General features: G+C 49.6%; 3 protein-coding genes and 1 long non-coding RNA gene across 17 annotated transcripts; 3 read left to right on the plus strand and 1 right to left on the minus strand.

Annotated features, from left to right (window-relative positions):
- Positions 1-14056: 14056 nt before the first annotated feature.
- On the plus strand, positions 14057-27151 carry LOC144582494 (uncharacterized). 2 transcript variants are annotated; one of them, XR_013535241.1, is made up of 4 exons: positions 14057-14275; positions 14987-15050; positions 15887-16013; positions 25488-27151. It is a non-coding gene; the product is annotated as an uncharacterized LOC144582494 (long non-coding RNA). The 2 variants fall into 2 exon arrangements; XR_013535240.1 differs by having other exon boundaries at positions 14057-15050.
- LOC144582493 (isoleucine--tRNA ligase, cytoplasmic-like) lies at positions 24098-79882 on the minus strand. 10 transcript variants are annotated; one of them, XM_078371948.1, is made up of 22 exons: positions 79677-79882; positions 66387-66785; positions 64048-64167; positions 63395-63479; positions 62358-62479; positions 59079-59169; positions 56130-56250; positions 55553-55676; positions 55222-55305; positions 52643-52825; positions 48970-50545; positions 44662-46636; positions 40960-41731; positions 35488-35721; positions 34181-34585; positions 32747-32851; positions 30457-30577; positions 29891-29993; positions 29560-29643; positions 27148-27318; positions 26955-27028; positions 24098-24363 (listed from the first exon to the last, which is right to left on the minus strand). In XM_078371948.1, the coding sequence occupies exons 16-18, from the start codon at positions 32799-32801 to the stop codon at positions 29924-29926; spliced, it is 246 nt and encodes an 81-aa protein (XP_078228074.1). In that variant the 5' UTR covers positions 32802-32851; positions 34181-34585; positions 35488-35721; positions 40960-41731; positions 44662-46636; positions 48970-50545; positions 52643-52825; positions 55222-55305; positions 55553-55676; positions 56130-56250; positions 59079-59169; positions 62358-62479; positions 63395-63479; positions 64048-64167; positions 66387-66785; positions 79677-79882; the 3' UTR covers positions 24098-24363; positions 26955-27028; positions 27148-27318; positions 29560-29643; positions 29891-29923. The 10 variants fall into 10 exon arrangements, with proteins under 10 accessions (XP_078228074.1, XP_078228073.1, XP_078228075.1 ...); XM_078371947.1 differs by lacking the exons at positions 26955-27028; positions 35488-35721 and having other exon boundaries at positions 40960-41062; positions 41222-41731; XM_078371949.1 differs by lacking the exon at positions 35488-35721 and having other exon boundaries at positions 32747-32923.
- On the plus strand, positions 32749-40909 carry LOC144582491 (NUT family member 2G-like). Of its 3 annotated transcripts, XM_078371936.1 has the most exons (7): positions 32815-32845; positions 34750-35446; positions 37051-37179; positions 38151-38290; positions 38772-39106; positions 39543-39659; positions 39990-40909. In XM_078371936.1, the coding sequence occupies exons 1-7, from the start codon at positions 32830-32832 to the stop codon at positions 40782-40784; spliced, it is 2229 nt and encodes a 742-aa protein (XP_078228062.1). In that variant the 5' UTR covers positions 32815-32829; the 3' UTR covers positions 40785-40909. The 3 variants fall into 3 exon arrangements, with proteins under 3 accessions (XP_078228061.1, XP_078228062.1, XP_078228060.1); XM_078371935.1 differs by having other exon boundaries at positions 32749-32845; positions 39543-40909; XM_078371934.1 differs by lacking the exon at positions 32815-32845 and having other exon boundaries at positions 34582-35446; positions 39543-40909.
- Positions 65044-72894, plus strand: LOC100386769 (NUT family member 2G). 2 transcript variants are annotated; one of them, XM_035298876.3, is made up of 6 exons: positions 65044-65147; positions 66950-67646; positions 69250-69378; positions 70153-70289; positions 70767-71101; positions 71533-72894. In XM_035298876.3, exons 1-6 carry the CDS (start codon positions 65132-65134, stop codon positions 72772-72774), a joined length of 2556 nt encoding a protein of 851 aa, XP_035154767.3. In that variant the 5' UTR covers positions 65044-65131; the 3' UTR covers positions 72775-72894. The 2 variants fall into 2 exon arrangements, with proteins under 2 accessions (XP_035154767.3, XP_035154766.3); XM_035298875.3 differs by lacking the exon at positions 65044-65147 and having other exon boundaries at positions 66757-67646.
- Positions 79883-112300: the final 32418 nt, after the last annotated feature.

Genomic DNA, 112300 nt, shown 5'->3' on the forward strand with positions numbered 1-112300 from the left:
ATTTAATAAGTACTTAGAATGGTGACCAGCACATGATAAAAGCTTTGTAAATGTTAACCTTCAATAATATCAAGTGTCAGTCAGGTGCGGTGGCTCACACCTGCAATTCTAGCACTTTGGGAGGCAGAGGCGGGCAGATTGCTTGAGCCCAGGAGTTTGAGACCAGCCTGGGCAACATGACAAAACCCAGTCCCTACAAAAAAAAAAAAAAAAAAAAAAAAATTAGCCAGGCATGATGGCGTGTGACTGTAGTCTCAGCTACTTGGGAGGCTGAGGCACAGGAATATCTTGAACCCAGGAGGTCGAGGCTGCAGTAAGCTGAGTTCACACCACCGCACTCCAGCCTGGGAAACAGAGAGAGACTCTGTCTCTAAAAAGAATTATAATAATAAGATTTGGCTGTGACTGAAATTCCCACAGGAACAAATCCCTTCTCTGTCCTGTTTGCTCGCGCCTGTCTTCACAGCACCCACCGTGGAGACTTGCACATAGTAGGTGCTCAGTAAACATTAAATGCACACAGGTCACTGTGTGGCTTCAGACAAGTTGTTTCTCCTCTCTGGTCCTCAGTTTCCTTCTCCCTTCACGAAGAGCTTCTGATAGGGAAAGTCCATTCCTCTTCCTGGAAGGGTGTATCCCCATCAGGGGTAGAGGGTTCAGGGATCAGAAGCCGGCCAAAGCTGCTCTCTGTCTGAGTCACCAAATTTCTCAACTTCAGGCCAAGTGTCTAAATATTCTGACTGAGCTAGTGAGAGATAAGACTTGATTTGGCCCAAGCAGCTGCAGTCACAGCACTGGGGCTGAAGCTCCCTGGATCTTCTCAGCAGCATGAGTGAGCGTCTGGCACCTGCCAGGAACACAGGCTGCTGACCTGCACACAGATGGGGAGGCCCAGAGGCCTGGCTTTGGCAGCAAGAGCCTGCGTTTGCTGTGTCTGTTCACGCAGTCAACATCCGATCAAATCTCTGTGGCTCCAGTGGAGAAACTAAGGCACAAAGAGAGTGACAGATGTTTCCAGGGTTATGCTGGGAGACTGCTGTCCCATGAAGCTAAAACCCAGAAGTCCTAACTCCCAGCCCAGCACCTGTGGGAACCTACCAGGCCCAGGAAGAAGGAGGACTGGCAGGGTGTCACAGGCAGGGAGAGAGTCCGGGTAAATGCCCAGGGGTGAAAGACCAGATACAAGCTCAAAAACTAGAGTGAATGGGAGAAAGGGCTACGGACCCAGGACTTCGAACTCAATTCAAAGAAGAAAAGGGAACCACTGATGGTTTTGGGAAGAAGAGCAGCAGGATCTGAAAGGCTTTTTCCAAGTGTGTTCCATAGACCTCCAGCATCAGAATCGCCTAGAGCTGGAGCTGGGGGAGGTTGTCAAAATGTAGGTTCAAAATGTCAGAAAATGTCAAATGTGGGGTCCACCCTAGATGTGGCTCCCCATCGTAACAGGCCCCCTCCGAGAGGATTCTGAGGCACACCCACTGTTTTAGTGAGTAGGAGATGCAGCTAACATCCTAGTTATAAGGTCTAATCGCAGACAAACCTGGTTTCAAATCCCAGCTCTGCTACTTACTTGCTGTGTGATTTTAGGTCAGTTAAGGCACTGTTTTCTGAGCCTGTTTTCTCTCCTCTGTAATGAAACAATCTTAGCATTTGCCTCAAAGATCCTTTGCTCTGAGGATTCAATAACATAATATAGGTAAAGTGCTCTACATAGATCCTGAGTCCTCCTAGTGCTCAAAAACACTAGTTTTTAGAGACCCCCTTGGGCAGAGGTGGGGAGAAAGCAATGGAAGAGGGCATGCATGGAGGCAGGGAGGCCAGTGAGGCGGCAGCTGGGGGACTCCGGGGAGAGGTCTGTGGCTGGGGTGTGGATGTGGTGACAGGCAGGGTGGCTCCTTTACACCATGCCAGGTGGTGGCATTCTTGTGTACTCGATGGTGAAAGAGGCTCCCTGGAGTTGGTCTAGGGCAGGAGAGAAGAGGATGAGTCAAAAGAGGTTGATCATAAGATCTGCATTCGCAGTCACGGTCTGGGTGCTTAGCGTGTGCCAGGCCCCGTGTCAGCTGCTTCCTGATCTTCATCTTCACAACTACCTGACAATGTGGGTAGCGCTTCATTAGGGGTTCTCAACCCTGACACTGGAGACACTTGTACTGGATAATTCCTTCATTAAGGGGCTGTGCTGTGCACCGTAAGGTATTCAGCAACAACCCTGCACTCCACCCACTAGATGCCATCAACGCTCCCGCCTTCCGGTTGTGACAACCCAAACAAACGGTCTCCAGACATGACCAGATGTTTCCCAGGGGGGCAAAATCACCCCTAGTTAAGAACCACTGCTTCATTCTCCTTTTATAGGGAGGGAATTGCAGGCTCAGAGAGCCAAAGCTGCTTGCCCACAGTCTCCCAGCTAAGAAGTGGCCGGATTTGGATTCAGAGCCCAGGATGTTAAGCTCTGCTGTGAAGGAAGCCACATCTGTGCAGTGACAGGCCCAGATGCTCTATATGGGGCCTTGGAGACAGTGTTCTTTTCCGAAGAGGCAGCTGGAGGCACCTGCTAAGCAGATGGGCTGCATGAACATGGATTGCATGTTTATTGAGTATGGTTGTAGAAGCAATGATGGGGATTATGAGGGAGCCAAATCCCCCTTCAGGGGCTACCACCACGTGCCCTGGACAGAGGGATCAAGGGAGATGGGACATGGAGGGCAGGCCAGAAGGACCAAGGTGGCACTGTTAGGAGAAGCTGGGTGAGCTCAGCTGTGCCTGGAGCCCCCCTTGCCGGGAGCCTCCCCAAACACTCTCCAAGACCTTCGGGCTAAATATTCATCCTGCAAATGCTCTTTTCCTTCCTTCGTGGGGAGTGGGGGCTTAGAGGTGGGTCCAAGAAATTTGGGGAGATGAAATCCAGAGAAAGAGGAAGGGCCTAGGCCAGAGGTCAGAGATCAGGAGAAAGTAGTCAGAGGCAAGGAATAGACATTCGTCCCCTTGGGGTTGGCATCTAAAGCCTTCCAGAGTGAGCCCAACTGTCACCACAGCCATCTCCCTCAGGGAGGCATAGAATTCAAAATATGTTTTTGTTTTCTTAAGACATGGGGAATAAAATTATGGGTTTTTTGGTCCAGTCTCTTTTTTTTCTTTTTTGAGATGGAGTCTCACTGTGTCACCCAAACTGGAGTGCAGTGGAGAGATCTCAGCTCACTGCAACCTCTACCTCCTGGGTTCAAGCAATTCTTGTGCCTCAGCCTCCTGAGTAGCTGGAATTACAGGTGCCCACCACCACACCTAGCTAATTTTTGTATTTTTAGTAGAGATGGTGTTTCACCATGTTGGCCAGGCTGGTCTTGAACTCCTGACCTCAGGCAATCTGCCCGCCTGGGCTTCCTAAAGTCATGGGATTACAGGTGTGAGCCACCATGCCCCACCCAGTCTTGATCTTTTTAAGCAAGGGAATTGGAGGTGAAGGAAAAATTAAGTCAAAAAGTCTTACCCAGAGGCCCAGTGCAGTAGCTTATGCCTGTCCCAGCACTTTGGGAGGTCAAGGTGAGTGGATCACCAGAGGTCAGGAGTTCGAGACCAGCCTGGACAACATGGTGAAACCCTGTTTCTACTAAAAAAACAAAATTAGCTGGGCATGGTGGCACATGCCTGTAGTCCCAGCTATTTGGGAGGCTGAGACAAGAGAATTGCTTGAATCCAGGAGGCAGAGGCTGCAGTGAGCTGAAATCGCGCTGCTGCACTCTAGCCTGGAAAACAAAAGCAAAACACCATCTCAAAAAAAAAAAAAAAAAAAATCTTATCCGGAGAAGAAGTGATTTTTCTAGACCCTAGAATTGTTTATACAGATGGTTGCTATAAAAGGCCTGACTTTGCACCAATAAAGAAGACAGATTTATGGTGGAGACAGCCCTGAATGAGTTCAGTAATCAAAGGCAAGGTCCCGCCAGGTTAAGCTGCAGCAGGCTCCGCTCCCCATCAAAAATGACAGGCTCTGTCTGACGGGTTCTGCTGCAGATGATGGAACTGATAAGGGCATCATGCTGTCAAACGGTTTTACTGCCGAGACGGTCGTGTATGTGTCCAAAGCATCACGTCTAACCTCTGGGCTATGATGACTCCAGAGCCTGCAAATCTTGGTGGGAGAATTGCAGGGAGCATTAAGTACGTCTTTCGTCGGAAATGGTGCTCATTAAAGAAATATGTGCCTGTTAGCCATCACTTGAATTATATGACATCGCCGACACTGCATGTGTGTGTGGGTGCATGCACGCACGCACTTGTGTGTTTACATTTTCTTTTCCTTCTTTGTTCCTCCACGAAAGCAGAAAAAATGTTAGAAGATGTTCAAGGGAGATGTGAAGACAGAGAGAAATGCAATTCCATCCACTCTTCTCTCTTGTAAGTTAAAAATGTAGCCGGGCACATTGGCTCACACCTGTAATCCCAGACACATTGGCTCACGCCTGTAAGGCCAAGGTGGGTGGATCTCGAAGTCAGGAATTAGAGACCATCCTGGCCAGCAAGGTGAAACCCCGGCTCTACTAAAAATACAAAAAATTAGCTGGGCATAGTGGTGCACGCCTGTAATCTCAGCTACTCGGGAGGCTGAGGCAGGAGAATCACTTGAACCAGGGAGTCGAAAGTTGCAGTGAGCCAAGATTGCACAACTGCACTCCAGCCCAGCGACAGAATGAGACTCCATCAAAAAAAGAAAGATAAAAATGATGCATCTTTGGGTGTTTTTAGGCCAAGAGCCATTCTTCACGCGGAGGGCTTGTGGGAAGGCAGATTCTGACTCAGTAAGTCTGGGGTGAATCCTGGGATGCCGCTTCTCCAATGCGCTCCCAGGAAACGCTAAGACTACTGGTCTGAGACCCATGTTGGGCCTTAGCAAGCAGTGTGTGTCCCTGCCTATGGATGCCTCCGGATGCCTCCTGCCTGCTCTTTCATTCCCTGCCCTTTCTTCCTGCTGCTAAGTCTCCCCTGGTCTCCCTGCCGCTTCCTTTAGCAAGTGTTTGCTCCACTTAAGGATTCAGGGAACATCCAGCCTGGAGAGGTGCTGGAGGCCATCTTGTCCAACTCTCTTCAGAGTTCCCCGGTGCTTTTGCGGCAAGAGCTAAAAACCCAACTCAACCCACACACATTAATATAGACTTGTAGATGATACAAAGGGCTTTTTTTTTTTTTGGTGTGTTTTAAAACATAAATGATATCATATCATCTGTGTCATTCTGTGCCTGTTTTTCTCCCTTAGTAACCAATCTTGGAGGTTTTTTAAGGTCAGCAGAGGCAAACCCCCCCATCAACAGCAGCCCAGGATATATTCCAGGATATAAACTAACAACAGTCTTGACATTACTGACATTTGCGGCTGGACGATTCTTTCTTAAGGAGCTGTCCTGTGCATTATAGGATGTTTTGCAACATCTCTAGCCTCTACCTGTAGGAGTCCAGTAGCACCCCCCTGCACCCACCAGTTGTGACCACCAAAATGGCATCAGACATTGCTAAATGTGTCCGAGAGGCAAAACTGCCCTGGTTGAGAAGCATGGGAATAAGATCGGAAGAGCAAATTTCAAAGTAAGGTGAGTTACTTCCTGGGGCATAAGGAAGGACTGGAATTGGGATAGACAGTTCTCATTCGTTGTGACTTCATTCCTTCATCTGTTTCATACGTATTTATTAAGCACCTGTGCCAGGCACCATGCCAGGTGCTAGGATGCAGCAGAGACGAAAACAAACAAAAATCCGTCCTGTTGTGGCTCTACCATTCTCCCTGGGGAGACAGACAAGAAACTAGCAAATAAGACTTCGTTTTGTATAAAAATGCTCCTTTCGGTGTTGCAAAGAAGAATTAGTACTGGGACTCAGGATCTCTCAGCTAAGCAATTCTTTTTACTTCCTGCAGAAAGGGTACTCCCACTAGCAATCTTGCTACCAGAGGACAAGAAAAGGAAAGCAGGCATATTTATTTCTTACGCATTTGAGGTTGCCCTTACTGCTCTGTCTGATCTCTGTTGGCTGGAGCCAGACTTCACAATCTAAACTAAAACCTGACTGGCTAATAACTTGAAACTTTTCTAAACAGGTAAAAGCAATGGAGAGCAAAAAAAGGAATCCAAATAAGGAAGGGGCATAGGCTGCGAGCTGGGACATGCCTGTGAGCATGTCCAGCTCAAAATAAAATAAATAAAATATATTTTTTTAAAAAAAGATATCTTGGTTAAAGTACAAAGACATAGAATGTACTATGTGCCTGTAAGCACGTCTAACAGCTACATAGGATAGGGCTTCTAGTAAAAAGGCAAGAAGGTTTTTGAAGAAAGCGTTTAAAGCAAACTATTATTTCTAACATGTATGAATTTTTCTTAAACAAGAAAGAAAACTTTGAAAGGGAACTTTTTTTGTTTGTTTGCTTCCCACAGACATCAGTATGGGAGATGTGCTAAGAGCTGTGGGGAAGTCCAGCAGGGGAGGGGCTGGAGTGCCGGGGCCAGGTGGGGACCTCACGGCCTCTCCTATGATGTTTTCAAGTATTAAAATAATATCTCCATGAGTTATTTGGATGCTTTAAATTTTTCTTAGTACTTGAGCCTAGGAGTTTGAGACCAGCCTGGGCAACATAGAAAGACCCCTCTCTACAAAATTTTTTTTAAAAAAACAGCCAGATGTGGTGGTACACATCTGGAGTCCCAGGGACATGGCTGAGGTGGGAGGATCACTTGAGCCCAGGAGGTGGAGGCTGCAGTGAGCCATGATGGTGCCACTGCACTCCAGCCTGGGAGACAGAGACCTTGTCTAAAAGAAAAAAAAAATTTTAAGATGGGTGGGCTGGCCGGGTGCGGTGGCTCACGCCTGTAATCCCAGCACTTTGGGAGGCTGAAGGGCGGGTGGATCACGAGGTCAAGAGATCGAGACCATCCTGGTCAACATGGTGAAACCCTGTCTCTACTAAAAATACAAAAAATTAGCTGGGCGTGGTGGCGCACGCCTGTAATCTCAGCTACTCGGGAGGCTGAGGCAGGAGAATTGCTTGAACCCAGAAGGCGGAGGTTGCGGTGAGCCGAGATCGCGCCATTGCACTCCAGCCTGGGTAACAAGAGCGAAACTCCGTCTCAAAAAAAAAAAAAAAAGATGGGTGGGCTGAGCCGGTCCCAGCCTGGCTCCCTGCAACAAGGAGATATTTCAAGGGGCAAACCCTGGCTCCTGGACAGCAGCTGGCCTCACCCCCAGCTATTCCTTCTCCAAATGCCCTCGCTTAGGACGATAAACTCCTGAGCCGCACTTGCATGGAGCTGCACCCCCATCCCAAGAGCTCGTGGTGTGCTCCGGAGGCACCCTCTCTCCACCTGTGTGGGTTCCTCCGGCCATTGTTAAAAGGTAATAGTCACATCTAACATGTAAAAAAGTAATCCCCATGTTTCTCAAGGCCCTGGGTTTCCAGTCCCTGCTCCCTTTCTGACTTTTTCTCCTCCCACCCTCCCCCAACTCACTCGACTCCAGCCACACTGACTTTCTTTCTGCTCCTCCAGCGTTTAGGCTGGTCCTGCCACTGGGCCTTTGCACTTGCTGTTCCTAATGGCAGCAGGCTTTCCCCAGGGCCTCCCACAGCCAACTTTTTATCAGCCAGGTCCCAACTCAAATGTCGCCTCCACAGAGAGCACATCCTGATCACCCAGACAAAGGAGGCCTTTTCTCCAAATCTCCTTACGTACCTCTCTCATATGTGTGTTTCTGTGACAGTCTGGATCTGTGTCCCTTCCCAAATCTCCTGTTCAGTTGTAATCCCCAATGTTAGAGGGGGGCTTGGTGAGAGATGATTGGATTACGAGGGTGGTTTCTCACGATGTAACAACATCCCCCTTAGAGCTGTCATCGAGATAGCAAGTTCTCATGAGATCTGGCTGTTTAAAAGTGTGTGGCACCTCCCTGCTCTTCTGCCTCCCGCACCAGCCACGGGAAGATGCCTGCTTCCCCTTCCCCCTTCTGCCATGAGTAAAAGCTCCCCGAGGCCTCCCCAGAAGCAGGTGCCACCATGCTTCCTGTAGAGCCAGCAGAGCCATGAGCCAGTTACCCCTCTTCTCTTTATAAATCACCCAGACTCAGGTATTTCTTTATAGCAGTGCGAGAATGGACTAACAGTTTCCTTCACTGTACATGTGACTCGATGAAATGATTTCATTTGATTCTTTGCAGGGTTGTCGTCAGCTCCATAAGAAGAGAACCTTACTTTGTTCTCTGTGTACAAACACATAGTAGGTGCTCTATAAATTCTTGTTGAACAAACATGTAAATGAATGAATGAACGAGAGCCAGTGTGATTTGGGTGACTGCCTGCATGTGCTAAATAAACTCTCCATTATCTCTGGGGGTTCTGTGTGTTCAGTTTGGTTTTTGCCACATCTGTATACCCTCTGTTCTATTACAACTTAGCATTAAACTTATTCAAGGAATCTTGACAATACCACCAGAAACGGAAAGCCAGTATCAGCACATACTTGCTATAAATAGAAAAAAAAATCTATACAAATAAATTCCATGAAGACATAAAAAAGTTATCAAATTCTTACAGGACGCAATTGCTACTGTAGATTCTAAAAAAAATTTTTTTAAGCCTGGGGCTGTTGTGTCTTTCTTAGAAAGGAGATTTGCAGGTGTCAGAGAGGTGTTCAAGACAAGCTAACCCCAACCCGAGGCTTTCTCAATGCTCTTTCTACAATCCATCCCAACATCTACTTGCAGCAGACCCTGTGGATGGCCCCAGATCCAACCTCCCTTCCTGCCAACAGCAGCTGTCTGGAGAGATTTCCTTCCAGCTGAGCCACCCAAGGGCTCCTCTCCAGCCCTGATCTGTAGAATGGAAAAAATACTAGCCCACAGCTCACAGATTAAGAGATCAGATGGGAGCAGGAAGATGGCCGACCACTAACAGCTCAGGATTGTAGCTCCCAGTGAAAGCTCAGAGAACGAGACGACGCCACATCTTTAGACGAATTTTCGTCACTCACCGATTAGCCGATTCCCAGTGGAGGAGCCCCACGGGTCGCCAGCGCGACTCTTGTGGCCGCCGCAGCGGTTTTGCCAGCGTCTCGGCGCAGCAGCTCTTCACGCAGAGCCAACGGGACTGCTTCCCCTACTGACCAGAGTTTGGAGCTCCGGGAAGTCAGAGCCGCTTGTTGCGGACTCAAGAGGGAAGCCAGACCAGAGATTCCAGGGCAGAAGAGCACCATCAGTCTTATCGCTGCTATTTAGGCTGCCACAGTGGGTGGCTCGGATCCCAGCACTGGGAATCAGTAAGTCGGACGTCGACTCAGAAAACTAATTAGAAAGGCGGTTCATCTATAATGAAGGGAAAAAAACAGCCTAAGAAGGCCGAGTATACTCAAAATCAGAACCCATCAGCTACGGAACAAGCCCTGATGGAAAAGGACTCATCAGCAACCGAACAAGCCTTGATGGAAAAGGACTCATCAGTAACGGAACAAGCCCTGATGGAAAAGGACTGTGTTCCATTATCTGAAGTAGGCTTTAAAAGGTGGATGATAAGAAACTTCTGGGAGTTAAAGGAACTTGTTCTAACCCAATGTAAAGAAACTAAGAACTTGGAAAAAAGGTTCGATGAAATGTTGAAAAGAATAGACAATATAGAGAGGAATACAAATGAACTTATGGAGTTGAAAAATACAACACGAGAACTGAGTGAAATATGTACAAGCTTAAACAGCCGAATGGATCAAGCAGAAGAAAGGGTATTAGAGGTCGAAGACCAACTTAATGAAACAAAACGACAAGACAAGAATAGAGAAAAAAGGATAAAAAGGAATGAGCAAAGTCTCCAAGCAATATGGGACTATGTGAAAAGACCTAATATACGCTTGATTGGTGTACCTGAATGTGACGGAGAGAATGAAGTCAAGCTGGAAAATACTCTCCAGGACATTATCCAGGAAAATTTTCCTAATTTAGCAAAGCAGGACACTATTCAACCCCAGGCAATACAGAGAACACCACAAAGATATTCCTCAAGAAGACCAACCCCAAGGCACATAATCGTTAGATTCACCAAGATCGAAACGAAGGAGAAAATATTAAGGGCAGCCAGAGAGAAAGATCAAGTTACCCATAAAGGTAAGCCTATTAGGCTTACAGCAGATCTCTCAACGGAAACCCTACAAGCTAGAAGAGAGTGGGGGCCAATATTCAATATACTTAAAGAACAAAACTTTCAGCCCAGAATTTCATATCCTGCCAATTTAAGCTTTACATTTGAAGGAAAAATAAAATCTTTTAGGAACAAGCAAGTACTCAGAGATTTTATTACCACCAGGCCTGCTTTACAAGAACTTCTAAAAGAAGCATTATACACAGAAAGGAACAACCAGTATGATCCTTTCTAAAAATACACCAAAAAGTAAAGAGCATTAACATAAAGAAGAATTTTTATCAACAAAAGGACAAAATAGCCAGTTAATATCAAATGGCAGTAACCCTAAAGTTAAATCAACCAAATCTCCCAATCAAAAGATACAGACAAAATCCAACGGTATATCCAAAGATATACATAGACTCAAAATAAAGGGTTGGAAAAAAAAAAACGTACCAACCAAATGGAGAGCAAAAATAAATAAATAAAAAGCAGGAGTTGCAATTTTCACATTTGACAAAATAGATTTCAAAGCTATAAGGATACAAGGGTAAAAGGATTAATGTAACAATAAGAGATCTTAACACCCAGATACATAAGACACATAGTGAGATTTAGATTCAACGAGACAACAAATTGATAACGATATCCAGGATTTGAACTCAGAGCCAGAACAAATAAACACAATAGAGGTCTCCATTTTAAACACATAAAATATGCATTAACCACTTTAAACACTCAAAATATTGATCGGCCATTATTGAAACCCATTTTAGGAATGAAGTAATATTCCTTTTTCCCTCTTTTTCTTTTTTTCCCCTTCTTTTTCTCTTTTTCCCTAAAAAAAAAAAAAAGAGATCAGATGAGCTCATTTATAGAAACCCATGGAACAATGATAAGCATGAAATAATCGTCACTGTTTGAGACTAACAGCAGGTCATGCCGTGCAAAGTGCCTCACGTCATCCCAGAGAGTCTTCATAACAACCTTTATCTCATGGGTGTACTATTATCATCCTATTTGGCCAATGAAAAAGCAGAGGCCCAGAGAGGTGAAGTAAATTGCCCAAGCTCACACAGCAAGGAGGTAATGGAGCTGGGATTCGAACCCAGGTTGCCTGACTACAGGGCTGCACATGGCCAGATGTACAAACCCCATAGAGGATGGGGTTCCTGTTCATCCAGACCCATGGTCCCACAGGTCCTCTCATCCCTTACCTGCTCTCTTTGCACCTTGTATTTCACTCCTTCTGCTCTGAGGAGATTTCTCTCCCTAGAGATCCTTGGGCTTCAGGGAACCAGGAGGAGAGGAGGTGAAGTTTGCCTGGCTAAATCTGTGGTCAGAATCCTAATGACCCAGTAATTTTCCTCCAAGTCCAGTATTCTCAGGATTCAGTTCTAATCATCCATCTATCCACTCACCCGCCCACCCACCCATCCATCCATCAATCCACTCACCCATCCATTCATTTACTCATTCATCCTTTCTCTCATTCAACCATCCACCCACCTTCCCACCATCCATCCACCCACCCATCCACCCACCCACACTTCCACCTCATTTACCCACCCATTTCACTTTCTTCCATCCACCCATCTATCCACTCACCTAACCATCCATCCACTCATTCAGCCACCTATTCACCCATCCATCAATCCACTCACACATCCACTCACTCAATCATCTGTTCTCCCATCCACCCATTCATCCACTCACCCACCATCCATTCATCCAACCATCCACTCACCCATCTACTCATTTACCCAGTCATTTCGCCTATTCTTCCATCCATCCATCTATTCATCCACCCTCTCACCCATCTACTCATTCACTCACCCATTCATCTATTCTCCCACTACCCCCATTCATCCATCAGTCCATCCATCCATCCATGCAACATTTATCGAAGGCTCACTACATGCCTGCAAGGTTCAGGTGAGGGACAGAGGGGACCATATAGGCCTCTCTCAGCCTCCAGCCTGACTCATTCCTGCTTCCATCCACTTTTGATCTGGGAAAATTCCTCTCCTGGGAGAGCCAGGGATGGCAGGGAGCAAAAGGTGGTCGGGTGAGGGTCGGGGCTTCGGCGGCATCTCTCTGCTGAGGCCCCAGCCCCTTCTCCACGTGGACAAAATGGAAACCTGTGGTTTTTCTTCCTGCATTGAACCAGCAGGCTGAGCTGGACTCCTGGGACATTAAAAGGGGGTCAGAGGTGAAGATGTGTCTTCTAAGTGAGATCCTGTGGGTGGGGTGTGTGTGTGTGTGTGTGTGTGTGTGTGTGTGTGTGATGAGGTGGAAGGAGAGGGGTCTGTGCCTCTCTGTCTCTGTCAGACACACAGAGAATGGCAGCGGTGAGCCTGCAGTGTATTGGGAAGACATTGCTGTTTGCCTAGAAGTGGTCACGAACCCCAGCTCCTCCCTGCCGGGAGACTGGGTTCTGGGCTTCCAGGCACAACCGTCTTCCCTCCCTTCCTCCGTTCCACATTTCTTCCTCCTCCTCAAACCCTGGTCCGGGTGCTCCCAGGCTGGCTAGGTTCAGCCAAAGGATAGAAGAGCCAATCCCAGCCTCCACCCAGGTGAAGAACTCCTGCAGGGTAGAGTCAGCAGTTGGTTCAAAGCCCACCGTCATCCATGCGATCTGACCACACAGCACACGCCGCTTTTTTACCTACCTATCATGTGCCCTACATCTCCCGACGGGATGGATGCACTCTGCCCTTCGGAGCCTCTCCCCAGTCCTCAGGGATCACGGCTCACTGTAGATCACAGTCCACTGTAGAGAGACCTCCAGCTACGACCCAGGTGACACTCACTGACTAGAATTCACAATTCACATCATCCTGCCACCAATACCTCTGTGAGCTAGACACTGAAATCGACTCCATTTTACAGATTTGGAGACTGAGGCCCAGAGAGATTGAGTTCCCATCTGAGGTGGGATGGTGGGTGAGCAGCAGACACCCTGGCAGGCAGCCTGGCTCTTGAGCCACGTGTCACCACCGTCTTAGTGAAAATCAGCCACAAGGAGGGAGGGATTCCCCTCCCAATCTCCTGGTCCTTGCCAAGGGTCCACGCTGGGCACCAGAGGAGGAAGGGAGTCCACGCCGGCTCTGGCTTCAGACTCTCATTCCTCAGGAAACCGCTGTAGTGTTGTCTCCTCTTTCCCTGTGGCCACCCTAGGTTGTATCTGTACCTTCCCAGCTAGCCCCAGTGTCATTGCATATTTATCTGTTGATCACTCAGCTCCAGGGGCTGCAGTATCAGCCCAGGGAAGGCAGGCTCTTGTCTGTCTTGTTAGGGGCTGTGGTCTGCCGCTGGACACAGTCAGTATTCAATTAATTTTGGCCAAAGCGCTTTTGGATCAGTTGTCTATTGTCAGTGTGGCTCAGATGCAACCCCGCCGATAACCGTGTGACTCTGGCAGGTCACAGCCCCCGTCTGAGCCTCCCTCCCACCATCTGTAAAATAGACTTGTCTCTGAGTCCTACACGTATTAAACACTCAAAGGATTTCTATTGCATGAGTTAGTGAAATCCGAGCTGGAAGGGCCTTTAGAGGCCAGGGTTGCAAACTCAAAGACTCCAAGAGCCAGGCAGGAGTCACGAAACGGCCAAGGGAGCTGGGTGGGGACTGAGGCAGCTGCTACTCAGCTCCACCCACCAGCACTGCCAGGTCTTCTGATTTCTCAAGAAGAGCCAGAAGTCTAGAGATTTACAAGTTTCCTGATTTGTAAGTATTGGCAACTAATTTAAAACACTTAAGCACATCTGTGGACAGGATGTGGCTGCAGGCTCTTTCTTTGCAACTCATGACTCATCTAACTGCTCGTGGCACAGATGAGATCGAAGCCCAGAGAGGCCACCAGCCCCCCAGTCACAGAGCTCAGGAAGTAGAGAGGAAACAATAATCTTTGTACTTCAGCTGCCGCCCTGTTGCCCAAGCTCAGGGCAATAGCTGGGCCCTGATCCCGAGGGAGGCAATGCCGCCTTCTCCTCCAGGCCTGGCAGTTCCAGGGTGAGAGGAAGGTCACACTATCTCTGGGCGCACTACAGCCTTTGCCTCCTGCCTGGACCAGGCAGTATCAGGCACTGGGATCGAGAGAACATGCCAAACAATGGGCTGGACTAGGAGGTAAGAGCTGGAGTCAGGGAGGGGGTGGGCACACCCTTTCCTTGCTTCAGGGATGTGCAAACCCCTTCAGCAGCCCTGGGAACAGGCCAGTTCAAGCCCTGCTTCTGGAGAAACATGCTCTGCCATTGAGGCTGGAAGCTCTGGCCCTGCGTGGTTCTTGAAACCTTGGAATGCATCTATCCAACACCCTCTATATGCCATCTGACCCACACCCCCGAAACCTATGCCCATCACTCCTCCCTCCCTTCCCCTTACTCTGTCTGCCCAGCCACAATGGTGCCTGCTGTGCCCTGAACACAGCAGCTCGACTCCTACCTCAGGGCCTTTGCACATGCTGTTCCCTCTGCCTGGCTCACTTCACTCATTAGGCAGAGGGCTATTTAGGCCTCTACTTGAATGCCACCTTCTCGGTGAGGCCCTCCCTACCTGTTCACTCTGTTAAAATTGCAAACATCCCCACACTCCCTAACCTCCATCTGGCTTTCTTTTACCCTGCAGCATTTATAACCCTGGGGCATGGATGTTACACAGTTTGTGTTTCCCCTTCCTGTTGCTGCTGTAACAAATCGCTAGGAACTTGGGAACTGGAAATAACACCCATGCGTGACCTTGCAGTTCTGGAGGGCTGAAGCCTGCAGTGGGGCTCAGCAGGCTAAAATCAAGGTGGCCATGTTCCTTCTAGAGGCTCACAGGGAAAATCCATTTCTCCAGCTTCTCAAGGCCACCTGCAATCCAGGGCTCATGACTCCATCCTCCATCTTCAAAGTCAGCAACGGTAAGTCCCAGGCCATCTTTCCCATGCTGCATCCCTCTGCCTGCAACACCCCTGCTTCCCTCATGCACTGATAAGGCCCCTTGTGATGACATTGGGTCACAATGTCATCAGCTGGGTAATCCAGGGTTGTGCTCCCCCAGGTCAAGGTCAGCTGCTCAGCAGCCTTTATTCCCCTTGGCCATGTAACCTAGTACATTCACAGGCTCCAGGGATGAGGACATCTTGGAGAAAGGGGCTTGACTCTGCCCATGAAGCAGGCCAACACACCAGGCGTCGCCTCCGGGAAGGCACCTGTTCCCTGCTTTATGTCCTCCCAGTGCCTGGTGCACAGCAGGTGCTCAGTAGACCCTTGGTGACTACGCGGGTGCTAGAGTAGCACATGGCCGCCGAGGGAAAGGGTCACAGGAAAGGTGACTTAGCTACCCCAGGGTTCCTCCCTGTCTTACTGATGAGATTTAGGCAGACCTGACATGCTCAAGAGTGAGGAGCTGTGACTTAGCCCGTCCTTCCACACCCCCACAAAGAGAGGTGGGCCCAAAGAGAAGGCCTGAGGTCCGGCAGCTTTAAAGGGGACAGTCCTGACCCAGAGCCCTCTCTCTGAGCACCCCTCACAACCCCCACGAACTCCCCTCCCAAGGCTGGGCCAGCAGTGCCTTCAGGGGGCTGCCCAAGCATGTCCCTGCCATGTGGGACCTGCCTGCATGGCTCAGCAGGACCTGGATGAGTCACTGGAGAGCTGGGTGCCCTCCCTCCAGTCCCACATGTCTCCCTGGCTTCAAAGGAGACCAACTCAGGGCCCAACTTTCCTCATGACTGAAAAATGTTCCACCCTAAAGGACATGAGCAACAGCTTGCCGAGAAAGAAGGACGACGGCAACAAGTGGCTTTTGAGCACAGGGAGAGACGCTTGGCCACACACAGCTACAGGCAGAGATCTGGGAAACAGACTGCCAGGTAAAGCAGGTGAGAAACAGAACTTTTCTGCAAATCAGAACACTCATCATAAAATGTTTGTTTCACAAGGACACATATACATCCAGGGACCTATGTCATGGGCCCCGGTATCGAGGCTCAAGGAGAAAATAAAATAAAACAATGGATTGTCCTGACATGCGACAGTGACGCTATGGGGTTTTTGTTTTTTTAGATGGAGTCTCACTTTGTCACCCTATTGTCAGTGTGGCTCAGATGCAGCTCCTGCCACTGACCATGTGACTCTGGCAGGTCACACCCCCTCTCTGAGCCTCCCTTCTATCACCTATAAAATACTTGTCTCTGAGTCCTACACATATTAAACACTCCAAAGATCTCATGATCTCGGCTCACTGCTTCTGCCTCCCAGGTTCAAGCGATTCTCCTGCCTCAGACTCCCAAGTAGCTGGGAGTACAGGTGCTTACCACCATGCCTGGCTAATTTTTGGTATTTTTAGTAGACAGGGTTTTGCCATGTTAGCCAGGCTGGTCTCTTGACCTCAGGTGATCTGCCAGCTTGTATGAGATGGAGAAGGGCAGGGCACATCACTGAACAAAATGGAGGTCCCTTCACCCCAGAGTTGTGCACCCAGCCTCCCTCACTCCCACTACCTCTCTGGGCCTCACTGCATGGACAGACAATGGCACTAACCACCTCCTGGGCCTCCCTGACTCTGCCTTTGCCTCCCCCCTTTTCCCCCAACTGTCCCTTCTCTATCCAGCAGCTGGAGCGATCTTCCCAAAATTCTAATTTCGTCTTCCCTTGGCCTGCTCTCAGGTGGGGCCAGGGACGAGGTGAGGCCGGCAGGTGCCCGGGCCCGAAGTCAGGAGACCCCTCTCAGGCGAGCCCCTTCTCTGGCCTGAATCACAGCAAGACCTCCTTATGTTGTGCACTCAGGGTCCTCCTCACGCAGATGGGAACAGTCTGGAATCCCCCCAGAGCCATGTTTAAGGTTTCCTTCCAAGCAGACAGGGCCGCTCCAGGCAGATGGCTTCTTCCATCCAGATGAGGGTGGAGGCCTGGAGACCTGGCAGCTCTGGGCTGGTGGGATAATATCCAGGGGAGAGGTTTCTGTTTTCCTGCAGTGGTTCTCTGGCCTATGCTGGCTGGATGGGGGCGTTGTTAAATCCTCCAGCTTCCTGGGGCCTGGAGAGGAGCAACCCTGAGGTGGACTCTGCACCCCCACCCAGAGGCCCCAGCAGGATAGAGCCCAGTTACCCAAGTAATAACCTGTTCATCTACACACCCAGCAGTACCGGCTGCGCCCTCCCTTCTGCTCTCAGAGCTTCCCAGGATCAGCTCCCAGCTAAGCTCCCTGCCCTTGGACCCTCCAAGTGTCCAGTTCTGGAGGAGACCCAAGCCAAGACCCAGAGAGATGGGTCAGTGGCTCAGGGCTGTGCAGCTTATCATATCTGCAGAATTCTCTCTGTGGCCTGGGTCTTCCTGTCTTCTGGGTGATACTAGGTGATGAGCAGGTCAAGACGTCAGTGGGCGGCTATATGCAGTTGTTCATGTCTATAATCCCAGCACGTTGGGATTCCCATCACAAGGTCAGGAGTTCAAGACCAGCCTGGTCAACATGGAGAAACACTGTCTCTACTAAAAATACAAAAATTAGCTGGGCATGGTGGTGACAGACACCTGTAATTCCAGCTACTTGGGAGGCAAAGGCAGGAGAATCACTTGAACCCAGGAGGCAGGGTGGAGGCTGCAGTGAGCCAAGACTGTGCTACTGCACTCCAGCCTGGGCGACGAGAGCAAAACTCCATCTCAAAAAAAAGCAACAACAACCAAAATAAAAGCACATTGTATACATATGCAGAATATGCACCTTAAGAAAAATTGTAGGCTGAGCACAGTGGCTCATGCCTGTAATCCCAGCACTTTAGGAGGCCAAGGCAGGCGGATCATGAGGCCAAGAGATCGAGACTATCCTGGCCAACATGGTGAAATCCCATCTCTACTAAAAATACAAATATTAGCTGGGCATGGTGCTGCACACCTGTAGCCCCAGCTACCTAGGAGGCTGAGGCAGAACCCAGGAGGCAGAGGTCTCAGTGAGCCAAGATCACACCACTGCACACAGCCTCCATCTCAAAAAAAATGTAATCAAAATTAAAAAGTAAACGCACACTGTGCACACACATGAAACTCTTGCTGCACACCAAGGGTCGGGAATGAAGTCACTAGTCAGCTGGTTACAGGGATGTTCCAGGTGGGAGCTCTCATTATCCCATTTCTCCACAAGGCCCAGACACATTCCCAAGGCTGCAAAGCTGGGAAGGAGCAAAGCTGGGATTTTTCTTTTTGTTTTTTTGAGATTCAGTCTTGCTCTGTCACCTGGGCTGGAGTGCAATGGCGCGATCTTGGTTCACTGCAACCTCCATCACCCTGGTTCAAACAAGTCTCCTACCTCAGCCTCCCGAGTAGCTGGGATTACAGGTTCCCACCACCACGCCTGGCTAATTTTTGTATTTTTTTTTTAATTCGAATTGTTAAAAAAATTTTTTTTGTTGTCTTTTTTTTTAAATTGCATTTTAGGTTTTGGGATATATGTGCAGAACATGCAAGATAGTTGCATAGGTACACACGTGGCAGTGTGATTTGCTGCCTTCATCCCCTTCACCCACATCTGGCATTTCTCCCCATGCTATCCCTCTCCAGCTCCCCGCCCCTGCTGTCCCTCCCCTATTCCCTCCAATAGACCCCAGTGTGTAGTGCTCCCCTCCCTGTGTCCATGTGTTCTTGTATTCTTCTTAGTAGAGATCGGGTTTCACTATGTTAGCCAGGCTGGTCTCAAACTCCTAACCTCATGATCCCTGCCTTGGCCTCTCAAAGTGCTGAGATTACAGGTGTGAGCCACCATGCCCAGCTTGAAGCTGTGATTTGACCCCAAGTAATGGATTCTCCAGATGAAAAACAATGGCCCTGCTGATGGCCCCAAAAGCTGCTTCCAATCCTTCTCCAGCACAAAAACACTGCTGAGCAACCCCTCAGGTGCGTGTGTTTGTAAGCACACACTAGCAGGTTTAGGGGAATAGATTCTTAGAACTGCAACTGCCCTATCAAAAGACGGGTGTACCGTTCTATTACTGTTAGGGCTGTCGAAAGGAAAAGACGCTGCCCGTTTCTCCGCATCCATGCCAGAAGTGCATGTTCTTGTTTTTGCCACTCTGATGAGAGGCGCCCTTCCTCGTGGCCCTAGGAAGGTGGTGGAGTTATGTCCCAGGCCCAGGAAGGCAGACTCCTTCCTGCAAGGGGTCATCATCCAGGGAGCACCCTGTGCCAGCCCACCTCTTGGCATCCTGTTGTCATGGAAACATTTCAGGGCCTGCTTTCATCCTGAACATTAACTTCAGTGGAAAGAGGCCTCTATGATGGACTAAATTGTGTTCCCTCAAAATGTATATGTTGAAGTCCCAACCCCCAAGACCTCAAAAGGTGACTGCATTTAGAGGTGAGGTCTTTAAAGAGGGGGCTGAGTAAAAATGGGGGTGTTAGGGTGGGTCCTAATCCAATCTGCTTTTTGTCCTTATGAGAAGAACAGACCGGGCCAAGCACAGTGGCTCACACCTGTAATCCCAGAACTTTGGGAGGCCAAGGCGTGTGGATCACGAGGCCAGGAGATCAAGACCATCCTGGTTAACACAGTGAAACCCCATCTCTACTAAAAATACAAAAAAAAAAAAAAAATTAGCCAGGGTGGTAGCATGCACCTGTAGTCACAGCTACTTGGGAGGCTGAGACAGGAGAACTGCTTGAACACAGGAGGTGGAGGTTGCAGTGAGCCAAGAACACACCACTGCACTCCGGCCTGGGCAAGAGAGTGAGGTTCCGTCTCAAAAAAAAAAAAAAGAAAAAAAAAGAACCGACCCCAGGAGCGCTCATGCACAGAGGGATGATCACGTGCAGAGGCAGCAAGAGGGCCGCCATCCACAGACCAAGGAGACAAGCCCTGATGGAAACCAACCCTGTCAACCGGCATGGGGAGCTGGGACTTCCAGCCTCCAGCACTGTGAGAAAATAACTGTGCTGCCTAAGCCACAGTCTATGGTCTTTTGCTATGGCTGTTCCAGCAAACAAATACAGCCCCTTCCCTGCACACCTAGAGCTCCTGGGAAGAGGCCCATGTGCCTGGCTTGGGTCACGTCCCATCTGTTACCAATTCCCGTGGCCAGCAGACGCTGAGCTCTAATTGGCCAAGTGCTCATCTCTGGAGCTAGGGATGGGCTCAGCCCACCAACCTGGGTTCACTTTTCCTTGTTTGGTTAAAGACTTTAATTTAAAGCAAGTGAGGGCTGGATGCAGTAGTTCACTTCTATAATTCCAACCCTTTGGGAGGCTGAGATGGGAGGATCACTTTAGCCCAAGAGTTCGAGACCAGCCTGGGCAACATAGCAAAACCTCATCTCTACAAAAAGCATTTAAAAATTAGGCCAGGTGTGATGGCACACACCTGGGGTCCCAGCTACTTGAAAAGTGGAGGTGGGAAGATCACTTGAGCCTGGGAGATCAAACTGCAGTGAGCTGGGACTGTGACACTCCACTACTCACTTTTAGGCACAGTGAGACCCTGTCTTAAAAAAAAAAGAAAGTGAAGTCAGGCCTGTGGCTACGTGTTTTTTGTTGCTGCTGCTGTTTGTTTTTTGAGACAGAGTCTTGCTCTGTCACCCAGGCTGGAGTGCAGTGGTGTGATCTCGGCTCGCTGCAACCCCTGCCTCCCAGGTTCCAGCAATTCTCCTGCCTCAGCCTCCTGAGTAGCTGGGAGTACAGGCCCTGCCACCACACCTGGTTAACTTTTTGTACTTTTAGTAGAGACAAGGTTTCACCATATTGGCCAGGCTGGTCTCGAACTCCTGACCTCGTGATCTGCCCACCTCACCTTCCCAAAGTGCTGGGATTACAGGTTCGAGCCACTGCGCCCAGCCCTGTGGCTACATATTACAAGAAGATAATTTATATGTCTGAGCTCAAGTTCAGACGTAGAGGTTGGATTCTCTTTTCTTTTTTGGGGACAGGGACAGAGTCTCACTCTGTCGCTGAGGCAGTGGCGTGATCTCAGCTCACTGCTACCTCCACCTCCCAGGTTCAAGCGATTCTCCAGCCTCAGCCTCTCAAGTAGCTGGGATTACAGGCACCTGCCACCATGCCTGGCTAATTTTTGTATTTTTAGGAGAGGCAGGGTTTCACCATGTTGGCCAGGCTGGTCTTGAACTCCTGACCTCAAGTGCTTTGCCTGCCTCAGCCTCCCAAAGTGCTGGAATTACACACATCAGCCACCAGTCTTTAAAAAAGTTCCTGCCGGTCGCGGTGGCGGACGCCTGTAATCCCAGCACTTTGGGAGGCCGAGGCGGGTGGATCACGAGGTCAAGAGATTGGGACCATCCTGGTCAACATGGTGAAACCCCGACTCTACTAAAAACCCAAAACATTAGCTGGGCATGGTGGTGCATGCCTGTAACCCCAGCTACTCAGGAAGCTGAGGCAGAATTGCCTGAACCCAGGAGGCGGAGGTTGCGGTGAGCCGAGATCATGCCATTACACTTCAGCCTGGGTAACAAGAGCAAAACTCCGTCTCAAAGGAAAAAAAAAAACGTTCCTTTGATCCTACCCACGGTGGGCAAACTCTACCTCTGGCATTGGGTCACACTACAATTTCCAACTTGTGTCTGCTTTTAGCCCCTGGAGATTTCATTTAAATCCTGTGAGCTTGGCCATCTATCCCCAAGATGCAGCTCCGCCAAGGTACCTGTCCGGTGACCCAGGAGGAGGATGTCAAGGTTCTCTAACCTGGCCAGTGACTGAGCCTCTGGGCCGCTCGAGGACAGGATGTCTCTCTCACTCACCGTTAGTCCAAGTCCCTGGCACAGCCTTGGGGCTGGGCAAATATTTCTAGAATGAATAAACAGGCTGTGGCTTATAAGCTGGTTCAGATCCAGCTCCCCACTCACTCCTCATGGAAGAACCACTTCAATCCTCCAAGCCTCCCCTTCTTCTGCATGGGGGATATTGTGTTATTGTTTTTTAAACCTGAGGTTTTTTGAAAAACAGAACCGTTACAGATACAAAAAACACACACACAGCATAAGCACATCCCTTATTGATTTGTTATAAAGCAACTGAAGAATCTTGTGACCCCCACCAGGTCAGGGAACGTAACTTTGCCTGCTACCCCTAGAAGCCCCTGCAGAAACCCTGTCCTCACAAAGCTCTGTCCTCCTCCCAAAAGTTACCACGACCCTAAGTTTCATGGATATCGTGCTTCTTTCTCATTTTACCAACCCTGGGAGCCGCCATAGACACTATATTTAATCTACCCACTTGTTCAAACTTGATGTCTTCTAAGTCTCCTTGGCTTCTGTTCCTCCTTCATCCCTTTCTTTTCCTTAGTTTATCTACTGCAGTACCCGGGCCGTCTAACCTTCAGAGATCCCTGGGTCTGGGTTAGGCTGACAGTGCCGTGTCATGGTTCGGCATGTCCTGTCCTTGAGATTTTCTGCAAAATGGCTGCTGGATCCTGAGGCTACACCAGGGATATTTCCAAGCTTCTGCCCTCAGGGGTCATGGTGAGAATTAAGGGGGATGGGTGAGTGTTTGGTATCGGCAAGCAGCCCCCAGATGCAGTCGCCAAGGACATCGGGAAATGCCCACGAGGCCTGAACACACACAGCCCGAGGGACATCCGTCTCAACAGTTCATCCCAACTTCTCTCCCCAAGCCAGACCTACCCATCCCACTTCGGGAAAGTTCCAGGGCCGCCGCTGGCTTGTCCCAGGGGAGCTGGCAGCAGAATGGCCTGTAATCTTAGTTGTTCCTCTTCCCTAAAATTATTTCCCATCTGGAAATGGTTTCCCAACCCTGCCCAGGAAAGAGTTGGTAGTGCAGGGAACATTTTTCTGTTAAAAACAAAAGAAACAAAAAATAAAACCAGCCCCCAAACGCTGAATCTCTGCAGCACAGGCTCTGGAGCCCTGGCTGAGCACCAGCTGTGTACCCAGCCTGGAGGGGCCTCTGCCAGCGAAGAGCAGAAGGTGAGAAGGCATGGCTCTGCCGCCAGGATACCCCTGCCCATCTGGTGCACGGACAAGGACTCTGATGCAGGGCATGGGACAGCCCCAGGCCAGCTGAGAAGGATCAGGCCTGGGGCTCAGAGGCCTCCCCAGCTGCTGCCACACTTGAGGTCTGCAGGTTATTCTAGGTCCCACCAGGCATGGAGTCACAGAGCAGAAGTTCTTCCTACAGGGATTCTCTTGCAGCTGCTCTGAGCACTTCAAGAAAAAAATAATAATCCTGCTGCTAACATCTCCCCATCACCTTGCTAATTCTCTTCTAACAAAATTGTCACAGACCCTCGACTCCAGACTGCACAAGCAAGAGCATCTGGCAAGAGTATCATGATATTTTTAGCATTTCTTGTGCTTATTTTCATAATTTTGTTTTTGAGACAGTCTCACTCTGCCGCCCAGACTTGAGTGCAGTGGTGCTATCTCAGCTCAACCTGCAACCTCTGCCTCCTGGTGATTCTCCTGCCGAAGCCTCCCGAGTAGCTGGGACTACAGGTGTGTGTCACCATGCCTGGCTAATTTTTGCATTTTTAGTAGAGACAGGGTTTCACCATGTTGGCCAGGCAGTCTTGAACTCCTGACCTCAGGTGATCTGCCTGCCTCGACCTCCTAAAGTGCTGGGATTAGAGGAATAAGCCACCTTGCCCAGCCTTTCTTTTCTTTTCCCTTTTTTTTTTTTTTTTTGAGACAGAGTCTCACTTTGTTGCCCAGGCTGGAGTATAGTGGTGCGATCTCAGCTCACCACAACCTCTGCCTCCTGGGTTCAAGCGATTCTCCTGCCTCAGCCTCCTGAGTAGCTAACACTACATGCCTGTAGTACCACCATGCCCAGATAACTTTTGTATTTTTAGTAGAGACGGGGTTTCACTACGTTGGCCGGCTGGTCTCAAACTCCTGACCTTGTGATTCACCTGCCTTGGCCTCCCAAAGTGCTGGGATTACAGGGGGGAGCCACCGCACCTGGTGCCCAGCCTTATTTTCATAATTGTTTTCATGATAAATGATACAAGTTTTCCATGTCTGCTAATGATATAAAGTTTCCTCTGTGCAGAAACAGGTTTAGTTAAGAAAAACATGGTCAGAAAGTCCACCTAAAAGATATTTTAAGGAAGACAAAACACAGATGGCACAAAATCCAAAGCTGCCCGGAGTTCGGTAGACTCAGGAGCCACGGTGAAGAGGGCAGACTCCAGATCGGAGGGCCTGGGCTTCCATTCTGGCTGTGACTCTGTGATTTTAGGCAAGTCGCTTGCCTTCTCTGAGCTCTGTGCTTTATCTGTAAAAGAAAAGAAAATGATTACATCTCATTCTTATTGTGATTTCTGAGAATTCAATAAAACAATGCTGAGAAAACACTCGGTCCAGTGCCAGGCACATGAGTTGCATTTAAGGCTTTCAGGACAAGATGTGTGCTACTTTTATTCCTGTTAGGAAGCTGAGGCCCAGAGATATCACCTAGCCCATCCAAGGTTGCACAGCTTGTAGGTGGTGGAGGTGGAACCAGACCCACAAAGTTCTACTGTGAGGCTGGGATTTGTGCTCTTTATCCACTATATGCTGCTATTGGCAGATCCATCCATCCACCCATCCACCCACCCATCTATCCATCCATCCATCCACCCATCCACCCATCCATCCATCCACCCATTGACCCACCCGTCTGTCCGTCCGTCCATTCATTCACCCATCTGTCCATCCATCCATCCGTCCATCCATCCATCCATTCATCCACCCACATATACATTCATTCATTCAGTCAGAATTCATGGACTTGTTCTGAGTTCACGGTGTTTTCTCAAAAAGCAGCAAAGTGCAGAGGTTCCCAGAGTAGGTTTAAATCCCAACCTGCCATGTACAGGCCACCTGGGCAAGTTGTCCTACCTCTCTGAGCTTGCCCATCTGGAAGAGGGAAACATTCATAGCCCTTTGAAGTTCCCGCAGGAGTTAGAAGACCATTTTCCGGGACTTCACAGTGTCCTGAATGCCCTGCTCTGACCCCATGCTCTGCGTCTACCTCTGCCAAGTCTCAGTGAGTCAAGCCCCACCATATGTCTGCCTCATCCTGCCTCCCTCCTCCCTTTCACTCCACTTTAGTCAGACTCAGCTACTGGGGTTCCCTGAACAGCCCCAGGGCCTTTGGACGCTTTTTTTCTCCAGCCTGAAATGTCCTCCTGCTTCCACCTGGTAGCCATGATTCCTCCCCAAAACATCAGGTGGGCTTCTCCCTATGCCGCAGGTGCATACCCTGAGGCTGGACCAAGTTCTCCCCTTCTGGGCTCCCCCAGTACCCTGCTTCTCTGACATGGAGAGGCCATGGATGTAATAACTTAGACAAATTCTTATGCTTCGCCACAGGCCACCTTCTTGGTCATAAATGTCTGCTTCCCTTCTTTCATGCAGGTACATGCACCCCTCTGCAGACGAGACCACACACGTTTAACACAGTTGTGGCATGAGATCCGAAGGCGTGAGATCTACCTTCCTGCCCCCAGCATGAAATGGTGAAACAGCATTTTCTCTGGCTGGTGACCTCCCCGGACTCAGTTACCACCTCTGCAGAAAGGGGGCAGTAACAGGACCTGCAGCACATCTGTTGTCATAAAGACCACATGCGCTAATACACGTGGGAAGCCCTTAGCACAGCACCTGGGAGAGCATAAACGCTTGGTGCAAGGCAGAAGAAAGGCGTGTCCTGGTACGACAGGGCCCTTCCGACCAGGGCTGGTACTAAGGTGAGAGAAGCCAGGTGCCTACAGTGCAAAATGTAAGGCAGCATTCACTGTGAGAGCAGCGCACCTCCAGCTGTTGGCGCTCAGTAATTGAGTGTATCTAAGTTGCTTGCTGCTGAATCTGCAGAGCCACAGAGCAGTCCCGCTCGCCCCCTGTTGGTCGCTCTGCAGAGTGACACCCCTCCCTCTGCTCTCAGGGGTCCCTGAGCCTCGGTTTCACCTGTAATTATGGTGGGGTAGGAGAATCTGCCTCTCAGTTTGCTGGGCAAACAGAAGGCATTCCTCAAACATCAGTGTCTTCCCCTCAACGCCAGCATGTAATGAGCACCTGCTATGTGCAAAGGACTGAGGATGACTGAGACATGACCCCTACCCTTCACGGGTTTGGGGGTGGAGAGCAGAGGAGGAGAAAGGCTGGGAACAGGGACTAAAGTAAGACACTTGTCCCTATGCAGCACCTACTGCTTACCGCAGAGCAGTCAGAATCACTGCTCTGGCCCCTGTTCATCTGCATATTTGCGTGTGTATACTAAGCACCTACTGTGTGCCTGAGCCCAGGCTTAGCTGAGGGTTTACATGGATTAAGGGATTTAATGCTGTCAGAACACAATATGGGTGCTCTTTTTATTTCTGTTAGCAAGCTGAGGCCCAGAGAGGTCATCTAGCCCATCAGACAGCCACACTCAAACCATGTATGATTCTAATCACAACAGAGCTGCAAATTTTGGGGCACCCTGAAATGCTCTATAGAGGGGTGGCGAGATGGGGCTAATTTCACTTTCCTAATCCCATCATTTGGTTAGGTACCCCGATACATGTTTTGATATTACCCTGTATTTTCCTTTTTTTTTTTTTTTGAGATGGAGTTTCGCTCCTGTTACCCAGGCTGGAGTGCAATTTTTAAATAAAAAAAGTTTTATTTAAGAAAAGGATGGCCCAGTGTGGTGGTTCACACCTGTAATCCCAGCACTTTGGAAGGCTGAGGCAGATGGATCACCTAACATCAGGAGTTGGAGACTAGCCTGGTCAACATGGCAAAATCCCATCTTAACTAAAAATACAAAAATTAGCTAGGTGTGGTGGCACATGCCTGTAATTCCAGCTACTCGGGTGGCTGAGGCAGGAAAATCACTTGTACCTGGGAGGCAGAGGTTGCAGTGAGCTAAGACTGTGCCACTGTACTCCAGGCTGGGTGACAGAGTGAGATTCCGTCTCAAAAAAAAAAAAAAGAAAAGAAAAGGATGTAATTTTAAAGTCAAACAATAACGTAAATACAAAATATCCCTCAGCCTGAGGACACGAATGGTGCGCTTGTCTGTGTAGATACCTACCAGTCTTTTGGAACTGCTCCAGCTCCTCACTGCTCAGCTGCTTGATGGATGTCATCAGTGCCTTAAAGCCTCCCTTCAGACGCTTCCCCAGGACCATGTGATCTGGTTCCACCCTGAATGCCATACTTGTTTTTTATCTGCAGACAATGTAACTTTTTGAACATTCAATTCCTATAGTTAGTGCACAAGGGGAAACAAAAATGAGAAATGAAAACCTATGTTCACAAAAACATATGTCCATAGCAACATTATTCCCATCAGCCAGAAAGTAAGAACAGTTCAAGTGTCCATCAACCATGAATGGAAAAAATAATACTGTAGACACATGCAATGAAATATTCAGCAATATGAAGGACTGAAGCACTCATACATGCTACAACATAAATTAATGTAAAACATTACGCTAGCTGAAATATGCCAGACATAAAAGTTACAAAGTGTACAATTCTACTAATATGAAATGTCCAGAGAAGGCAAACCCAGAGACAGCAAATAGGTTCGTGGATGGCGGGGAAGTGGTCAGATATCGAAGGGAAAATGGTATGTGAATGCGAATGAATACAAGGGTTCTTTCTGGGACGATTAAAATGTTCTAAAACTGTGGTGATCGTTGTACAATTCTATAAATAACGCTTAAAAACCAGTGACTTGTATGGTAAGAAAAAAATGTTTCTTATGAAGATCTACCAAGACAGTTAAGCAAAGCAAAAACAGGACCCCAGAACCAGAAATATAAACTTCATCCGTCAGAGGTAACCTTTGTGCAAGCCATTTCAGAGTACCACAAGGTTAACTATCAACCAAGCAGATGAATCAGCTAAACAGAACTCTTCATGCTTCAGTCATGCTACTGAGGATTACTGATGCAGCAGGGATGGTAATGGCACAGCAGAGGGGAAAATGAGATCTCATGAGAACAATAGTTTGAAGCAAATACTATGGAATGTTTCGTTTTGCCATGATATTTAGCTACATTAATCTCATTTCAAGTGACTAAAGTAATTTATTTAAAATGTTTTCAGTGGCGCACACTTGTAATCCCAGCACTTCAGGAGGCCGAGGTGGGAAAAACTGCGTGAGCTCAGGAGTTAGACGCTGCCCCGGGTAACATGGTAAAACCCCATCTGTACAAAAGCCTGCACTCCTATGCCTAATCTCAGTAATTTGGGAGACTGAAATGGGACGTGTGCCCAAGCCCAGGAGACGGAGGTTGTAGTGAGCCAAGATCACATCACTGCACTCCAGCCTGGGTGACAAAATGAGACCCTGTCTTAAAAAAAAAAAAAAATCCTATTTTATGCATAACCACAGGCACTAATTTCAGAATTGACAATCTAACTTTTAGTTTGTAATATTTCTCTGGAATTCTCAAGAAACTGAAAACCAACTACAGAAATTAATGTTTTCTATAATAATGATTTTAAATATTACCTGTGAAAAGAAAAAACAATGAAATAAAAAAAATATTTACTTTCTATAATAATAAAGAAGATGAGGTTAAAGGTTATTCATTTTTTAAAAATAATGGAATAAAAATGTTTAGGGAGACAACTGACACCATAATTTAAAATTTGACCCCAAACTCCACTTCTGGTATCTACCCAATATCCATACAGTGATATATGCATATATGTACATACATAGCTTTTGTTTGTAATCAGAAACCTAAACTTCAAACAACAGGAGAGTAATTATATAAATTATGAAGCAGCCAGCAAGTGAGACTCCAGGAGAGATGGAGTAAAACAAGGCTCACTATGCTAGTGCCTTGACTATTTGTAACCAATTCGAGGGCACTCGTCACTTGTATAATTTGGAGGAACAAACGTGCTTTGCTAGTTATCAAAAAGTACTTTAGAAGGCCAGGAGAAGTGGGGCTCATGCCTGTAATCCCAACACTTTGGGAGGCACAGGTGGACAGATCACTTGAGGTCAGGAGTTTAAGATCAGCCTGGCCAACACGGTGAAACTCCACCTCTACCTAAAAATACAAAAGTTAGCTGGGCGTGGTGGCACATGCCTGTAATCCCAGCTACTCGGGAGGCTGAGGCAGGAGAATTGCTTAAACCGAGGAGGTGGGGGTTGTGGTAATGTACCACTGCACTCCAGCCTGGTTGACAGAGTGAGAGACTCTTCCTCCAAAAAGAAAAGTACTTCAGGGAAAAGATGTGAATGAAGATGATAGGTGATAAGAAAAAAATACACTAATCATGAAACATTTTTAAAAGAATTATATCAAATTTATGTTGATTCCAAGAACAGTGTAAAATATCACATACTGTAAAATTTGTTATGACTATACTAATAAAAATAAATTATACAGTCGGTGTGCACTTTATTGAAGATTATTCACCAAAAGAATGTTCTCAAGGGAAGTCTCTGTACCCAAAACAGACAAGTCATCCATCTTACCTCAATGACATACTTCTCCAAAGACTTGACATCTTTAAGAGCTTCTGGATCTTGATGGATAACCACAATTTCTTTCAAAGGATACTAGGAGGAAAAGGGAGGGGAAAGGTCACTCAGCAGCGAGTCCTCTAAACTGCAGAAAAATGAATATTAAATGTTTATTTGAACCTCAAGCACTAGACTAGTCAGGCTGGACTAGTACTAAGTCTTTCACACCCTCACTGCAGTAAAGAAAAAAGGCCATTGCTGGAAGCTCTCTATATTAAGAAAATACCCCAAAGACTTAAATGTTTAGGTCGGTGCCATGCAAAATAGAAGTAAAATTTCAAACCTTTATGGGAATAGTTTTGCGGTCTCTGATCACTCACTCCAGTTCAATCGCAGACTGCATCTGAGGTATTGCACTCTGTGTTTTCTTATCAATCAATTCTTCTCTGAATGGTAGAAATAGGAGTATAAAAGAGATTAGATTTAAAAGGAAAATTCAAGACATTAGGCCTGCTTACATGAGGAAGAGGGTCAGGCTACGGAAGTGTGGCCAGGCCCTCCTGATGAGGCACTGGAAGAAGGGCAGCGCAGTGCCCGCCTGGGAGACAGAGAAGGAGGCAGTAGCCTGAGCCTGCCTCAGCACCCGGCACCTCCCTAAGGGGCCCCACACGGCATGCCCACACCCCACGTACTGCGGCTCTACAACGGGGTTCCATATCAAGCATCCCTGCTACCATGTAGCGATGTGGGCCCCATCATGCAGCCTGAGGAGGGGTTCACGTCAGCTGGGGGCTAGGGTGGGAGGCAGGGCACAGAGGGAGCTGGAACCGGAAAATGCCTCCTCTCCCCCACATGCTTGAGCAACTCTCCCTCCTTGGCACAGGTGAGACATTTCTATTTGATTCCTACCGAGCACGGGGCAGCATGAGGTAGTGGATGCTGAGAGTGTCCTTGTCTTGAAAAGAAACAGGGTCAATCAGCACCTTTAGATTCTGGTACATAATTCGGTGAGAAGAGGCCTGTAGGGAGCCTATAATGAAGACACAGGACATCATGTCAGTCATATGCAGTCATCAACAACTGACCTCATTTACACGGAGAAACAACTCAACATGTTAGCAACACAGTAACATGCACTGAAATGGGCATGAGGTTACAAAACACGCCCCATGAAAGAGAAATGGCCTCACAGCCCTGAAGCACAGCTGTAGGACTATAGCCAGAAAAACCCAAAGCATCTCTAGAATTCTGAAGGATGTCTAAAAGAGAAACAGGAGAACCTAATGATAGATCAGCCAAGTCCATATGCACAGAGGACTGACTGTCCCAAACCTCAGAAACCTCATCTGTAACCTAAGGAAAACACCCTCTGCTTCACGGGATGAAGGAGATGAGATCAGGTATGGAGAGGATCAGGCACAGGACCTTGTACAAAGCAGACTTTCCTTCAGTTAAGGAATAAACGGGAGCCTTATAAAGAGATAGAGTAGCAGAAACAGGGTAAAAAGAAACTTGAAGGCTTTCCACTTCTATATGATTTAACTAATATTTGAACTGACAGGAACATATATCAAACAACTACTTGCATGTTTTCCTCTCAACGCTGTAAGTCAAAGTATTTTTTACGAAATACTTGCTAGGACAGGTGTTAGCCAAACAACTTCCCCCTCATTCGCAATTACACCAATCCACATTTAGATGAGGTCGGTCTTTCTTTGCACCGTAGATCCTCCTTCTTGAGCCAAGGGCCCTGACATACACTATACTACCAGAGATTAAAAGAAAACATCCAGTATGTCTTAGTCCTTACTTAACATGTATAAGCTAATAAGATTTCTGAAAAGAAACTACAGCTATAAGCTGCTATATAAAACATCTATTTCTGGTTTTGGTGGAATAACAGAGAATAGACATAAAAGGAGGACGCCGCAGCAAGTGGGCACCAAAGGCAGCACGCAGGCCAAAGGGTACTAGAAAGAAGCCACCCATCTTACCATAAGTCTGCAAAGGGAAAGCAGAACACTAAACAAGGTTTCTAGGGCCATGACACAATCTTCCATCCCATTTTCACCCTAAAGAATAAAACTGAGGGCCGGGCGCGGTGGCTCACGCCTGTAGTCCCAGCACCTTCGGAGGCCGAGGTGGGTGGATCACGAGGTCAAGAGATCGAGACCATCCTGATCGACACGGTGAAACCCGTCTCTACCAAAACTACAAAAAATTAGCTGGGCATGGTGGCGCGTGCCTGTAATCCCAGCTACTCGGGAGGCTGAGGCAGGAGAATTGCCTGAACCCAGGAGGCGGGGGTTGCGGTGAGCCGAGATCGCCCCATTGCACTCCAGCCTGGGTATCAACAGTGAAACTCCGTCTCAAGAAAATATATATATATATATATATATAATATATCTTTCACCCAAAAAAACCTGAAAGCATTTGCAGACAGCAAAAATAGCTTCCTTATCCTTTTGTTTGTATAATATATCTCTGGAAAGAGGAAAAAGAATCAGAACGCGTTTGTTACAGGAAAGAAAATGTTGTGAACAGGAAGAAAGTGGGAGGAAGACTGGTCACTGCCTATTCCACTGTGCACAATTTGAATCTGGAACCATGCAAAAGTATTGCTTGCTTAAATTAACATCATTTAAAAGATGAAAAAATAAACATTTAGTACCAGCACAATATGCTGAGAAACAGAATGAAAGGCTTTCTGGCCGCACAGCCACTCTTTCCCAGACTGAGGCTTTCTGGTAAAGGGTTTCTGCCTGAAGCAGGCAGAGGATCCAGACGTGGATCGTCTGACAAACACAAGGGTTCTTAGGAAGTGTGCTAAATTGTGTGTAAGACGTGTAGCCCCTGTTGAGATTCATCGAGAGTGGGAAAGAGCCCGAGTGGGAAGGAGCACGGGTTGAGGGACACCAAAGTAGGTCTGTTGACAAAGAATGAAAGTAAAGGGGACAGCAGGTTGAAGCTTTGTGCTGTGAGCCAGAGGGACAACTTAAAATTTGCCTCAAGAGGCGCACACAGTCTGCGCTGCTGCCCTCCGGCTGGAAGGAAACCTCAGTTCTTGCCTACCGGCTAGAGCCCTTCACAGAATGTCCCCCACCCCTACCGGTACCTGCTGCGCCACCCCTCCCCCTCTGCAGAATGTCTGGGATCCTATGTTCTAAACCTACTCACTTTCAAATTTTCACCGATCTACCTGAACTCAGGAGAATCTGTTGAGGCAGGTCACTCTCTGGGAGGACTCTTCTCATTGTGGAAACTGTCAGACAGCCTGAGGGGATGGCTTCAAATGGAGGTGAGTCTGTAGGGACAGGGGCATCATCCAAGTCTCTGCCATGTCTCAAATCCTTGGGAATTCAAATTTCACACAGCCCTAGGGGACAGTTGGTAGGGCTAGTGGCGAGGGAGCGAGGGAGGGAGGGAGAGAGGGAGGAAGGGAGAAAGGGAGGGAGGAAGCCAGGGAGGGAGGAAGCCAGGGAGGGAGGGAAGCAGGGAATGAGGAAGAGAGGGAGGGAGGGAGATCTGGATGTCCCCAAAGACACCACACCTGGGGAGGGCCATGGCACCCTGAGTCTGTGGTTAGGGAGGACTGCTCCTTGGAGGTAGAACAAAATGCCTGGGGGAATACACCATGTAGGGGAAAGGATGGAGTGGATGTCTTGATTCTCTCTAGAGGGGCACAGGTCATGTCACCGTGTGTTTGTAGGGAGTGGTGGGATCTGGGATCGTGTTGTGCTGGTGGCCCAGGGAGGATGACAGGCAAGCCTGTGAGCCCCGTGTTGTGTCTTCAGGCACCTGGAAGGTGCCCTTCCATAGTGTTCAGAGGGATTTGGACTGGAGTTTTCTGGATCTCAGGGAGGAGTGGGGAGAAGCGGTCTCGGCCAGAAAACCGTTGGGTGTGTTGGCTGTGACACAGCATGCAGTGACAGCCTCTGGGTGGGCGAGGCTGGGGCCACTGTAACTGCCGCAGCCTCTCAGCTCCCTCCCCAGAGGTGGCTTCTCTGTCAGTTCAGGTGGCTGTTGGCTTTACCACCTGAACTGGGGTGGCGGCAGTTGGGGAAGTTCAGGCAACACGGCCTGGGCTTCCCAGCTTGTTCTGAATTGTTCGTCCTTTTGGGGAAACTCAGGTCTTCCTTCAGACCCACTTCCTCTTGTCTGCTAGCTCATGGCCTGTCCTCTGCTAGTAACTTTGTGTTACTGTGGAGAGGACGAATTTGCTTCTATTCCATGTCTACTACCTCACCAACAGGGAGGGGACAGGTGTGGACTCTTGCTGGTTCTCAGTGGAAGGGTCTGGAAAGACTGGTTTCCTTTTCAGTCGAGAGAGTACCACACAAATAGGAAGAGGGTCCTGTTATCACTGTTATTATTCAACTAGGATGTGTGTCCTGACTGATGAGGTGCATGTGCTGTATCCCTATGCCCCTTGACTGGAGACTGCATGAGGCCCTAGTGAACAGGGATGAGCTCCAGACGCCTTTGCCACACCCGGCCTGTGGTTACTATATTCAGTTCCTGGGAGCTCAAAGGAAAAGGACCAGAGATGGGCTCGTCGTCCCACGACCTACTGTAACGTGACCCGCAGCTGTGAAAATCCCAGGACACCTCCCCTGACAGCCCCACTGCTCACCGCTTGCTGGCTGTGCTCCAATCCTGGGCCGCTGCCGCTCTTGCTGGCTACGCGATGACAGTTATCTCAGGGAACTCCACCACTGCTTCTCAGACCTGCTCCCTGGGAACAGAGCTTGCCGAGTGGCAGCCAGGACCACCGAGCACTGAGCAAAGTGTAGCCTGACTCTGACCCATGTATTAGCACTTGCTGGGCATGGTGCCAGAACAATCACTTGCACGCTGGATGTGATACGTCGTATGGCTTATCTTCAGGGTTCACAGGGTGCTGGCTTGGGAGAGATTTCCATCCAGTGGTTTTCTTTCACCGTTTCTTTTTCAAGACGGAGTCTTCATCTGTCACCGCGGCTAGAATGCAGTGGTGCAATCTTGGCTAACTGCCAGGCTCTGTAGTGAAGCGACCCTCCTGTGGAGAAGGAACAGAGCACGCGATGCACACTCAGGGACACTTGCAAGCTGCAGAGTTTCCCTGTCACACGCCCTCAGCTGTAGGACAACCCTCTGATTCCCCAGTGACTAGGGTGGACCTGGAGACCCCAGCTCATTCACCTCTTTCCTTTGTCTCCACAGCATGCCCAGTGCTGGAACCAGCTGTGACCGAGAAACCTGGCGCCTCCGTGCCAGTGTTCACGGCTCTGTCCTTCGCCACACCTGTTCCCGGCCCAGCACACGGGCCGCCCCTCGTGACTGTAGTGGTTCCTCCAGGCGGCCCTCCAGTGCTGTCCGCCCTCCCCAGGACCCCCCTGGTGGCAGGACAGGATGGCCGCGGCCAAAACTGGACTGGGGCTTCCAATGTCTTTGGCCAGATGATGACAGCAGTGGGGCCTGTGAACGCCCCTCGAGCACAGACCTCAGTCCTAACTCGGGCCCCCCTCGTCTGGCGGGCTCCAGGTGGCGTCCATGAGGGCGTCGCGTGTCCACCTCCCCGACCCCTGGCAGCTGCCCCTGTGGTGCCCGCTATGGCTGCCCACATCGTTGGGGGCACCCAGGCCTGCGAGGGAGGCTGGTCCCAGGGCCTTCCTCCTCCAGCACCACCACCGGCTCCCCAGCTGGCCCCCATCATGGCCCCAGGGAATGCTTGTCCATGGCCACAAGGGGCTCACAGAGAGGGCAGCCAGGCTCCCTCCCAGGCCAAAGCCCAACCGGATGACTCCCGCAACCCCAAGAGCGTGTATGAGAACTTCCGACTCTGGCAGCGCTACAAGCCCCTGGCCCGGAGGCACCTTCCCCAGAGTCCGGACACGGAAGCGCTTTCCTGTTTTTTCATGTGAGTGTCCTCGGGGCCCCGGAGCTCATCCTGCAGCTCACCCATAAAAGAGGCTGCCGGATGAACGGGAGGTCACGCTCTTCAGGGGATCTTGCGGGGCGGTCTGGAAGGCGACAGGTGGAGCTACGGAAGGGCACACTTTCAGCAACATTCATCTGGCTGCCGCTCAGGACACACTCTCAGGGAGCCTCACCTCACCTGCCCCTCACTGTCCCATAAGTCCAGCCAATCATTTCTTACTGGGCAGGTATCTGCAGCTTTGCCCTTGATCCCTTCTAGAAAAAGGGACAATGATGCTTCATTCAGAGGATGGTGAAGAGGTGACTTGAGCTCACATATGACGCATGTAGCATGGTGACCAGCACGTGCTGTGACCACATCACATGACAGCTCTTAAGATTACCGCCCACCCCCTACCCCCCATTACTATCATGATCAGGACTAGGCCATCTAGAACAGCGCTCCCCAAAGCCACCGGCTCCAATGATGGCTCTGAGTGCACCACCACGAGCCCAGCAGCGAGGGCCGTGGACTGTGGTGACTGAGGCAGCAATGCCAGCATCTCAGAGTTTGTTGATTCAGTCCCAGTCCTCCCTCTCTCCATCCTGCAGTGCCTCTGTGACCCCGTGTCCCCCGCGATGAGCAAACCCGTACTCCACGGGAGCTTGAGCACACCCACCAGGCAACACATTGGCCAGTCCCCTAGCCAAGTCCCCTGCTCAGGGTGCAGGTGTTAAGGAGGTCCCATCTCTGTCCCAAAAAATCTTGCCGCCCTTCATCCTGGAACTGCTTGCATTCTCCCTTGGAGCTGAGTCCAGGTGCACTGGGGGACCCTGATTCTCAGAATGGAGTCGCCCCGGGCTCACAGGCTTGGCGTGGACTGGGCTTCGATGCCGCTCTGCCTTGGTTCTGGTTTCTGCTCCTCTCCAGGACCCTGAGGCTGCATCCCCAGGGGATGCCTTGCTGCCTTGCTCCACAGTCCCCAGGAAGCTGGTTAAACCCTCAGTCCTGGGGCCCGGGAACCTGCACGTTAACCCTCGCTCCCCAGTCATTCTGTGTGTGTGCTGTCTCAGCCAGTTCGGGCTCTACCAAAACAAGTCCTATAGACTGGGTGCTTTACCAGGACACATTCGCGTCTCCCAGTTCCAGAGGCCGGAAGTCCCAGATCAAGGCAACAGCACATTGGTGCCCTGGATGCAGAGGGCTGCCTCTGGCTATGTCCTCATGCGGCTAAGAGAAACAGCCCTGGTGTCTCCTCCTGCCCTTATCGGGGCTCAGATGCCATGATGGGAACCCAGCCTCATGACCTGCTCTAACCCTGATGAACTCCAAGCACTGAAACACCGGGGCTTAGGGCTTCAGCACAGGAATGATGGGGACACTCACGTTCCACCCGTAGTACCGAGTTCCCTTGTCAACACGGTAACACTGAGGACTCGAGGGGCAGTTGGAGAGGCCAGCCGGTGGCTTGTGTTGATGACTCATCTTGGGAGCCATATCCCACCCACGTGGGGGAGAACAGGACAGGGACCGGGTGTTGGAACCAGGTAGGCTTGGGATGGAGGATGGGCTTATGGACTGGGACTGACCGCACCGCCTTACAGCCCGGTTCTCAGATCCCTGGCCCGGCGGAAGCCCAGCATGACCACGGAGGAGGGACTGCGGTGGGCCATGCGGGAATGGCAGCACACGAGCAACTCTGAACGCAAGATCTTCTACCAGATGGCGGCAAAGTGAGTCTGGGGTGCAGAGGCAGAGCCCACACGGCAGGGTGAGAGGGGGTGACAGAGGCCCGGTGGCCGTGGCGACTTTTCAGTGTGGAGCATGAGAAGCGTGTAGACAAACACAGGCCCTCCTGGGCCCCTGGCGCCCTCAGGAAGCTGCTCCTCCCTCCTACAGTGCTCTGGGGTCTCTATCCTGCCCTGGTGAAAAGCCACGCCCTGCCTGGCTGGCATGGCCTGGGGCCAACCCCTGCCTGACACTAAGGGTCAGGGAGGGAGCAGACCAAAAGAGATCACCGACAGCTGTGAGGATGGGGAGAAGGGGCTCTGGCAACTATAGGCAGAGCGGGGTGCACTCTCCTGACAGCAGTGGCCAGAAGTCGGTTTTCACCCATCCCAGCCTAGCCAGGAGTGGAGACACCTGCGCTGGGTCAGGGGAGACCTGCGTCCAGGACACCATGAGACCCATCTCTGGCCTGCCTGCTTTTGCTCCCCGTAGTCCCTTCCTTTAAGACATAAAGACAGCAGCCTCAGCCTCAGGAGAAAGGGGCCCTGTCTTTTGGGCCCAGCTTTTGCTTCCTCCCGACCAGGCCTCATCTTCCCGGGTTATCCTTCAGGGACCCACAGTCCCAACCTCAGGACTCCTGCATCTGGGCAACATCGTGGACACCTTCTGCCAGAAACCCCACCCCTGGCCAGCTGAAGGCTGGAGGAGGGGAACCCGTGGTGTTCTTCTGGGCCTTGTAGCCCTCACTTAACTCAGAAAGCCCTGGGGATGCCATGGGCTCTGTAGGGGCCGGGTGAGGGAGGGAGAGCCCAGAACTCTGGAAGCGGTTCCCTCTGGAACTGGGGAATGGGTCCCAGGGAGGGCCTGGACAGCATGCCCGAGGCACGCCTTCCCATCCCTGCCATCGGTTGCTGAATGGTCCTGGGGGAAGGGGGACTGGACCCTCTCAGCACGGCCTGCACCTTCTTCACCCCAGGTTCCTGGAATTTGAGGCTGAGGAGGAGATGCAGATTCAGAAGTCGCAGTGGATGAAGGGGCCCCAGGGCCAGCCTCCTCCAGCCCTGCCGAGGCTTGAACCCCAGGGACTGTCAGCCCCTGAGGTGGTCAAGGAGCCAGGTAACGGCTTCCCACATTCCCACGGCAGCCACGGCAAAGGCCAGAGGGGCCAAGGGCGGCCACTGTCCCCACACCCCATGCCTCCCTTCAAGAGAGGGATTTGTTCCTTCCAACAAGACAGCTCAGGGGAGCCGGGGGGCAGGGGGAGTGCTGGGCTGCCCGTGGTCATGAAGTGGGTATTCACCTGGTCACGTTTCCTAGCTACTCTCTCCCCTCGCCATTCCAAAACTCAACAATCTGCCCAGGAAGCAGGGATGAGGGGGTAGAGTACTCAGCGTCTATCAGTGACTACAAGCTTCCTCCAAAATGATGCTGTCTCACAAGTGCCCCGCCTACGGCGTCTCTTCCAGGGGCGCTGTGGTTCAGGTGGTCCTGACCCAGCTGGGACCCACTTCGGGTCCCTGAGCCCTGCCCTCCCCTGTGTGATGCAGGCAGGAGGAGCAGCCCTCACCATGCCCATCCTCCTCCCTCCCTGCCTCAGTGGACCTTCCCAGCAAGGCTGGCCCCAAGGCCCCGCCTGCCTGCCTGCCACCACACACGCCCCAGAGGCCAGCGGAGACCAAGGCCCACCTGCCACCACCCAGGCCCCAGCAGCCGGCGGAGACCAAGGCCCCCGAGGAGATACCCCCTCAAGTGGTGCAGGAGTATGTGGACATCATGGAGGAGCTGCTGGGGACTCCCGTTGGGGCCACGGGGGAGCTCGAGGGACAATGGGAAGAGGGCGAAGCGGAGCAGCAAGGGGACGGGATGCTTCTAGACCCAGGCGTCCTGAGCTACGTCGACAATCTGTGCTCCCAGAGAGACTTCGTCACTAAGGTGGGCTGGCCTGAAGTGCTGGGGTCTGCAGGATTCCAGGGAGTGGCACTCGCAGGTCTTTGGAATTAAGCTCTGTTCCCTAGCGACTCCGCAGTAGATGGCTGTGTGTGTTGCTGTCCATTTGAGGGTCTGTGCATGTGAGTGTGTCTGTGTGGGTGTGAGTGTGGAGTGTGTATGTTACTTGTGTCTATTTTCCTGTGTCATATGTGGGTCTGTTTGTGTGTCTGTGTGCGCTTTGTGTGTCTCTGTCTGCATGTGTGTAGGCTACCAGGTCTGTGGTCTGTGTGTGGAGCTGGTGGTCGCCCTGATATAACACAGCTCCAGAAGGATGGCGACGGGGCGCTCACTGCTTTCTGCATCTCCTCCAGGTGTCCTTGGCTCCACCTTACTCCCTGCCTGGGACCCTCACGCCCCGCCATCTTCCTTGTGTTTCCAGGTGGAGGCCGTCATTCACCCCCGATTCCTGGAGGAATTGCTTTCCCCAGATCCACAGATGGATTTCTTGGCCCTAAGCCAGGAGCTGGAGCAGGAGGAAGGACTCACCCTTGCCCAGGTAGAGCAGGGAGGGAGGGGAACCCAGGTGCCCCACCTGACTGCCTACACCAACCCTCTGGGGGATGCTCGGCTTCTTGGGGGGCTGCTCCGAGGTGGGGAGGTGCAGGTTCAGACGGAGCAGGATGGAGAGGAGCCAGGGAGGGGAGTCAGGATGCAAACTGCAGTGAGGCCCAGCAAGATGCCTGGCAGAGACACACCCTCTGTCTCTGACAGAAAGCCCAGCTGCCTCAGGCTTCCCTGCCTGCCGCCCAAGTGCCTTGGTCTCCACCACCCTGGGCCCTGTTCACACGTGGGGCAGCGCCAGAAAATGCCCCGTTTCCTCCCGCAGGTAGCAGAGAAGCGCCTCCAATCCTTGGAGGAGGAACGGCATAAGAGGGCAGCCCCTAGTCATGGCACCACCCAGCTGGACTCCCTCTCTCCTAAGTCTGCAGTGGGCCAAAGAGCAGAGAGAGATGTCCCTGGCCCCCAACAAGGGGTCAGCATGGAAACCTGCCCACCCCGGACGGCTGCCCGGGACCCTCAGGGACAAGGCAGAGTGTGCATTGGGGTGGCCAAAAAACCGGTGGTGCTTTTGGAGAGGCTGGATTCTGGCAGGCTCAGGGCTGCCCGGCCAGACTCTCCTCCCCAGGACCCGAGACCCACCTGCCCAGGCGTGGGGACCCAGGACACCTGGGGTCTCCCTGGAGCCTCTCCTGTCAAGGAGTCACGCAGGCTGTGTAAGCGGTCAAGTGGGGAGGAGAGGGAGATCCCTGGCATGGTTTCTGTCGTGGGGACCCACTACAGGCTGCGGCCCTGGAAGCTGTCCCAGAGCCCTGTCCCTGCCTCGGGCCTTCTCAGTCCAGAAGGGCGGGGACCCCAGGGAGCTCTTCAGTCCCGAAGGGCAAAGAGAAGAGGCCTCAGCCCAGCACCAGCACCGGCTCCCGCTCCCGCCACCACCTCCAAGAAGCGAGCTCTCTGCAGAGGCCTATCCCCTGCTGTTCAGATGCCCCACCTAAGGCCTGGGCTCAGAGTCTCTGGGGCACAATCCTCGGCTTGGGGGCCACCTAACACCTCACAGTCTCCAAAGAGAAAGGGTGACCCCTTGCTCTCTAAGAGCAAGAAAAAGCAGCATCGTAGCCAGTAGAAGGACAGGGCAGGCTCTCTGGTGCCAATCCCCAAGGGTGGGGCTCTCAACTCTCAGACCCTCAGGGCATCAGGTGCCTCAAAGCAAAGACTTCTCCACCAGTGCTGACCTTGCTGGGCCTTAGCTTGATGGGAAAGGGTGGGAAAGGGAAGGGTGGGAGGGAGGGGAGCAATACCTTGGGAGTCTCCTGTGTAAATCTCAATAAGTACAGTTCTGTTGGAAATGCTCTCCGGGCTGCTGCCTCTGTCCTCAGGGCTGTGCTACTCAGTGGAGGGGGTCTGTGAAGGAGTGCAGAGGGACCTGGAGATGCCAGGCACTGGGTACCCACGGCTGCCAGGCCAGCCCCACTCGTCCCTCCAGGTGTAGGTTGCCCCTTCATATGCTCCAGGAACTGACAGAGGCCGAGGAAACCCTGATCCCTCCCACCGCTCACTCACAAGGCCCCGACTGCTTTAGTTAGCAGCATCCCTGGAACATCCTGGGATGTTGAGAGCTGGCTGGCTCTTGTTCTGCCCCGTGGGAGCTGAGGAGAAGGCAGCTGCCTGCAACATGGACCCAGGGGGAGGCGGTCACTCCTGCTAAACCCTCATCAGGAAGAGCTCAGGCCCTGGGCTGAGGGGAGATGTCGAGGCATCCATCCACACGGGTGTGTTTGGGATACGACGGTGGGTGGGGAGCAGGGGAAGTCCTTCTGCCCATGTCTAGACAGGAAAGACTCTTGCCCAACTGGCGGAAGCAGATGCTCCTTGCTGTGGCCACAGGGACTGGCCTCAGGGGCACTTGGGGTCCTGCATGGAGCCCCCCACAGCTATAATTCACTTCCCGTATGATGACTGAACTCTTGTGTGGAATCGATGCAGACACAGATTTGAACCCAGGAGGCGGATGTTGCAGTGAGCCGGGATAGCACCATTGTACTCCAGCCTGGAGCAACGGCAAAACTCCACCTCAAAAATAAAAATAAAAATGAATTAGCTGGGCTAATCCCAGCTGCTCCAGAGGCTGAGGCAGGATAATCACTTGAACCCGGGAGGCAGAGGCTGTGGTGAGCCAAGATGGCGCCATTCCCCCCAGCCTCTGCGGTAAGAGCAAAACTCCTACCAAAAAAAAAAACAGAATTATCCAGGCATAGTGGCATGCTCCTGTAGTCCCAGCTACTTGGGAGGCCGAGGCAGGAGAATTGCTTGAACCCGGAGATGGCCACCAACACACCCAGCTAATTTTTCTGTATCATTTGTAAACATGGGGTTTCACTACGTTGGCCAGGCTGGTCTCACAGCCCCATCTCGGGCAATCCACCTGCCTCAGCCTCCCAAAGTGCTGGGATTACAGGCCTGAGCCACCGTGCTCAATACATCTCTTTCAATCAGCTTCTGCACAGCAAAGAAAACAAACGACAGAGCAAAGAGACAACATGTTGAATGGGAAACCACGTGTGCAAACTATTCATGATGAAGGACTAAAATCCAGAACCCATAACGAGCTCAAATGACCGACAATTAAAAACGACAAATAATCCCATGAAAAATTGGTCGAAGGACATCGAAAACATACAAATAGCCAACTGATACATTAAAAAATGCTGACATCGGTATTCACCAGGTAAGTGCAAATCAAAACTACAACCAGATACCTACCACCTTACCACAGTTAGGGTATCTATTCTCAAAAATACAAACAGCAGATGCTGACATGATGCGGAGAAAAGGGAACTCTTACACACCGAGGTGGGACTGGAAATCAGTAACGTCGTGATGAAAACCAGTATGGAGATTTCTCAAAACACTAAAAACAAAACTACTACATGATCCAGCAATCCCACCACTAGCTATTTAAACTACATAAAAGAAATCAGCATATCAAATCAGTGTGCACTCACGTGTTTATCACAGCACTATTGACAACAGCAAAGACATGGAATCAACCCAACTATCCACCAACGAGCAGGCAAGGAAAACGTGGCATATATACAAATGGAAAGCTCTTCAGCCAGAAAAAAACACCAAAGCGCGTTGTTTGCAGCAACATGGATGAAGGTGGAGGTCATTATGTTAAGTGAAATAAGTCAGGCCAGCCATAGAAAGAAAAACATCACACATTCTCACAGACATGTGGGAGTTAAAAACAACGAGGACAACCAAAAACAGTTGACCTCATGGAAACAGAGAATACAATGGCTGGTATCAGAGGCTGGGATGAGATGGGGGTGAGGAAGAGAGGTTGGTTAATGGGTACAAACGTACAGTTAGAAACAGTAAATTCTAACGTTTCTGTAGCAGAGTACGGTCACCACAGTTAGGCTGGAGTGCAAGGCCGCGACGTATTTGCAATATGTTAGCAAATACCTGTGGTATATTTCAAAGTAGCTAAAAGAGAAGGCTAGAAATGTTAACCAGCACACAGAGATGATCAATCTCGGCCAGGCATGGTAGCTCACGCCTGTAATCCCAGAACTTTGGGAGGCTGAGGCAGGCGGATCACCTGAGGTCAGGGTTCCAGACCAGCCTGGCCAACATGGTGAAACCTTGTCTCTATTCAAAATACAAAAATTAGCCCAGCGTAGTGGTGCATGCCTCGATCACAGCTTACTCCAAAGGCTGAGGCGGCAGAACTGCTTGAACTAGGGAGGCAGAGGTTACAGCAAGCCGAGATTGCACCACTGCACTCCGGCCTGGAAAACAGAGCAATACTCTGTCTTTAAAAAACAACAACAACAACAACAACAACAGATAAACACTCAAGGTGATGAATACTCCAGGTACCCTGACTTGATCATCACACATTCTACGCAGGTAACAAGTATTCATATGAGGCCGGGCATGGTGACTCACGCCTGTAATCCCAGCTCTTTGGGAGGCCGAGAGGGGTGGATCACCTGAGGTCAGGAGGTAAGGACCAGTCTGGTCATCACGGTGAAACAGAATCTCTACTAAAAATACAAAATATTAGCTGGGTGTGGTGGCACATGCCTGTAATCCCAGCTACTCCGGAGGCTGAAGCAGGAGAGGGCTTCAATCCGGGAGGTGGAGGTTGCAGTGAGCCGAGACCGTGCCATTGCACTCCAGTCTGGGTAACAACAGCAAATCTCCGTCTCAGAAAAATAAAACTAAACAATAAAAATTTCAACACATACATTCCTAGACGAATACATCCAAGGTCACTCAGTAAGGAGAAGAAAAGTGCGCGTGGCTCTCTCTAGAGCACGCAAGTTTCGTTGCGAGCATCACGAAGGGGGCTGCGCCGGCCCGAGGACCGGTCGGTGGGCGTTCCGGCAACCCACAGCTCGCAAGGACCACGGCCATCCCCCGGGCCTAGGTCACCCCGGGGTGACCCAACCCGTCCCTCCAGCCGCCCCGGGATTATGCAACTCTCCCCCTCCCCGCCCGCATTCCGGCGCAGCGCCCCCTCCCCGCGCCGTACCGCGCGGCGCCACGGCCCCGCCCGCGGTCCTCCCAACTCTGCTTCAAGGAAAGCGCGCGCTAAGGGGCCGGCGGCGGCCAGGAAGTGGGGACAGGAGGGTGGCGGCCAGGTTGGCGCGCGGCGGCGGAGATGGGGTGACGGAGAAGTGCGGGCCGGCAAACAAGGAGCGCGTGCCCGCCCCGAGGCCCAGGCCCGCCCCGCCCGGGTCCCCGCCGCGGCCCGGCCCGCACAGGGCGCGGTGTGGGCGCCGCTGGAAGGACAATGCTCCGCCGGGCCCCGCGCGGGCCGCGCTCACCTACGCCCCTGGCCAGGCCGCCGCACCCCTGGCCCGCCCGAAACCCGCACCCCCTCACGGGCCTGCACGACCCACGCTCGCCGCTCTCACCTGCGCCCCTGGCCAGGCCGCCGCACCCCCTCACGGGCCTGCACGACCCACGCTGGCTCGCGCGAACCTTACCTGCTAGCCGCTGATGCCGCCGTCCACAGGCCCGCGGTTTCCGCCGTCGCTCGTTCGCGCTCTCGCCATCCCCAGCCCGAGCCAGAAGGCGCCTCCCCGTCCCCGCTCCCTCGCCGCGTACGCCGCCAGCTCCCCAGCAGCCAGGGGAGCCGCGCACTACGCCAGACCAACTGCAACACCCGCCCCGGCGCCAGGCGCCGACGGCCCACCACGCAGGCGCGGTGGAGCGGTGTTGGGGGGCACTAAAGCGGGGCGGGGAGGGGCGATGGAGGGGGCGGCTAAGGCGGGGCCGCAGCTCGGGACTTCCCGGTGCGCGCCCGGAATGGGGGTCCGTAGGCGCCCGGAGTCCTGTAGCCTGACGGGGCGCGGCTTCTCCCGGAGGGCGGGCAGCCAGAGAAGGGCTTCGTTTTCGCCCAGTAGGACTTTCAAAAAAGGACGGGGCCGGGCGCGGTGACTCACACCTGTAATCCCAGCACTCTGGGAGGCCGAGGCGGGTGGATCACAAGATCAAGAGATCGAGACCATCCTGGTCAACATGGTGAAACCCCGTCTCTACTAAAAATACAAAAAATTAGCTGGGCACGGTGGCGCGTGCCTGTAATCCCAGCTACTCAAAAAACTAAGGCTGGAGAATTGCCTGAACCCAGGAGGCGGAGGTTGCGGTGAGCCGAGATCGCACCATTGCACTCCAGCCTGGGTAACAGGAGCGAAACTCCGTCTCAAAAAGAAAGAAAGAAAGACAGAAAGGACAAGCCCCTTTTCTCCTGGGACGTATGCCGCAAGTCGTCCTGAGTGGTGCACCGCGAATACTGACGAAGCTGGAACACAAGGCTGGGCTGCGAGCCTTGGGAGTCCTGAACCTCGGGAAAGGCCGCAGCTCTCCTCCAGAGCGCCGTTTCAGGGCCGCGGGACGGGAGCCCTTTAAAAGGATGGATTTGGGCCGGGCGCGGTGGCCCACGCCTGTAATCCCAGCACTTTGAGAGGCCGAGGCGGGTGGATCACGAGGTCAAGAGATCAAGACCATCCTGGTCAACATGGTGAAACCCCGTCTCTACTAAAAATACAAAAAATTAGCTGGGCATGGTGGCTTGTGCCTGTAATCCCAGCTACTCGGAGGCTGAGGCAGGAGAATAGCCTGAACCCAGGAGGTAGAGGTTGCGGTGAGCCGAGATCGCGCCATTGCACTCCAGCCTGGGTAACAAGAGCGAAACTCCGTCTCAAAAATAAAAAAAAGATGGATTTGCTTCCTGTGACTCCTTGGAAGAGACGTCTTCACCACCGCACTGCGCAGAGGCCGGCGTCGTCGCCGGCTCGCCCAGCTTGCTGCCTCCCAGCACAAAGCCCTGCCCAAGTATCTGAGGTTAGCTGGAGCCCCGGAGCCTCACCTACAAACACCTGGCCTGGCCTAGGCTGTGTGGCGACGGGATGTGGCTCTGGAAGCCCAGAAACCTGCTTCCAGTCCCCCACCGCAAATGGAACTCACCCAGCTCTCCCGCAAGGTTAAGGGACAAAAATTCCCATGATCGCAGGCGAATTCATTTGACTTCCGTTTCAGTTAAGATGCATTCTCAGCATTTTGTTGCTTGTTTCCAAGAGAAGGGAGAGAGATAGCATGAAGAACAGTTTTTATTCCTGCAGAATCGAGTGCGGGACTTGGAGGCTGAGTCCAGCCGGCCTCCACTCCCCGCCAACCCCGTGTCCTGGAGCAGGTCACTGACCCGGTTCCTCCAGTGTGACAGGCCAGCGGCTTCCTAATAAACCGCCTCCCAAAGCGTTGTCAGATCAAATTTCAGAAGATGTCATTGGAAAGCACCTTGAACACTCCAAACTGCAGCACAGTGGTTAGGTAGCAATCCTCTTTGGGCTTTTACTGGCACCTTTTCTTCCAAAGAAGATTGATATGTGCCTGCTCGAACAAATTGAAGTGCTCGTCTCAGATGACACGCTTGGCAGGTATGGGACGTTCACAGGCCAACTAGAGGGATAATTTCAATACCGGGATATAAAAGTGTATCGCCGTAGTTACAAGTTCACAAGTATTGAGAAATCATTCACTTTGATTTGTGTATTTAATGTCATGTGTGTGTGACAGGCTCACTGTGTTGTTGCCCAGGCTGGAGGGAGTGCAGTGGCGCAATCTCGGCTCACTGAAACCTGGCCTCACCGGTTTAAGTAATTCTCAGTGCCTCAGCCTCCAGAGTAGATGGGATTACAGGTGTGTGCACCACCACGTCCAGCTAATTTTTTTTTGTTTTTGGGACGGAGTTGCCCAGGCTGGAATGTAATGGTGGGATCTCAGCTCACCGCAACCTCCGCCTCCCGGGTTCAAGGGATTCTTCTGCCTCAGCCTCCCGAGTAGCTGAGATTACAGGCATGCGACACCACGCCCAGCTAATTTTGCATTTTTAGTAGAGTTGGGGTTTCGCCATGTTGGTCAGGCTGGTCTCGAACTCCGACCTCAGGTTATCCGCCCGCCTCTGCCTCCCAACGTGCTGGGATTACAGGGGTGAACCACCATGCCTGACTCAGCTAAGTTTTTAAAAACATGTTTAATAGAGATGGGGTTTTGCCATGTTGGGCAGGCTGGTCTCAAACTCCTGCCCTCAAGCAATCCGTCGGCCTCAACCTCCCAAAGTGCTAGGATGACACGTGTGAGCCACTGTGTCCAGCCTGTTTAAAATGTCTTTTAGTGGGGTGATCTCAGAAACAAGGAGGGATGGGAAGAAGGTAGGTGTAGAGAAGTCTGCTGGTTGGAACACTTCATCTCACTGGTAAGAGCCCAGGGTTTCTCCACCTAAGCACTGTTGACTTTTGGGATGGAATAATCCTTTTGTGTGGGGTCTGTTCCATGCTCTGTAGGATGTTTGACAGCATCCCTGGCCTCCACCCAGTAGATGCCAGTAGCACACCCACTCCTCCAAAATTTGCAGAAAATCTCTTCAAAGTCAAATATGTTGCCCCACCTCCCTCTCCATCCCCAACCCCTGATTTAAATTTTGCCTCTACTAATGGTCACACTGGGAGCTATGGAGAATACACAGGACGGTAGTGCGTGCCTGTAATCCCAAGAGTTTGGGAGGCCAAGAACAGGCAGATGGCTTGAGCCCAGGAGTTCCACAAGGGCAACATAGCAATACCCCAACTCTAAAATAAATAAATAAAATTTTTAAAAATTAAAGGCTGAGCACATTGGCTCACACCTGTAACCCCAGCACCTTGGTAGGCCGAGGTGAGTGGATCACTTGAGGTCAGGGGTTCGAGACCAGCCTGGCCAACATGGTGAAACCCCATCTCTACTAAAATGCAAAAATTAGCAGGGCACGGTGGCACGTGCCTGTAGGTAGTCCCAGGTACTCAGGAGTCTGAGGCATGAGAATTGCTTGAACCCAGGAGGCAGAGGTTGCAGTAAGCCAAGATCGTGTCATTGCACTCCAGCCTGGGTGACAAAGTGAAATTCCATCTTAAAAAAAAAAAATCTCTTTCTTTATAAATTACCCAGTTTCAAGCAAGAGGAAATAGACTGAGACACCTAACATGTGAATTCTGATAAGATGGTGGCCTCATTGAGACAGAGGTATCTCTTCTGTGTTGGATGTGATGAGGCACTGAGGCCATGTCTCTGACTCAGAGAGCCACAATTGATACAAGATCCACTTGAGGAAGTGTGGAGTCCTGGATGTGGGTCAGAACAAAAGTGAACAGCACCCGCCCGATGGTCAGCATTAAGACCAGAGAAGGGGAACAAATAGGAAAGCGCAGAGACAGGGTCAGAAACAAACCGAGCACACACAGCCCTGCTGGGAGCCTCTCCAGGTGTTGCCTGCTCGCCTGGGTTCCAGGAGGCTGGCAAGGGTGGGAGCGTGCTCTGTGCCTCGTCTAGCCCTCTGTCACATTATCATAGCACTGTAAACCCCCAGAGCACACATCCTTTCCTCTATTCTCTGCGCTATCTGCACTGCCTACACAAGTCTGTGAGAGCAGAGGTCGGCAAAGACACTACAAGGCTGGGCACCGTGGCTCACACCGGTAATCTCAGCACTTTCGGGGGCCCTCGGCAGGAGGACTGTGTGAACCCAGGAGCTCCAGACCAGCTTAGGCAAGTTCCACACTGCCTCAGGGCTTACTGATGGCTTAGAGCCTATGGATGGCGTCCCCATGTTTGCTCCACAACTGCAATACAGAAGTTATTCTTCCATGGGAAGTAATCGGTTTCAACAACAAAGAAAACCTAGAGAGTCTCTGCTGGAGCCACACCCAGTCCCAGTCCCAGCCCCCATCCTCTGACCCTGTATCCCACCATCCCATCACCTTGCTAGGGTGTGAGTCTTGAATGGTGGGGGCCTGTTTAGTTTGCTTCTCAGGAAGCCTCAGACGACTGGACTCCACACTAAAGCTTCTTCCTGATAAAAATATCAGACAAGTTTAACAGAGTTTATTTGAGCAAAGAACATTCACCAGCCATACAACCCTCAGAACAGGAAGAGGTTTCAAGAGCTCATCTCCGCAATGTGGGCAGTGAGGATTTTGGATGGGTATGTTGAGAGTAAATCTTTAAGAGATTTATTCTGAGCCAAATATGAGTGACCGTGGCCCGTGACACAGCCTTCGGGTGGTCCTGAGAACGTGGCCCCAAGGTAGGTACGGTACAGCTTGGTTTTATACATTTTAGGGAGGCATGCAACATCAATCAAATACATTTAAGAAATGTATTGGTTTGGTTCTGAAAGAAGGGACAGCTCAAAGAGGGGGCTTCCAGGCTACAGGTAAATTTAAACATCTTCTGGTTGACAATTGGTTGAGTTTATGTGAAGACCTCATTATGTGAGATCAACAGAAAGGAAATGTTCAGGGTAAGATAAAGGATTGTGGAAACCAAGTTTTATTGTGCAGAGGAAGCTCTCAGCAGACCTCAGAGTGAACGGGTTGTAAAATGTTTCTTACTGGACCTAGTGTGCCTAGCTCTTAATTGATTATCTCCTGGATCTGAAAAGTAAGGAAAATTATAAAGAAAAAAAAAAAAGAAAGTTGGCGGGGAAAGGGGATTCTCTGTAGAATGTGGATTTTTCCCGTAAGGGATGGCTTTGCACGGCCATTTCAAGATACAGCAGAGAAACGTGATTTGGGGTAAGAAGTCTTATTTTCTTCCTTGTTATGCCAGAGTCAGATTGGAAAGTAACTCAAGATATTCAGTTAACTAAAACCCATCTGATGAGAATTTATGGTTTCTAGGGCATGACTCCCCAGACCCCTTAGATAGGAATTTGGTCAAGATAAATATAGATTCCTAAGTATGTATCTTTGAAGCATGGGTGGCCCCGAGAAACAGACCTCTCAGACACCAAACTAGAAAAGGAAGGGGTTTTATTATTACAGCCGGGGAGCAAGTCTTTCTGTTTTCTCCAAAAAGCCAAGCTCCCCTACCAAAGAGAAGCTCTGCCTTTATATAGGCTTACACTCTAGATATTACACCTGAAAGGATCTTAGGTTTACAGCCTTAGAAATTACAAGTGAAAGGGTCTTGGGTTTACAGCTTTAGAAATCACATATGAAAGGGTCGGGTTTAGAGCTTTAGAAGAAATCACATGTGAAAGGTTTGTGGTCTCCAGATGGAGGAGTGGGGTGGGGGTTTGATCTTGTTCACACAGTGCCTTCTGGAGCAATTCCCCCATACCACGCCTGCTATCTTACAGGAAGATGATTCGGGAAGTGCCAGTTGGCCAGCCTGTTCTTCCAGTGCAGCAGGAGGTGAGCGGCAGGCGGGGCAGCGAATGAAGCTTCCTGGATATTTACAACCCCTGCCCATGGGTGGGATCGCATGCAGTGTGGAAGTCAAGTGAGCAGTGATCCTAGATGCCTGGGTCTCCTTCCACATCATAGCTGAGTCCTTAGGTAAAAGCAGAAACAAAGGACAAAAAGCAAATTGGTAGTTTGAAAGTTGCTTTCCTTGTAAAGGTTAAAGCAGAGGAGGCTCCCTTGTCATGCCAGCTAAAGCTGGCCTGTCTGGAAATTTGACTTTTCTCTCTCTCTCCTGATCGCTCAGGTCAGCTAACTTAGTTCCAGTTTGGTGACAACAAACTTTAGCAGGAGGGACTTGGTTTGGTCTGTTAGAGCTGGTGCAGGAGCTCGGTGGAAATCAATGGCCTCCTATAAATGTTATTTACATTCCTATTAAAGGGAGAGGAGGCCAGTGGTGAAGTTCAGCAAGAGAAACTTACTCTATAAAGAAAATCTGCATCCGTAATGGTGTCCTCCTCTCTGTACTGCGAAGGAAAGGATGAGTAAGTCACTGGAAATTCTTAACGCGGAAAGCGCAAGCTCGATCTGCATCACAGACTTTGGCTTTGGTTGACCCTGCACCTCCTGGCCAGGCAGTCCTAGGGGAGGATGAGGGTGTTCTGGCCTATGCCCTCTCTTTCTTTGTCAGGGAATGATGGTAAGTCTGAAGCTAATTCTTTGATATCTACTCTTGCGTTGTCTCCCACGCAGTTATAAGGTAGTCATGTTAATTGACTTCTTTGCTTTTCTCTTGTTAATCTATCTTTTGTTCTAGCAGTCCATCTCAACCAAGAACTCAGAGAGGAAAAATACCTTTTTTTCTCCCCCAAACTAGCCTGCCACTATCCGCTGGAAGCCAGGCAGCAGCAGTGAGACTACAAGGGGCAAAGAGAATCCAGGAACTGCGTCTCTCAGAAGGCACCCTCTCTCCACACTCATTTATACTATGGCTTAATGCCATGCTCCCGGAGCCTCCGCAAAATCAATCACAAATTACAGTGCATGCCCTTCCAGGCTTCTGTCAAATAACTGAAATTGTCCCTGTCTGTTTAAAGGCAAGGTGCACCTTGCCTGGTGGCTAGACAAGAGCGGATCTATCAGGACAGGGGAATTGCAACAGACAAAGAGCAATTTCACAGAGCCCGCTGAACAAAGATGAGAATCTTATTATTACTCAAATCATGCTCCCTGAGCATTCAGGAAACAGAATTGTGAAGGATAATTTGATGGGTGAGGGGTGGGGTCAGGGAGTGCTGATTGGGTCGGAGATGAAATCATAGGGAGTTGAAGCTGCCCTCTTGAGCTGAGTCAGTTCCTGAATGGAGGCCACAAAATCGGATGAGCCAGTTTATCAAAGAATCTTGGGTGGTGTCAGCTGATCCATCAAGTGCCAGGTCTCCAAAATATCTCAAGCATTGATCTTAGGTTTTACAATAGTGTTGCTATACCCAGAAGAAATTTGGGGAGGGTCAGAATCTTGTAGCGTCTAGCTGCATGACTCCTAAACCATGATTTAATCTTTTGACTAATTTGTTAGTCCTACAAAGACAGTCTAGTCCCTAGGCAAGAAGGGAGTTTGTTTTGAGAAAGGGCTGTTACCATCTTTCCATCAAACTATAAACTAAGTGTGAAAAGTAAAAAGGTCCTCTTAAAAGTTTCCTTTTTTGTTAAAGAATAACTAATGTGATAGAAATAATCATTTCTGGAACAAAAAACACTGACTGCCTTCAAGTTTCCTTGCTTTTTGCTAGTAACTCCTTGTTAAGCCCTATGTAGCTGCTAAATATAGTAACGGAATAGTACATTCTATGTCCTTCTACTTCTTTTTTTTTTTCAGACGGAGTTTCGCTGTTGTTACCCAGACTGGAGTGCAATGGCGCGATCTCGGCTCACCGCAACCTCCGCCTCCTGGATTCAAGCAATTCTCCTGCCTCAGCCTCCTGAGAAGCTGGGACTACAGGCGCGCACCACCACGCCCGACTAATTTTTGTATTTTTTGTAGGGACAGGGTTTCACCATGTTGGCTAGGCTGGTCTCAAACTCCTAACATCAGGAAATTCACCTGCCTTGGCCTCCCAGAGTGCTGGGATTACAGGCGTGAGCCACCATACCTGGCCACCATGTTATTTTTGTAAAGATAAAAAAGAAAAAAAGATTTTTTAAATCTCAGGGTTGGAGATGCAGGAGTGGTCAGCAGTTCACTCACCAGTGCTTGTGGACTTTGTTCTCTTCCTGGAAAGGGATGGAGAATTCCAGGTCCAAAGGGAGCCTCTGCCGTCCACAGTTCTGAGCTTCAAGTCACTAGGAGTTCTTTAAAACTTGTGTGGTGAGACTCCGATGTTGTCCTCAGTTCCCAGGCTGAACTCAGCAGATCAGCCCATGAAAACTTCTGTATTGAGACAAAGGGAGAGAAACTGTCAGAAAGCAACACCTATTGTCCTGGTGTCGACACCAAGGAAGAGGACAGGTAACAAAGAAGTTGAAGACAGCTGATGGAGCGAGATATAACATTCCAGCTCCTCGATCTAGAAACCCTGGCAGGACCAACAACAGCTTCATAGACCAGGCTGGGCGTGGTGGCTCACGCCTGTAATCCCAACACTTTGGGAGGCCGAGGCGGGTGGATCACCTGAGGTCAGGAGCTCGAGACCAGCCTGGCCAACATGATGAAACCTTGACTCTACTGAAAATATAAAAATTAGCAGAGGGTGCGGTGAGCCGAGATCACGCCACAGAGCTCCTGCCTGGGCAACAGAGCAAGACTCCATCTCAAAAAACGAAAAACAAAAACAAAAAACAGGCCCAAGGTCAGAATCCCCAGTCAAGATTCTTCGTGAGAAAAAAGACAGCATTATAACTCAGCAGCAGCTGTAGGGCAGGCCATGCAAGATGGGGAAAGAACAAAAATGTTCCAAATAATCAAAATTGGAACTCTAACTTTTCAGGTCCCAGCTTACTTTGTCAATCTCAAGCTAATCAGAACTTTGCCAGGGTCAAATGTAGTGACCATCCAACACCAAGGGTTCTTCCCAAACCACCAAGCTGTTTCTTTTAATTCTTCAGATAAGGAAATAATGACATTTTAACCTAAGTCCCTACTTGAAGTACAGGGACAAAAATAAAGTACTAATGGCTACGTTAAGCTATGTTTACAGATAATTGTCAATTGGTCTAAAACAAATTTACCAAGGGATTATTGTATATATGTAGAACTGTTAATGTAAAAAATATTACTGACTTCATCTCATTTGTTTTATACGTTAGGTGCCCTGTGATGTAATGACAGCATCAGTGCAACTTAAAGTAACTAAGTTAAAAATTGCACTTACTATTCAGTGTTCTCAAATAATTTTTTTGTTTGTTTTTTTTACACAGAGTCTTGGTCTGTTACCCAGGCTGAAAGTGCACTGGTGTGATCTCAGCTCACTGAAACCTCTGCCTCCCGGGTTCAAGTGATTCTCGTGCCTCAGCCTCCTGAGTAGTTAGGATTACAGGCGTGTGCCACCACGCCTGGCTAATTCTTTTATTTTCAGTAGAGATAGGGTTTCACCATGTTGGCCACGCTGGTCTCAAACTCCTGACCTCAAGTGATCCACCCTCCTTGGCCTCCCAAAGTGCCAGGATTACAGGCATGAGCCACGGTGCCCAGCCTCAACTGAGTAACTTTTAAGTGAAACCATTCAAGTTTAGATTTGGAGACTGGAAGGCAATCAACGTTTTCTCTTGAATGTTCGGGGAAAACGGTAATATAAGATTATTATTCATGGACAGCAGGTTGTGGAAAGTGAATCAGATTATAAACATCTAGCTAAGACACAGGACTGAGAAGTAGGTAAACTTCTGAAAGTTCGGTATACTAGAATCACTCAAACCAGTAAGATGCCAACAACCTGATGAAATCTGGTCTCTACTAAAAATACAAAAGATTTGCCAGGCGTGGTGTCACGCACCCGTAATCCCAGCTACTCGGGAGGCTGAGGCAGGAGAATCGCTTAAACCCAGGAGACAGAGGTTATAGTGAGCTGAGATCGTGCAATTGTGACGGAGCAAGACTCTGTCATAAATAAATAAATAAATAAATGACGTGAACTCCTGCGTAACACCTTGATAACATGTTTTTACAAACCCTAAAGGTGAATGCTTAATCTGTTAACCCAATAGCAAGTTAAATAAAATGTGAGTCCATTTAAAATTTTTGGCTGGTTCGGTTGCTCATGCCTGTAATCCCAACACTCTGGGAGGCCAAGGCGTTTGGATCAGCTAAGATCAGGAGTTCAAGACCAGCCTGGCCTTGTAGAGGCCTTTTAGTAGAGACATGGTGAAACCCTGTCTCTACTCAAAATAGAAAAAATAGCTGGGTGTGGTGGCGCACACCTGTAATCCCAGCTACTCGGGAGGCTGAGACAGGAGAATCGCTTGAACCTAGGAGGTGGGGGTTGTGGTAATGCACCACTGCACTCCAGCCTAGCTAACAGAGTGAGAGACTCTCCCTCAAAAAAGAAAAGAAAAGTACTTCAGGGAAAAGATGTGAATGAAGATGATAGGTGATAGGTTAAAAAAAAAAAAAAATTCACTGATCCTGAAACGTTTTTTTAAAGAATTACATCAAATTTATGTTGATTCCAAGAACAGTGTAAAATATCACATATTGTTACATTTGTTATGACTATACTAATAAAAATAAATTATACAGTCAATGTGTATTTTATTGAAGATTATTCATCAAAATAATGTTCTCAAGGGGAAGTCTCTTTGTACCCAAAACAGACAAGTCATCCATCTTACCTCAATGACATACTTCTCCAAAGACCTGACATCTTTAAGAGCTTCTGGATCTTGATGAATAACCACAATTTCTTTCAAAGGATACTAGGAGGAAAAGGGAGGGGAAAGGTCACTGAGCAGCCAGTCCTCTAAACTGTAGAAAAATGAAGATTAAATTTTTATTTGAACCTCAAGCGCTAGACTAGTCAGGCTGGACTAGTACTAACTCATTCACACCCTCACTGCAGTAAAGAAAAAAGGCCATTGCTGGAAGCTCTCTATATTAAGAGAATACCCCAAAGACTTAAATGTTTAGGTCGGTGCCATGTAAAACAGAAGTAAAATTTCAAACCTTTATGGGAATAGTTTTGCGGTCTCTGATCACTCACTCCAGTTCAATCGCAGACTGCATCTGAGGTATTGCACTCTGTGTTTTCTTATCAATCAATTCTTCTCTGAATGGTAGAGGTAGGAGTCTGAAAGAGATTAGATTGAAAAGGAAAATTCAAGACATTAGGCCTGCTTACGTGAGGAAGAGGGTCAGGCTACGGAAGTGTGGCCAGGCCCTCCTGATGAGGCACTGGGGGAAGGGCAGCAAGCACAGTGCCCGCCTGGGGGCCAAACAGAGACGGAGGCAGCAGCCTGAGCCTGCCTCCATACCCGGCACCTCCCTAAGGAACCCCACGGGGCATGCCCACACCCCACGTGCTGCAGCTCTACAATGGGGTTCTATACCAAGCATCCCTGCTACCATGTAGTGATGTAGGCCCCATCATGCAGCCTGAGGAGGGGTTCACGTCAGCTGGGGGCTAGGGTGGGAGGCAAGGCACACAGGGAGCTGGAACAGGGAAATGCCTCCTTTCCCCTACTTTGGCACAGGTGAGACATTTCTATTTGACACAGCTGAGACATTTCTATTTGATTCCTACCGAACATGGAGCACCATGAGGTAGTAGATGCTGAGAGTGTCCTTGTCTTGAAAAGAAACAGGGTCAATCAGCACCTTTAGATTCTGGTACATAATTCGGTGAGAAAAGGCGTGTAGGGAGCCTGTAATGAAGACACAGGACATCATGTCAGTCATATGCAGTCATCAACAACTGACCTCATTTACACTGAGAAACAACTCAACATGTTAGCAACACAGTAACATGCACCGAAATGGGCATGAGGTTACAAAACACGCCCCATGAAAGAGAAATGGCCTCAGAGCCCTGAAGCACAGCTGTAGGACTATAGCCAGAAAAACCCAAAGCATCTCTAGAATTCTGAAGGATGTCTAAAATAGAAACAGGAGAACCTAATGATAGATCAGCCAAGTCCATATGCACAGAGGACTGACTGTCCCAAACCTCAGAAGCCTCATCTGTAACCTAAGGAAAACACCCTCTGCTTCACGGGATGAAGGAGATGACATCAGGTATGGAGACGATCAGGCACAGGACCTTGTACAAAGCAGATTTTCCTTCAGTGAAGGAATAAATGGGAGCCTTATAAAGAGATAGAGGAGCAGTAACAGGATTTATAAAAAAGTTGAAGGCTTTCCACTTTTATATTATTTAACTAATATTTGAACTGACAGGAACATATACCAAACAACTACTTGCATGTTTTCCTCTCAACGCTAAGTCAAAGTATTTTTTACGAAATACTTGCTAGGACAGGTGTTAGCCAAAGAACTTCTCCCGATTCGCAATTACGCCAATCCACATTAAGTTGAGGTATGTCTTTCTTTGCACCGTGGATCCTCCTTCTCCAGCCAAGGGCCCTGACATACACTATACTACCAGAGATTGGAAGGAAAAATCCACTATTTCTTAGTCCTTACTTAACATGTATACACTAATGAGATTTCTGAAAAGAAACGACAGCTAGAAGCTGATATAAAACGTCTATTTCTCTTTTTGGTGGAATAACAGAGAACAGACATAAAGGAGGACGCCGCAGCAAGTGGGTACCGAAGGCAGCACACAGGCCAAAGGGTGCTAGAAAGAAGCCACCCATCTTACCGTAAGTCTGCAAAGGGAAAGCAGAAAACTAAACAAGGTTTCTAGGGCCATGACACAATCTTCCATCCCATTTTCACCCTAAAGAATAAAAATGAGGGCTGGGCGTGGTGGCTCACGCCTGTAATCCCAGCACCTTGGGAGGCCAAGGTGGGTGGATCACGAGGTCAAGAGATCGAGACCATCCTGATCAACACGGTGAAGCCCCATCTCTACCAAAAATACAAAAAATTAGCTGGGCATGGTGGCGCATGCCTGTAATCCCAGCTACTCCGGAGGCTGAGGCAAGAGAATTGCCTGAACCCAGGAGGCGGGGGTTGCGGTGAGCCGAGATCGAGCCATTGCACTCCAGCCTGGGTAACAAGAGTGAACTCCGTCTCAGTTACAAACAAAACAAAACAAAACAAGAAAAAAAATGAAACATAAACTTTAAACTGCTAAAATAAGTGTTTATCATTTAAAAAAAAAACAAAACACAGTTGATTAAAAAGAGGCAACCCTCAAAGAGCATGCAGTACACAGACAGGGCACAAGGCAGAGTAGGAAGAAAGGGCCACGACCACAGGCTGTCTAGGGTGGCCCCGCAAGGCAGTGCAGGAAGCCTGGCCAGGATGTGCAGCTGCTGTCCCTCTATCCCCACCTGAGGCGAGCTGATAGGAAAATAAAGCCTAACCGTAGGACCAAAAGACTGAGGGCAAAATGGATCTACCCACAACAGACAGAAAAAGCTGCTAACTGAAAACTTTAAAGTGCCTTTAAATAAGATATTTTATGTTAAAAAAATGTATCCACTGTGTATTAAAAAAAAAACCAATTCACTGTAGGAAAAATGAAGATAATGAAAAAATTTCAACCATGAATACCTTATCCAAAGATAACTACTGTACACATCTTAGCATATGTCCTGGACATGTGTGTATGAGATACACCTGCACAAAAGCCAAATGATAGTTGTGTTGCAGGGTTTTATTATTAATGCATTTTAAGCCATGACTGGCTGCGTGCGGCGGCTCACGCCTGTAATACCGATGCTTTGAGAGGCTGAGGTAGGTGGATCACATAAAGTGAGGGGTCCAAGGCCAGCCTAGCCAACATGGTGACACCTGTCTCTACTAAAAGTACAAAAATCAGCTGGGCGTGGTGGCACACACTTGGGGACTGAGTGGGTGGCACACACACAGGGGACTGAGGCAGGAGAATCACTTGAACCCGGGAGGCAGAGGTTGCAGTCAGTTGAGATCCTGCCATTGCACTCCAGCCTGGGTGACATGAGTGAAACTCTGTCTCAGAAAACAAAAAAAAAGAAATGACTAATGGGTGGTGGGAGCCATTACTGGGCCTATGGTAAAGAGACTTCACTCTCCCTGTTATATACATCATTATTATTTGCGTACCTTGCTGAAGTCCTGAGACCAGAACCTATGCTCTGTTCATCCCAAACCCACAACAGCTACATAGCTCTGTCCACAGCCAAATAACCAACTCCCTTGTGGTAAAAGGAAGGTGGTATCCCTCTCAATATTAAAGCCATACCTGCCAATATTTTTATAAAATATTTGCATGATTTTATTTCAAATGTTAAGAGGTCTGCTCAGTTTAGTCCTGTTCGTGCTCTGACATTCTCCCTCCAATATATGTACGTAATTGTGTTGTGGAAAAAAAAAAATGCAAAATGACTTTTAGAACTTATACATCCCTATACCTCAAATGACAAATACAGTTAAAATGCAATGTGAAAGGAGAAGAAAAACAGAGCTTCAAAAACTGAGAGCATCTGAAAATGTTCCTTTCCCTCTGGGCTATTCTCATACTTCTTCTACTCTCAAACTTCACGTGCTTTTTTTGCCTTTCTCAACGGCAGTCTGCACTTACCTTAATCTTCTGCGGTTCACTCTAACGTACCAATCGGTGAGAACAGGTACAAACTTGTCAAGGCGAGGCACCGCAGCATAAAGCCTATCAGCTAAAAAAAAAATAAGACAAGTCAATAAGGCAGCAAGTGAGTACCAGGCACCTGTGGGGAGAGGGCTGGATGTAGCAAAGAACGGGCCAGCGTCTTCTACCCAAGGGCCTCCACTTACTAAGAACCAAAATGAAGCAATCAGGGAACGACCATTTGTTGAGGATGTGCTACATGGCAGTCAAGGTATTTCAAGGTGCACACAAAAAACCATCCTATGAGCTACATAAGAATTCCCACTGGTCAGTGGAAAAAGCCAAAAACTCCAAGATGTGTGGATCCGAGTCCAAGGCTGCCCACTACGTAAGTGTAGGAAATACCGTTTACAGGGAGGTGTGCGATTTGACAGCATACACAATGCCCAACTCCTTTCTAGTGCGGTACATTGTACTGCAACGAAAAGACATATAAAAAGCTCAAATCAGATGCTAAAAGGCATAGCACAGGCCAGTGATTCTCAAACAAAAGCAACTTTGCCCTGCCAGGAACGTGTGTCAATGTTTTCAGAAACAGTTTGCTTGCCCCAACTCGGCGGGTACAACGGTGCTACTGGAATCTAATGGGTAGACACCAGAGATGGTGCTCCACATCTTATAATGCACAGCACAGCCCCACCACAGAGGATCATCTGGCCCAAACTGTCCAGAGTGCTGCCGTTGAGAAACTGGCATAGGATATGAGTAAAATATAACTTGCTTTCTAAGTATTAAAACGGGTCAAGTAAAAACAGCAAAAAGAGGTAGCGAAAGTCTTGAGGAATTAGGGGGATTTGAAGGGTTCCCTGAAAAACTCAGAGGTCAGACAGGGAAGAAAGGGTGTTTAGCCAGTCGTGTCTGAGGCGAGGCTTATTTTAAGAATTCTCATTCACCTCCCCTTTAAATTGATACTCTGTGGCATAAAAACAAACACCAAAAGACCAACACTTGGAAACAAACACAATTTAGGATCATGAAAAGAATCCAGGGAGTTTTCATGAGGCTTCTGGTCTAAGCTAAAGAGATGAGAAGTTGCAACGGGCAGAGCTGCTCTCTGCTGCTGTTCACAAAGACCAGAACTCGGGTGCCAGTGGGCTGAGCTCCAGGCCAGAGTCCTCAGCTGGTCACACTTTCCTCGAAGAGTGATTTCAGTGACTGAGGTCTGTCTAAATGATTTCTAGGGTTCACGCCACTTTTTACCTTCCAGGAAGCTCAGGTTTTCTATATTCTGGTTTCAACTCTGAGGGAATAATGATCCCCACATGCGATGAAGGAACTTACAACATACGAGGGCAACAGCAGCGGCCACTACCACCGCCACCCTGTGAGCCAGGTCCTCTCACACCCGCAGTGCTGCTGAGGGAGTGGAGGGCATGAAGCTGACAGGCTGGCAGAGCTGGGACTTAAGTATGACCCACACAACATGGCTGCTCGTCTCTAGTTTCCAGGCAGATGAGGCTCCAGTCAGGGTACACACTCTCCAGACCCAGCTTCACCAGGTTATGGCAGCTGCTCCAAGCAACAATCCCCACATTTCCCACCCACTCGTATCACTCAGGAGGGAAAAGCAGACACAGCAGCGAGCAGTCTGGGCAGAGTGTGCTGGACTCCCAGTGCTGCCCTCCTCAGGGCAGGAATCACCCTCACACTCACTTCCCTCTTCATCCATGAACATCTGAGCAACAGCCGGCCTGTCATGATCCTTCTACATGTTTAACGAGGTGGACAAATCCTTTAGGGTGACTGATTAACAGTCCTTTTGTGCTACGTGGGGCAGTACTGCCTTTTCCAGGGAGTGGCGTGTGCCAGTATACAGGCTAATGGTGAATCCCAGGTCTGTGGCGGCCACTGCTCTGCCCAACAGCAGCAGGATCTGCAGGGTCCTGTGAGGATGGATTTGCCTTGCCCTCTTTCATCCTCACTGTGACCCAGGGCCTCTGCCTGCCCACTCTAACTGATTGTCTGAGGTGTCCCAGATGTCTCACCTGGACCTATGATTGTAACTATCTGAAACCCTGAGGAACTCAACATAGTGTAGTTTTAAATCTCTATAAAACTACCTAACAAACTTATTGTTGCTATTTAATAGAAATATAGCAATATGTCCATTTCATGATTGCTCTTCTGACTTTTCTAATTTTTCTGGAAAAGATGGAAACTATTCAGTAATAGACCTAAAAATAAGTTATAAATGTCAGAATAACAAGTATTATTTATTGAGTACCCATTATCTGCCAGCTACCTTATGTAAATCATCTCTACTTAAGCCATACAAACAGTACTGGGCATTTTGCAGATAAAGACACTGAAGGTCAAGATAGAGTGGAGGATTAGCAGCTGATGGCACGACGGGGTGATTACAGTCAACAATAATTTCTTGCACATTTAAAAACAACTAAAAAAATATACTTGGGATTTTTAAAGATACAATAAATGCTTGATAATGGATACCACATTTACCCTAATGTGATTATTACACATTGTATACCTGTCTAAAAACATCTCATATACCCCATAAATATATATATATATATACCTATGTACCCATAACATTTAAAAAAAAAAAAGAAACTGATGATCCAACTTTAGGCAACTCTCTGGATTGAGAACAAGTGAACAAGTGCTACAGCTGGGCTCTGAATCCACACCTATCAAACTCTAAGGCTCTTCTGTGGAGGGTTGAGCTCCTCAGGATACCCCCTAAAGACAGAATTGCTCAAGGCTTTTTTTTTTTTCTTTAAAGATGGAGTTTGAATCTTGTCACCCAGGCAGTAGTGCAATCTCGAGTCACTGCAGCCTCCTCCTCCCAGATTCAAGCGATTCTCCTGCCTCAGCCTCCTGAGCAGCTGGGAGGCTACACATGCCCACCTACATGGCAAGCTAACTTTTTCTTTAATATAGTTTTAATAGAGATGGGATTTCACCAATGTTCGCCAGGCTAGTCTGGAACTTCTAACCTCAGGTGATCTGCCTCGGCCTCCCAAAATGCTGGGGATTACGGGTGTGAGCCACCAAGCCAGGTTTCCCCAGGGCCTTGAAACAAAGAGATCCCAACAACTAACAAGCCTTAACAAAACTACATTTGAGAGGTGAAAGGAAGTCGTCATTTCATTTTCTGTATCTCTCTATCTTTCCACTATGTTTATAGACAGATACATACCAAAAGGGCAGTTACAAAGAGAGTAGTTGTGAAAGGACACACCAAGAGACACTCACCTGCCATTTCAGTCTCAAAAGCCAATGAGAGACTGCAGGAAGGACAGGATCAACTGCTCTATAACGTTGGGGCTTTTTCTAACCGTGTTCTCACTGTAGAGAAATTCTATTTCTTCTTCTTCCTAGGAATGAACAATCAGTTAAACACTTGCACATTGGGGTAAGCTGCTATAGAAAAATAAACTTTTTAAATCACTTAAACAAAAACAAAAATCCCAAAGCCTGTCGGCAATGTCAATTTCTGATTTTCAGCATTATTTTCAAGATAAGCACCAATGTAGGACGTTAAGTCCTCAATTATGTTTTGAGTGAACCGAAGAGAGTTTAGGAAAACATTACTTCTCGGCACCAAACAGTAATGAAGAATTGAGAGATAGTTTAAAACCTTGTCACAAAGTGCAGGGTTTGGTTACTTTAAACCTCAGGAAGGAAGGACAGTCAAACTGTCTAGGACTAAATGACTGTCCGCAAACTGAAAATAAGTACTGAGAAGTAGCTGCCATGCTAAAGCTGTTTGTGTTACCCGGAATGTTCTATCCCGCCCTGTGCAAAATCCTCCTTGATCTTAAGACCCTGCTCCGCACACACAACTCATGTCCTGCTTTCTCTCTCTTGTGGCAGCACCACAAGCACAAGCAGGCTCTAGCACAGATCTCTTAGCTCCAGCACAGATATATCTGACATGGCTGTGTAGGTACAAAATTAAAATCGATGATGAAAGAGAATTCGAATACCAAGACAGGGAACCCAGAAAGGAAGTAAGGCAGAGGCAATCCGCATCTAGCCTGGGGAGGACTTGGACAGCCCGACCACACCCAACAGAGGTCCTCTTCCCCAAACAGACCTCAAGGTTTAAAAATGCCTTTATTATCTAGAAAACTATTTGGGGAGTTGAAGATCAACAAGCATACCAACATGACGCCCAAATGTGTTCCTAAAAACCTAACTATACCAAATCTAAGAATTCTGACTAATAGTATAGGAGACGCTTACATAAAAAACAATAAATACACACAAGGCAAAGCACCAGTTTGTACCTGAGCGCATCGGCACCATACTTCTGGATGATAAAAACTGGATCTGGATGATTCTTTGTCCATTTGCTCATTTTTTGGCCATCGCCTGTAAAACAAAAGGGAGATGCCAATTAAGTCAGTCAATATCACAGATGATCTTGATAGAAGGATACAAAGCGTTTGCAAACAGGAATACAAAAGAGGAAATGGAAAGGAGTAACTGAGAAGTTAGCGTTAATAGGCCAGTCACAGTGCCTCACGCCTTTAAGCCCAGCACTTTGGGAGGCCGAGGCAGGCAGATCACCTGAGGTCTCAGGAGTTCGAGACCAGCCTGGCCAACAGTGAAACCCCATCTTTTATGAAAAACACAAAAAAAATTAGCTGCGTGTGGCGGTGCACACCTCTAATCCCCACTACTGGGGATGTTGTTTTGGTAAGTTTACCATGATTTTGCTTGAATTGCTCTCCATCAATCTTCTCAGCTAAGATCGAGGTGAGCTGCACAGTGGAAGAGGGCTGCGTGTAAGAAATCAGCTCTGGGCCGGGCACAGTGGCTCACGCCTATAATCCCAGCACGTTGTGAGGCCAAGGCGGGTGGATCACGAGGTCAAGAGATCGAGACCATCCTGGTCAACAAGGTGAAACCCCGTCTCTACTAAAAATACAAAACTTACCTGGGCGTGGTGGCGCGCACCTGTAGTCCCAGCTACTCGGGAGGCTGAGGCAGGAGAAAACTGCTTGAACACAGGAGGCAGAGGTTGCGGTGAGCCGAGATCGCGCCGTTACACTCCAGCCTGGGTATCAACAGAGAAACTCCGTCTCAAGAAAAAATATATGCATCTATATATATATATATATATATATATATATATCTTTCACCCAAAAAGACCTGAAAGCACTTGCAGACAGCAAAAATACCTTCCTTATCCTTTTGTTTGTATAATATATCTCTGGAAACATGAAAAAGAATCAGAATACTCGTTTGTTACAGGAAAGAAAATGTTGTGGACAGGAAAAACGTGGGAGAAAGACTGGTCACTGCCTATTCCACTGTGCACAATTTGAATCTGGAACCATGCAAAAGTATTGCTTGGTTAAATTAAAATCATTTAAAAGATAAAAAAAATAAACATTTAGTACCAGCACAACATGCTGGGAAACAAAATGAAAGGCTTTCTGGCTGCACAGCCACTCTTTCCCAGACTGAGGCTTTCTAGCAAAGGGTTTCTGCCTGAAGCAGGCAGAGGATCCAGACGTGGATCGTCTGACAAACACAAGGGTTCTTAGGAAGTGTGCTAAATTGCGTTCAGGACCTGTAGCCCCTGTTGAGATTCATCGAGAGTGGGAAAGAGCCCAAGTGGGAAGAAGCATGGGTTGAGGGACACAAAAGTAGGTCTGCTGACAAAGAATGGAAGTAAAGGGGACAGCAGGTTGAAGCTTTGTGCTGTGACCCAGAGGGATAACTTAAAATTTGCCTAAAGAGGCGTACAGAGTCTGCGCTGCTGCCCTCCGGCTGGAAGGAGACCTCAGTTCTTGCCTACTGGCTGGAGCCCTTCACAGAATGTTCCCCACCCCTACCGGTATCTGCTGCGCCGCCCCTCCCCCTCTGCAGAATGTCTGGGGTCCTACATTCTAAACCTACTCACTTTCAAATTTTCACCGATCTACCTGAACTCAGGAGAATCTGTTGAAGGCAGGTCACTCTTTGGGTCCTGCCCTTGACTCTTCATTTCGGAAACTGTCAGACAGCCTGAGGGGATGGCTTCAAATGGAGGTGAGTCTGTAGGGACAGGGGCATCATCCAAGTCTCTGCCATGTTTCAAATCCTTGGGAATTCAAATTTCACACAGCCCCAGGGGACAGTTGGTAGGGCTAGTGTCGAGGGAGGGAGGGAGAAAGGGAGGGAGGGAGGGAGGGAGATCTGGATGTCCCTAAAGACACCACACCTGGGGAGGGCCATGGCACCCTGAGTCTGTGGTTAGGGAGGACGGCTCCTTGGAAGTGGACCAAGATGCCTGGGGGGAATACACCATGTAGGGGAAAAAATGGAGTGGATGTATTGATTCTCTCTAGAGGGGGACAGGTCACGTCACCATTTGTTTGTAGGGAGTGGTGGGATTTGGGATCGAGTTGTGCTGGTGGCCCAGGGAGGATGACAGGCAAGCCTGTGAGCCACGTGTTGTGTCTTCAGGCACCTGGAAGGTGCCCTTCCATAGTGTTCAGAGGGATTTGGACTGGAGTTTTCTGGATCTCAGGGAGGAGTGCGGAGAAGTGGTCTCGGCCAGAAAACCGTTGGGTATGTTGGCTGTGACAGAGCATGCAGTGACAGCCTCTGGGTGGGCGAGGCTGGGGCCACTGTAACTGCCGCAGCCTCTCAGCTCCCTCCCCACAGGTGGCTTCTCTGTCAGTTCAGGTGGCTGTTGGCTTTACCTGGGGTGGCGGCAGTTGGGGAAGTTCAGGCAACATGGCCTGGGCTTCCCAGCTTGTTCTGAATTATTCATCCTTTTGGGGAAACTCAGGTCTTCAGACCCACTTCCTCTTGTCTGCTAGCTCATGGCCTGTCCTCCGCACTTTGTGTTACCGTGGAGAGGAAGAATTGCTTCTATTCCATGTCTACTACTTCATCAAAAGGGGACAGGTGTGGACTCTTGCTGGTTCTCAGTGGAAGGGTCTGGAAAGACTGGTTTCCTTTTCAGTCGAGGAAGGAGAGTACCACACAAATAGGAAGAGGGTCATCTTATGACTGTTATTATTCAACTAGGATGTGTGTCCTGACTGATGAGGTGCATGTGCTGTATCCCTATGCCCCTTGACTGGAGATTGCATGAGGTCCTAGTGAACAGGGATGAGCTCCAGACGCCTTTGCGACACCCGGCCTGTGGTTACTATATTCAGTTTCTGGGAGCTCAAAGAAAAAGGACCAGAGATGGGCTCGTCGTCCCACGACCTACTGTAACGTGACCCGCAGCTGTGAAAATCCCAGGACACCTCCCCTGACAGCCCCACTGCTCACCACTTGCTGGCTGTGCTCCAATCCTGGGCCGCTGCCGCTCTTGCTGGCTACGCGATGACAGTTATCTCAGGGAACTCCACCACTGCTTCTCAGACCTGCTCCCTGGGAACAGTTTCCCGAGTGGCAGCCAGAACCACCGAGCACTGAGCAAAGTGTAGCCTGACTCTGACCCATGTTTCGCACTTGCTGGGCATGGTGCCGGAGCAATCACTTGCACGCTGGATGTGATACGTCTGGGTTATCTTCAGGGTTCACAGGGTGCTGGCTTGGGAGAGATTTCCATCCAGTGGTTTTCTTTCACCGTTTCTTTTTCAAGACGGAGTCTTCCTCTGTCACCGTGGCTAGAATGCAGTGGTGCAATCTTGGCTAAATGCCAGGCTCTGTAGTGAAGCGACCCTCCTGTGGAGAAGGAACAGAGCACGCGATGCACACTCGGGGACACTTGCAAGATGCAGAGTTTCCCTGTCACACGCCCTCAGCTGTAGGACACCCCTCTGATTCCCCAGTGACTACGGCAGACCTGGAGACCCCAGCTCATTCACCTCTTTCCTTTGTCTCCACAGCATGCCCAGTGCCGAAACTGGGTGTGACCGAGAATCCTGGCGCCTCCGTACCAGTGTTCACGGATCTGTCCTCCGCCACACCTGCTCCCGGCCCAGCACACGGGCTGCCCCTCGTGACTGTAGTGGTTCCTCCAGCCGGCCCTCTGGTGCTGTCCGCCCTCCCCGGGAACCCCCTGGTGGCAGGACAGGATGGCCGCGGCCAAAACTGGACTGCGGCTTCAAACGTCTTTGGCCAGATGATGACAGCAGTGGGGCCTGTGAACGCCCCTCGGGCACAGACCTTGGTCCTAACTCGGGCCCCCCTGGTCTGGTGGGATCCAGGTGCCGTCTGTCAGGGCGTCGCGTGTCCACCTCCCCAACCCCTGGCATCTGCCCCTGTGGTGCCCGCTATGGCTGCCCACATCCGTGGGGGCACCCAGGCCTGCGAGGGAGGCTGGTCCCAGGGCCTTCCTCCTCCAGCACCACCACCGGCTCCCCAGCTGGCCCCCATCATGGTCCCAGGGAATGCTTGTCCATGGCCACAAGGGGCTCACAGAGAGGGCAGCCAGGCTCCCTCCCAGGCCAAGGCCCAACCGGACGACTCCCGCAACCCCAAGAGCGTGTATGAGAACTTCCGACTCTGGCAGCGCTACAAGCCCCTGGCCCGGAGGCACCTTCCCCAGAGTCCGGACACGGAAGCGCTTTCCTGTTTCTTCATGTGAGTGTCCTCGGGGCTCCAGAGCTCATCCTGCAGCTCACCCATACAAAAGGCTGCCGAATGGACGGGAGGTCACGCTCTTCAGGGGATCTTGCGGGGAGGTCTGGAAGGCGACGGGTGGAGCTACGGAAGCGCACACTTTCAGCAACATTCATCTGGCTGCCGCTCAGGACACACTCTCAGGGGGCGTCACCCCACCTGCCCCTCACTGTCCCATGAGTCCAGCCAATCCTTTCTTACTGGGCAGGTATCTGCAGCTTTGCCCTTGATCCCTTCTAGAAAAAGGGACAATGATGCTTCATTCAGAGGATGGTGAAGACGTGACTTGAGCTCACACAGGACGCATGTAGCACGGTGCCCAGCACGTGCTGTGACCACATCACATGACAGCTGTTATGATTACCGCCCACCCCCCACCCCCATTACTATCATGATCAGGACTAGGCCATCTAGAACAGCGCTCCCCAAAGCCACCGGCTCCAGTGATAGCTCTGAGTGCACCACCACGAGCCCGGCAGCCCAGGGCCGTGGACTGTGGTGACTGAGGCAGCAATGCCAGCATCTCAGAGTTTGTTGATTCAGTCCCAGTCCTCCCTCTCTCCATCCTGCAGTGCCTCTGTGACCCCGTGTCCCCCGCGATGAGCAAACCCGTACTCCACGGGAGCTTGAACACACCCACCAGGCAACACATTGGCCAGTCCCCTAGCCAAGTCCCCTGCCCAGGGTGCAGGTGTTATGGAGGCCCCATCTGTGTCCCAAAAAATCTTGCCACCCTGAATCCTGGAACTGCTTGCATTCTCCCTTGGAGCTGAGTCCAGGTGAACAGGGGGACCCTGATTCTCAGAGTGGAGTCGCCCCGGGCTCACAGGCTTGGCGTGGACTGGGCTTCGATGCCGCTCTGCCTTGGTTCTGGTTTCTGCTCCTCTCCAGGACCCTGAGGCTGCGTCCCCAGGGGCTGCCTTGCTGCCTTGCTCCACAGTCCCCAGGAAGCTGGTTAAACCCTCAGTCCTGGGGCCCTGGAACCTGCACGTTAACCCTCGCTCCCCGGTCATTCTGTGTGTGCGCTGTCTCAGCCAGTTCAGACTCTACCATAACAAGTCCTATAGACTGGGTGCTTTACCGGGACACATTCACGTCTCCCAGTTCCAGAGGCCGGAAGTCCCAGATCAAGGCGACAGAACACTGGTGCCCTGGATGCAGAGGGCTCCCTCTGGCTATGATGTCCTCTTGCGGCTAAAAGGGAGAGCCCTGGTGTCTCCTCCTGCCCTTATCGGGGCTCGGATGCCATGATGGGAACCCACCCTCATGGCCTGCTCTAACCCTGATGAACTCCAAGCACTGAAACACCGGGGCTTAGGGCTTCAGCACAGGAATGATGGGGACACTCACGTTCCACCCGTAGTACTGAGTTCCCTTGTCAACACGGTAACACTGAGGACTCGAGGGGCAGTTGGAGAGGCCAGCCGGTGGCTTGTGTGACTCATCTTGGGAGGCATATCCCACCCACGTGGGGGAGAACAGGACAGGGACCCGGTGTTGGGACCAGGCGGGCTTGGGATGGAGGGTAGGCTCACGGACTGGGACTGACCGCACCGCCTTACAGCCCGGTTCTCAGATCCCTGGCCCGGCGGAAGCCCAGCATGACCATGGAGGAGGGACTGCGGTGGGCCATGCGGGAATGGCAGCACACAAGCAACTCTGAACGCAAGATCTTCTACCAGATGGCGGCAAAGTGAGTCTGGGGTGCAGGAGCAGAGCCCACACGGCAGGGTGAGAGAGGGTGACAGAGGCCCGGTGGCCGTGGTGACTTTTCAGCGTGGAGCATGAGAAGGGTGTGGACAAACACAGGCCTTCCTGGGCCCCTGGCGCCCTCACGAAGCTGCTCCTCCCTCCTACAGTGCTCTGGGGTCTCTATCCTGCCCTGGTGGGCCAACCCCTGCCTGACACTAAGGGTCAGGGAGGGAGCAGCCTAAAGGAGATCACCGACAGATGTGAGGATGGGGAGAAGGGGCTCTGGCAACTATAGGCAGAGCGGGGTGCACTCTCCTGACAGCAGTGGCCAGAAGACGGTTTTCACCTATCCCAGCCTGGCCAGGAGTGGAGACACCTGCACTGGGTCAGGGGAGACCTGCGTCCAGGACACCTTGAGACCCATCTCTGGCCTGCCTGCTTTTGCTCCTCGTAGTCCCCTCCTTTAAGACACAAAGACAGCAGCCTCAGCCTCAGGGGAAAGGGGCCCTGTCTTTTGGGCCCAGCTTTTGCTTCCTCCCGACCAGGGGTCTCCCAGGCCTCGTCTTCCCGGGTGATCCTTCAGGAACCCACAGTCCCAACCTCAGGACTCCTGCATCTGGGCAACATCGTGGACACCTTCTGCCAGAAACCCCACCCCTGGCCAGCTGAAGGCTGGAGTAGGGGAAACTGTGGTGCCCTCCTGGGCCTTGTAGCCCTCACTTAACTCAGAAAGCCCTGGACCCTCTCAGCAAGGCCTGCACCTTCTTCACCCCAGGTTCCTGGAGTTTGAGGCTGAGGAGATGCAGATTCAGAAGTTGCAGTGGATGATGGGGCCCCAGGGCCGGCCTCTTCCAGCCCTGCCGAGGCTTGAACCTCAGGGACCGTCAGCACCTGAGGTGGTCAAGGAGCCAGGTAACGGCTTCCCACATTCCTACAGGAGCCACAGCAAAGGCCAGAGGGGCCAAGGGAGGCCACTGTCCCCATACCCCATGCCTCCCTTCAAGAGAGGGATTTGTTCCTTCCAACAAGACAGCTCAGGGGAGCCGGGGCGGGGGGTGCTGGGCTGCCCGTGGTCGTGAAGTGGGTATTCACCTGGTCACGTTTCCTAGCTACTCTCTCCCCTCACCATTCAAAAACTCAACAATCTGCCCAGGAAGCAGAGATGAGCGGGTAGAGTACTTAGCATCTATCAGTGACTCCAAGCTTCCTCCAAAATGATGCTGTCTCACAGGTGCCCCGCCTATGGCATCTCTTCCAGGGGCGCTGTGGTTCAGGTGGTCCTGACCCAGCTGGGACCCACTTCGGGTCCCTGAGCCCTGCCCTCCCCTGTGTGATGCAGGCAGGAGGAGCAGCCCTCACCATGCCCATCCTCCTCCCTCCCTGCCTCAGTGGACCTTCCCAGCAAGGCCGACCCCAAGGCCCCGCCTGCCTGCCTGCCACCACATACGCCCCAGCGGCCAGCAGAGACCAAGGCCCACCTGCCACCACCCAGGCCCCAGCAGACGGCGGAGACCAAGGCCCCCGAGGAGATACCCCCTCAAGTGGTGCAGGAGTATGTGGACATCATGGAGGAGCTGCTGGGGACTCCCGTTGGGGCCACAGGGGAGCTTGAGGGACAATGGGAAGAGGGCGAAGAGAAGCAGCAAGGGGATGGGATGCTTCTAGACCCAGGCGTCCTGAGCTACGTCAACAATCTGTGCTCCCAGAAAGACTTCGTCACTAAGGTGGGCTGGCCTCAAGTGCTGGGGTCTGCGGGATTCCAGGGGGTGGCACTCGCAGGTCTTTGGAATTAAGCTCTGTTCCCTAGCCACTCCACAGTAGATGGCTGTGTTTGTTGCCGTCCATTTGAGGGTCTGTGCATGTGAGTGTGTGTGTGTGGGTGTGAGTGTGAAGTGTGTATGTTACTTGTGTCTATTTTCCTGTGTCATATGTGGGCCTGTTTGTGTGTCTGTGTGCGGTTTGTGTGTCTCTGCATCTGTGTAGGCTACCAGGTCTGTGGTCTGTGTGTGGAGCTGGTGGTCGCCCTGATATAACACAGCTCCGAAGGGTGGGGGCAAGGCGCTCACTGCTTTCTGCATCTCCTCCAGGTGTCCTTGGCTCCACCTTACTCCCTGCCCGGGAACCTCATGCTCCTCCATCTTCTTTCTGTTTCCAGGTGGAGGCCGTCATTCACCCCCGATTCCTGGAGGAATTGCTTTCTCCAGATCCAAAGATGGATTTCCTGGCCCTAAGCCAGGAGCTGGAGCAGGAGGAAGGACTCACCCTTGCCCAGGTAGAGCAGGGAGGGAGGGGAACCCAGGTGCCCCACCTGACTGCCTACCCCAACTCTCTGGGGGATGCTCGGCTTCTTGGGGGGCTGCTCCGAGGTGGGGAGGTGCAGGTTCAGACGGAGCAGGATGGAGAGGAGCCAGGGAGGGGAGTCAGGATGCAAACTGCAGTGAGGCCCAGCAAGATGCCTGGCAGAGACACACCCTCTGTCTCTGACAGAAAGCCCAGCTGCCTCAGGCTTCCCTGCCTGCCGCCCAAGTGCCTTGGTCTCCACCACCCTGGGCCCTGTTCACACGTGGGGCAGCGCCAGAAAATACCCCGTTTCCTCCCGCAGGTAGCAGAGAAGCGCCTCCAATCCTTGGAGGAGGAACGGCATAAGAGGGCAGCCCCTAGTCATGGCACCACCCAGCTGGACTCCCTCTCTCCTAAGTCTGCAGCCAGCCAAGGAGCAGAGAGAGAGGTCCCTGGCCCCCAACAAGGGGTCAGCATGGAAACCTGCCCACCCCGGACGGCTGCCCGGGACCCTCAGGGACAAGGCAGAGTGTGCATTGGGGTGGCCAAAAACCCGGTGGTGCTTTTGGAGAGGCTGGATTCTGGCAGGCTCAGGGCCGCCCGGCCAGACTCTCCTCCCCAGGACCCGAGACCCACCTGCCCAGGCGTGGGGACCCAGGACACCTGGGGTCTCCCTGGAGCCTCTCCTGTCAAGGAGTCACGCAGGCTGTGTAAGCGGTCAAGTGGGGAGGAGAGGGAGATCCCTGGCATGGTTTCTGTCGTGGGGACCCACTACAAGCTGCGGCCCTGGAAGCTGTCCCAGAGCCCTGTCCCTGCCTCGGGCCTTCTCAGTCCAGAAGGGCGGGGACCCCAGGGAGCTCTTCAGTCCCGAAGGGCAAAGAGAAGAGGCCTCAGCCCAGCACCAGCACCGGCTCCCGCTCCTGCCACCACCTCCAAGAAGCGAGCTCTCTGCAGAGGCCTATCCCCTGCTGTTCAGACGCCCCACCTAAGGCCTGGGCTCAGAGTCTCTGGGGCACAATCCTCGGCTTGGGGGCCACCTAACACCTCACAGTCTCCAAAGAGAAATGGTGACCCCTTGCTCTCTAAGAGCAAGAAAAAGCAGCATCGTAGCCAGTAGAAGGACAGGGCAGGCTCTCTGGTGCCAATCCCCAAGGGTGGGGCTCTCAACTCTCGGACCCTCAGGGCATCAGGTGCCTCAAAGACTTCTCTGCCAGTGCTGACCTTGCTGGGCCTTAGCTTGATGGGAAAGGGTGGGAAAGGGAAGGGCGGGAGGGAGGGGAGCAATACCTTGGGAGTCTCCTCTGTAAATCTGAATAAATACACTTGTGTTGGAAATTCTCTCCGGGCTGCTGCCTCTGTCCTCAGGGCTGTGCTGCTCAGTGGAGGGGGTCTGTGAAGGAGTGCAGAGGGACCTGGAGATGCCAGGCACTGGGTACCCACGGCTGCCATGCCAGCCCCACTCGTCCCTCCAGATGTAGGTTGCCCCTTCAGATGCTCCAGGAACTGACAGATGCCGAGGAAACCCTCATCCCTCCCACCGCTCACCCACAAGGCCCCGACTGCTTTAGTTAGCAGCATCCCTGGAACATCCTGGGATGTTGAGAGCTGTCTGGCTCTTGTTCTGCCCCACAGGAGCTGAGGAGAAGGCAGCTGCCCGCAACATGGACCCGGGGAGAGGCGGTCACTCCTGCTAAACCCTCATCAGGAAGAGCTCAGGCCCTGGGCTGAGGGGAGATGTCGAGGCATCCATCCACACGGGTGTGTTTGGGATACGACGGTGGGTGGGGAGCAGGGGAAGTCCTTCTGCCCATTTCTAGACAGGAAAGACTCTTGCCCAACTGGCGGAAGCAGATGCTCCTTGCTGTGGCCACAGGGACTGGCCTCAGGGGCACGTGGGGTCCTGCATGGAGCCCCCCCACAGCTATGATTCACTTCCCATATGATGACTGAACTCTTGTGTGGAATCGATACAGACACAGATTTGAACCCAGGAGGCGGATGTTGCCGTGAGCCGGGATAGCACCATTGTACTCCAGCCTGGGCAACGACGGCAAAACTCCACCTCAAAAATAAAAATAAATTAGCTGGGCTAATCCCAGCTGCTCCAGAGGCTGAGGCAGGATAATCACTTGAACCCGGGAGGCAGAGGTTGTGGTGAGCCAAGATGGTGCCATTGCACTACAGCCTCGGCGGCAAGAGCAAAACTCCTACCAAAAAAAAAAAAAAAAAAAGAATTAACCAGGCATAGCGGCAGGCTCCTGTAGTCCCAGCTACTTGGGAGGCTGAGGCAGGAGAATTGCTTGAACCCGGGAGATGGCCACCAACGCACCAAGCTAATTTTTCTGTATCATTTGTAAACATGGGGTTTCACCACGTTGGCCAGGCTGGTCTCACAGCCCCATCTCGGGCAATCCACTCACCTCAGCCTCCCAACCTGCTGGGATTACGTGCCAATACATCTCTTTCAATCAGCTTCTGCACAGCAAAGAAAACAAACGACAGAGCAAAGAGACAACATGTTGAACGGGAAACCACGTGTGCAAACTATTCATGATGAAGGACTAAAATTCAGAACTTGTAACGAGCTCAAATAACCGACAATTAAAAACGACAAATAATCCCACGAAAAAATGGGTGAAGGACATCGAAAACATACAAATAGCCAACTGATACATTAAAAAATGCTGACATCGGTATTCACCAGGTAAGTGCAAATCAAAACTACAACCAGATACCTACCACCTTACCACAGTTAGGGTATCTATTCTCAAAAATACAAACAGCAGATGCTGACATGATGCGGAGAAAAGGGAACTCTTACACACCGAGGTGGGACTGGAAATCAGCAACGTCGTGATGAAAACCAGTACGGAGATTTCTCAAAACACTAAAAACAAAACCACTACACGATCCAGCAATCCCACCACTGGCTATTTAACCAACATAAAAGAAATCAGCATATCAAATCAGTGTGCACTCACGTGTTTATCATAGCACTATTGACAACAGCAAAGATATGGAATCAACCCAAGTATCCACCAACGAGCAGGCAAGGAAAACGTGGCATATATACAAATGGAACGCTCTTCAGCCAGAAAAAAACACCAAAGCGAAAGCGCATTGCTTGCAGCAACATGGATGAAGGTGGAGGTCATTATGTTAAGTGAAATAAGTCAGGCCAGCCATAGAAAGAAAAACATCACACATTCTCACAGACATGTGGGAATTAAAAACAACGACCACGACAACCAAAAAAAGTTGACCTCATGGAAACAGAGAATACAATGGCAGTTATCAGAGGCTGGGATGGGATGGGGGTGAGGAAGAGAGGTTGGTTAATGGGTACAAATGTACAGTTAGAAACAGTAAATGCTAATGTTTCTATGGCAGAGTACGGTCACCATAGTTAGGCTGGAGTGCAAGGGCGCGACATACTTGCAATATGTTAGCAAACACCTATTGTATATTTCAAAGTAGGTGAAATAGAAGGCTAGAAATGTTACCAGCACACAGAGATAAATCTCGGCCAGGCACGGTAGCTCACACCTGTAATCCCAGAACTTTGGGAGGCTGAGGCAGACGGATCACCTGAGGTCAGGGTTCCAGACCAGCCTGGACCACATGGTGAAACCCTGTCTCTATTAAAAATACAAAAATTAGCCCAGCGTAGTGGTGCATGGCTCAATCCCAGCTTACTCCAAAGGCTGAGGCGGGAGAACTGCTTGAACTAGGGAGGCAGAGGTTACAGCAAGCCGAGATTGCACCACTGCACTCCGGCCTGGAAAACAGCAACACTCCGTCTTAAACAAAAAAAAAAAAAAAAAAAGATAAATACTCAAGGTGATGAATACTCCACGTACCCTGACTTGATCATCACACATTCTACGCAGGTAACAAGTATTCATATGAGGCCGGGCAGGGTGACTCACGCCTATAATCCCAGCTCTCTGGGAGGCCAAGAGGGGTTTATCATTTGAGGTCAGGAGGTCAAGACTAGTCTGGCCATCACGGTGAAACAAAATCTCTACTAAAAATTCAAAATATTAGCTGGGTGTGGTGGCACATGCCTGTAATCCCAGCTACTCGGGAGGCTGAAGTAGGAGAGGGCTTCAATCCGGGAGGTGGAGGTTGCAGTGAGCTGAGATCGTGTCATTACACTCCAGCCTGGGAAACAAGAATAAAGTCCGTCTCAAAAAACAAAACAAACAAACAAAAACAAGTATTCATCATATGTATCCCACAAAGATGTAAAGTAGTATACATTAGTAAAAGGAAAAGACTGCTAGAAATTTAGCAATGTATTTCTATGCAAATGTTTAAAGCAGATATATAACATCTCAACATAAGTGAGAACATACAGATACACAACTTGCTTCTCTTATGAAATGTTACATTTTCCCTGTAATACACTAAGCCCTGGGCCCTCTTATCCCTTGACTCCACTTCTGAGGATTCAACTAACCTCACATTTTTAAAATGTCATTGACACACCACAGAAGTTTAACCCAACCTTGACCTCAGAGTATTCATAAATGCTCACTGAAGAAAATTTCCAGGACGACTCCGGGGCCTCTCTTCTGCTCAGAGATGTCAATAGAGAACCTTAGGAACACGACTTTCAACCCGTGTACCAAATTCCCACCTTGCCTTCTACCAGAAGATTCATTCCAACCACTGGATAGAAGAGAAGCTTCCAGGACATCAGAGATGGCTTGCCTTAGGAGTAGGCCAAGTAAGAACACTGCTATCTATGCACAAAGAAAATAGGGTAAAATTGAGATTTGTTACTCAACAGATTTCCTTGGCTTGAAAAAGAACTAGTAGACACTGGCCTAATGGGAGCTCAAAGAAGAGAACCATTCTTCATCAAGAAGAGAACCATTCAAATGTGGCTGCAGTTTCTGTGTGGATCATAGCCTGAGACCACTGTGACAGGGAATCATGACACCAAGCCAATTCAACCACTATTATTCTTGTACTTTTCTTGCTGGTAATTTTATGCACCAGGCTGAGAAAGCTACGCTATGCTAGGACAGCCTGTATACCAATAATCTTAATAAAGAGTTCTGTGATGTCTTTTGTTACCTTTTCCTTTCTACCGTGATACCAGTAATTTGTAAGAGACCTATGTAGCTTAAATGTGTTTGAGTAACTTCAACATACTTTAGCTCTCCTCTCTGCCGTGACCCAAAGAGCCAGTAGGTCCTAAGATTCCCATGTGTGTCAGAAGCCTGAAGTCCGTGAGATGAAGCCCAACATCAAGAATCAGAGGAAACCAACTTGTGGGGCAAGAATGTAAAGGAAACACTGGGTAGTTTGGCTACAGTATAATTTAAGTTTCTTGTTTTCAAAAGTATGAACTCCAATAAAAGGACTTTCAATGTGCTATTTTTGCAATTTTCAGTAACAAATGTGTGTATACCAAAACAATAAAACTGACATATTCAAGTAACATTAAAAAAAAAACCTTCATGATGAATCAGTTACGTGGCTTTGGCACAGTAGGGAGTGGAGCTCAATTTCAACCCAGATGCTTCTGACTTGGAAGGCCATTCTTCCAAGCATCCTTTTTCTAGTATGGTAAATATACATTCTGACTCCAGGTCTAACTCCAGAGACTACACTGGTTTCACAATACTATGTCTTCTAACCTGAACAAAATACTTGCACAAAATAGTTGATTCTCTTCTTCCAATTTCTTTTCATTCAGTAAAAGGGAAAGAAAACACATTTAATTAGGCATCCAATAAATATAAACACAGTGTTAACATTTAAATGCTTTCTCAGCAAATATTATTTTAAATGATAAACCAAAAGAATGTGTATCTAACACACCAGAAAAAAGAAGCGAGCAATTAAGGAGTGCAGCCATTCACGCTGTAACTACGTGCAATGAGGTAAGTCACTGGGAAGGGAAAACTACCTACATTTCTTCCAGTTAAAACCAAATTAGTAACTCTCATCTTATAAATATGATAGCCAAATCTGAGACACTACCCACAAAATGCAGAGGGGCACACACAAGCCTCAGCAATACCATGACCCTTCAGTTCACAAGTAAGGGAGACACACCATTATCTGAGATATACTGTAAGGACACCAATGAGCAACAAACATATGGCATTGCAATGGCTGTTTCAGGAAACATCCATTTACACTGTTTCCTGGATTTCAGGCATAAAAACATGACTGAAGGCATATACCGGCCCTATTGCCTTGACAATTCATAACCATTGTAACAGATACCATTTCGCTACTCAGAAGATTATAAAGGAATTGTATTTTTCATAAGACTCTACGACCTACTACCTGTAACTCTGACATGCACATATCGTACAACCGGAATATATAATTATCAAATCTGATAACCAACGTTCTGTAAATTACCAGCTATTACAATATTTTGGTGTTCGCCAGTTAACCAAGCAGAGGTGGGGGAAGGGGGTTTGGAAGAAGCCTCATTTCACCTGCTCTTTCCAAAATTTCACTTCAAGGGTGTTCAAAAACTCAGTATGCCCAGGTAGAAATCTCCAAGTGCGCCTAGTTTTCACTGCTTAACAAAAGCGATGTAAAAAGCAATTACTGTAGCCTCCATCAATCTTTTCAGATTGCACAGAATTCCTTCCAGAAAATTCCAATTAAAAAAAGGTATTCCCGTTTTAGTATGAACGTCGTCTTTCGCACAAGTCACTGGAGAGTGAAAGCCTTTAAAACATTTAAATGTTCCTGGTATTGCTTTCTGATGAATGTGATAATCCCTATTTACTAAGATTAAAAACACTTCCACCACGTACGGAAAATCTCTCCAAAAACACAAAATCTAATTCAAAAATTACAAATAAAAAAAGAAATGTAAAAACAACTGCATAAACAAACTTTGAAATGTGAATGGGTTGACATTACTGAAGTCATTACTGAAAAGAAACCTTTGTAAAATCGAGAACGCACAATCAATGCTACAGTAAGATGCTGGAGAAAGCCAAACCGGAGGGGATGCGCAGTCAGTCCCACATTGCAAATTTCAACACATTCGGCCCGGCGCGGTGGCTCACGCCTGCAATCCCAGCACTTTGGGAGGCCGAGGCGGGTGGATCACGAAGTCAAGAGATCGAGACCATCCTGGACAACATGGTGAAACCCCCGTCTCCACTAAAAATACAAAAAATTAGCTGGGCATGGTGGCGCACACCTGTAATCCCAGCTACTCGGGAGGCTGAGGCAGGAGAACTGCCTGAACCCAGGAGGCGGAGGTTGCGGTGAGCCGAGATCGCGCCATTGCACTCCAGCCTGGGTAACAAGAGCGAAACTCCGTCTCGAAAAATAAATGAATCAATAAAAAATTTCAACACATACATTCCTAGACGAATACATCCAAGGGCACTCAGGAGAAGAAAAGCGCTTGGCTCTCTGCAGAGCACGCAAGTTTCACCACGCGCATCAGGAAGGGGGCTGCGCCGGCGCGAGGACCGGCCGGTGGGCGTTCCGGCAACCCACAGCTTACAAGGACCACGGCCATCCCCCGGGCCTAGGAAGGTGGCCCGAGGGCAGGCCCGCGTCCCTGGGGTGACCCAACCCGCCCGTCCCCCCGCCCCGGGATTAGGCAACTCTCCCCCTCCCCGCGTTCAACTTCGCGGCCCCACCGCCCCGCCCGCGGGCCTCCCAGCTCTGCTTCAAACAAAGCGCGCGCTAAGGGGTCTGCGGCGGCCAGGAAGTGGGGACAGGAGGGTGGCGGCCATGTTGGCGCGTGCCGGCGGAGATGGGGTGACGGAGGAGTACGGGCCGGCGAACAAGGAGCGCGTGCCCGCCCGGAGGCCCAGGCCCGCCCCGCCCGGGTCCCCGCCGCGGCCCGGCCGGCACGGGGCCCGGTGTGGGCGCCGCCCGAAGGACAGTGCTCTGCCGGGCCCCGCGCGGGTCGCGCTCACCAGCGCCCCTGGCCCGGCCGCCGCACCCCTGGCCCGCCCGCAACCCGCACCCTCTCACGGGCCTGCACGACCCACGCTCGCCACGCGCGGACCTTACCTGCTAGCAGCTGATGCCGCCGTCCACAGGCCCGTGCCGCCGTCGCTCGTTCGCGCTCTCGCCGACCCCAGCCCCAGCCAGAAGGCGCCTCCCCGTCCCCGCTCCCTCGCCGCGTACGCCACCGGCTCCCCAGCAGCCAGGGGAGCCGCGCACTGCGCCAGCCGAACTGCAACAGCCGCCCCGGCCGACTGCCCGAGGCCAACTGCAACAGCCGCTCTGGGGCCGGGCGCCGACGTGCCAGTACGCAGGCACGACAGAGCGGAGAGGCGGGGCGGAGGAGCAAGGCAGGGCGGGGCGATGGAGGGGGCGAGTAAGGCGGGGCCAGAGCACGGGACTTCCGGGTGCGCGCCGAAAATGGGCGTCCACAGGCGCCCGGAGCCCTGTAGCCTGAGGGAGCGCGGCTTCTCCCGGAGGGCAGGCAGCCAGAGAAGGGCTTCCTTTTCCCCCAGTAGGACTTTCCAGAAAGGACAGGGCCGGGCGCGGTGGCTCACGTCTGTAATCCCAGCACTTTGGGAGGCTGAGGCGAACGGATCACGAGGTCAAGAGATCGAAATCATCCTGGCCAACATGGTGAACCCCGCCTCTATAAAAAAAGAAAAAAAGAAACCTCACCATGGGTGGATGCAATCAATGGATGGTTGAGATAAATGGATGGATGAGGCAGATGGATGAATGGATGGATGGGTAATGGGTGAGTGGATGGGATGGATGGATAGATGGACAGTTGACAGATGAATGGATGGGATAGATGGATGGATTAATACGATGGATGGGTGGGGATGGATGGATGGGGTGAATGGATGCATGCGATGGATGGATGGATCAGATGGATAGATGGATGGATGAATGAGATGAATGGATGGAGGGACCAATAGTTAGATAGGTGGATGACTGGATGGATGGATGAATGGATAGATGGATGTGTGTTACTGGGAAGGGCAGGGGTGCAGTTCAGCCAGAACAGCCTCTCGCTTGGCACATAGTGGTTGCCGGCCTCAAGTCCTTCCTGCCCTGCCTGGTCCTGTGTTTGAGAAAGAACTATGGAGTATATTACTTTGTGCCCATGCAGTGCTTGCAAATGCGAGAAACACATGTCATTTTTCAATGAAAACCTAACTTGGTCTTGAGTCCCAAACTTGGGATTAACAAAGCCAGCGAACCAGCAAATCTGTTTACTCTTGAGAAAGAGTAAACAGACGTCCTGCCCAGAGTGAGGTGGCCGAGGTCTAATCAGGAAGATGGGGACAGATGGTTGGAGGGCAGGGCGGTGAGAAGCACCAACTCCAGGAAATAGAGGAAGTGGTGTCAGAGTTCAGAGGATTTTTAATGGCAAAAGAGTAAGAGGGCCTAGAAGTCATGGCTCTCACAGAGCGTAAACGCTGGAGGAGACAGGTGCACGTGTGTCCTCAGAGGACCAGTGTAGGGGGCAGTTCTTAGGAGGATCCTGTAAATACTGCTCCTTCCACAAACCAGGGCAGTTAGGCCCCAGTGAGACCACCTCTGTCTCCGGTCCCACCCTCTCCGAGGCTGGACTTCATAGAGGATGAATGCAGACCTGGATCACTTGGCATCAGGGCAGAGTTCGAGTGAAATTCTGATGAAGGTAAAAGCCTCAGGCCACCCTGGGTGGGCAGACTTCAGCTGCCAGCTGGGAGCCATGCGCTACTCTTGGCCCTGCTGATCCCAAAGTCTGCTCCGCTCACCTTCTCCGGCCACCCTCCCTGACGCTGTGCTTCCCACCAGCCCCTCCATCAGTGTGGGTCCCCATCCCTTCCTCTGCACCCTCCAGAGCACACCCATCATCCCACCATGCTTCCAGACCCGATGCCAAAGGCCTCCTGACCTCCTTCAGCGCCCTCTGTGGCCCGTAAGCCCCATGAAAGGCTTCTGTGGCCCCTCACGGTTTTATCCGTGTTGGAGCTGTGGACACATTTCCCAGGAGGCCTCTCAGTGTGGTGGGGGAGCGCAGGGAGGACAGGAGTAAACCTTCCTCTGCCAGGGCCCTTCTGTGGCTTGGGTCAGATCACTGCCACTCCCTGAGCCTCAGCTTCTCATCTCAGAGGTGGGCCTGTGATACCCATTTACAGGACTTTCCAGGGGTTTTAGTGTGATCGAGGCTGTGAAGGCTTCTGTGTGGCCTGGTGGCCAAGAGCAGGCCCTCAGAAGGGCCCCAGCATACCTCTCCCTGAGGCTTTGAGGCTGGATTGTTTCGGAGCTGAGGGAAGGGGAGGGGTTGTTTCCTGAGGAAGTGATTTTTTCCTGATTTGTTCTGAAGGTGGAGGTGACAGAACTTCCCGGGTAGCCCTTCGTGTGGGCACTGCCCACTCATGACAGAGCCTGGCCGTCAGCCTCGAGCGGCACCAGCAGCACCTTGGGCCGGTAACACAAAGATCGCTGGGCTCCTATGTTTGAGGAAAGCTTATGTATATAGAAATGTGCATTCTGACCAGTCCCGGGTAAATCCATGCTGATGCCCCGGGTCCTGGGACCCCACTTGGACCCATTGCCCTAAAGAATACAAAAGAAACATTGAGAAATTTGGGGCAGCATTGCCCACCACTCTTCCCTTTGAGAGTATCCCCAGGACGTGTTACAGGTGGGTAAATGTCAGCCTCGGATCCATTCCCCACATTTTCAGTGCCCTTCCCTTGCGGAGGGTGGGAGCACCACTGTGCAGCCTAGTCCAAGCCTGCTCGTGGCTTCCCATCATGTGGTCAGAGGCAAGCAGCCTCCAGGATTCTCTCCTGGAATTTCATTATGCGCCTTAGCTTGTGACCTGGTGCGGAGGCCCTGCCTCAGAGAAAGCCACACAGCTCGTTTAACCAGACATTTGCCAAACCCACCTGACGACAAGGCACCTCTTGGGCAGTGCAGTGGGATGTTTTGAACACACCTAAGCAATGAGGTTGGACTTGAAAATGCTTTCCAAGCTCTCCCCAGTGCGGGGATGATGTAGTGGGGCTCCCTTACCTACCTGGTTCTTCTGGGAGTGTCCTGCGTCTAGGTCTGGCACACCACACCGCATGGTGAGCTCAATGAGCTCCACGGCTGCAGAATCACACAGATTTTCATTCATCTTTCCTTGTTTTCGAGATGGAGTTTCGCTGTTGTTGCCCAGGCTGGAGTACAAGGGCACAATCTGGGCTCACTGCAACCTCCACCTCCTGGGTTCAAGAGATTCTCCTGCCTCAGCCTCCCGAGTAGTTGGGATTACAGGCACCCACCACCACGCTCAGCTAATTTTTTGTATTTTTAGTAGAGACGGGATTTCACCATGTTGGCCAGGCTAGTTTTGAACTCCTGACCTCAGGCAATCTGCCTGCCTTGGCCTCCCAAAGTGCTGGGATTACAGGTGTGAGCCACCACACCTGACCTATTCATCTTCTTTCCCCAGTAATTCACCTGGGTTTTTATAGTAATGCATGTACATATCCTGAATAGCAAACCTAAAAACATTTATAATGCCTACCTCATGCAGTAGAACTTCAGCTATTCGTGTTAATTATAGTGAATGGAAGATGTGCATCTTTAAAAATATGCGGTGGTGTTACTTTCATGATTAAGCCGTAGCGCACGCTTGTCTACTCCAGAGGTACCACGTGAATTCTCGTAGAGGTGACGTGACTGAAGGCACATAGGGGGATTACTTGTAATAAGCATCAATTATTTGTAGATTTAGGGTCTTTTGGTTTTAATATTCTTCCTACTATCTTATTTGCCCATAACCTTTTACCCAATGAATATGAACTTCAAATTAGTGAACCCAACTAAATAAGGTTTTACTCTGTCAGAAAAATCACTCACCCAACAACAGGCACAGCTGTGCTCCTGTGTTCCTCTGCCCTTGTTAGAGGTGCACACAGTGTCCAGAGCCTTATACCCATTCCTATATGGGCCTGCAGTGTAGGAGTCCACCTGCACAACCACACAAGGACTTTCCGCCATTGCTTACAACAACAGAGAAAAGTGAAAGCACGGGGAACTGTTATCATTAGTAGTGTGGTTTCAGAATCTCTGTGCTTTTCACACTGTAGGCTGTAGCCCATTGGTTGGTCATGAAGTCGGCTTAGTGGATGGAGATCAGCATTTTTAAACAATGAGATGGGACCATGCAGAAAATATTAGTGTATCCCAGGATACAAGGGCAGAATTGTTTAGGGCTGTGTGTGTGTGATGTGTGCATGCATGTGCGTGTCTGCATATGTGTGTGTGTGCATGTGTGTGTATATGTGTGTCTGCGTGTCTCTGTGCGTGTGTCTGTGTATGTGTATCTGTATGTGTGTTTGCACATTTGTGTCAGTATTTGTATATGTGTGTGTCTGTGAGTGTGTGTGTATGGGTTTGTCTGCATGTGTGTGTAGGTGTGTGTGTGTGTGTGTGTCTATGTGTCTGTGCGTGTGTGTCTGTGTTTGTGTACGCTTGTGCCCAGTGCATCACAATGTAAAATAATCCAGGTTTTAATTGTAGGTCATGCTGACAATGTAGTAAAGCCATTGACAGAAAATCTTTTAAGCAATTCCAGAGTAGAGAAGAATTAATAATGTAGTTTTAAAAGTTTCCTCCTCACAGTGATCATTTGACTTTATATACTCCCAAGTTATTTCTCTGCTTTGACAGCATCCGCCCTTTATAATCTGCCTGTTAGGATATCTGCCTGGAGTTGCAGCAATGTTCGAGTTTGTATTGCCCGTGGAATTCCTTTGTACTTAATATTAAAGGATGATTCAACTCTTCAGTGTAGCATCCCACTCTTAAGAATTTCAAGCCTAAATAAGAATTAGAGCCACTTGGAGGTAGCGATGGCATGGGTGAGGCACCAAATTAATGTGACCCACGGAGAATTTAATCTAAAAGAGAACTGGATGATGAGCAGAGCCTATGCTCCTCCAGTGCCACCCATCCATCACAGCACCCTTGCACCCTAGCATCTGTGCATCGCATCATTTCTGTGCCATGCCACCTTGTGCCATACCCACACACCACACCACCCGTGCATCACACCACCTGTGCATCATACCACCTGTGCACCACACTGTCTGTGCACCACACTGCTTGCAAATCCAACACCCGTGCGTCACAGCACCCGTGCATCACACCACCTATACATCACACTGTCCATGCACCACAGTGCTCACAGATCACACCACCCATGCATCACAGCAACTGTGCGTCACACTGTCCATGCACCACACTGCTCGCAGATCATACCACCCGTGCATCGCAACACCCGTGCATCACACCACCTGTACATCACACTGCCTTTGCACCACATAGTTTATGCACCACATCACCCATGCATCTCAGCTTTCCTGCCCTCAGCTCAGTGCTGGAGCCACATTCTTCAGGGGTTTTGAACATGGGTTTTTAAATTACTCAAGTTTGTGCTGCTGTTGAGAAAAGGCAGAATCCACCCCTGAGCATTTCTCCCATTCCCGGGCCCACCCACATGTCTGCCTCTCAACACTTGCTCAGCTGACTATGCTACACTTTTCAGATATCAGCTGAAACCTCACTGGCCCTCCAAACCAGTTTAAACGCCTGCTCTGTGCTCCTGTAGCCCCTTGGCCTTCCCCTCCATAGCTCTTTGCTTAATTGGGAACGCCCAGTTGATTTTTCATTATTCATTTGACATTCGGCCCCAGCCACCTCAGACATTGCAAACTGGCAAACTGACTTGGGGACAGGCCCATGGCTTCTTTTTAAAGCCAGTTTCCTCTGACTTTTCCGTGCGGGTATTGAACTTAGCCTACCGTCCTTCCCTCTTACAGTTGTGGGAATTCAGACCAAGAAAGGAGGAAGCACGTGACCAGCTTACCTAATTAGGGGAGGACACAGGAGGCTCATGTTGTTCATGCAGATCGACCTGAAGCACACAGTGTGCATCGGGTTTTCTGGGCTTTTCTGGAACCCCAAGCCCTTTTCTCCAGGACAGTGCACCCACTTACAGCATAGGATTTAGGTGCACACATTGGCCTTTTCATTAGGTACAATATAATGTATTAAATTTGGATACCGTTTCTACGTTAGTAAAAGTGTGGCCTTATCAAATCCCATCATCATTTTTGTCTCATAAACAAGAGACAAGAAATTCTTCCAGATATCTCAACTGCCTCGTCAGTGATTAGAAAAGTGAGTTTGTCTTGACAAGTCTGTCTCTGATTTTCTTACAAATCAGGTAACATTTGAATAAATTCTCAAGATTGCACCTAAGCCACATAACGTTAATGCGTTTGAGGCTTGGATTCGAAAGCATCAGCTACAGTCAGGAGCCCAGGCTTCGGTGTCACGCTTGTGAGTTTGGTTCCTAGCTCCTCCTCTTACTAGCTGTGTAGCCTGAGGCAGGCTGTTCAGCCTCTCTGTGCGTGCATCCTTATCTGTAGATTGTGATTATTAATGATACTTACCTAAGCTGACTGTTGTGAAGATTACATGAGTTCATGTGTCTCCAGTGCATATAGTAGTTCTGGGCCCAGAGTCAGGAACAAATACTAGCTATTATTAGTAGCATGTTCATTAGTACTCGGTGTATCTCCATCATTTATAGCCAAGCACCCGGAACTAAAGGTTATCCTAATACCCTGTGAGTGGATGGCTCTGGTTAATATAGAATATTTAGGCAAAATGTGTTTATGAGGACACTTCTGCCTGTTGTTGTTGTGTAATGCTTTCCATGTGGTACTGTTGGATGCAAATGCCCACACGAGCTAAGCTCTTCGCCGTCCAGAGGGTGAAGGTGACTGTGGCTTCTTTCTCTTCTGCCTGAAATGATGCATGTTTGAGAAATGCTGTGTTTCTAGGGCTCGCACATGATTCGGGGCAGTACATCCCCAAAGGAATGGCACTTTTTTACGGCTCCTGGGACTAATGTCTCACCAAGCACACTTGGTCCAGTGCACCAACCTAACCAAGGGTTTCATAATTTCTGGAATTTCCCAACACATAGATACATTAAATCCTAAGAAAAGAAAATCGGCACTCAAAGGTATGACTCCACCTTACATTTAAATCTGCTCCTCTCCCCATGAAAGATTATACTGAGTAGGAAAGGAAAACTGCAGGACAGAGGGCATCTTAGACCTAACTTGAGTTCTCCTTTCTTCATGAAAAATGCCTGTTATCTGCCCGATTTTGCCCAGACAGTGCATACAGTGAGGGCATGTGGCCCTACATGGAACTTCTTCTGTTTTATCACAAATGATAAGGCAGCTGAAATGCTGGGGCTGAATGCACAGCCTCGTTCTCGGACAGCAGTGGAGTGAGCCCAGGCTTCAGCTACACAGACTTGTCATTCCAGTGGCCAAACAGCACATGGCCCAGTGGTGGAGAAAAAGACAGAGGATGGAGAAATTGATTCCCTGGACCAGGACCTCCTGCTCGATCACTGTGATTGCTCCTTAGCCTTTGAGGTACAACTCTTTCCAAAATGTATAAGCCACCTTCACCTCTACATAAAATATGGAACACAATTGAAACTCTGCCTTTAGTACATGTCTCATGGCCCTCTGTAGCGTGGGCCACAGCGGTTGATGCTAATGGAAGCTCTGCCCAAAAGGCTTCCTTATTCAAAGGCATTCAGGAAATGGGTGAAATGAAGTTAATCTGGTTTCCTTAAGACTGCTCAGAGCTCCAGCACATTAAGGGGCATTTCGGTCTCTGAGAGGAGGATACAGGAAGTAGTGTTTCCAGAATTTAGTTGACCACAGGTCACTCAAATTGCATTGCAGGACAAAAGCCAGGCAGAATGTATTTTGGGCCACAGTTCTGAGGTTTGTGCATGCAACGTGTGGGAAGACCGGAGCTTGCCAGAGAATTTGAGGACCCAGGTGCTTGTCCTGGCTCCACTTCCTCCCAGTCCTGTGACCACGGGCACTGTCTGTCTCTAAGCTGCATCCTCACCTGTGTGAAAAGGAGGTCAGTGTGGCTTGTGGGCTCTCAGCCCCGTACACTGCGCAGGAAGGACTGAGGGACCACAGGCAGCGGGCTCTGAAATTAGCGAAAGGCCACACAAATGGAAGACAGTTGTTGGTGCTCAGTTCTATTAACCCAGAAATGGCCAAGATACAATTTGGGGGAAATTCCCTGATTGCATTTGTTCTATTCTGCTTTGCCAAGGGTTTCACTTAATTGAATGAATCCAATTTTACTCTATACAAATAGATGTATAGAGCTCACCACGGCAGCTCCATGTAATCCAGGAGTAATCTTTTTACCTCCTGACAGTTTTACTGTCTTGTCTGTTTCTAATCCATTTCCCTTTCTTGGCAGCAGACTGGGTGGCAGCACAGAGACGCATAGGAAGCTGTGAGCGGAAAGTGCCCCTGTCGCCAAGGCAAGCAAATACACATTCCAGAGCCCTTGGAAAACTGCAGAGGGCTTCATGTTTTCACACTGAAACTCATGTGGCAAAAAGTGACCTGATGTGAGGCTATGTATAATCCTTAAATCCTACTTACTGTAACATCCATACATTTTGCTATGGAAGACTTAATGGGTTTGGATATGGGGTGCTGCCCAAGCCCCTATGGAGTTGTTCACCATGTATGATTTTTATAACATGGTGCCTTTATAAAACTTGAAAAATCCTGAAATCTGAAACCTATATAGCCCCAAGGGTTCCAGGTAGAAGAGATAAGGGACCATAAAGGAAACTCTGGGGTACAGAGGCACCTGTGGAGATGAAGGCAACCAGGTTGGCCTGGTATTTGACAGGCAGAACACCCTGTTCCCGGGTTCAGGCAAGAGGTTGCCCGACCCTCTTGACGCTCCTCTCCACCACGGCGCAGTGCTGTGAGTTCTCCCCCTCCTTACCGCTGTTGCATTTTTTGTGAAGCCATAGAGACAAGCCAGTGTCTGGTCCCCAGCCAGGATGGAGAGGCTGTGAAGGCACATCCCCACAGACAGGCCCTGTGCTCTCCTCTACCCGGGGCCCCTGGGTAGCCAGCCAGAGAGAAGGCTCCCTGTGCCCCTCACACCCAGCTGTTGTGTAAAGAAGCAATTGGCATGCACCCCAGGACACTAGCTGCCGCCAAAGCCAGCAGTAATTTATGAGCCTTAAAAGATCTTGTTGTACCAGTCCGTTACAATACCAGTGTACAATAATTCACTGTACAACCAGTCCGTTGTACCAGTGAATTATTGAATTAACGCTGCATATTTATAGCAACTTCTTAATAGCTTAATAATTTATTCATCCCTGTGGGTCCTTTGGTATATATTTTTTAATTGTTAGAAAAAAGAGTTTTTTAGAGCTGGCTTCACTGGACTACTTCCTCAGCGATGCTTCCAGAATACTAAAATAGAATCCCACACAGGTGTTCCTAAGCTTAAAGTACCTGATCCGCAGCAAACAGACCTGCCCACACGGGAGCCGGCGACACCCCCGGCCTGTCCTCAGGGCTGCAGCTGCTCTGGAGACGCCCACAGCCAGCCAGGCCCAGCTCTCAGCCCTATGGCCCAGCACACTAGCATTTCATAGCCTATGCTTGGATTATTTGTCTTCTGAGACAGTTGAGGGACCTAAGCATCATCCATATTGTTTCTACAAGAAAAAAATCTTTCTGTGTCCCGACAAGTAAGCTCCCTATTTTGGAAGGACCCCTGCTTTGTAAGGCGTGGCCTACTGCTCACACTGAGTCATTCCTCACCCAGCCCTGAGGCTGGTTCCTGTTCCTAGGTGCTTGGGGATAAGGGGAAATAGTTTCCCAATGCTCACCTGCAGATAACTACACCCAGAAGTGGTGGGGTAGCGTTAGGTAAGGAGACCAAAGTTGACAGCTTAAGACCCGGATCCTTCAGGCACTTGAGACTCCAGCTGAGGACGCAGGGCATGCCGGGCCATCTGTGCTCAGGGTAAGGCTGCACGTCTGTCTGCACCAGGGCTCCTGAGAAAGCGCCTTGCATGTTACTGTCCCTTTTGCATGACTTGTTTTGGTCATGAGTGGCATCACACTTTATAAAAAAGACATGTTTTCTTTACAGGATGAGCTACCTTTGATCCTTAGTCTTCCTCTGGCTTAGGCAAGAGTCCTGCAAAGCTGTTCACCTGTTGTTGGCAGCTGCCAGGAGTTGCCGTAAAGAAGGTAGAAGAGGTTTTTTCTGTTAAATTGGTTAATTCAGGCTCCCAGATGTGGTCTTTGATAAGACACACCCCATCCCTCTCTTCCTTACCACCCCATCCCTCTCTTCCTTACCGCCTCTAGCTAACTGTGCTCATCATTTAAGCTTCAATTCATGGTTCCATCACCATTCTCAAGTTTGACTTGAAAACATCTGAACAAGTACCTGTTAACCTGAGCTCCCTCTAAAGAGGGAGAAAAACTAATCTTCCGGATCAGTCTGGCAAAAGCTAGAGGAAGAGCCCGTTTGCTTGGCGACTCCAGATATCACCCTATGGCAGACAGATCCAGCTCAGCCAGACTGTTGGGGCACAAAAAAAAGTAAATCCACTATCTCTAATCACTCTTTTGGAAGCCTTTGAGGCTAGCAAGGCATGAAAGTTACATAAGAAATGAGCATCAAACAGTTCCAGCTAAGCACCCTGGTTAATTCACTCCCTGGCCACTACCACAAATTGTGCTAAGCTGAGGGTCGCCGATCGGTGACGTCATTTGGTGCTCACAGTGTTTGTTGAGTACGTGTGTGTACCAGACCATATGCCAGGCGCTGGGCACACAACAAATCCCACCATGGTCCTTGGCCTTGAACGGGAGTCGTGCGTGCAGAAGCTTAAAGCCGTGTTGTGATACATGGAAAGTTCTTGTGGGAACTCAGCTGGGAAAGTATAGGCCCTGCCCTTGGGGAGGGGCGGGAAAGTGATGGAAAGAGAACGTGAGTCAGCCTTGAAGGTGCTGTTTATCAGCTGGCTCAAGTATCAAGGTTGAACCAAGCACAGGCAATCTGAGCATTTCTTCCATGAGAAATGAAAGTCAAGAGCCCGGAAAAGTTGAGGATCGTACCACAATTCCATGTCTCAGCTTGGAGTGGCCATACAGCATATTTAGTGTGACAGGCTTTAAAAGTGAAAGAAGGCACTCCTAGTAATAACACCAGGATAGATGCCTGAACCCAGACTGTCCCAGGGAATCAGGAACGTGGTCACCACCCTGGGGATAACTTGAGGCCTACTTTGCTGCCATGAATGAAGTTCATTCTCCCTCTACTGGTCAGAGAGGAGACGGCAGGGGATTGGTTGCACCCTCGACCTTTTTTCTTTTCTTAAGAAAATGATAGAAGACAAATACAGTGTCATCTGACATTGCAATCGTTATTGGAAACTACAGTGCACGGTATGCTCGCACTTATATCCTTGAAAACCGTTTTAGGGCTCGCTCTCAGCCCTGTTACTGAACCACAAAGAAGCTGTGTTTAAAAATATTCAGATTGGTTCCTTATTGAGGCAAATGCTGAGGAAAAGCAGCAAACTGCATCTGGAGCTTGAAAAGAACTCTTTGCCTTGTGTTCTCTGCGATGCAGCTGACTTCTTTTAAATCAGCGTTCTGAGTTAGTGCTGCCATTCCATCTTCACCTGCCTTTATGAAACAAGCAGGCCAGAGGCAGATGACTTTTCTCTGGGTGCTTTGTGCATGAGTCTCACGTTAAGCACTGCATTCTTTGTTTCCTTGGGAAATAAACCATCATAGACAATGGTTGCTTCAGGTCTTGACCAAGTGCCCACATGCCCCAGCCAGATGCTATGGTTTCCTCCGGGGTGTTCACCTCTCTGTGGGCTTCTTCCCTCTGGTTTCTAAGGTGACAAGTGGCTTGTCAGATGCATGGGACAGCACAGGCATTTCACACCCGGCCATTCAGAGCAGGGACCACTTGTCCAGACTTTCTGGGATACCTCTGGTTTCACACATTCTCTCTTGTCCACACAAAGACTTGTATTGGACAGGCAGTATTCTGGTTTGAGATAACAAAATGTAAGAGTAGGGCCATCTTATCTACAGCACGTGACCCAGAGAAACAAGGGCCCTGCAAAGCAGGTAAGTCAGCCTTGAGTCCCATAACCCTGTAGAGAGCCCGGCACCCTCATGCCCCAGCAGGGCTGGCCCCATCTGGGTGGTCCCTGCAGGGTCTCCAGCACCCAGCACTGGGCAGGCACCAGGTGGTTGCTCAGTGAATATTTACCTGATAGAAGCACCCAGGCACGGTGCGAGCACAGATCCGTGCATGCTGACCACCATGCCCCAGGCATCCACGCTGCCCGTGGGGCCCCACAGTGCCAGTGAGAGCCCCCCATTAGAATCTGTGCCTCAGCCGAAAATGTCCTTCCCTTCTCCCATCCCTAATAAGACTCCCCCTCCTACAGGTTCTAACAGGTATGAAAAGGAGAATCAAGAGCCTCCGGTTCAAAAAAAGAGGGTAATGTACAAGTTTCTGTATGTATAAAGTCATGCTCGATTTCGGGAGAGCAGCTGATCACAATTTGCTTCATGAATCAAGGTGTGGAAATGGTTGCATATGGACTGATGTAGAAAATGGTTACCAGTACGGACAAAACAGAGAAAATGAAAAAATACAGCTAAAAGGAAGAAACACAACTTCAAAGATTTTTCAGTGACGAGAATCCACATTTGTATTTCAAGATAATGTAGTTTAAAAAAAAAAAGAAAAAAACTTGATGTAAATTCCTCCTTTTCCTCTGGCTTAATGAATATCATTTATTCAGTATAAAATCTTTATATGTTCCACATGTTAAGAATAAATGTACATTAAATCTTGTTAAAAAAAAAAAAAAAAAAAGAGCCTCCGGTTCCTCCTTCGTCCCCAACCTTAGTTTGCATTCTGATTCATTAATTAGAATTAGAAATCATTAATGCAGGGTGGTTTGCAGCTGCCCTTAGAGATGATGGTGGAAGTTCTCCTGAAATGCACCTGTGTTGTTCTTGCACTTTCTGGCACTTCTCAGTGGGCCTCAGAAGTCAGATGGGTGGACTTACCTGCCCAGCCATGTGGAAGAAGGAAGGCTGTCATGTAGATGGCTACTCATACATACCACCTCAAAGTAAGGGTTAGACACTACAAATAAATTCCCTTCTGATGTCTTAAATGGAAAGTTTCCACTGAGCCCTAATGCTCCCTAGAAGCATGTCATGTCCTGCCTGCAGAAGGACCCACCCAGGGCCCCATTCTAGTTACCCTGTTCTTGCTCGTGGCTATGGGCATCTCAGCTCGCAGAGAAGCGCTCCAGGTCACAGCTTGCTCTGTCCATCATTCAGCATCTGCCTCCTCACTTTGTGAATGACAAGGCACATGGATGGCTTCACTGGTGAGATTTGCTGGTGGTAAAGCATGTTATCTGGCTGTTCTCATGGAAAGCAAAAGAAGCTGCCTCAAGGCAAAGGACAACCCAGGAAACCGTTGAAAGAAGCAGGTGGGAGTGAGAGCCGTGGGCCTGGGGCCTAGTGCAGCACACACTGGGCATTTCCCCTCTGTCCTGCTCCTGCCCTTTCATTCCTCTCTGGAAAGCCTCATTTGCCAAGTTCACAGAGATTCTGTGCTTCCCTGCCTGTCCTCAGGAACAGCTCTGGGGGCAGTCGCGTCCCTGATGGAGGATCAAGCTTGTGGAAGTCCTTTCTGTCAATAAGAACATACTTAGTTCTCATGTGGTTGCCACAGAAACTGGCCACATCAAAATAGAGACAGCCCATGTTTCCAGAAAACCATGGTGACCCACTTTCACATTAGCCTCTGGTAAACCTCACAGGAGTGGCCTGTTGTCCTCTTGATATGTAAAGGGCCCTCTAGGACCAGTCTTCACCTCAGTCCCTAACCCAGCATCCTGTACAGTGTGTGAATACAAAGCCTGTTAGTGGAGAGGAGGAAGAAGGTGACAGTGATGACAAGTGCAGACAAGCTCCTATGTTCCTCCAGCAACTGGACAGGCTGGAAAAGGTAGGAGGTGCTCTAGAGATTGTACAAACACTTCCTTATTTGCAGGCATGCTTGGCACTTACAAACACCAGAGACACACAGATGGGTAGGTAGGTAAGTAGATAGGTAGGTAGGTGGGTAGATGTGAATAAATGGGAAACTGAAAGAGCCAGTCTTCCAATATAGATCCTTAGTGGCTCACTGTGGGTCCAGATTTTAAATAGAGCCAAGTGGCCATTTGCTGACTAGGGTCATACAGGTACTCTGAGTTCCCCCGCAAAGCTGTACCTTTTTATCGTTGGGACTTTTAGAGCTCACCTGAACCAATCAATCAGGGTTTGGCTATATCAGCCCATCAGAACTAAGCAAATTTCATTCTTTTATTTGAATAAACAGACCTAATTGGGAACCTGGGTGCGAACTTTTGCTTTAAGACCCAAGCCTTCCTTTGTTCTTTGGAGCATACCTTCATTTTAGATTGGAGGCTTCGTCTCCCTGGTTTGCAGACTGTTCACTGGAATAGTCTCTTTACTCCAAATTCCTTTTTTAGAGAACTTTTGTTGACAGGTAGACAGATGATAAGTAGATAGATAGATAGATAGATAGACAGATAGACATAGAATGATACTCGACATATATATATGTAGAGTATGTGTGTGAATAATGAATGAAATCAACGAATAAATAAACCACAATAAACCTTAGGGCCCTGAATATTAATTACCCAGAAGAGACCCAGTGAATAGAGATCAGGACATCATGAATAGTCAATATCAGGAAGTGAGTGAAGACTTGAATTGTGGCTCACAGTGCATTTCTCGAAACCCAAACTTTAGGGGACTTTGATGCTGGTCTATACCACAGCCTACCCTGCTGTGTTCCCATGCTATTCTAACACTCTGCAGTGTTTGCTATAAAAGCGGGTGAAGGTAGGGCTGTCGGGGTGAATATGAGTTATCCTAACTCACTAGCTGGTTTTGAAAAGTAAGCAGAATTGGTTGTGGGTTTAGTTTTCTGCCTACTTGACCCTGCTCTCTTTTTTCTGCTAAGTCTGGGAAAAGCCCAAGTGCTTGGTATGATCTGAGGAGGGGCCTTCGGAGGGTTCCCAGAGCTGACATTTCCAATCAGGCAGCAGGTGAATTTGCAGATCCAGAGACCCCTGAGGACACTTACGGCATCATCCTGGCTGGCTGGCTGGCGAGTAGCTGTGCTCTCAGCTCGCCCAATCCCTCCCTTGCTACGTGTAGGAAAGGTGGATTGAGGACGTAATCACTGGTGAATCCAGTCACAGAGGTATCAGAAAGCGCTTGTCCATCATGCCGTGTACCTGACTTGAGCCTACCCTCTGCATGGTTCTCACAGGCCACGCTTTGATTCTTGTTAGATGCATAGCTCCATGACTAAGAGATGCGTTGCTGAAAGAATCCTCAGTGCAAGTAAACTCTGGCATCTCTCTAGTTCCATTGCTGGGTTCTAGACAAAAACATCCTAGACACAGCTGGTCCCATTTAAGGTCAGCCACCTGTGCTTCCGGAGATGGAAGCAGACTCAGACCAGATGAGATTTTTGGTGTCTGTATTGGATTAGCGTGTACTTCTTTCTAATAGGAATTTCACTAACAGTTGTCTCATTGGATTTTTTTCTACTTACATGATCATTTTCCTTTTTAGAGCCATCATAGTTTTATCCTATTTAAAATACATACGTTATACTTTGAACCATGGACCCGCTCCTCCCGAAAATTATGCCATTTTAATACATGACCCTTGAGCCTGAAGATTGTATTTCAAAATATGGACAATAAATAGAGTGATTTTTAAGGCACCTGTCTAATCAGCATTAAGCAGTCACCAACACGTCCCCATAATTGAAATTCCAAAGAATGACTCTAAAGCATGGACGTGTTCAGAATCAAAGATGGAAGCTTTTTAAGGGTAAATGTTACATACTGAAATCAAGCAAGAAGTAAACTTTTTAATAAATAAATGATCCTTATGCAGACTAATAGTCATACCAGTTGTCCCCAGGCTGGGCTGGATGGCCGCACAGCTCTGTTGTAACGAGCTAACGCTGGAATAACCTACTGTGAGCAGGCACTTCCTAGGGCAGTGTCAGGAGCCCTTGTGAATACTGCAAAGGACTGTGTGCACCGCCTGATCTAGCATCTTTACAGGTGGCCCATCCACAGCCAAGGCCTCCCCACGACACAGCTCTGGAGCTAAGCCTAGGCAGGTTTGCCCCCAGTGTCTTCTGCACTGTCATGAAGTAGAACATGCACACTTTTTATTTAACATGCCCCTCGACTTTACTGATAACCTACATTCTTCCTAATCGTTACATTCTGTGAAACATTTCAATAAGTAAAGGAAGCAGTGCTTTCTGCTGATTTATACGGTTTGAATTGTTCAGGCTGCTGGGAGCAGAGGTGGACAGGGATTCCCACTCTTTGGTGCCGGGGGAGCCTTTTCCCATGGTCATGCCCTCAAACCCTGAGCTATGGCGTGATGCAGTGCTCAGAAAAAAGAAACGCAGTGTGGGCACGCTGGCATTCTCCAAGGAAGCCCTGAGAAACTCTGAAAGTCCCCAATCTTGAAAGAAATGAGAGAGAGAGAGAGAGAGAGAGAGAGAGAGAGAGAGAGAGAGAGAGAGAGAAAAGAAGTCTTATGTTATGCTTTAGAAGACAAAAAGCAACATCTAGACTCTTTCTGTAGGAAACTAAGTCATTACTTATCGCCACTAAACATGAGCTTGTCAGTGGAGGCGTATTCCAAGAGCAGTGAATATCTTATTTAAACTCCCTATTCCACAAAAGAGGAATCATTCCCATCTTACAGATGGACACTGAGCCTTTGAGAGGCTGCTCATCTGAACGGAGATTTCACCCCAGAACCATCTGTTTCCTAAGCCCAAGCCTCAAACGTGCCATGACACTGCTTTTGTCTGCGGTTGTGAATCATCTCTGACTCCTGTAGAGATGGCAGCGGAATGGCTGGGATTTCTGCACCAGGCTGAGGCCCCCACACCCCCTACTCCCTGGCTCATGTCAGGAAGCACTGCCTGGGCTGTGCCTCACATGTGGTCACTTCTACATAGGTGACGAATTTTGAGACTCTCAGTGGCCCAGGACCATCACTTCATATTAAATCCGTAAGATGTAAGAAGGGTAATTAACACTTCCTGTCGTTATTTCCTTTTCTTCGCATCCGGGGAAAGAGGTAGAATAAGCAAGAGCAGGAAGAGGGGAGGGAAGAGCCACACGCTAGGTGCTGAGATGATCTGGGATGGGAAGAGTGCTGGGCGCACAGGAGCTTTCTGGGGCCGTGTCTACAGAGAAAATGAAGGTTCCCGCCTCTTTCAACCAGTCTCCCAGACTGTGGCTCTCACACTACATGGGGAGTGTGTGGAACACGCCATCTACTGATGAGCCCTGTTCACCCCACACACTCAGAACTTGGGGTTTCCACCTTTCCTAAAGAAAAATACATCTCTGTGAAGTTTTGACATCTGGATCAACAACTAACCAAATATCTGTGGGTGGAACGCTACCTGGAGAGGAACATTCCAGAACCCTCAAACAAGAGCATCCTTCCCACACAGACCCAGACCTGGCCCAGACCCAGAAGAACAGATTGGGGTGAGGTTTTGTCCTGACGTCACAGTGCCTGGGAAGCAGCAGGTCTGAGGAGGAGGCAGAGCAGTTACTGCTGTCCCAGCCTCTTCACTGCAGGACTTGAAGACTCTGATCCCAGTCGTATGATTCCATCTCACTGCAAAGAAGGTGCCGTTAGACCGGCGTGAACCCGAGCTCAAGCATTTAGAAAAGCACCTCTGGTTGTGCCCTTTTGAAAAATATTATGAATTTCATATACTGAATTTAGAAGGTTCCGGGTTATTTTCTCTTGGGTTTAGATTTGTATGTACAGCACTGGGGCTGAGTTTTATATATCTTTAATCAAACTCATGTGACAATTAGCCACTCCTGGGGAAAAGGGGCACCCTCATCCCCAGGTGCCAGCAGCCCTCGCCACAGTGGCCAGCCAGCTTCCATTTCTCCTGGTGGTAGCTGAGTTGGCCGGAGCCTTCACGGGCTAAGAGGACGGCCAGTGCCATCTTGTGGGAATGTTCTCAGTGCTGAAGCCAGGCTGAAGGCGGAGACAGCCTGGACTGTCAAACTCTGAAGAATGACGTTACCCAGAAATGTCTGGGTGCAGTCGAGGGAGACACTTCCCTCTGCTCACCAGCCGTGCTAATTATGACTTTGGTGTCCAGAAAATTAATATCCCAAATGAGACCAAGCCAAGAAGATATTTCAAGAACTACAAATGGCAGGAAAGGATTTGTTTTCCATGGACTTACCAGGAAATGTTTAAAAAGTCACTCCAGGTGGGAACGTATTTTCCATAAAATCTGAAAGTCCAAAGCTACAGATTCTGAGCAGAGTGAAAGCAAGAGCTTGGGAATTTGCTTCCAGGCTGCCCTGCGGGCTTCGTGCTTTCCTGAGGAGAGTGGACAGGAGACCACTTTTCCTGGGCAATAAGCGTGTGTGCTGAGCTGCGCCCTAAGTCACCCCTTTCATCAGTGCCCGAGAAGAGCGCCCGGGCCCACTCACTTTGTGCGGGCAGAAGCTGATCGAGGGTGCCCCGTCTTCCCACTGTCCTCTCTGTTACACACGTGCTGTGTGCACACTGTGACTACCTTTCACCAGCACACAGTGGGGGAGGTCCAGGGGCCTCTTCTCCTGCACTGACAGAGGGTTTGATTTGAGGTGCACCCCAGTTCACAAGGTCTTTACCCTGGAAAAGCAGTCTCTTTGCCTCTTTCCCGCCTCAGGAAAGCACAGAGCCCGCAGGCAGCCAAATTCCGAAACTCTATTTCAACCCTGTTTCGAATCTGTTGCTTTCTGCTTTGTGTGTGTGTGTGTGTGTGCACACGTGTGTGTATATATACACGTACATGCAGTCACCTAAGGAGGTAGGGTCTGTTGCTATCCGGTTTTACAGATGAGGAAACTAAGCCTCAGAAAACTCAAACACCAGCTCACCAGCTGGTCCCTGGCAGAGTCAGGATTTGAACCCGGACCGTTCGACACCCGAGCCCACACTCCTGGTGTCCATTTGCCGTGCTTCCTCCTGTCTGTAGTTCTGAATCGTCTCTGGGCCTGTCAGCTGCCTCTGGATCTGGTGGATGGTTTGAAGCCTCCCCTGCATTTTGTTCCCAAGACCCAGGAACAGAGTCATCTGAGATGGCGGAGACCACAAACAACCCAACCGAAGAGCACAGTCCAAGAGCTTCCTCTTGGGTGTCGTCCCCAGAACCCCAAGCAAGGTTCCAGCCTCTCTGAAGCACCATTTCGTCCTCCATAAAATACAACATCACCTGCTGAAGGAACTCAGATGAGCTCATGATTTATGTGGAAGTGCTTTGTATGCTAGTTATATGCTAGAGACATAAATGATCTTTTTCAGGAAAAAAACATCCTCTATCAAGTCAGAAAGTAAATCTTTAGGTAGATTTGAATATATTATACTGTCTGGTTGAATAAAGGGCTCTCAGGTTACATTTAGAGTGCTTACCTTAAAACTCTGCGTCTCTAAATCATTTACAGGGGACAAGCTAAACCTTGAGGCTGCTAAACCTTGGCCCTTGTTCCAAGTCCGGTTCCCAGCACTTATCACTGTGCAACCCTCGGGCAAATGACCAGCCGTCTCTCTGATTTACCATTCTAATCTGTAAAATGGACAGCTCCCTCCTCACAGGACCAAGAGACTTAGATACAGCAATTCTAAGGGAAGCACCTAATTCAGCACCTGGCCCATAGTGCACAGTGGTGATTGGTAAACAGTAGCTTTCATGGTCAACATGGTGAAACCCCATCTCTACTAAAAATACAAAAAATTAGCTGGGCATGGTGGTGCATGCCTGTAGTCCCAGCTACTCAGGAGGCTGAGGCAGGAGAATTGCCTGAACCCAGGAGGCGGAGGTTGTGATGAGCCGAGATCGCACCATTGCACTCCAGCCTGGGTAACAAGAGCGAAATTCCATCTCAAATAAAAAAAGAAAAGAAAATTTAGGCCGGGTACAGTGGCTCACGCCTGTAATCCCAGCACTCTGGGAGGCCATGGCGGGCAGATCACCTGAGGTCAGGAGTTTGAGACCAGCCTGACCAACATGGAGAAACCTCATCTCTACTAAAAATACAAACTTAGCCAGGCATGCTAGTGCATGCCTGTAATCCCAGCTGCTCAGGAGGATGAGGCAGGAGAATCACTTGAACCTGGGAGGCAGAGGTTGCGGTGAGCAGAGATCATGCCATTGCACTCCAGCCTGGGCAAGAAGAACGCAACTCCGTCTCAAAAAAAAAAAAAAAAGAAAAGACAAAGAAAATTTAGGAAATAAATAATAGTGAACTTTTGTTAAGGACAACGGGTCCTTTTAAGAGCCTGATATGGTCCTTACCAGATGGACAGTAGAGACCCACGTGCACAAACATCTGCTGGCTGCTTAGTCAGGCTGTGAAAAAGCTGCAGTTAACTAGTGGATAGGAAGTGTTACCTGGATTCTATCCTGGCTATTCTGCCTGGCTCGCGGTTCCTTTACATTTAAATAAGTGTGGTTTTTAACTTCTGGAAAGGCCTGAGGACATAAGGAGAGCAGGGATGATACTTTTGACTGTCTCTGTTTCCTGAGAGAAAATAATGTTGCATCTTCAAAACAGCATCTGTCAGAATGATTTTCATCAGATTAAATGAATCCTCAAAGCAGCTGTCATACTTTATAGACTTCAGAAATGTAGGTTAGACTTGGCGTGGAAGCCTAATGGAATTTCAAATAGGTGTGTTTTTGCATGTACAGCCTTGCACCCAGGCTCGACTGGGGTTTCTCATTTGTAAAATTTTCTTCAAGCTACCATATCTCAAAGAGTTTAGTCAGTGTTGTTACTGAACAAATATAACAAATAATTATTTACCAATTTAAGTTACTCTTAATTATAGTTGGAAAAAAGGATTGCGCCAAACTTGGTGAAAACCTGCAACACAACATACGCTGTCAAGGGTCAAGTTACATGAAAATACATATCGCTGGGCCAGGTGCATGGCTCACACCTGTAATCCCAGCACTTTGGGAGGCTGAGGCGGGCAGATCAACTGAGGTCAGAAGTTCAAGACCAGCCTGGTCAACATGGCAAAACCCCGTCTCTACTAAAAATACAAAAATTAGCTGGGTGTGGTGGCGCATGCCTATAATCCCACGCTACTTGGGAGGCTGAGGCAAGAGAACAGCTTAAGCCTGGGAGGTGGAGGTTGCAGTGAGCAGAGATTGTGCTACTGCACTCCATCCTGGAATACAGAACGAGGCTCCATCTAAAAAAAGAAAATAATACATATTGCTGTTAGGCATTTTGGAAGAGGCCTGCCTTTTGCCATCTTTTCACGGGCAGCTGCCATATGTCCTTAGAGCCAATTATGGTCTTTCAGTTTTAGAGGAGGAAAACTTTTGGAGGAGACTTTTGGTTCATAAAGACCTTTAATGAATGATGAATGCAGAGTGATATTTATTATTTTGCAGCAGAAAATCTTATTCTTAAAATTAGTTGCTAAATCTAAATGACAGTAAGATACCTCTTCACACCCGTTAGATTAGAGTCTTTATCCAAAAGAACAAAATAACACAAAACAGAAAACAAGTGTTGGCAGGGATGTGGAGAAATAGGAACCGGTGTGCATTGCTGGTGGAAACCTGAAACGGTACAGCCGCTGTGGAAAACAGGTTGGTGATTCCTCAAAAAGTTAAACACAGAATTACCATATGACCCAGCAATTCCACTTGAGTTATATCCAAAATCACTGGAAGCAGAAACTCGAGCAGATATTTACTCCCCCACATCTATAGCTGCACTACTCACAGCAGTCCAGGTGTCCATGAGCAGATGAATGGATAAGAGTGTGGTCTGTCCGTACAGTGGAAGGTTATTCAGCCTCAAAACGGAATTCTCACACATGCTGCAACATAAATGAACCTTGACGATATTATGCTAGAAAGAATAAGCCAGACACAAAAAGACAAGCACTGTACGACTCCACTTATGTGAGATCCCTGGGGTAGTTAAGCTCGTGGAGACAGAGTGGAATGGTGATGGCCGGGGCTGGGAGGAGGAGAGAATGGGAGCGAGGGCTTACCAGGGACAGACTTTCTGTTAGGAATGATGAAAAAGTTCTAGAAATAGATAAAGGTGATGAAAGCATAATATGAATATTCTTAATGCCACTGAACTGTATACTTAAAAATGGCTAAAATGGTGAATAATGTTTTTGTAATTACTTGCTGAGCTGGCTGGAGTTTCAAAGCAAAGTTGAAAAAGAGGGAGGGCTTGGACTCTATCTTTAGGAAGAATGTTTCCCTGGAGCTGACCGGAGCTAAAGGAGATCCTCTGTCTGGTGTCCTGTCACTTCCCACCAAGTTGCATCTTGCAGCTCGATAAGACTTTCTCACGCAACACAATTCTTGAATATTGTGCAAAAAGTGCACTCTTAAAGCAAGGACCTCACCTATGGAAGTGCTAGATACACAGGATTATTTCCTTCGGGGCCTTATTTCTTACCGGTCCCAAACAGATGGGGGCTCTGGAGAGCAGCAGGACAGGATGAAGTCTCAGGTCTTCACGTTGCTCTTCCCCAAGGTAACCGGGGAAAATGCACACTGTTTTGGCTGTGCCCCAAAAGAGTGCTCTGATCTAAGCTCGCCACTGAGTCACATTCCCTGTCCCTGCTCCTCAGCTCAGAGACAGCCTCAGGGTGTGCACAGGGGCAGGTTCACAGCCTTTCCGTCCTCAGTCCTTTTGACTGCAGCGCCAGGCCCTCAGTCTCACAGTCACTCAGCCAAGTCGCCAGCACCACATCAGCAGAATGACTAGCCACTCTGTATAGGATGTAGCACAGAGCACACCAGCGCCTGGCTCATCGCTGTGCCCGGGGGCCTGACCTTACCCCCCACCACCCACGGTTGGCAGAGGCACATTTTTTACACTGACCCCAGCATGCGTTCCATTGACATACTCTGCCCTCGTGACAAGAATCCAGCAATCCACTAAAGCTCAACAGATTCAGTCATGACTCCCCCGAAAGGAGCGATGTCCGTGAGATGAGGGGTTTCACAAGGACAGCCCCATCTGTGAATGCCTCCCGTGGACTGAGAATCTGCAGCCTGCAGCTGTGGCCCTGGACACTCCTGGAATGAGCTGGGACTAGGGGGAGAGTCGTGCTTACTGCTGGGGTCTCATTTAGCCCCCAGGGTCTCCACGGTCATTCAGCAGTTGCAATGGGACAGTGTCCTTGAGCAGCCCGCTTGGGACTGAGGTGCTAAATGTGGGTTTAGGAAAGGAACCAGCATGCCCTGGGAGTCTGAGGCTGGGTTCTAGGCCTCTGCTTCCTTGTGTGTATTCCAGGATTCAGGTTAGAGCAGAGCTGTCATGACTTCATATCATCACCGTTCACACACATTTCCCCTGGGACATACTCCAGGCAAAGAACCCCACCCTCTTGTGATTCAGTGCAGGAGACACCCAGACGACATGGGGCAATGGAGATAGCTGGCGTGTGAGTATCACCTCCGAGGACCACTGAGGGCAGGGAGGAAGGGCAGGATTGTGGCAGGCCCCTGGGGTCCAGACAGCGGTCCTCAGTGCACACAGGGAGCAGTGCTGGAGACAGACTCTGGATAGCCAGGACCCCAAGAGCCTCGCCTGGTAGCTGCTACAGAGTGGGGCTGGGCTCAACTAAGTAGCCTGTCAGGAGTACCCAACACGGAGGCCTCTCCGGGCTGGTGCCCTGCTGCTGGACAGCACCTCTGTGTCCTGGAGTTCCACTCCATCTCTGCAAAGGGCAGCCTACTCACAACGTAGCCCCTCATTGCTGGGATCTACTCACAGCGTAGACGACCCTCATTGCTGGGATCTACTCACAGCATAGACAACCCTCATTGCTGGGATCTCCTTTAGCCCCGAGAGCCTCCATGGCCAGTCCCAGTTGTGATGGGATGATAGTTCTCTGCGTACATCAATCTTTGTAAATACACACATGCAGTAATACAGAATTACAAGTGATTTTATTTTTTGCTTGTCTGCTTTTCAATAATGAAATGTACAGGCAGACCTCAGAGATATTGCAGGGTCTGCTCCAGACCACCATAATAAATGAAATATTCTGATAAAGTGAGTCTCACAAAGTTTTTGGTTTCCGAATTCATGAAAAAGTTGTGTTTACACTCCACTCTGGCCTATTAAGTGTACAGTACCATGATGTCTAAGAATAAAAGCCAATGCGCATACCTTAATTTAAAATTGTTGTATTGCTAAAAAATGTTAATGATCATCTGAGCCTTCAGTGAGTTCTAATCTTTTTACTGGTGGACGGTCTTGCCTGCCTCTCAGTGTTGATGGGCACTGGCTGATTGGGGTGGTGGTTGCTGAAGATTGGAATGGTTGTGGCAGTTCCTTAAAATAAGACAACAGACCGGGTGTGGTGGCTCATGCTTGGAATCCCAGCACTTCGGGAGGTGGAGGCAGGTGGATCACTTGAGGCCAGGAGGTCAAGACCAGCCTGGCAAACATGGTGAAACCCCATCTCCACTAAAAATACAAAAAGTAGCCAGGCGTGATGGTGTGTGCCTGTAATCCCAGCTATTCTGGAGGCTGAGGCAAGAGAATTCCTTGAACCTGAGAGGCAGAGTTTGCAGTGAGCAGAGATTATACCACTGTACTCCAGCTTGGGCAACAGAGTGAGAACCTCTCTCTCAAAAAAAAAAAAAAAAAAGACAACAATAAAGTTTGCCAAATAAATCAACTCTTTCTTTCAGGAACGATTTCTCTGCAGTATATGATACTTCTTGATAGAATTTACCCACGGTAGAACTTCTTTCAAAAATGGAGTCAATCATGTCAAACCCTGCCACTGCTTTATCAACTAAGTTTATGTAATATTCTCTATTTTTTTTTTTTTTTTTTTTTGAGACGGAGTTTTTGCTCTTGTTACCCAGGCTGGAGTGCAATGGCGCGATCTCGGCTCACCGCAACCTCCGCCTCCTGGGTTCAGGCAATTCTCCTGCCTCAGCCTCCTGAGTCGCTGGGATTACAGGTGTGCGCCACCGTGCCCAGCTAATTTTTTGTATTTTTAGTAGAGACGGGGTTTCACCCTGTTGACCAAGGTAGTCTTGATCTTTTGACCTCGTGATCCACCTGCCTCGGCCTCCCAAAGTGCTGGGATTACAGGCGTAAGCCACTACTCCCGGCAAGTTTATGTAATATTCTATATCCTTTGTTGTTATTTCAACAGTGTTTACAGCATCTTCACCAGGTGTAGATTCCAGCTCCAGAAACTACTTTCTTTGCTCATCCTTGAGAATCAACTCCTCATCCCTAAGGAATTTGATCACGAGATTACAGCCATTCAGTTCTATCTTTAGGCTCCACTTCTAGTTCTCTTGCTACTTCCACATCTGCAGTTACTTCCTCCAGTCAAGTCTTGAACCCCTTCAAAATCACCCATGAGGGCTGGAATCAGCTTCTTCCAAACTCCTGTTAATATTGATATGTTGACCTCCTCCCATGAATCATGAACGTCCTTAGTGGTATCTGTAATGGTGAATTCTTTCCAGAAGGTTTTTGCCCAAATCCACCCAGTGGAATTACTTATTTCATAACTATTAAGACTGGAAAGTCTAAATTACTCCTCGATCCATGGGTTGCAGAATGAGTGTTGTCTTAACAGATATGAAAACAACGTTAATCTCCTTGTATACTTGGTGTTGGGTGGCCAGGAGCCTTATAAATCAGCAGTAATATTTTGAAAGCAATCTTCTTTTTCTGAGCAGTAGTCTCAACAGTGGGCTTAAATAATCAGTAAACCTTGCTGTAGATTAATGTACAGTCATCCAGGCTCTGTCATTTCATTTATAGAGCACAGACGGAGTAGATATTACGTAATTCCTAAGGGCCCTAGGATGTTTGGAATGGTAAATGAGGCTCGGCTTCAAATTACAGTCATCAGCTGCATTAGTCCCTGGTAAGAGTCAGCCTGTCCTTGTAAGCTTTGAAACCAGTCATTGACTTCTCCTCTCTAACTGTGAAAATCCGAGATGACATCTTTTCCCAGTAAAAGGCTGTTTTGTCAACATTGAAAATCTGTTGCTTAGTGTGGCCACTAACCTAGACCTTGATCTGAGCTAGATCTTCTGCAGAACTTGTTGCAGCTTCTCCATCAGCAGTTGCTGCTTCGCCTTGCACTTCTATGTTCTGGAGACGGCTTCTTTCCTTAAACCTCATGAACCAACCTCTGCTAGTTTCCAGCTTCTCTTCTGCAGCCTCCTCACCTCTCTTAGCCTTCATAGAACTAAAGAGAGTTAGGTCCTTGCTCTTGATTAGACTTTGGCTTAAGGGAATGTTGTGGCTTGTTTGGTCTTCTGTCAGACCACTCAGAGTTTCTCCATATCAGCCATAATGCTCTTTTACTGCCTTGTCACTCACTCCAGTGCTCGCTGGAGTAGCATTTTTAATTTCTTCCAAGAAGTCTTCCTTTGCATTCACAACTTGGCTATTTGGTGCAAGAGGCCAGCCTGTCTGAGCTTCTGAGACATGTCTTCCTCATCAAACTTAGCCATTTCTAGCTTTTGATTGAAAGTGAGAGACATGCTACTCTTCCTTTCATTTCAACACTTACAGGCCATCGTAGAGTTGCTGTTTGCCCTAATTTCAATATTGCTGTGCCTCGGGGAATAGGGAGCCCTGAAGGAGAGAGACAGGGAATGGCTGGTCAGTAGAACTGTCAGAACACATACAACAACTATTGATTAAGTTTACCATCTTATATGGGCACAATTCATGGTGCCCCACAACAATTACAGTAGCAGCACCAAAGATCAGTGACCACGCATCACCATAACATATAATAATAGTGAAGATGGGTGTCCATAGACTGGCTTATGCACAGTTACCACAAGCCTTCAATTCCTAAAGAAACACGCTACCTGTGAAATGCATATCTATATATGCATATAATTATTCAAGCTTCCTCAGCCACCTTTTAGGGCTCCCTTCTGTGGAGGAGCTAATTCCCTTCATCATGCATCTATTCTTACTAGATTGACTCTCTGTGGGTGACATCATCAGGCTTCTGGACTAGGGGGATCTCCTGCAGTTCTGCCTTTCAGAGCCTCGACATAGGTTACGATGGAAACCACTGTGTGCTCCGGATACAGAAAGATGACTGTGCTTTGTTGGAGGATGGTACTATATGATTTGTTACCAGAGTGGGGCCATCCCTGCCTCAGGCTGTTCCTAGATGTTTATTTTAAAAGAACATTCCAAAGGACTTTAAGAAACTTCGTGCTACCATTTCTGTATTCCTTTCCAAATCTTTTATAAAATGTTAGAATTCAGATCACACTTCCCAAGCTTTGGAGGCAGACCCCTTGGCCCTGAATCCCTGGAGGTTCTCACCTGTGGGCGGGATCAGGCATCACAGCAGGATGTGCTTTAAGAATCCAAATGAATTCAGTCAAACCACATCGGGCAGGGGCTTAAACTTGAGTTAAATTGACTCATCTCTGGCCAGCTATTAATCCTATAGCTAAATCATATACATAAAGGAAGGAGAATAAATCACACCCGACTAACCACACGACAAACACTAACCCAAACCAAGGTAACGTATGGTCCATCTCTGTGCTGCTTAGTAAAACTTGAAGTTTCTTAATCTCATGAAGTGACAGAAATTACCTGGGGGAATTTCAGGTGTTTTTGGTAAACTCTTTCGGGAAGTAAATAGCAAACATCCTGAATGCTGGGACTTTTGCCTGCAGCAAAACAAAGCTAAGACAAGTGGATTTCTTAAAAAGACCACCAGCAGCAGAGAAGCCAAGCTGGGCAGAGGCAGGCGGGGGAGCCCAGGGGATAAATTCCACCCCATCTGGCCAGCAGACCTGGCCTTAAGCAAAACTGAGCCAAGAGGGAAATCCTTCCTCTCCACCCACCTCCGTGAGTGTCCCCACTGGGCTGACCTTGTATTCATCTCCTGCTCTTGGGTGTCCATATCTCTTGGTGGAGGCATTTTAGAAGTAAACACACCTTGTCCACCACCTCCAACTGTGTCCTGATGTTTTTAAGTTATGGTACATGTAGCTATCAAAAATAAATGCACAGAAGAGTATATAAGAACATGGAGAGATGCTTACCATACTCTTAGTTCAGAAGGCAGATGACCATTTTTGTAAGAAAAAAATTATAAAGAAGACAGGCACGTACATCTATGCATACATAGAAGGAAAGCCTGGAGGAAGAGCCCCATGTTAGCAACTCGTATTTGCAGGTGGTAGCCCTGCCAGCGATTTGAGCCTGTTTTTTCACACTGAGCTGTATTGCTTTGGTACTACGTGCATTTCCTCAATACTCCAGTTTGGATGAGCTCAATGTGAGTTAACACGTCAAGAGGTGACAGGTTTCCCAAGGACCTTATATTTGTAATGCTCGGGGATTGATGGGGCCAGGAGGTTTGTGTTGGCTCCGGAATCTCCCCTGTGAGGATGCCGGAAGGGAAGCCCAGCGTTGAGGAGGCAGTGAGAGCAAAGTCCACACCACGTAAAGCTACTTCTGCCCTGCTTCAGGTAAGCCCGTTTCACAATCTCATTAAATCAAAAGTCGGGCTTGCCCATAGTTAAAATGTGTTCATTTAACCAAAAAACAAAAATAGGCTGGGCACGGTGGCTCATGCCTGTAATCCTAGCACTGTGGGAGGCCAAGGTGGAAGGATGGCTTGAGCCAAGAGTTTGAGACTAGGCTGAGCAATACAGCAAGACCCTGTCTCTACAAAAATTAAGAAATTAGCCAGGTATAGTGATGCATACCTGTTGTCCCAGCTACTTGGGAGACTGAGGCAGGAGGGTCACTTGAGTCCAGGAAGTAGAGGCTGCTGTGAGATAAGATTGTGCCACTGCACTCCAGCCACACACACACACACACACACACACAGTGCTTGTGGGCAATTCACTTGCAGTTGACTGTGTCTTTTTCTCTCTCGTACTTGGGGCTGAACTAGCCTCAGGAGAAGGAAGCTCCCAAGCCCAGTAGTGTGGTCATTGCAACAGATAACACAGAGGAAGAGCTTCGCTCCCATCCCACCTCCAGGCCTGCCAGCCTGGCTCATCCACGTGCACATTGTCTTCCACAGGGTCTCCTTTTGTGGGCTGTTTTGTGAAATCTGACTTTTCCCTTCTTGTTTTCCAGTCCCCCTAAACCAACTGTGTTCAACCCTGGGGTCACTGCCCGGGTAAGTCTGGGGCTGTCTGGGGTGGGCTTGAGGCCTTTGCGTGGCAGCACGGAATCTCCGGGTTCCTTCTGCTTTTGTTAAACTGTACCTAGAGTAACCCAGCAGCACTGCTCCTCTCATCTGTGGCCGTGACTCTCTTCATTGCTGTATTTCCCCCAAGGGTGCTCTTGCAGACCCCAGGCCCGACTCACGGCTTCGGTGAGACCCAACGATGTGACTTGAGTGCAGACCTCCCGCCAGTGGCCCCCGCAGTATTGCCATCCACAGGGCCACTGCTCTCAGGATGTTCACTGAGATGATGAACTTATCAGAGGATGCCTGAAGAAAGTGCCAGTGTTGGGGACAGCCCACTGCTGGTGGAGCTGTGACCATAGCCGGCCAACCTGTCAGCCAGAGAAGTGTGGCTCCAGCCTGCCCATGGGGGGCTCACCCTGGTCACACCCACGTTGGCACAGAAGCCCATTGGTCCCTCTGGAAAATAGCGGGTCCCTCCTGAGACTGTGCAGGCAGAAACTGGTTGTGTCTCACAGCCGCCCTGTGCGTTTCCTTCCCGGCCAGTGCCCTAGGCCTGGCTCACAGCTGCGGCAGCACATCTAAATTTAAGATCCTGAATTTAGTTCTGTCCTTCCCCCAATTTAAATAGACTCAAGTACAGATCTAGCAGAAGAAAGTCCCGGAACTTAAGTTAGATCTGAGAGAGGCACGTGTTCCTGTGTCTCATACCATGGGGTGTTCTTGCCGCCCTGCTGGTGTGTGGGCCTCAGTGCCAATTGTCATTCCCTGGTTCTGATGGCCCAGGACCCCCACTACCCACATGGGACAGGCTTCTACCTTTACCCATTCACAGTCCCCACCCATCCTGCAAGGACACTGGTGGGCACTGGCCTGGGGCTTCCTCATGCACAAAACCCATGCTCCCTGCGGGGATGCTGGTGGGCACTGGCCTGGGGCTTCTTCACCCATGAACCTCATGCTTCCTGCAGGGACGCTGGCCTGGGCCCTCCTCATGCACGAACCCTGTGCTTCCTGTTGATCAGCCTGTGCTTTCCGTGTATCCTGACAGGGTGATAAAGACTTCCCCCCGGTGGCCACACAGGTGGCTCACCGGAAGCCGCATGCCTCCATGGACAAGCATCCTTCCCGAGAACCCAGCATATCCAGCAGCCACGCAAATGAACCTGGACCCCACCAGCCTGCCCCGCAGCCCCAGGTCTGCTGCACCTGGCACTTCCCCGACAGAGAGAACCAGCACTTTCTCCCAAATCCCCCTCTACTGGGAAATCTAAGGCAAAATGAGGTGCTCTGTCCTTTGCCTTATATTTCCATAGATGGCTCCAGCCCGAACCTTATTTAAGGGGAGTCTGGTCGGATGTCATTTGAGGATTATTGTGCCCCCAGAGGTACCATTAGCAGAACTTGCCAAGATCTGAGGAAAACTGTAGCTTTAGTTCTATTTCAGCAGTCACCTGACAGCCTCGTCTGTGGTCTTCAAAACAAGAAGGCACAAACCTGAGAGGATCAGATTAAGGTTAAGAGAAAAACTCAGTCATTGCCTGCTTTTTAGTATTAGGACGATAAAATCTCAACACCTACGAGAGAAGAAGAAATAAGGGAATTCCTTTGGGTGGTCCCTCAGGTCCTTAGAGGCAGGGAACAATAACGCCGAATTTCCCTCCCTTGAGATGGGGGATCCCTGTGCAGGCTGATGAGGCACACACAAGAAAAGCCAAAAACATATGTCTTAGAAATAGCTCCTCAATTCCAGGAGGCAGCATGCCAAAAAATGAGGCTGGAGGCCGGTGGCTCCGAGGGAGGCCTTCTGGAATGAGGTCTTTGCGTGGCAGGCCCAGCATCGCCCTCAGTCCAGACGGGCTCCACCAGGACCTCAAGCAAGGCTGGCCTTTTGGGAATCACCTTCTGAGCCACTTCAGAGTTCTGGAAGTGCCCATGGCCCAGGGTCGAGGAATAGACTTCTAGTTCATTCTGAAACATGTGAGCCAGAGAGTCGGAAGCTTGGAAAGACCCAGTTTAAAAACCTGCCCTTTGTCTCCCTAGGGACATGGAATACCACATTCCATTTGTGCTAGAAAAACCTATTCACTGGGGAGTCTAACTGCCCCAAATGCCTCCCGACCGTGTGCACAGCTGCCCGGGTCCATCGTCACTTGGGCACCTCAGGTGGTCCTCCAATTTTTAGATAAATTTCCTGTCTAGAGGTGTCCTAGTCTGCTCACTGGCTGGTAGTAGTAGCGTCTCCGAAAAGCAAGAGGGCTCACTTAGACAAAACTCCAGTGCTTGTGGAGGGCCCACTGCTCTCCCTCAGGACTGCTGCAGGTCAGCAACTGTGCCATGGCCAACCTGCAGCCTTTCTGATACCGTTCTCCAGTTCACATGTGCCAGCTGGTAATGGCACTGGCAGACCTGGTCAGACCCAGCGGCCCCTCGTCCGTGAAGGAGCGTGGCACAGCCTCACACTTGAAAGGCAGTGTTTGGTTTCCCATCTCATTTATTTACTTTTGAGACGGAGTTTCGCTCTTGTTACCCAGACTGGAGTGCAATGGTGCTGTCTCATCCACTGCTGGGTCCTCACTAACCTCCTCAACCCAGAGATTCCCCAGTCCACCCATGGCCCCCATCCTGCCATCTCTGCCAAGTTGTCTCAAAACTCCCAGAGCTCAGCAGTCACAGCTGTTCTCTTATCTGCCCCACCAATCTGGTCTGACTCCAGTGACCCAGTCTCAGGGAATGGCCCTGTCATCAGTGCAAGTGGGAAGCCAGCAGCTTAGGTGGAGTCCTCCATGCCAATCACCACTGGCAGGTCCTGGGGGCATGACCTCAGCATCTCCCAGTCTCCCCTCCTCCATCATCCCTGCACCCAACCCACCGCCCCTTCTTCTGTATCACCGCCCATTCTCCCTGCAGCCAGAGATGTCTCTCACAGTTGCTATGGAATCTGAATCGCATCACACAGCCCTACCTGCTGAAAACTCTCCAATCCATTGCTCTAAGGATGAAATGCAAACTCCTCACCCTGGCCTGCAAAGCCCTGCACTGCAAGGCCCAGGCCCATCTCCCCAGCCTGGCCGTCCCTGTGAAGCCCTGCCCTCCACTCCAGCCACATAGGCTTCCTCCCTGTCCTGCAGCTGTGCACCCATGTTCCTTGTCTCCCCTAGCTCACCCGCTCCCACCTTCCCTACATTCCCACCGGATGCCTGCCCTTCCATGCACTCATCACCCACAGCTTCCTCTTCTGGAGCATGTACTGAGGATACAATTTTAGTCATAACGGCCAGTGAACCATGAGCTTAATGAGGCCACCCATCCTTATTTTCTCTATTATTGTGTCCGCAGCATCTGACACTATTAATACTGTGAGTGGCAAACATTCAACACAGAAGTCATAACAATCTCTGAGCAGAATCAGGCGGATAAACC

The sequence above is a fragment of the Callithrix jacchus genome, chromosome 5 (genome assembly GCF_049354715.1).
Source record: "Callithrix jacchus isolate 240 chromosome 5, calJac240_pri, whole genome shotgun sequence".
Taxonomy (NCBI): domain Eukaryota; kingdom Metazoa; phylum Chordata; class Mammalia; order Primates; family Cebidae; genus Callithrix; species Callithrix jacchus.

Bases quoted from the DNA above. Each gene is read 5' to 3' on its own strand.
- LOC144582491 (XM_078371934.1), top strand. From the start codon at position 34,611: ATGCACACTCAGGGACACTTGCAAGCTGCAGAGTTTCCCTGTCACACG. The intron at 35,447-37,050 runs GTGAGTGTCCTC...ACCGCCTTACAG, and splicing joins GCGCTTTCCTGTTTTTTCAT to CCCGGTTCTCAGATCCCTGG. The intron at 37,180-38,150 runs GTGAGTCTGGGG...TCTTCACCCCAG, and splicing joins TTCTACCAGATGGCGGCAAA to GTTCCTGGAATTTGAGGCTG.
- LOC100386769 (XM_035298875.3), top strand. From the start codon at position 66,757: ATGCCAGGCTCTGTAGTGAAGCGACCCTCCTGTGGAGAAGGAACAGAG. The intron at 67,647-69,249 runs GTGAGTGTCCTC...ACCGCCTTACAG, and splicing joins GCGCTTTCCTGTTTCTTCAT to CCCGGTTCTCAGATCCCTGG. The intron at 69,379-70,152 runs GTGAGTCTGGGG...TCTTCACCCCAG, and splicing joins TTCTACCAGATGGCGGCAAA to GTTCCTGGAGTTTGAGGCTG.
- LOC144582493 (XM_078371938.1), bottom strand. From the start codon at position 32,801: ATGAGAAGAGTCCTCCCAGAGAGTGACCTGCCTCAACAGATTCTCCTG. The intron at 30,578-32,746 runs GTAGATCGGTGA...TCTTCATTATAG, and splicing joins ACAGATTCTCCTGAGTTCAG to GCTCCCTACAGGCCTCTTCT. The intron at 29,994-30,456 runs GTAGGAATCAAA...TCTACCATTCAG, and splicing joins CTCATGCTGCCCCGTGCTCG to AGAAGAATTGATTGATAAGA.